The sequence below is a fragment of the Phyllostomus hastatus genome, unplaced genomic scaffold (genome assembly GCF_019186645.2).
Source record: "Phyllostomus hastatus isolate PE091 unplaced genomic scaffold, TTU_PhHast_1.1 phas_scaffold_216, whole genome shotgun sequence".
Classification (NCBI taxonomy): Eukaryota; Metazoa; Chordata; class Mammalia; order Chiroptera; family Phyllostomidae; genus Phyllostomus; species Phyllostomus hastatus.
In genome coordinates, this window is record NW_025334018.1 from 21,270,062 (window position 1) to 21,413,912 (window position 143,851).

Here is a 143,851-nt window from a genome sequence, read left to right on the forward strand (position 1 = left end):
GCTGTTTGGGACTCCCCAGCGACCCAGTTGCATCGGCCGGACCATTACGGAACATGAAACTGACAGGCTGTCCCACGGGACAGACTCGCCAAGTCGGGCAAACGCGGCCGGGCTGGTTGTGGATGGAGCCACGGACCCCCGCCCCCACCCCTACCCCCAGAAGAGCACTCTGCTGAGAGGGGGTTCGGGCTCTGGGGAGCGCAAGGGAGATATTTACGATTCCTTCCGTTTCCTGTAACGTTGTTATCCAAGGACTGGAGGTTGCACCAGCACTGCAGCTCCTTCGATCTAAGGGGCCTCTGTTGTCTGAGGCGGGACATCTGTGAGTGTGAGGACTCACGGGCGTGTCGTGCGTGCACCGCCCGGAGAGAGAAACCCGCAGCCAGAGTCCGGCAGCATCCCGCCTGCCTCCTAAACGGAACGGAACGCCAGAGTGGCCGAAGCAAACGCGCACTGGAAGACACGGGCCCACGCGGCACCGGACGGCCACTGCGGAGCGGAAGCACGAGCTCCGGCCGGCACCCGCAGCGGGCCTGCGCGGCCGCCGGGCTCGCCGCCTGCAGACAGTGCCTCCCGTCCCCGACGCGTCAGTGGCCGCCGCAGCACCAGCAGGCCTGCCGGAGACTTCTCAGGGGCAAGGACTGCGGGTTTTGCCAGAGAGCAGTTTTGTGGATTAAGAGACGTCACGAAGGTGAGTCTGGGAGAACAGCACAGCGCCCGTACAGCCCTGTAAGAAAAAGAACCGTGGACGTGGAGCACAGTGTGGTGATGGTGGTGAGTTGGGGGGAGGGGGCTGGGGCCGGGAGAATATGGGGGGGTAAATGGTATCAGAAAATGCAATAGAATATCTTATTAATGAAAGAAAATAAAATAAAATAAAATGCCATCGGCAGCGGGCCTTACAGTTCCGGCCCCGCTCCCAGCCGCACGTTCTGGTTGAGAAGGAAAGGGCGGGGGCTGCGGTGAGCACGGGAAGGAAAACGACAGGATCCGAGACGGGCTGGGGGAGGCCTCGCGGATGCGCGGCACTGTGACATCAGGAAACACTGCAATGCCCCCCGACCTGGCGGGCGTCCCAGGGGGGGAAGCGGCTTCCCAGGAGCGAGGCGAGCAGCCCGTCCACTCAGATCCACAGCAGGTGGTCCTCCGAGTCTCACCTGGTCGGTCATCCATCTGTCTGCCCGCACCCTGACTCCCACCCTTACCTGCCCAGCGGGGTCTAGGGATGCCTCCTGCTCCCTCTCCATCACGGGGCTGACCCGGCGGTGGGGGGGGTGGAGGGAGTGTACACCACTCTTCCTTTCCACAGAGCGCATGCCTCGGGGACGTGCGGAGGGACCCAAGCTTACTACGGACGAGGCCCGGAGGTCTCCGGCTGGGAGGGTGGCTCAGGGTCACGGTGAGAACCACAGACTGTGGCGTGAGCCACCGGGACGGTTGTGTGAGACTGTGTGGCTCTGTCCCTTCTCCAAGCCTCACTCGTTCCATCTGAAAAAGGGCGATCATTGTTTGGGGTTCACAATATCAAGCAAAGTCTGACCACAAAGTGTTTGACACAGAGATCTGTCAAAAATATCCATGGTTTCTGTAAAACCAAATAGGAGTGTCCAACCCATGTTTTTTTGTTTGTTTGTTTGTTTGTTTTCTCTCCCAGGAAGGGCTCTGTGACCTGGTAGCTCTTTATTTTACTCAAGGTTCACAACGGAAACCAACGAGATTCTTACAGCTTAAACATGTGTTGAGGCAACCACGTTTTCAAGCAGCCAATGTGATGTGTAATGCACACATCATATAGAGCAAGGACGATATTGTGACCCAAGTTCTGTGTCATATTCACCTGGGGCCACAGGCTTCTCAAAGGGCCAGGGGCGTGGAGGGACAGAGACCACAGGGCTTCGAAGCCGGGGTGCTGGGGCTGGCAGCGACCCCAAGTGTGCAGAATGGGCCAGACGGCTCTCTCCACCTCCTCCACCCTCTTCCTTCCCACGAGCTGGACTCGGGCTGGGAGCCAGGCGTCCGGCTGATAACAGCTCCCGGGAGCTCAGGGTAACAGCTGAACTGGGAGGGATGAGGTTGGAAGACAGGAAAGTTTGACTGAAGGGCATCTCTTTGCTCCAGTGCAGGAGCCAGAGAAATGAGTATTGAAACAGTAGAGAAGTACATTATTCTCCTCTTAACTACTTTTCAAGCTCTTTCGGTGAATGACTCGTTGCACTAATACATGGAAATAAGGAAGCTGGAACAAATTTATTCTTCTCCATAATGCCTGTCTGGACACGCTGGGAACCCCATGTCCCCCAGGAGTCAGGGTTCTCCCCGCACAGCACCTCATTGTCACCCTGCAGGTGACACGTGACACGAAGCCCAGTGGGCCCTTCAGCTGGGCCCTGAGTTTTTCGGCCTTCGGGCGGCTGGGTGTCAGACAGCTCAACAAAGGTGTCACCGCCCACTCCCAACAAGACTGTGCTCCAGGCTCCTTATGACCCCCTCTGATGAAAGATATCCGGACGCCAGAGGGAAGACATTAACTCCGCCAAATTCGTGATGAAGTCTCTCTCTCTGTCGGATCGTTAATGACATTTCCACGGTTGTACAATGAACACAATCGGGGAGGAGACCGATTACATTGACTAAAGGGAAGCCATGGCAAATGACAAAGGGACATGTGACCGCTGGGGCCCTACGCTCACACTGGCTCTGGGCGGAGCATCATAACAGCGTCCGAGGGCAGGAAGTAAAATAACCCTCAGCGCGAGTCTTTCTGCACCTAGTGCAAACACAAGCCCAGGAGGCGAAATCACATGACGCTCTGAGCCCAACAGCTCAGACTTGAGTGATCTCACGTGTACGTTTCCCACGAAGTGGTGTTTTCGTGGTAAATGCTTATAGTCAGGGACAATGTCTGTCTTTTTCGTCATTAGCGTCACCCCCGATGAGGGTGGCTGGCATCGATATGCAAAAGACACTGTTGAGTGAAACCACAGAGGTCGGAAGCTGTGCACTGCGGAGACGCACATGGGCTTTCCCTAAGAAGAGCACCAGCTCCACCGCTCCGCGAGGGCTCGGCTTGCCAGGCTGCCTCGGGTGCCTGAGTCTCTGCAAAGTCGCACAGGCCTAATGAATGATGTGCTTGTGAGTGGCCTCCCTTTGCAAGGAGGATGACCGGAAGGATGTGCAGATTCTGAGCATCTTTGACTTCTAAGTGTTCAATTTAAAACAATTTAACACCATGAGAGCAGGCGGGCAGAGGGTGTATCGGCACCGCACAGCGTGTGGCCTCGGTCACTATTCCGCTGTCACCTCTCACCCTGCCACTGCCCTGGCCTCCCAGGCACCTACCTCCCTGCGTCCTCTCTTGCGTCCTACTAACCCACCCCCTGGCAAGTGAGGACGTGTCTCTTGTTCGCCCAGAGCTCCCCAGTGATTCGCCTCTGTCTCCGAATGAACTTGAACGCACTTGCGGTGGCCTGCAAAGTCCCCGCCCCCTGCGATCAGGCCTCTGTGACCCCCCCCCCCCCGCGGCCGCCCGCCCCCCCGACACACTCACCTGCTCCGGCCGCGCCGTTTCCGTGGCTCTCAGAGACCCATGCGCCCCCGGGGTGGGAGAAAGTCCGTTCCCGCAGTTTAACCACCCAGGGTGCGGTCTTTGATGGCAGCCCTCGCAAACCGACACGGTGTTCTTATGGAGACAAATACCGGTTCTGACGCCCAGAAACATTGGTGCACATGCCCGAGGTCGCACACGCAATGAGGGATTGATTCAGGTCCAGAGGTGGAGCTCCGGAGCCTCACCCTCAGCCATTAGCGGGGAGGGCGCCTGCCCGCCCCCCCCCCCCGCCCCGGCTGGCAGAAGGGGGTGGTCACCGCTGCCCGCGGGCCGCCCCAGCGCACCGGTGCTCCATAATTACTACCTGGGACACGCTATTGATCGGTCTCTTTGGAGATCACCAAACAAATTAATGTTGGGGTTACCAGGCATGGGAAGGAAATAATTACTCTGAGGTTAAAGGGGACACAGAACGTGGGCATTTACAGTGTTTCTTGAGTGTTATAAATACGTGAGAACATTCTTGAGACATTTTTTACTGCATGAGGCGAATTTTGAAAACTGCCTGTGATTTAGCAGCCCACGCTGACCCCTAGAAAACCGCTCAGCTTAATAGTGGCTGAGCTGTAATTTACTCGAGACGCAGAGGGAGAGAGAGCACTTTCACTGGGAATGGAAAATGTGCGAAATTATCGAGACCGAGTGGGAAGTGGGGGAATTTATACCAGAAGAGTAAATTAGGCATTACCCCTCCCTAACTTATCTTATTTAATGTAAAGCATGTCACATGTAATATAGAAATCTATAAATACATCGTGTATCACATATATCACATATATCATAAATAACATATTACCAGTCCATATATCTATAATCTATAAACCTATAAATATGTATTTTTCAGATACTGAAGACCCTTAATTTTTAATTAAGCTCTTCCTCCCTAACTCATATAGGTACATCAAGATGATAAGTAAATAGTGTTTTAACTTTTTAAAGTATATTAGTTTTAAAATGTTTTAAATTAAAATTTTAATTTTCCAAAAACTCAAGTCTCTTAATTTTAAAAGCATTTTTCAGGGGTGATTTGTAATGAACTTGTGCTGAGGAGCAGAACCACGGATGTCACAGCACAGAGCAAGGTGAGGCCCCCTCCTCATTCCTGCCACCGGCCACTGCTCCGCTGTGAGTAATGACAGTGACCTTCAGTGCCTGCACTCTGTCTACGGTATACGGGAAGGAGTTATGGCAAAGGAGAAAGGACAGCCACTTAAAACAATCTTTAGCTCTGGTTGGTGTGGCTCAGTGGATTGAGTGCTGGGCTGTGAACCAAAGGGTTGTGGGTTCGATTCCCAGCCAGGCCACATGGTTGTGGTCTGGGTCCCCAGTAGGGGGCAACCACACATTGGCGTTTCTCTCCCTCTCTTTAAAAAACAAAACAATCTTTGGGTTAGGAGGTGAAAGTAAGGCGAGAGGAGACAGCTCTAATTCTGACTGTTTTCAAATAACCACGACCTGGACCCACTACCAAATTTGCGGGGCCTGGCAGAAAACGGAAATGCAAGGCCGCTTGTTGAAAAATGATCCACTTGAAGCCGGTGACAGCAGGTCACTAGACCAAGTGCCGGGCCCGAGAAGCCAGGGTCCTGGGGGACCACCCAGACCCCAGGCCGTGAGGCCTGTTCTCACTGAGACCCCGGATCACGGTTTCTCCATAAACTCAGGGACCCAGTCAGCTGACCTCCAGGGCCCCTCACAGTTTTTAGGGGTCTCTTACGACTAGAACACACTGTATGCTTCTCAGACGAAAAGATTATAGTGTTCACCCGATGGAGCGGAATGTTGTGAACTTTTTTCTCTAGTCGTAATTACCTACCAAAATGTTTTCTGTGATTTGTAGCCTTGACTTGGAGGAGAAAAACCCGACCCCTGAATGGGATTCTTCATGACTCCCGTCCCAGGTGTCCCAAGGAACACTCCGGAAATCTCAGCTGCCAGAGAGAAGGGACAGCGTAGGACCGGTGCACAAAGGAGAAAGAAGACAATGTGTCCGCCCTGTCTTTTCGACCTTGAGGCTGGGAAGTGGACAATTGCGGCCCTTTCATTTTCGTGTTCCACTTTAGGACCTCGGAGCGCACTCAGCCACGTCAGTTATGCCATCGAGCCATCCTGGGTTCTTCGGGGCTTTGTGATGTAATAACTAAACAAAAAAGTGTCTCCTCTAAAAAAGCATTGAGTGCAGCCCATTTTCCCCTTTCTCGACGTGTCAGACTCTGACGCCCTTGCAGTGGGAGGTGTTCCGGCACGACAGAGGCGTGCAGGGGCTCGGGACGCCAGGGTGCAGGACGAGAGAGAGAGACAGGGGGACAGAAAGGGCAACAAGGGAGCTACAGCGATGTCCTTTTAAGAGGAAGCCTCATTTTAGAAGGAAGAACTCCCAAAAGCTAAATGAAGCGACTGCGGTGATGCTTCAGGAGAAAGAAACCATGGTGGCAGGTGTCTGTCCGCCCTTCGGGAGCGGCTCTGGGCGGGACGTGCAGTCTGAGACTAACCCAATGACAGCTCAGGATGCTCAGTTTTCTGGTCTGCGGGTCCCCGCGGTAGACTGCACCGGGGAGCGGGCAGGAATGGGATTCCCATTGTGCCACCCAAGGCTCCGCCTCCCTGTGGATGGGGCTGGTCGTCCGCCCACACCCGGCTTTGCCGTGGCTCCGTCCTGGGACTCCGACCTTACTTGGTGGAAGCTGTGCACACCCGTGGATGTTACGTCCTGCGGTCTCCCTCGAAGCCCCAACAGGGGACTGGCCACCAAGTCCCAAGCACAACCCCGTACCCCAGTTAGCACGGACTCCCTACCCGCCGGGGGAGGCGGGTCCAGTTCCCGCATGTTGGCTCTGAGGCAACACACTTTGTTTGTTTTACTTGTCCCGCAACTCTGGCCTCCTTAGCCTTCGACGTTCTGTTATCCCCCTTACATTTTAGCAGCTCCTTTCAAACCTCTGCTGCCACGGCCGCAGTTAAAATCTCAGCAATCTCTCATCCGTGCTGTAGCAGCGCGTCCTCAGTTAGTCTCCAGCCTCCGACTCAAACGTAACTTCTCAGTTTTTGATACACAGAATCGCCATGTTTTCCCCGATTGCTCTGAACCAGCAAAGAATAAGAGCCTGGAGGGCAGAGTTAAAGAATCGTCATTATTGCCGTGACTGCATTATTCCCAGACGTAGACACGAGGACTCCAGGAACAGTGGGACGTGACAGAACCCATGCGTGTACGGTCAGTTAATTTTGGACGAAGGAGCCAAGACCGCACCGTGGGGAAAGGGCAGTGTCTCCAGCTAACGGTGCTCGGGAGCCTGGCCAGCCAGCCGCAGGCGAAAGGGATGGAGGCGGCCGCTGTCGTGCACCCCACACGAAGGTCCGCTGAGAACGGATTAATGTGGGGCCTGACACAGTAAAACTCCTGGAAGACGAACAGGGGTAAGCTCCCTGCTATAGATCTGGCAATGATTTTTTTGGATTGGAGCAAAAATAAACGAGTGGGATTATATCGAACTAAAAAGCTCCTGCATGGCAAAGGAAACCATCAACAGAATGGACGGGCAACCTACGGAGCAGGAGGAAATATTTGCAAACTGCTTATCTGATAAGGGGTTGCTATCCAAAATATAGGAGCATCTCATACTACCTGCCTAACCTCAGCCCAGTGCTGCTAATTGCTCGCAATTCCTTAAAAAAAAATTCTGACGAAGTCTTACCTTGAGACCCCTTCCCTCTCCTTCACTGCCCTCCAGACGCCGGACTGCCTTTCACTTCTTGCGGGGCGTCAGGCTTTCCCCGCCCCAGGACCTTTGCACATGCTGTTTCACGCAGCCCCCAAAGCGCTCCCTTCGCTTATTTGGCTACTTCTTATGTTCTGGGTGCTCGGTAGTGCTTCCTGCTTACTCAGTTTACCCAGCCCTGGCCAGCGGCAAAGCTGGTCGGAGCACTGTCCTGGGCACCAGAGGGCAGTGGGTGCGATCCGTGGTCAGGGCACATGCCCAGGGTGAGGGTTCGGTCCCTGGTCGGAGCCCGTACGGGAGGCAACCGATGGGTGGTCTTCTCTCCCATCGATGTTTCTCTCTCTCCCTCTGCCCCTCTCTCCAGACATCAATAAACAGACCCTCAGGTGAGGATTTAGAAACATCGATGCTCCACGTGGTTCTCTTAGTTGTCTCTGCATTGTAACGCTCACCGGTTTGCAGTTTTGCATTGTTATGGGGGTGTCCCTCAGAGAGGGCGTGCTGAAGTCCTGACCCCCAGCACCTCAAAATGTGCCCTTCTTTTTGAAATAGGGTCTTTACAGAGGCGGCCCCGTTAAAACAAGGTCCCCGGGGTGGGCCCTCATCCGTTATGACTGGCGTCCTGCGAACAGAGCAAGTCTGGACGCAGAGACGGGCCCGCGGCAGGAAGAGGACCTGAACACGCAGAGGGAGGGGCGGCCCCGTGCCCGGGGCGATGCCTCTGTCCGAGGAACACCAGGGCTGCCAGCCAGCGGCAGAGGCCGGGAGAGGCCAGGAGGGACCCTCCCTTACAGCCCGCACGGAGCAGGGGGTGCTGCCGACACCCTGACCTCGGACGTCCTGCCCCTGGGCCTGCGAGGCGGGACATTTCTGTTGCTCTAAGCCACCGAGTTCCGGGCACTTCCTGATGGCCGCCCTGGAGATGAACGGTGCATCGGTTGGGATGTATTTATTATTTACGGACGATGTTGGTGTTTTCACGGCACTTTCAGCTTACTGAGGGCAGGTCGCCTTTCTCTGATTTTCCGATGCTGTTCTCACTGCCCAGGTGACGGTGTCCGGCACCACCTGTCAGCCATGGGGCATGTGGACTAGCACAGGAATGGATGCGTGAATGGAGATTTTCAAAGCAAAGAGGTTCAAAAGATTTCACAACCTCAGATGGTTCAAACACACCACTTAAAAGCGATAATTTAATCTTAAAATCAGTAATCATAATACTTCAAGTAGAAAGAGAACATCTTTTGTGCATAATTATCAGATGCCTCATTTAAGCAGCTCTGATGAGCTCTTTAAATTGCGCGTTCAGGGATGACTTCCCCCGAATGAGAGAGCATTGTTCTTCTGATCTTACCCAAAAATTACCCTGTTACGATTTAGAACAAAAAATACAAACAGTCTCTTCAATCTCCATGACTTACATTAAGAGAAATATAAACAGGAACTGCGGAAGCTCAGTTTTGACCTTTGGCATGTATGTAATAAGAGTGTTGTCCCGAGAGGCTAAGGTTGCAGGTTCGATCCCCAGTCAGGGCACATACAAGCATCAGCCAATGAATGCGTCAAAAAGTGGAACAACAAATTGATGTGTATTTTTTCTTTCTCCAAAAAAATCAGTAAATAAAAATTAAAAAAAAAACCAGTTACACTCGCTGAGGATGGTGAACGCACACCCACAGCTGTCCTGTTTAAAAGGACCTCATTGCTCAGTAACCCGATGATGGGGATCATCGAGGCATCATCAACCCCCACGGAGCTGTCATAGAAAAGGAGGCAGGACCGAAGAAGCAGTGTGCTTGCCGCTGGCCTCCTGCTCCAGCAATTTCTAATTCACGTGTCTTTCCACGAATCACCACACACACACACGGATATACTACACATGCGCACATGCACCTGTGTGCATAAACAGGAACCCACATGTGTGTCAATGTCTATTTATAGTCACATACATGCATTCCATGTGGAGCCTTTCTTAATACACCTTTGTTAACGATGACCATTAGCTTGCTTTATCTCAGCCTGAACTCATGGATGGGCACTGGGGTGCGGGCAGGGAGGGGAACAGGGGGAGACTGATGCAGAATTTAATGCTTTTTGGTGGGGGGGACTCAGAGTAAATAGGCTAAGTCAGCTGTGTATAATTTATTCTCACACTTCCCAGCAATGTACATCTGGCAGATTAATTCCCCTTTTCCACAGATGGGAAATCGGGGCTCAGAATTTTAAATGCTAAAATGCCTGTATTTGCTTTTTACAGTATGCTCAGAACTTACTTCTACCTCGATGCCTCCAACCGTTTATCCAAAGCCGTTATTACATAAAACGCCCGGAACCGCGATTTCTGAGTTTGTGAGCTGGATGCCAGACTCGTGCTGCCAGAATGGCTCTGGTCCAGGCAACGTCCACTTCTCCCCGAAGGTGGCCTGTCCCTCTGCAGCTGGTTTTTAAACAGTGAGACAGTCTCCTGGATCAGCAGACCGCTCTGCTGGGGGGAAGGAACCAGACAGAACGGAACCTGTGCTTTGGGAAGCAGCTGTTGCAAGAAGGCGGGTGTGGAGTGAAAGGTACGTGTCACCTGAGGGCCGATCTTTCTTCTAGGTCAAAGGCAAGTGGGTTATCTGGCTGTGGTCCCAGCACAACAGATCTCGATGCCAAGGTGCCCAGTTGTCACACTTCATGTTACCCACAAGGCCATCGCAGCACACGTCACGACCGGTCCAGGAGACCCACCCGGGCGCTGCAGGGACCGGTCCCCCGGGCGGCGAGGATGAGAGGCAGTCTCCCCGGCACACGGTGCCGGGGCAGGGGGGTGTCCCCAGGCGACGGGGCGAAAGCGCAACCCTGCTCTCCCATCCCGCACCGTAACTGCCTCGATGTGGGTTCGAGTCCTGGGCCGCAACGTGGAGGCTCTGGGAAGAACGCACGGGGTACATCCGCATGACCTTGGGCTCAGTGATGGACTGCTGGACACGACGCCAGAGGCATGGACAACGAGAGAAACACGAAATATGCTGAACATCGTCAGAAGTAAAAACTTCTAGGTTTCGGCCCTGGCTGGTGTAGCTCAGTGGACTGAGCACGGGCTGGGAACCAAAGTGTCGCAGGTTCGATTCCCAGTCAGGGCACATGCCTGGGTTGCAGGCCACAACCTCCAGCAACCACACATTGATGTTTCCCTCTCTCTCTTTCTCCCTCCCTTCCCTCTCTAAAAATAAATGAATAAAATCTTAAAACAAAACAAAACAAAACAAAACAAAAAACCCTTCTAGGTTTCAAAGCACATTATCCAGAAACTGAAAAGAAATATTTGCAAGTCATAACCTAATCAGGATTCAGATCTAGAATATACAAATAACTTACAATTCAATGATAAAGAGACACAACTTTAACAATGCACAGAAGATCTGACATTCTCTCCAGAGAATACACACAACGGCCAGCAAGCACCCGAAAAGGCACAGCAGGAAGTGCGGTTCAAGCAGCAGCGACCCCAGTCCCTCCACAAGGGCGCCAAGGAATAGAAGAAAAGAGCAGAAGACAGCAGGAGTGACGGGCGGTGGGGCAGTCAGGGCTGCACCCACGGCTGGTGGGCACGGAGAGTGGTGCGGGACACCCTCCTCGGAGACAGTCTCGCAGCTCCGGAAACGGTTCCGTGTCGCTGCGATGCGACCCCGTCATTTCTCTCCCAGGCGTAGGCCCCGGGGGGAATGAGGACACACACTCACACACACACACTTGTACAGCAGCGTTACTCGTGAAAGCCGAAGGTGAAAACGGCCCCAGGTCTGTCATGAGAGGATACACCAACATAACGGACAAAGAAAGGGCGGTCTCTCCATGCAATGGGGTGTTTCTGACCATAAACGAAAATAGCGTATTCACAAATGCTGCAACGTGAGTGAACCTTGAAAACATTATAGGAAGGAAGCCAGAGACAAAGGTCACGTGTTATATGATTCTGTTAATATGAAATACCCAGAATAGGCAGGTCTGGATGGGCAGATAGGCAGAAAAAGCCAAGTAGTGATTTCTTCGGCCTGAGGGAGTGGGGGCAGGGCGGGGAGCGACAGCCGAAAGGCAGGTGATGAAAAGTCCACGCAGAGAGGGGGTCGCACAGTGTGAACTCCCTCCCAGAGCCCCACGAGGGCGCCCTCTGGCTGCCTTAGCGGCTGCCCCGCATGGGCAGGAGGGAGGGGGGAGGCAGGGCTTCCAGCTGTCAGCAAGCACGGACAAGGGAGCCAGCGTCGTCACTGCAAACGGTTTAACAATTCCACAGGCCGGTATTTAAGACAAGGGTTGAGGCTTGCATTTATAGATGTGCTCATGTCTCCTGTTGAAACAAAAGAATCTGAACTAACACAGTTAAGATGCTTCACGTGTCTGGGTGTTTGGGTGTGGCACTCATTGTAGGGCTTATACCCAAACGAAGAAGTCTGTGTGTGCAACGTCACGTGCAGGACCCAACGCCTCCGACTTTGCTCGAGTCCGGAGCAACATCTATTCCCTGAACCTAGCAAATACTCCATTACTATCACGTACTCAGTGGTCAAACACGGCCATAGAAGGAACAGGAAATCGCTGTGCATGGCTGCTAGAACTGGGATGTGAGTCTAGGGAGCGGGGCAGTGGGCTGTGCCGTTTTCACCACCGTGGGTCCCGAGCACAGGGACTGAGCCTCGCGCACAGTAGACGTTTGGTTAATAAAGGGAAGAATAAATCTGATAAACGCCGTGTACTCTAAAAAGAAGAGCTAGATAGGAGCAGTGAAGACGGTGTAAAAAAATATCAAAACAATTTTACTAGAGGGAATACGATTGTATAATGGCATTTAATTTAATAACTCAAATAATAATAATCTAAATCTATTTTGGTACCTTTTTTAAATTGTGGAAAACAAGTGCTTAACGTTTAACAAACCAACTTCGGAACAGTCATCAGTAATGTTTAATAATATTAAACCATTTTTCTGTTTATTTCGAATTCCTTATATCGAAGGGAATCACGTCCAGAGAAAATGATGACGAAACCCAGGTGAACGCGGCGTCGCATTGGAACCCGCTCCAGAGGCCTGAGCTCCGTGCAGGAAAGGAACAGACCACGGCCCGTCCTTTCATATGAAACTTTTTATTAAAATCGAGTCTTTATAATATATTTAAAATGACATGTCCACAGACAAATACGCAAGAGAAAAATTTCTATATTTCATTATTGGCATATAAATTTAAGAACATAATTGAAACTAAGCCAAAGATTTATACATATACATACATGTATATATAGACATATAGATATCTCCCAACTTACATCAGCGATCTGGAATACCTGAGCTCAGCTGGTCGGTCTTCCAGACAGTGTGGAGCGTCTTGCGCCCACTGCGTCAAGGGCACGGCCCATCCGGAGAGAATGACTTTGTCGAAGCGGTGCTCCCTCCCGAAGGTCACGGAAGTCTCCCGCGGGGTCAAGGGTCCTCTTCGCAGGGCTCTTTGGAGCAGAGGTCACTCTGCGATGAGAGGAAGGACTCCCACGTGGCGAGGCACTGGGTGAGGAGAACACACAGCACGAGCAGATGAGCCGCAGTTCACGGTCAGTGTCAAAGGATGGAAGCCCTCCCCTCTGGCCTACAGCAACCTGCCTCCCTCCGCCCTGCCGCCACTTGCCAGGATGCTCGTCATTTTCTACCTGTTTTCATTCTTAATGAGGGAAACTGTTGCTCAGCGAGGGGGAAGCCTCTACAAGGGGAAAAGACTAGCATGGACTCGCTGGCTGAAACAATGCGCTGCTACCCCGCTGTCCCGGGTACGCAGGAGGAGGCGGACCTTCCGGTTGGAGGGGGCAGCTGTGAGGTGTGGGGCAGAGGGGCGGAGACCCGGGTGCACCATAATCGGATCCGAACCCCACGGCGGCACCTGCGAGTGTGCGCCAGCCAGCCATCTCTACCAGAGTGTCTGCAGCCGTAGCTCAGGTTCATGGTCGTGCGTGCTGACCACCGAAGCAATTGCTAGGAAAAGTTAAATTTACGTCATCTGTATAAATCTCTAGGCAGGATGAACGCCTAGCACAAACCAAGTGCTCAAAAAATGAGCAGTTATGTAACGGTGGTCTGTTGGGCACCGAGACTTGGTCGTTAACAGGCCACAGGAAGTGCAAGAGGGTCAGAGAGGCTGGAGATGGTGACGGTGACCACACGGTGACATGGCCCACACGGTGACATGGCCCACACGACCACTGGGCCCAGGGCTCCTCTTCCAGCGGCCTGGCCTCGGCTGTCTGGGCGAAGTTTATCCGCAGAACAATCTGAACAGTCTGTGTGTTGCACACAGAGGGAGAAAGACGAGGACGCCCGTAGTTCTCGTCCAAAATAACGTGGGGGGTAGTACAGCGGCACTTTTAAAGCGGTGGAGGAGAACACATTGTCCACTTAGAATTCCCCTCGAAAACAAAAGTAGAATAAAGATATTTGCAGACTTTCAAAAGCTACAGGATTTATCATCAACAGACCAAAACGTTTTTATTTTTAAGTCTAGAAGGCGGAAAAGAGATGAGTGGATAAAAAGAAGGAGCTGTGCAAAGGCGTGAAAAGCCTTAGATACAGTGACCGCATGGCTGCATACGGAACAGTTTACTACTTAAATATGTTTAAAATATAACTGACCACCTAACTGATAATAGTAATATGATCTTGTGAGAATTATAATCGATGATGAGTGAAATGTAGGACAAAAAGCGCATACAGCCCTGGCTGGCGTAGCTCAGTGGATTGAGCGCAGGCTGCAAACCAAAGCATCTCAGGTTCGATTCCCAGTCAGGGCACATGCCTGGGTTGCAGGCCACGGCCCCCAGCAACCGCACATTGATGTTTCTCTCTCTCTTTCTTCCTCCCTTCCCTCTCTAAATAAATAAACAAACAAATAAATAAATAAATAAAATCTAAAAAAATAGCTTAAAAAAAGCGCCTACAGGCCAGGAGAAAGAAGTGGAAGAATATAAGTGCAGACACTGGAGTGACAGGCGGGCTGCTGTGATATCACCTGAAGACAGAATAGAAATCACATCCAATGAGCCTGAAAGTCACCACTAAAATAATAAAACCAACGGTCAGACCTAATCGACCAACAAAAGATCTAAAATGACATGATGCAAAATTGTCTACTAATCCAAAGGAAGGCATGACGAGGAACATGGGAGCAAGGAACAGAGGAACAAATAAAAGATGAATTGCAAAATAACAGATTATGCAAAAAGTCTCAATACGTTTAAAAACAGTCAAATCATATGAAGTTTATTCTCTGAACGTAATAGAATTAAATTAGAAACCAGTAATAGAAAGAGATCTGAAAAATCCCCAGATAGTTGAAATATAGACAAGACACTTACAAATAATCTCTTGTATCAAAGAAGAAACTAAAAGGGAATTTAGAAGTATTTTGAACTGAATAAAAATGAAAACACAACATACAAAAATTTGGGGATGGACGAAGGCAGGACACAGATAAACTTACAGCACTAAATGCTTACATTGGAAAAGAAGAGAGGTCTTAAATGAATGATTTAAATGTCTACCTTAAAAAACTCAAAAAAGAACAAATTAAACCCAAAGTAAGCAGGAAAACGAACCAACCAACCGACCAGAAAAGATCAGAGTGGGAATCAATGCAACATAAACAAGAATAATACAGACAACCAAAACTCACTCCGGAGAAAACAGACCACCCAGGTGAATGTGAGTGTGGTGTTAAATACCTCACACACACACACACACACACACACACGCACACACAACTCCAGGCCCAACTGGCTTCTATCAAACATTTAAGGAAGAATTTGTATTAATTCTACACAACCCCTTCCAGAAAACTGAAGACACAGAAAAGCTTCCAACTCACCCAAACCAAAGATACGATAAGAAAACTACAAACCATCACCTCTCATAAACATGGATGCAAAAACCTAAGCCAAATTTCCGCAAGTCAAATTTGTGACCAAACGGGCTGATGAGATCCAGCACTTGGATAGAAACGGATTCCCCACCCACCTCGTGGGAACTCTCTGCCCCCACGAGCACCCCTGCCCTTTGCAGATGACGGAGTGTCTCCGAGCAGGCGCACAGTCGGTAGGTACTCAGTAAACGCACATGACTACGGAGAAGAGTATCCTGGCCCCCGAAAACCCTGCATCTTCAACCCAACCATGAATCAGTCAACATGCTGACTCGTGCGGTGCTCGAACTTTGTTCTCCCAGAAAGCTCGTCCCTGCCTCGGGCCGCTGGGTACTGAGTGGGGTCGCCAGGCCGGCGGAGCTGAGGCTGTGACCCCGACGGTGCAGCTGCTGACGCTACCAGATCCGTTGTGGAATTTTGGCAGCACATTTTTTACTAAATAAATGTGAACTACCGCCTGCTGCCCATGTTGAATATTAAGTCATTACACATTTACCCAGTTAATACACATAAATCTATCTAAAATAATAAAAGACAGTATCTAACACTTGTCGATCTTTTTACTTTCGTGCGTTTTCAAGCATGGCAAAACTCAGTAAGAACTTAAGAAACGGATTGTTTATACGACAAAGTGAAACAATGCAGTTCAGTCCAGGACACTGATAATTGGGGGATATAAAGAGTCATCAAAACAACAACAACAAAAATCTGAAAACCTAGGGTGAGATTTGTTCACCGTTGCAAATTACATTTTTAAAAAGCTATTAGGCTTCCCATTGTTTTCTATCAAGGACTTGATTTTTTTCCCCTACTTTTAAATCTTCACAATTAGTGAAGTGAACGGAAATCTATCAAAATTAGCGCGGCACCCAGAGGTACTTGTACGATCATTGCAGAATCAGCCGCGGGAACTCCACTTTCAGTGGAGTCCTCACTATTCTGTTGGCTGCGCCACGGACACACGGCGGGCCAGTGCCTGTCCTGTCCACGCTGCCGGCCACGTTTATCACAAGTTCCCCTTCGCTGGGAATCCGGCACTTCTTCCCCTGGGGGCGGAGCCAAGGGCCCCAAACTGCCGCTTCTTTCTTGCAGGAGGGGCTACGCTGAGCCTGAGCTGGGGAAACAGACCCCACAGGTACACAAAAGCCCTCTGTCCCTACACACCTGCTTCGAGGCCCCTCGAAGACACAGACGGTACACTTAGACAATGTTTTGATTCCAAAGGAAGTTTAATTCTACATTTAAGAGTCAGTATTTCCAAGTCGGTGGGATGGGAGGAGTTTCCACCCCTCTGCGTGACCTCAGGCAAACCCCTGCCCCCTCTGGGCCTGTGCATGCGCTCCCAGAGGAGGGGGCTGGGACCACGGGTGTCCATCACCTTTCCTCCTAGAACCAGAGGGGCGGGTGTCCGGGGGCTGCCTGACATCACCTACGACTCACAAACACACCTTGCTCCGCGGGGCATGGCCGAGAATGCATCAAAAGCAGAATTTTACTTCTCCCCTTGGTCTTTGATATGCGTGGGATAATTATCAGTACAAAGAATTTCCAGAGATGCGCCCACAAATGAGACATATTCTCAGTTACTGCTACAGCTACCAGTAGTCTGCACTCACTGAAACCTCATCACATGCTGGGCACTGAGTTAAGCATTCTATATATATTATCCGTCTATGGAGCAGCTTGCAACTTACTGGGTTGGCCAAAAAGCTGTCCCCCACCACTCCCTGCTGTAAGATGGCTCCAGTAGCGCTTAGTTGTCTTTAAGTTTATCGGAAACAATGTTGTTAGGCTGGACTGTGACGGTTGTCATATCAGTCTTCATTTAAAATTTTTTTATCAAAATTGAATTTCTGTGTAGCCATTTTAATATTGAAGATGGAAGAAGATAAGCAACAACTCGGTAGAGTATGCTTTATTACTTCAGGAAAGGTTCAAACACTACCGAAATGAAGAAGAGATCTGTGCGGTGTGTGGAGAAGGTGCCGTGGCTGGTCAAAGGTGTCAAGGGTGGTCTGTGGGGTTTCCTGCTGGAGATTTCTCACTGGACGGTGCTCCACGGTCGGGTGGGCCAGCTGAAGTTGATAATGATCAAATTGAGACATTCATTGAAAACAATCAACGTTGTACCACGTAGGAGATAGCCAACATACTCAAAATAGCCACATTAATAAAGTTACCCATGAACCTGGCTGGCGTAGCTCAGTGGATTGAGCGCGGGCTGCAAACCAAAGTGTCGCAGGTTCAACTCCCAGTCAGGGCACGTGCCTGGGTTGCAGGCCACGGCCCCCAGCAACCGCACATTGATGTTTCTCTCTCTCTCCCTCCCTCCCTCCCTCCCTCTCTAAAAAAATAAATAAATAAAATCTTTTAAAAAAAGCTTTTTTTTTAAAAAAAATAAAGTTACCCATGAAAATGAAAAATGTGTCATTTATTTTACGGAAAAAACAGAATGGACTTTTTGGCCAACCCAATACTTGCTATGTTGGCAGTTTCACACTCCAGGGAAAGAAGCCCCACCTTAAAGGAGCAGCTGGCTGAGACTCCAGGAGAGTATTTCCGAATATGAAAGCTTCAAAGTCAGTCAGTCCTGTTAGTGGCTTACCAGGAACACTGAAATTTGCTTCTCGGCTTTTTCTTCCATCTTCCTTCACGCTGTTCCGCACACACACACCTCGGTACATCTTCACACCCAGACAGACCCACGGGGCAGTCACCGTGATTCCTAGCACCTCGGAGAAGAGGACACTGGAATACGGAAAAGTCTTCCAGGTCTCTCAGCTCAAGGCCACGGGCCACCTGCCAAAGCCCACATTCTCGGCCACCACGTGGTAACACCAACACATGGTTTAACACCCTCGTGGGTGAGGCTGCAGCCCCGCTCACGGAACAGCTACCAGAAAACCTGGTTTGGTCTGGACTCACAGACACACAGAACAGACTGACAGTCCCCAGAGGGGCGGGGGCGGAGGGGACTGGGCGGAAAGGGGGACGGCGTTAAGGAATACAGATGGGTGGGTGCAGAACAGTCACGGGGATGTAAAGCACAGCTTAGGGGATGTTGTCAATTATACTGTGGTAACTGCGCACGGTGCCAGGCGGGGACTGGAAGTATTGGGGGGGTCACTCTGTAAAGCACGTGACTGTCTCACTACTACGCCGTGCACCTGCAACTCTGACAGAATAACACTCAATGTAAACTGAAATCATGAAATAAAACTTAAGGAAGAAAATTTAGCTTCATCCAAATTATCACAAAACTCAAATTAATAAATACTACCTCTATAGCCCTGTAACAAAGTAAAATAACCATAGATTTGCCTAAAATAACATTATCTATTGTTATAAAACATGATCTAAGCCAAGCCTTACCAAATATTTGTGTTTTTTAAAATTTTTTAATTTACTTATTTTTAGATAGAGGGAAGAGGAGGCAGAAGGCGAGGGAGAGAAACACGAATGTGAGAGAGAAAGCTTGATCGCTTGCCTCTCACACACACCTTGACCGGGGACCAAACCTGCAACCCAGGCCTGTGCCCTGACCCGGAATCAAACCGACGGCCTTATGCTTTGCGGGACGACACCCGACCCAGGGACCGACCGCATGCCCAGGAAAGGCATGGAGCTCGTCGGGACCCACATGTTTCTTTCCAAACCAGGAATCTCCACAGCAGAGCAACAGTTGGGGTGCTCCCCCTTCCTCCCACTACTGTGCGCATCTGGAAGTGCCTTTCAGACAGCACCATGGTAACCGCATCTCTCCCAACAAGCGGGAAGCCAGAGCCGCGCCTGGAAGTCCTTTAAGCACTTTAGTGCTGCCTCCGACGACCTTGGGCACAGGTGACATCGCTCGTATTTGAAGAAACACTGAAGCCCAAATATGCAAATGTCTCCCCAGGAAGCCAACCTCACTGCAAAAGAAACTGCCGTGTAAAAACAATGGGCTGTGCCCCAAATGAGGGCAACGGAACGTTTTGGGAATTGTTTTTCACCACCTACCCCTAAGGTTCAGATCAGTAATGAAACCTTCCGGGAGCCGCATATTTAACATTGTGAAATCAGTCGTGAAAGAAATTAGAGCTGATGTTTTAGAGGGGAGGAACATCTATTGTTCTTGCAACAGTTCAAAATTACTCAAAATTTGTTTTTGGAAAGGTCCAATTGAGCTTCTAAGAATCCCCTGCCTATGAATACGTTTAGAAATAGCCATAACTAAAAATACGGGGTTTGTATTTTTTAAAATATTGCTTTTACATCTCTCCCAAGAACCAAAGTAACAAATGTGCATTTGTAAATACTGCAAATAACGAAACGACTGCCCGGCGTGAACACCAAATCCCGGACTCATTAGCTGCACACGCCACCTTGTGGTCATTTCTGTATTGTTTGTCCTCCATCTCTAACTCAAGCTCCGCTAGGAGAGAAGGAGCCTCGGATTTCGTTTACTCCACTTCCCGTTTTTGCAGATGGGAAAGCGGAGACTCCACGAGTTCTAGGGCGATCAGAATCTTCTGAGCAAGAATTCATCCATGAGTCAAATTTTGGATGCGTCTCTTTTGTGCGCAGACGTTTTCTGTGTCATATCACTGGTTTTGACTAATAACAAGCCAATTACATGAAGTTGGTCCACTTGGGCACCAGATGCTTCAAACATCGAGCGTGCCCGTGCTTGGTTAGCCAGACCACCCCCCCCTCCCCAAAAACCGAAATGAGCACATTTGCATTTGGGTTACTGGACAATGACGGAGTCACAGCCCTGATGGTGGGTTGCTTTGTTTGAAGGCAGCTCATGTGTTTTCCAATTTTGTTTCTCAAAAGAGTCGTGAGGGCCGTGCGTGGAGGGGAGAAGGGGGAGGTAAGGTAACGAAAGGGGTATCGCCCCCTCTGTTTGATGGGTCAGGAGGCTGCGCACAGAGCAGACCTGGGGAAGATTTTGTAATGAGCCAGAGGCAGGCGCCCGACTTGATTTATGTTTGTTTGTTTGTTTGTTTGTTTTTATTGAGAAACCTATCTTCTTTCTTCAAGATCTTATATCTCTTAAAATTCTCCAGATTTTAGTCCCTTTTTATTTATATTTGCCTAAATCTCTTAATGCACACTTTCACTCTCCTTGGTGGGAAAAACACGAGTGAAATAAAATTGCAGTGTGGTAGTTCTGTTTTCTGTTTCCTTGGCACGGTTTCCATCAGGAATTCATGGTGTGTGCTTTATCAGCGCTCCTGAGTCCCTCTTCCTCCGCCTTTCCAGGGCCCGGCCTGGCCTCTCGCGGCCCCGAGTCACAGGTGCAGTCACGGGGGGCGGTCACGTCTGCTTGCTGTCCGCTTCCCTCCTGTGTTTAGAACTGGCCGTTCCTCTCCGTCAACGTCCCTTTGAGAGTCCGTGACTCTGAAAATCACCACGACCTTTCCCGTCATTTTTTTAAAAACTGTTTTATGAAATTCTGGGACTAGGACCGAGAATAGGCAGCATTTACCTCCCACTTGGAAAGGGTACCTCCCTCCAGAACAGCTCCCCTGGGCTGGGCGGCACTAAGCCCAGGAACGCTGATCCCCCCCTTCTCCTTTTAATTCACACAGACTAGCGCCAAGGCCGGCATTGATCTGATTCCCAGTGCTTTTAAGAATGAATGCAGTTTCAGAGAGTAATCTAAACTCCACCCACGGAGTCTCTGTAATCACCATCTGCAGAGATGAGTCCCTTGAAGTCACTGCGTGGGGCCATCTTTACTCGGACCAGGGTGTCTGAAATACTCACAAAATTTACAAAACGGTCCCACGGGGGTAGTGTGCCAGTAAAGTTAAAGCTAGTGATTCCTTCGCTAGAGTTTCTCCATTCCCCAACAAGGAACATATTTCTAAGTGGACACAACTGTTCTTGAAGGGTGTCTGGGACAGTCAGTGCCCATCCGTTACTTGCTCCTAGAATGACTGCTACAATTACTAGCTTTTAAAAAAAATTTCTCTAATTTTTACGTGGTCCATAAGTACTGTATTTTTCAGACTGTAAGACGTACTTTCCCCCCAAATTTGGGAGGAAAAGGGGGGGTGCATCTTATAGTCTGAATTCAGCTTTACACTTACATTGGTGAAATATCATGTTATTTATGTTATTAAATACTTTACCACATTTTTTTGCTTCAAAAATTTTTTCCCTGTTTTTCTCCTCTAAAACCTAGGTGTATCTTATGGGCTGAAAAATATGGTGGCTTGACTTGGAGTTTAGGAAAAGAAGCTGGATTATTCACTTGGTTACATGGGGCACCCCGATCATGACGTCTCTGTTCATTTACTTTCCAGAAAGCAGCGCCCACTCTAATTGTGTCCCCGCTTCCCAGAATGCCCTGCAGATACGTATATTTATATTGTTCCATAGTGATGACACCCTTTCTACTAAGACTGTACATTTTGAATACATTAATTTAAATATTCTTCCATTAAAACTTTAATTCTCTGTAAAGCCGTATTGATCAAGTGAAAAATCTACGTACTCCTTCTTCTTCCCTAATAAACTGCAGCTTCCTAATGACAAGATCTAAGTTTGAATTTGGATGCTCCGCAGTGCTCAGCGCAGGGTTTTGACGCCAATGGAACTTTACGTGAGTGATCTTACACGAGGCACCTGACATCTGAAACGGGACTAAGAGCATCCGAATGGAGTGGCCTCTGACCTGGCGATGCGACCACACCCGCTCGTGTTGGCACAGTGGGAAAGGGCCACGCGGACTTTCAGTAATATTCGGACCATAGTGCATTGCTTTCCTGTACCTTTACTTGAATGTGCCACTCTAGGAGGAAAGGCTATGGGTACACCATACATTTCTTTGTCAGTGTCCTTAGCTCTGTTCCGGCCATTCTTGCCTGTTCTTAGCATGCCCGCGTGGATTTCATAACGAGAAAAATGAGCCTATGAGAAAAGGACCTCCATCCACTGACTAGTCGAAGATAAATGGTGCAAAGGAATAAATGCCATCGCTTTAAGCAGTGTATTCACCTAACAACACACTGCTGTACTTGGCGAAAACTCACACTATGTGTTCTTTTCAGGATTCTGATATTAAAATCAAACTTTCAAAGGGTATATCTTCTCAATCTGTAATATACTTATGCTCTGACATCTCTTCATGGCCATCATCTCCATCATCATCATCATGACCACCATCATCACCATCACCAGCATCATCATCACCATCACCAGCATCAATAAGCAGAGCAGGCACTCTTCTGTTCCTGCCGGGGCACAACTAGAAATGTCCCTGCACCCGACCAGACAGGTCACGTTTTGTGGTTTTAGTGTCCCTTCGTATCCTAGCAGGAAATCACTGTCTTTGGTTATTTGGGCACTAATAGACTTTGAAATGATTCCGTCATGTTCAATTGGATTTGGAGTTTTATTGTTTTGCTCTTCTCATTTTCAGAAAAATACCGAATAAAATTATTCTTAATTACTGGTCATACAAGACAAAATGGGAATAACCTCATTTTATAAAATTTCTATTTTATATTTGGTGTCAACTGTCTCCAATTAAATCCACATGTATAAGCACATTTCCATCTGATAACAACTGCCTTCTGAAACAGACCTCTGTCTCATATTTATAATCTGACTTTCCTCTATCACTTTGATATTTAAATTTAAAGTTGTAAACCAGCTGTGACCATTTAACTTCATAAAAGCAAGTCCAAAGGCAAATGTTTATACTGTATTTCATCTATCACACTAGAAACAACCCCCTTGGGGGTTTATCTTTGCAAATGTTGATGAAAACAAGAAATATATCCATAAGAATGTGATGGCATTTACAAAGGGGATGGAAAGATGGCGGAACACCTCACTTCCTGTGTGACTTCCTGTGTGACCGAGGTGCTCTGAAGTTAGCCCATCACAGCACCTCGAGACTGAACCACGAACACAGCACAGTCTGGGGGCTCATCGGGAAGCCTTGACTGCGGGGCTCCAATCCCCCGATCATGCGTGGACCCATTTGCCAAGCACTTAGAAGTCACTCACTCAGAAAAAAAAACACAACAAAACAAATAACCAGAGCTGTGGTGTCCTCTGAGGTTACAGTAAGGAAAACCAACGATCCCTGCAAATTCACGCATCCAAGAGGAAGTGTGCCTGGCGTGTGCATATATCCAGGAACACTTAGGAATATAATTCACTTGCGGGAAAGCGTAAAAGCATAACACACTGATACCAAATGCTGTGAAGAACAATATTTGCGACGTGGCAACATGGCACGTGAGGCTAATGTGACTGTTTCTGAGAAAATAGTCATTTTGTGGAAGCAGAATTCGGTCTATGAGAATGACAGAAGTGTGTATTTATGTGAGAGGGGTGATCAAAACCAAATACTTCTGTGGGAGTTCTACAGAGTGGCTGTGGGCAGTTTCTCCAAAAATAAAGAAAGTCCTGACTTAGAACAATTGTACAGATCTTACCATTTAAAGGAAAACACAGTAGGTGCATTTTTCATGTGATTTTATACCCTAAAGCACTTCTTGTTTTATCATTGTAATCAACGATAAGATATTCCATGCTCTAATTTTCAAGGCCTTTTCTTAGGAATGCTTTCAGTTGGTTGTCCACTAGCTACTCTGTCAAGAAGTACAATCTTTTAGTCTATAGCACCTTTGAACTGGCAAGCACTATAGACGATAAAGCCTAAAACAGTTTTCCTGATGTGTCGGTTTCCTGTATCCATTAATGCAGCCGGAGATAAGGTGAAAGATGTATGTGCTTCTAGAACATGTCTAGAACATGCTGGATGAAGAAAGCGTTAGGATAAAATTCATTTAGAATAATCACTATTTTGGGGATCTGTTAGTTTTTCAACTAATAATCATTTGAAACGCCAAAGGGTGACTCAGTTCTTTCCATCACTGAAACAAGTAAGTAACTGAACTCAACTCAACTAAAAAAAGAACAGCACGCTCCTTCCCCGACAGTTGGAACAGCCACGGAAGGTCGGGCAGGCAGGAACTCGAGGGGCGGGACATGGACGGACTTCTGCTCCTGTAACTGCTGTTTCTGCCCTCACTTTGCGGACCCTGCACTGTCCAAGGAAGGGAGGGACAAGGGAAGGAAGGTGGGAGAATCATCAGGAAGCCTTACCAAGTCCTTGTGAGGAACACAAATCCTTCCAGAACAAGACACTGAGGGGGAAGCAACCAGCCACGTGGTGGCACAGTCCCTCTCCCGTGGAGCTCGAGGCCCCGGGGGCTTGTGTGGGAGAAGAAAGAAAACGAGTCACCCGTACCCTCGTTTCAGTGGGTGGGCTCAGCATCGCTGGCTGCATTACCCGGCAAGACCTGTGGCACCGAGCCGCCAAGAGGCTCTTGAATGTGACACTTGTTTCCTTAATACTCTTCCAACACAGGACAGATAGAGAGTGCAAGAGGAGATAACTTTGCAGATGCATCAGGGGATATACCCCAACCACTCGTCACCTGTTCGTAATACTGGACGTTCCGCTCGGCCATGTCTGAGAACGCAGACTTGATGTCATTCCGCATATTTTGTCTCCACCTTTCCCAGTCCGCTTTCAGCGCGTTATTGGCGCACTCCACCTTATCTTCGAGTTTTCCGATCTCCTCCGTGAGCTGAATCAGACACAGAGAGGGACAAATTGATCGACAGGTTCTGGCCACTAAGCGAAGTCACTGAATCGAGGCTGAACAATATATCAAAACAGCTTGAGAATGTATATTTTTTGTAGAGTCACCAGAATGTACTGCGCACGAACTGGTCAGAGTCGGAAGAACACTGGGTCCGGCCAGAGACGCTGACTGGTCTGGAGGCGGCCCCCAGTGAGCGCCTGCCCCTGGCTAACTCCCACCAACCTTGGGCTGCAGCTTCCCTTGTTATAAAGCAAAGGAAACTGAACTAAAAGTTCTCTAAAAATTCTTCTGCCCTCACACTCTCATTACCACTACCGTTTGTGGCGATAACGTTTATGTTAAAGGGCATGGTCTCATTTGCTGCACCTTCCCATCCCTGGCCCTCAGTTTTCCATGCTTTTTGCAGAACACTCAACTAACTGGCGTCTCAGGACTTCTGTAAAGACGACCGCACCCAACTGGAAGGCCAAAGGGATCCACCTGTCAAATTTCACTCAAATAGTGGGTAACGGAGGCGGGTTTTTATCTCAAGATGCAGGCAGCTTTCCCGCACCCCTCCAACACGCCCGGTGGGACATGTCTGCCCCCTTACACCTCGCCCTGTGAGATGTGATCCATCGACGTGCTGTTTGATATTTGGCATATTTACATTTATATACATGCTTATACACTTGTACATATTTTACATCACTTATACATATTCACAGAGTCAGCATATATTTATTAAGTGCTTTTCTAGGACAGAATACAGGCGGGTGGCCTCATCAGCACGTATTGGGTTTTAGACACATTGTATATTAGACTAATCCCAGTTCAAGTCCCACTTCTGGCTGTCACAAGGCCTGTGACATCGGGTAAGACTCCTCGCAGGAGCCCTCGTTTCCTCACATGTAAAGTGAACAGGTACAAAGATCACTATCTATCACATAGGAGTTTTTGTAAAATTGCATGCTATAATGAACATTAGTTGATTTGCACAGTGCCTGACAATGTCTACGAAATTGTATCTCTTATCACACCTCCATCTCTGCCACCATCACCACCGTCGTCCCCGCCAGCATCACCACCGCGATCACCGCCTCCTCCTTCACCAGCTCCACCCTCATCACCAGTCGGCGAAACGGAAGCGGATTCCCCATCTCCCCCCAGTACTTCGGTCTCTGGCACGCGCTGCCCCTCCGCCAGGGTCTAGCTCTTAAGTCAATTTCTAGTACTGTGTTTTAACCTCTTCTCACCAAGTGTGGAAACTGATGTATATGTTTTAAGTATATTTGATCAATTCTCGCCCTCTTTGTGGTTATAGCGGAGTATTTTTTCTTGCTTTGATTGCTTCATCATTATCTCAGCTGGCAGAGAAGACATGAAGCATTTTCCCCACATGGATCGGCTCTCCGTGATTTCAATTTAGGAAGCTCTGCTAATAAGCACAAAAAAACCCAACTCTGTCTTCCCTGACAATACAGAAAGGCGTAATATTATTAGGTGTCCGTTCCGTCTGTTGGCCTCAATGTCAGCAAGTTCTCTGGGGCTGGAACTGTGCTTCCCGAGGGCGCCGCCCAGCCCGGCCTTTGAACACACGCCCTCAATAAAAGTTAACCGAGGCGGGAAGGAAGGCGACTTAGGACCTGGCGGGCCAAAGGTGCCTCTGCAACCATCCACACGGCAGGTGCCAGGGACTGCACAGGGAGGAGACGTCACCCCTGGCCTTCACTGGAAAACAGCGCGCAGAAGAGGCTGCCGAAAAGGCTGCAAGCTCCAGCCATGCCTTTCGCAGACTCTGGAGGCTCTTGGGCCCTCTGTTGGTGGAGACAGAAGGAGCAAGCAACCTTTTTTATTCCCCGTGCAATGCAATACCAGAGTAAGTAATAAAAGGTTGTAAGCGAGTGAAAAAACGGTCTATATTTACCAGCAAGGCTAGTGGGTCACTTTTGGCCTCCGTTGTTCTGTATGGCCAGAAATCAGCCACGCTGTTAAGTGAAGACCATTAATACCAGCGCGCGGACAAACAAAACAGCATCCCTCTCTGATGGCGAGTGCCTACAGGGGTACCAGGAAGAGCAGCTGGAGTAATGACTGCTCGGGAAGCCACACATTATTTCATTTCATTTCATCTGCATAACAATGCCGAGAATTTGGTAGCATTATCTTCCTCCAACAAGCTGGGACCCCAGGAGGAAGGACTGAAAGAGATCACACAGCTCCCAGTGGCCGGACACAGACTCAGCCCCAGTCTGCCTGAGCGGAGGCGGACCCCCTCTCCACGCTGACCGCGCAGAGCCGGTGGCCCCCCGGGTTGAGCGGGTTCAGCCCTGACCTCAGGGAGACTGCGGTCTGTGGGAACACGGATAGGCAGAGATAAAGCGAACCCCAAGGCTGCCGTGCAGAGCAGAATGTGATTTGTGTCCTAATGCGGGGGAAAATGGAGCGTCTCCACGCTTCAGGAGGAGGGTTCATTCCGGCTGCGGTGGGGGAGGCCGTGGCTGTGAGTTCAGTAGGCAGGGACTGGGGGCGGGGGTGGCGAGGCGACGCCTGCATGGGGGCCTGGTGTAAAGGGACCTACAGACGCGGAATGCCAAGGCGGGTGTCAGAGCGTGGGGAAGAGGCTAGGGGGCTGGAGGTGGGTGGGGAGGCCCGAGATGCAGCCGGGGGTGGGGGTGGGGATGGGGATGGGGGGGCTGGCGGACCCCCCGGAAGTGGGCATGAGCCTGAGCAGGGCGTGGAGTGTGCAGGCAACGGGAAGACACGACAAGTTGGCCACCAGGGCAGAGCTGTGCCCGTGTTAGCTGTCCCCGGGTCTGAGACAGGCAGGGGTGGTGAGCAGGCAGGAGAGCGGGAAGGACACCGGTCACCCGAAGTGGAACTCTGGAGCCACAGGGAACAGCGGCAGAGAGGGTCTGCTTCACTCCCGCTCACTCACCCGCCCCCCACTCAGCAGCCCCCGCCCTGCGGTCCGTCCGGGAGCCCGCCCGCAAGGACCCACGGTGAAGGGGAGAGATGAAGAAGCAGCCGAAGAAAAGGCGCTTTAGGTCACGTGTGACGCAACTGGCAAGTGGCAGTCCTGGAAGCACGCTTACTTGGGAGTTTCTGAAGAGCTGCAGGTGGCCCGCGACAGCTGCTACCTAGAGTGTGACTAGGGGGCCGCTGTGAGTAGGGGACCGGCAGAAGGTGAGGAAAGAGGGGGACGGCTGGCAGGTCCTAAAGGGTTTCCACCGAGAGTATCTGGACTGAATGGGAGCAAGTGCAGTGGAGACACTGGAGATGCTGGGCTCCTGAGAGGAGGGGGTTGGAGTGCTGGGAGGCAGGATCACTGGGCTTCGGCACGGACCGTGGGTGGGCGCTGGGCGCAAGGCTGCTTGCTGACCAGCTATCCTGGAGGAGGGGTGCGGGGCAGGGAGTGGAGGCCTGAAGGCAGCAGCCGGAGCCCCGCTGGGTGAGGTGCACCCCCAGGGAAGGTGCAAAATGTGCTCATTTACACCCAGAGCACCACACAATTTTTGGAGGTCAGCAGGAGTCAAGATCTCGAGTAAGCTTTGACACCTCCAAAGTGACCTGCTGTGGCGGCGTGGGCGGTGGCATCATCTAACCAGATACACACGAGCACAGCTGAGCATCGGAAATGATGAAGGGTTAGGGCTCTTTGTCGGAGGCAGAGAAGTCGAACCGTAAGGCCACCGCCCAGAGAAGGTTCTCTGCCCCTCAGAGCAGGGGCTGGGTGACTCCAACCAGCGAGAGCGACACAGTGCTTCCTTATCAGGTTCCTAACTCAGTGTTTTCATGCTTCAACTGCCCTGGAATTCCTTCTAGGGCAAAAGGAAATGGATGTGGCTGCTTTGAAAACTTACAAGACTCGCTCCTACAAAATGTCAGTTGCCCATGGTATCAGGAAGTTGTTTGTGGCTCCTTCTCTTTAAGGAATTCATCGTCACACACCCTTCTAGGTCAGTGACCTTAGGGCCTGGCTCTGAAGTCCTTGGTCAACAGGGTGACCTCATGCAAGTCCAGTTCCTGGGAGGGGGACGTTTGCTCACCCTTCCAGGGGTGCAGAGAAAAGAAAAGAATCTATTGCACAGGATCATTTTGAATGATGCGTTTGAAGCACGGGTAGCACAGGTTAGGCCAGAGGGACACTCTATAAAGTAATTACGGAAGGGTAGGGTCTCATCCACATCCTGACGCAGGACAGGCGCAGCGCCCGCTCACTCACCTGTCCTACATCAGGGAGTCCCCACTGAGGACCTGCGTGAAACAGGAGGACCAGGCCCACGGAAACAAAGGGACACGCCATCGTAGCTAAGAAAGCTCCCCAATGCTCCCCACAGGACTCGGAGTTGGTGGCCAGGCTGGACAACGTGGCCAGGCCAGCAAGTCCACGCAAGGCTGCCCCGTCATGTCCATTTCCAAGTCAGGGTCAAAGCCAAACGGCCAAGAAAACACCTCCAGTCTAAGGGAGCGGGTTGCCAAGTCATGTTGCTCAGTGTCCCCACTGGAATCCAAGCAATGTCAGTGTCTTGCTGTTTATGGAATTATAGAACCCTAACACTGCAAAGGTACTTCGGGGTACACTTCCTAGTAACGGAAACACCTGTCCGGTTGGGTTTTTCTTTTTAAGGCCACAATATTCCAAACATTCTCTTAGGCCTTTAGTCTTTCTTACTTACCGGAGATTAGTGATTAGGTTTCAGAAAAGACATTAGTCCATTCAACAGTGATTTGTGGGGCCCGTCCTACGTGCCAGGCGCCGTGGGAGGCACTGTCCCGCTCTGGGAAATATTTTCCTTCTTTTCCCATTTAATTTGTGTAAAATCCTCACTTGAGGATATGCTTACTAATTTGAAAGAGAGAGGAAGGGGGAGAGAGAGACATCATCGATGTGAAGGAGAAACACTGACCTACTGCATCCCATATGTGCCCTGACCAGGAATCGAACCCGCAGACTTTTGGCGTAGGGGATGATGCGCCAACCAGCTGAGCCACCAGGCCAGGGCCCCATTCCATTTTTCACATACTGATTTCGTAGAAGCAAATCTTAACATCAGGGAGTCCTCTCAATTCTGACACTGTTTCCTGATGAGACCGTGCTGTGCGTTTCTCAGCCTGGGATTCCTACATGCCCGTGAACGCCCAGCGATGGTTTAGACCGCCCACGTGATGATGAACTAGAGCGCCTTCTCGTCACAGATACTTTGCAGAAAGCACACAAAATATTTTTAAATTGACACAAACTCAAATACATTCATATGAAACTTGAAACTTTGAGCTCACACCAACCACTAATGGGGCTCCCTCAGACCGCTGGGGTACATGTTCCAACATCCCCACACCCAAGAAAGTACTCACTTTTGGTAAAAATGTTGGAACTACCTGCGCCATGAAAATACGTGTTGGAAGCAAGTCTGCCTACCCACCGAACTGTATGCTCTTGGCACGATAATTCCAGGGGGGCTCATCGCCATGATCACCAACAATTTTGTCCAGGTATCACTTATACAAAGTACAGGTGGAGAACGCAGCTTCCTCACAGTCCACTTCTGCAGCAGCAGCTGCCTGGGTGATAGGAGGACACAGACAACGTTTTCCATCCCGGTCCTCTCTCCCCGCAACACAGCCGTCTAGGGGGTGTCCCTTATCTCTCTGAGAAAGAACCTGTTCTGCAGACTGTTTCATCACCCACCCTTCCCCACTGGTCCCTGAGACGGTCATCTCGCACCCCTTCCCCTTGCGGCCCCCCCAGAATGCATCTCTGCACAAGCTCAGCGGGGCGGGGGGTGGCACGTGGGTGCAAAGACTGTCCCACCCCAAAGGGCTAAACAGTGAGCGGGGGTCTGCGCCTAATGCATTACAGGAGGCATCTTTCTCACCGTCACGCATGCTGGCAATCTCACACAGAGCAGTCCAGCGTGTGGAAACGTACGGCGCTAGCATGGCCTGGATCCTAAAACGGACACTTCTGGTGTGAGCAGCGGAACCTACAGATCATCTTCCCGGCTTCAGTGGGGCGTGACGGACAGACCCGTGTATGCTGGCTGTGCGCCACGTGGTCACGAAGCATTCTCATTCAGAAACATGGATACAAGAGTCCTAGAAAACCGAGCAAGCCAAATCCAGCAAGGGTTCGACCCCAGGGATCCACGGTCGGTGAAAATGAAAAATCTCGTGATGGAGAAATATCATACCATTGTGTCAGCGAAACCCAGCAGCCACTCACGTGTCTGGGCACACAGGAGCAGATAAGACCTGCCTTAACCTGATTAAACGCATGTATATGGAAATATATACATGTACTCTGGCAAATATCCCTACTAATGGAGTAAACCTTGAGAGCATTCCCTTTAGAGTTTGGAATAATACAGGGAAACCCCGTCACAAATAACAGTATAATGCATTTTCTAGCCAGCTCAATGAGAAGTGGGAAGAGAAATGCAAAGTATAGCGGCTGAATAAATGCGACAAACCTATTGCATGCATCTATGATGGAATTTTCTACCTAATAAATCCCACAGAGCCTACAAATTATCAAAATTAAAAATAATGTAGACGATCGCTAGATAGAAGATTAATATGCCAAAGTGAACTGCATTTCTATGTTCTGGCCAAAAATAACAGTGAGAAAATAAAAATTCCTAAGTACATCATTTATGATAAATAAAAATAGGATAGGAATAAGTTTATCTAAAGATGTAGAAGACCTTTTTGGAAAAAAAAACATTTTAAACTTTCATGAAGAGATATCAAAGAAGACAAATAGACGGCAGGGTGTCTGCAGAGATTATTCTGTTTTTCAGTCTTCAGGCTAATTCTCTTCTAATTCCAGCTTCAATACCACTTCCTCCGATAACCCTTCTGAGAGCAGCATTTCTGTGCCACACAGGTTGTTTGTGCTAGTTCCCGTCTCAATCCACGGCTCGTTTCCTCGACAGTCACTGGAACGAGCAATCACTGCCTGTGTTTGCCCGTGTGCTTCCCTGTGGGAAGGCCAGCCCTGCCAGGAGGGCCCGCGGGCCCGCATTTCGACCACGTCCTCCCCAGAGCTCACGCCAAGTGGGGGTTTGACAAATGTTGGTGGAATAGATGAATAATTTTAGAAAAGTAAAATATTAGGAATGAAGCTAGGTTTATTTCCCTGCTGCCTGTACCTAACCCTAAAGGCACATTTCGCCCAAATTTTTGAGCCGAACAATACCATTGGGGGATAATAGCTATTCTTACTTAAAAAAAATATCTTCATTGTGTTCTTTGTTAGATGGCTTCCCCATTATTTCCTTTTATGGAATAAAATCAACCATTCCATCTATTTATTCAAATGCTAAAAATTTCTCCTCATAATCAGAAAAGCTGGGAAATTATCATTTCGAAAAGTTCTTGAAAATAATATACCTAAATAAAAAGATTTCGATTGCCACTCCATCAGAAGACAATAGAAAACTCAAGAATTCAATTCTCATCTGACAGCTACCTCTTCTTAGCAAGCATTAATTAAATTGCAGGGGAGAGATAAGAGCTCTTAACAAGAAAATTATGTTATTTTGTGATTTGCGGGAGAGGTAAGATGTGTCGGAAGAAATGAGATGCTTGATTATACGACGCCTCTCAGGCGTACGTGTGATTACTAAGTAGCACCTTTGTTACAGACTTCACAATACACACTTGTCTTTAGCAGCAGCAGAAGCCCCTCTCCCTGAAACCCGCGGTCGATTTTGTTATCGAGATGGAACCGGGCGCAGTGAGACACAATGCACTTTCTAAAAATGACAAATTGAGTCATAAAATACCACAAACGTCGGTGACACATCACCTGTCACAGCGGCGCCTCCGACGCCATTAACATCCCTCACGGAGAAGAATAATCACAATTTCCTGCAACCCTGGAGGCAACAGGGGGTCAATCATTTAAATGGTCCCCTTTCAGGACATGCTCTCCTTCGAGTCCTCTGCAGAGACACAGGAAACACACATGCGACTGAAGAGGGTTCATTTCTTTCTGGGTGCTTCCACGAGCCCTGTTCACAGAAACCCTTCCAGAAAGAATAATGCGTCTCCTTAAAAATAAAACAAATCCAGGGTCTTTTAACCAATTAGATATGACAATGTTCTGTGTTGGTGTCTGAGGAACGTTATCCAAGCGCAGGAAAAACGCTGTGTTAACATTGGGTGGTACTGAGGTTAAAAATTAGTGCAAAGCTCAAATGTGAACTTATTGATGTCACAGAACTTCACAGGCCACATGATTTTCTGTCATAAAATATTTTAATTGCATTCAGTACTTAAGCAAACAGCATCTTACATGTTATCCTCATCAAGTGCTCATCACACAGCCACCGGTGACTATCGTTTCCCCTATTTTACTGACAAAGAAAAGTAAGGCTTCTTGAAGAGTCAGTGACTTTTTTTATAACTTCTTATGACCCAGGTCCTCTCTGTGACTCGATTCCCCAGAAAAATCTTACTCTCCAAAGCCTAGAACTGGATGAAATCAAACTGCACTTAATTCTGAGATATGGCACCATGCAAAAGGGAAAACGATGGCTCTGTTCTTCGTGGAACTATAATTTTCTTGTTGTTTTTAGAAGAACCAGTCAGATGATTCAGAGTCTCTGACATATTATTCTTTGGTACATTTTTTCCTCTTAACAAAATTTTTACTGACACAGGCTCTAATTTATACGCATGAATTCATCTTCAAAATGTTTTTCTTCAAAGTAAGCATTATTTCTTGCCTGTTCATGGCTAAAGAATAATTAATGTCTGATTAAGGCCACAAGTTAAGTAACGGGGAATCAAACCCTTCCCAGGCCCCAGACTCCCCGTGTGCTATTGCTGGGAGCATAATCAAATATTTATTGAGGCAGGGCCTGGGGAGAGAGAGAGAGATGAGGCAGGCCCTCAGGGCACATTTCTTATGAACAAAAAGCCTCAATTAAAAGGAAAATGAATTTATGTCGAGTTTCTACCTGGGACTGCTGTCAAAACTATTGCATTGATGGGAGGCAGAACCCCACGTGCCCGCCCCCCCCGCCCTCCCCCAGCCACCCACAGGGGCACCACGCGCATGTGCTCTTCAATCCCGGGACGAGGTGACTGCGGTTTTCACTCGCCCTTTACTCTTTCTGCAGCAGGTGGGGCCGCGGGTGGGGGGGGCGGGGGGGGTGTTGCTGGAGAGGGACACAGGGCTTGCACGCACTCTGTCTGCGGGAACCGGGCACGGCCGCGCTCCACCGCTGTGTCACACTGTCCCCGCACACCTGCCCGCCCGCCTGCCCCGGGGCCCACGGGCCCTAGTCACCCGGACTGTTGGGTGCTGGGTTACTCCTTCCAAACCAGTGACCCTTCAAAACTCGATCACCTTCCCTAAGCAAAGTGCGTGGGGAAAGATTCTGGAAGGGGCACCATTTTCTCACCTCGCCCTCACTTTCTGCACGGTGACAGGCGACGCGCATCAGTTCAGGTTTGTGTTCACCACAGGCACGCGGGCGTCTGCGGCTTCCAAAGGCACAGGCCTGAAAACGCACTTGGGGGTCACGAACATGCAGGGAAGCCGGCGTGTGTCTTCGAGATACTTTGCAGTCCTTTACCCCCAGTTCTTATGTATTCATCTGCTTCTCCTTTGTTTCCTGCCAGAGTTAAGGCGGCTTCCACAAGGACACTGCAAATGCAACCAGTTCAGGGAGACTCGGGAGATTAAAGGCCCCAGAGCAAAGGGGACATTAGAACAGGGCACACACCAGGTAGAGCCGGGCGTGAGCAGCACGCACCGGACACGGCTGGCCGAGAGAGGCGGTCGGGACGGCTGGGGGCCCGGGTGGTCTAGGGCAGGGGTGTCCACCTCGTCTTCACCCGGGGCCACATCGGCCTTCCGAGGGCAGGGTGTGATTTCAGCTCCTTCCCAGCTGAGGAGCAGTGACACGTACTCAGCCCCCAAGTCATTCCGGCCCTTGGAAGGCAACCGCGGCGAGGCTGACGTGGCCCCCGGGGAAGATGAGGTTGACAGCCCCGTTCTGGTGACCGATGTGAAGAGTCGGGGGGGTGGGAGACCGCTCCGGGTGCAACCCCCCCGACGTGGCGGGCTGGAGAAAGCCAACGGCTCCGGAGACACGAAATCCTGTTGCCGAGACGTGAGTGAAACTTCGCTCCGGAGGCCTCGTGAAGGAGAAGCCCAATGGAGTCCGTGCTGTCGACACTCAGGACAAGGTGGCCCACGGTTCTCCTTACAAGGTCCCTCCGTACAGATCCGCGGTGCAGACCCAGGGCCGGTTCAGGTAACAGTGTCCTACGGAGCCCACACACCCTCCGGTGCTCTGCATACACTCCGATACATTCTGGCGCAGCCAGGGCAGGCGGCCACCGTTAATCTCAAGCGAATTGCAGATTTTTACACAGCGTGAAGGTCTAGCAAGCGGGATGACAGACACCACTTTCCGAACTTCGACCTGGAAGAGCGAAATGGCCGATACGCGCTTCAAAGAACGTTCCTCTAGTGCCATTTGTAAAAGCACTGATAATCTAAGCCTGGTTAGGCTGGGCTGCGGGTTTCACGTGCTGATCCCACAACCCTCCGGGGAGGACAGCGCCCGCCTTGCAGCCTTGCAGCCTTGCAGAGCTGAGCTGACTCAGCAGGGCGGAGGGGCACCGCTGCGTCCCCCCCAGGAAGGCAGGCACTCGGTGCTGCGGCCGAAACCACGTGCGGCTCCGCGTCGGGGTTCAAGGCCTCGCGGTGAATGCGTTTCAGGGGCCGCTGTGCGCGGGAGAGCCAGGGGCCGGCAGACGGGGGCGGAGGGGAGGAGTGACGAGGCCGGATTCCACACGGGCGTCCCAGGCCCGACAGACGCGTATTCACAGGGTCGGGCTGCCTTTGCTGCTCTTCGATCGAACATCGACTGCCATCCCGTAGGAGCTTGCGTGAGCAGGAGCACGTGGGCCCCCTTCCCAGCACTCCAGCTCTGCCGTCCTGAGGGAGGGGCCGCCGGGAAGGTGCAGAGGGAGAGGGGTTCCAGCGCTGCCCGGTCCTGGCCTGCGTCCTGGGAGGAGGCAGCCGAGGCCAAGGGTCTACCTGGGCACGGCGTCACTCCTCACCCGGCCTGGGTTCCCGCCCGGGGGGTGTCGGCCACTCCGACACGCAGCCGCGCTAAACATGCGTGGCGCATATTTATAGGTTGCTGACCCGAGACCCACCCCCGACTGGAGCCCCAGCTTTTTGCCGGGTATTTGCAACAGGCTGCGTCGCGGCTGGTCCGAGCCAACTCTGACGGCCACGTGCCCGCTCCAGGGAGCGGTCTGTCCGTGGATTTCTCACGGCTCCGGCCAGGGAGGTGTGAGGTGGGCTGGTGCCTCCTAGGCATCACACTCGTTTATATCTGATAAAAAGGAACCGCTGAAAAGAAATCTACAGGGACCAACCCCCTTCTCCTCCTCCCACTGGGGCGTGTCCTTCACCCACTGCTGTGTGAGTGTGGGTGTGTGGGCACGTGGGCATCTGTGTGTGTGTGTGTGTGTGTGTGTTTCTCTCACACACAAAAGGAGCAGAGAGAGGAAAATGGATACTAGGAAACGAGACACATAGAAAGAAATAATTTGTAAAAACGCCGGGAGGCAAAGGTAAGACAAAAATACCCAGGGAGAGGCGGTGGCAATCTCATACCCTGCCCCCCGGACACAGACGCACTCTCAGAAGCCACATCAACACTATCATTCTGTTAAAGCTCAGAAGGCAGGCGGTGTTGCTCTGGGAAGCGCGCGGGGCGCTATCAAGAGCACGCGAAGATTAATAACCATTATCTGAAGATAAGAGTAAAATACTGGTTCAAAAATAGCTAGTCACACAGAGCAAGGACCGGCTTGAATACATTTGGTGTCTGTTTGTATCGACTGAATGTGGCTCTATGCAAATCCGGACTATAATGATCTTATGAAAATGCAAATTTATTTTTTGCTCGCAGAAATACCCTGCTAAACAGAGATGGCATTATTTCCAGATCCAACGCTCAGATTCTGTGCACATATTGCTAAATGTCAAATGTATTCATATTCATTTATATCTGAATGCTGCTTTGAGTGGAAAAACTATAACCCATTCAAACACGAAAAATAAAAATAAAGTGGGTACGCAGCATTATTTGGCACCGCAGATGAACCTTATTTATCTTACAGTTAAGCGGTGAAGTGAATAAGCATTTTCAAACAGAAGCTCCGACTCCGAACACTCACAACGAAACTGCAAAAACCTCAAGTTCCCCCGGATATCTGAGCTCTCTCATTATTCCCGTTCTCATTGCACCTCCAGCTCCGCGGCCAGAAATTCTCCGACTTGGACTGAGCAGTTGGAATATCTTTCTCTTTGGGGCCCATGATATAACTGTCAATGTCTCCTGATACATTTTATTCTCAACGCTTATCTTAGTCGTTTTGCCTCAAGCTGATTTTATTAATGCCTGATAAATGGAGAAGTGCTTAGGGAAGCTGAATGACCCCAAATACGTTTAGTTCATCCTATTGGTCCAGTGACCTCCCAACAGCTGGAGCTCTGCCCCTCCCCTTTCCTGGCCCCACCCCCAGACGCCCCGTCTCTGATTCTGCACGTGGAGGTGGGCCAAGGGTCGGTCACAGGAGCTCTTTATTCACATCCTTTAGTGACCTCCACAAATCTCATGGCTCGAAATACTGTCTGTCTGCTCAGGACTCCCAAATATATATACCTCCAGGGGTATTCCTTCCCGGCCTCTGAATTTTTATACGGATTTTTGTATGTGACTCCCTATTCGGCTTGTCCTCGCAGGAATCTGATAGACACCTCAGCGTCTGTGTCCAAATCTGATGCCTCCTGAACCTGTCCTTTGCAAAGGCTTCCCCGTCTCAATGCACGAGACTCTCTCCTCCCAGTTGCTCAGTCCCAAACCTCGTTACCGTCCCTGACCCTTTCCCGGCTCCCAATCCGCAGTCTGCAAAATAGCAAACAGCTCCGCCTTCCTAATATGCTGCCACCCTGAGCACTGCCCAGCACTCCGCCCCGGCCCAGCTCCGCCGTCTCCAGCGCCGGCGTCCCCCACGCCACGCACACACGGCACACACGCCATCCTCGTCTTCCCCAGGATCAGTGGCTGCTTTACAGCTTCGTGCCACTCCTCTGCCCACCTGCTCTCTCCCTGCCTCACTGAGACCGCACCCTGTGGCTGGATCTGACCCCTGGTCACCTGTCTGACCCCACTGCCCGCAGCTCTTTCCCTTGCTCCTTCCATCCTAGCGACGACCTTCCCTGCCCCCCTTGGAAATGGCACTGCTCCCCAGCACTCCCGCGCCTCCGCACGCATCCCGCATGGCCGTGCACGATCAGTTTGCACTGGCCCTTTATCTCTGGTCGCCTCCACCCCTGGGTGCCGGCCTCCTGTCTCCCAGGGCTTGCCATGGGTCTCTCACGAGGTGGGTGGTGACATGGGCTGAACGGTGTTTGTTGGACACCCCTCCCTTAAATGTCATCATGGCAGGAAACGGCGCATCTCTGATTTTCTTCTTTTAGGCTCCAGCTCAGTTTATCGTGCTACTGTCTGCCCTCCTTACAGGCCAGAAGAGCTAAGAGTCACTAACAGCTTGAAATGTTGGCGCCCCTCATGCTACGGAGTCAGCCTTCCACCTACATCCCTCTCAAGTTCGTGGTCCTTCGCAAGTCCACAACCACTGACCTCTTCGGTCCGGGCTCCCTCTGGGTCCCCGCTGCCTCCTTCCTGACAAATGACGAGGCCCCCTTCCCACTGGACTGACGCTGCCTTCACAGCACCCCCCCACCTCGCCTGCATCCTGCCCTCCACTCCCCCACCTCCCCTGCACCCTGCTCTCTGTACCGCAACCTGGTTTCCTTGGGTCAGGATGCTGCTGGAGGTTTTCCTACATCCATCCACGTGAAGTGTCTTCTGTGTCCCTCAAGGAACAACAGCTGAGTCACTAAACAGGACCCATCTTGGACATTAAAACAACGGCAGCTTCCCCGACTGGTGTGGCTCAGTGGGTTGCCCATTGGCCCACAAAGCAAAAGGCCGCTGGTTTGATTCCCGGTCAAAGCGCATGCCTGGGTTATGGGTTTGGTCTCCGGTTGGGGCATGTATGAGAGGCAACCAATTGATGTTTCTCTGCTTCTCTTTCTCCCTCCCTTCTCCTTGCTCCAAAAATAAAATTAATAAAAAAAAATAGCAGCTAATGGCTTCTGAGTGCTTACTCTCATCCAAATCATTTTCTTGCACTGTCTTATTTAATCTTTAAATAAGCCTGCTAGGCAGGTACCAATAATTTCCCCAAATTATACATGATAAAACAAGGCTAAAAGAAGCTAAGAAGCAAAAAAGAAGCAGCAGCAGCAGCAGCTAAGAAACGTGTCCTAGGTCACAGATTTAATAAGCACACGAGCTAGGACTCGACTCACTGTCGACATAACTCCGAAGCCGGGATGACCAGACTCTCTCAACGAGCAGCCGAGCCCACCCGCACGTGAGCGCGCTGGAAGTGTCTGCAGGGTGGGGGTCGTTTGGAAGCCGCCGATTTCCTTATGGTGAGACAGGAGCTACAAACCCCAGACCCTAAGAAGCAGCTATGCTACAACTGCCCCGGTGATAAATCAAGAAACCCACTCTAACACATTATTTTAGTGGGCAGGAAAACACATCATTTTGGTGGGCGTGTCTGAGGGATGAGAAAAACGAACAACAATGCCGCCATCGCCGGCGTGCAGCCGGTGCAGAGTCAGAGCCCAGGTACGGACCGGGCCTCGCACTTGCACACCAGGAAGCCCACGGACAGATCACCTGCGCGTCCAGTGGGACCTCCGGAAGGTTACATCACTGCTGTATTTCTACCTGACTGTTCTAACGTCCCCGGTCCTCGCCCTTCGTTTCAATGACCTTTGCGTTCCGAGCTGCTTTGCTGGGTCTGCGCATAGCATCGCACCCAGAGGTGACTCGGATGGAGCCTGTGAGGGCCGCCCCAGCGGGTCTCCATAGAAATGGCCCCGGGGTGGTCTCCAAAGTGGCCTTGCTTGAGTTGCCATGGCAAACAACCAGGCTAGATTGCTATATTCAGTTCTCTGCCAGGGTCGCCATGGTGACTGCAAAGGATGGCTCCTTAGAAGGACCTCACAAGGGTGCGTTTCCATGGTGACCCTAGCCTGCATATTTCTCAGCCACTTCCCTTCGATGGGTCTGGGACCAATCACGGCAGGTTCACGAGGAAGGTTTCTCCCGAAGATGCCATCATCACACACGGGGATTTCGAAGCGAGGTCTGTAAACAAATGAACGGCTTGGAGGTGTGAGAGGTGCCGTTTACCAGTCAGTTGATTAGTCCGTGTACATTTTAGGAGGGATCCGTTTTGACGGGTAACAGAAAAGTATGCGCGATGTCTCTGTTTCAAATGTTCGTTAATTACAAGTATCTCACAAAATATGATGCAGACAACTGAGGTTTCAAATGTCTCCATTTCACAGCACAGCCCCGACCTGGTGAGCAGGGTTCTCGCCAGCGTACCTGGCGCACACGGAGACGGAGCCGGAAATACAGATGGAGCATTAGGTTATAATGAGATATCAAGGAAGCTTTTACAGAGCAAAAGACAAAATATTTGCAAGTCAAATGAAAAAAAAAACCGTGCTTTTTTAGCTGAGTTGGGAAAGCCGGGCTGTATTTGGGCCCGAGCTATTTCTTCCTGTGTTTTTGCAGTTGGAATAAACCCAGCTGTTCCTCTTTCCCACTTCAAATATGAATCGAAGCCATTCTGAACAGATGCTTGGTTTTTTAAGCCATTTGACGATTCTCCTGAAACTTGAAAATAATTTACTTTTCAAGTATTTGGTCAAGGGCACACTTTTTATCTAACCACTGATGTCAATGTCTTTAAAAATTATATCACACATAAAAATATCTACGGTTCCAAAGATATGATTATAATTTCTGCACAAGCGCCCCTCCCCATTTTCGTTCCTTCTTATGGACTCTCCATAAAAATAAAAAGTAACGCACACACCCCCTTATTGAACGGAGGAGGCTAATCTTGGTCAGTCCCGCTGCTTTGGTATTTTCCGGTATTCTGTCTCGGAGAGTCCCCTCTTCCTCTCTGCCCACAGCAGCCCCCCCCCCCCGACGCCGCACTCACACCCCATTCGGGAGCATGAACTTGAGTCTGAAAATGGACATCATCCAAAAAGATGAGGATAATTCGCCGGCACATTTTAGTGAAGTCTCAGTGTGCTGCACAGAGTCCGAGTTTGTAGAGACTTCCTGCTTCAAGCCATCAGTGTTGTAATGGGTCATAAAGACTGTTATCGGCCAGTGCAATTTCCGTTCATTCACTCCCGACCTGTTTTCAGACGGGCTGCCTTGGCCTGAGCCCTGTGCCGGGGGCTGAGCGCCTCGGGAAACAGATAAAAGTCTAGGGCCTGTAAGGTGCTTAGGTTATAGACAAGGAGAAAAAGAAAAAGGAAAAAAAAGAAAAAGAAAAAGAAAAAGAAGGGAAGGAAGGGAGGAAGGAAGAAAGGAAGGGAGGGAGGGAGGGAAGGGACGGGAAATGAAAGGAAAGAAAAAGAAAAAAGAAAACAAAAGAGGGAGGGAACATAAAGAAAACCAGTGAGGGCATCATCTCTTGGGTTAGAAAATGGCTGGAGTGAGGGGGCCATGAAAGCAGTTTCAACGGGGGACTCTGACGCTACGGCTTGGTGGGGGTTTCAAGGATGCCCCTACTCACCCGCCATCAGTGTGCGCAATGCTCACCTACATTCTTGAATTTAAAAAAGAAAAGATTAAGAAAGTCTCTTTCACAGAACTCGAGAGAAGTTCATCAGAGCGCACTAATCTTTTCCCCAGTAAACCTGTCTCCGAGGGGCGGCGCGGCCTGAGGCGGGCAAGCGGTCCCGCCACGCCCCACCCCATCCCACTCGGAGCTCAGCCGCACCATTGCTCCTTCCGAGCCTCGGGCTCAGTTTCAGCATGAGAGTACGCATTCCAGCCCGACAGCATTACTCTGAGACGAAGCGCAGATACTCAATATTGTGGGTGGTCATATCAGGCCTGGGATTAAAATGTCTAGAACAAAAGTGCCCTTTGAAAACACTCCAGGAAAAAAGAGGGGAGAAAACGAGAAAAAAGATAGATGAAACAATTTGAGTGACTATTGGGAAATAACGAAGCCCAGCGACAGGTGTCTGAGTTCGTTATATTATTGGTCTTCTTCTTATCTCTGAGAATTTTCATAAAAAGCTCTTTTAAGAAAAGGACTAAATTTGAAAACAAAGATACTTCACCTTTGTAAACGTTTTTACGATATCTAGACAAAAGTGTATAAGAACACCAATGTATTCTGTAAAAATATCTTATAAACCTAGATAAGTGGATTTATATCCTGAGCACTGACTAACTTTCTAGAACAATGCTAGGTACTTTTCATACCGTCTTCCAGCACTCCAGTTTAAGAACATTAACTTCGTACTTGACTCATCGTGAAAGACAGCGTAAGGCAGAAGGCAGAGGAGCACCACTGTGAAGCTCACAGGCTCCCTGGGGACTCAGTGGATGGCGGATTTGGGGAGAGCTTTTGAGAGAAATGCTGGTACCATTTGCCGAATGCTCCAAAGCGAGGCTGCAAATGGAGTTCTGCATTCCTAATAAAAGTTTCCCTCGCCAACTCGGTATAGAATCGTATCGAGGAACCAGCACTTACCAGGTCCGCGTCTGCCTTCTTGCAGGTCAGCGCTTCTACTTTGGAGCTCAGTTCTGCTTGGATTTGGTCTCTTCTCTTCATAACACCCTTGGGAGGAGAACACACAGACTCGGTCATCTTCGCATAGCAAAAACACATGTTTCAGAACATAAATCGCCATCAGGACTTGAAAAAATCACTTTAATCTCTAGAAGCCAACCTGAAAGCAAGTATTCGGAAAGGTTTTTCGTCGCCCCTTTAGTTCTCCCAGTGCACGTCTTACTGGTGCGGGTCTGCTATGCGCAGTTCTTCAGAAAGGGCGAAGAACAGGACGAGCGGTCAGCAGGAGCCCTGCAGGCTCGGCTCCGGGGTAAGCTCACTGCTGCTGGGCTCCCAGGCCGCCCTTTCATCTGGCTCCCCCCCCCGCCCCTCCCCCCGTGTGGCCCGTCAGTCCGTGACAGCAGGGAGCCAGAACACGGAAGGGTGCATCCGCATCTGAAGATTTTACTGCAGCTTAAAATATATATTTGTGTGTGTGTGTGTGAATCAATGAGCCGCGCTTTGGATGAGAAACCGTGGCCTCTTCTCTCACGGACAGAGGTTCCGTCCAGTTTTCTTAAATGACCAAGACTTCTTGGGTCGGGGCCGCGGCACGGAGCAGCCTCTGCGCAGGAATCTGCACGCAGGGTGCGCCGGGAACCCCGGACGCGCTTGCTAGTCTTTTGCCGCGTCTCCCCCTTGGGGGCGCACTGTCCTGCCGAGATGGCCTGCTCGGGCTTCGTGGACACGAGGACTCCCGTGATTGGCACGCATCTTCCCGGGGCGTCTAGTGTCGGCCAGATGATGACACTGTCATCGTGAGCACACGTGGCCTCTACAGGTTAAGGGAAAGAAAGGGGTTCCACCAGGGAGAGTTAAAGGAAAGACACACAAGACAAGGGGTTGCACGAGACAAGGGGTTGCACGAGACACAGGTTTCTCGGGCGTGTTCAGAAGCAGGGAAACACCTAGGCCAAACTAGTTCGGCAGAGACCAGAGGGGAAGGCCCCGCAGCACCCGTGGGAGAACCGAGAGGCTGTGGGGGAAACAGCATCCTCTGGGCTGCGCAGTCCGGTTCTGCGCCTGCGGGACAGCCCCGAACATGTTCAGAGGAGACGAAGACGGCTCCCATTTTAAAGCGATCCTTAACATAATTCAACTAATGACCGCACATTCTTTTATACTGAGGTCCCTGGCTCATTGCCACGGATATCAGAGGCCCCTCCCCTTCCCAATGACACAGATGGCAATTTCGTCCCCTTTATTGAAGGTCTGTTTCCATAAATAGAAAGCACCGTGCTTCCCGTAGGTAGGGATGTCAGGTAAGAGGTTGGTGGCTCAGAAGGAAATGGGTAAAAATTACCCCCGTGTCACCATCTCGTCGAGGCACGTGCTTTTCGCTCCTTCAGCTCACACGGAAGAACCCCCCCCACCGCGGAACACAGAAGCAGACGGCGACATAAGTGCCCCTGATTGTACCCAGGAGTCTAACAAATAATACAATCGAATGAGGGCCTAAAAAAAAAAAAAAAACAATGCTTCCTCGCTGCTATGATAACGTCCCCACACCTTCAACCATACACGATTTAAATTGCATAATTTCCGTCTTGACATGCTAAAGAGCGAACCCGTCTAATAAGGGGAAAGAATACAGAATCCACGACTTTAAATAATACAGATCATTTCTTTGAACAGTCACACAAAGCAGGGATCAATGATGAAGTTAAGCAACGGGAGTGTCGCCAAGGAAACGGACGGAGGGAGGGGGAGGAGGGACGCGCGCCAGCCCTTGGGGAAGTCAGATGGGTGTGTCCGCAGCACGGCCCCAGGAAGGCCAGGAGCAGCCGGAACCCGACAGAGCCACCAGATGCTCAACGACTCTGTGAGAGGAAGGCCCAGAGACCATAAACCTGCTGAGAGGCGGAGACAGCGTCTCTTACCAAGTTAGAAGCAAAATTAAAAAAAAATACTCCCCCAACCCCCCACCCCCAAAATCAAGAGTGCATGCGAACAGAAAGCAGACGTGGCTCGGGCGAGAGGCGGCGGCGGAGGCGGGCTCGGCCCGCGCGCCGGCCGCCTGGGCCCCGCCGCAGCGCTGAAACGCCAGGCCTGGGCGCGGCTCTGCAGGCCGAGCGCCGTGCGGGTGGAGCGCCTTAGCTGTGCAGCCTGCACCGCTAAATCCCAGCTATCTGGGAACCTTCGCTCGAACGGAGGAGGTTAAATGCAAAACTCGGCTCCAAGAGGGAGAAAAGCCTTTTCAAACAGTGGCACAGAAACATTTCCACGTGAAGGATTTCTTTTCAGAGGCACCCAGGAGGCAGAGCAAACATGGAGATCCAGCTCAAGTGCTTTGCGCATAATGACACGGACCGTGTTGCCGGAGCCAATGCGCCGCCGCCCAGCAGCGGGGGAGCGACTCGCTCACCGAAAGAAATGTCTCACGTGCTGCCAGTTTTTGAAAAATTGAAAAGGTTGGAGAAGCGACTCCTATTCCCTGTCTAAACCTTGCTGGCGGATGCTTCAAATCTCTGCATAACCTTCCAGACTGCTGTCGGCACTGCTGAACGGTCCTGTCTTTCACAGGTGTGTTCTTCCGCCCGTCCATTCCCTGGTGCGGCGACCGCACACGGACGCTCTATCTGCACGCAAAGCCTCCCGCCGGGACGGGAAGACGCGGGTGCAAATGCACGAGTGGGAGCTGCCTCTGGGAAGCCTGGAGCCAGGCCCGGGACTGGGGCGCAAGTGTAACTGCGCGCTCTTACCGTTAACGTCTCGCTGTAAAGCACGTACTCGTGGACCACCGGGAGCAGGGCCTCGGGCAGTCCCGACAGGCGCCTCTCGGTGGCGGTGCAGCACCGGGCCAGGCAGCTGGCGACCCCGCTCAGGGTGTCCGCCAGGTCTTCTTCGGACTCCGCCCACAGGGTATGAATCGGGCCATATTCTTTCATTTCGTCCAAGTATTCTAAAAAGAAAACAAAGCAAAAAAAAAAGTTCTTCCGTTTATGGACGTTTTTAACATCCCTGCTGATAGAGACAGCAAAGCAAGGGGCTTATTTTTGTCGTCCTTTTACACACGTTCTCATACACGAACACGGGAAGTGGGACATCGTCCTTCACTAATTCGACCTGTCACGCTGGTCTGCTCGGGTCAACTGGCCAGCGACGACCCAACAAGGACTGCCCAGGGATACGCAGTAACGGTGTCCTCTTTCATTCTCGAAGTGCCCATGTGTGGTCACCATTTCTTCACCGGCTTCTGCCCGACAAGCACGCACTGCCCCTGCGCGTCTCACAGCAACCTGACCTACAGGAAAACCTCGTCTTCTTTCTCCCTCCTGCTGATTCACCTCCCACGGCTGATGGTACGTGCTCCCAGGGAGCTGAGTGGAAAGTCCCGGCTGCATCCTGGGCTCCTGGCTGCACCCTGGGCTCCCGGCTGCACAGCCGGTCAGCCACCAGGTCCCCTGGATCTTCCTCGTTGCTGTGCGTCCATCCGTCCCTCTGCCCGCCTCCCCTCACCTCCATTCTCATCAGCGTCTCCGACCTGCACTCCTGCAAAGGGCTTTGACCTCGTCTCTCTCCTCCTTACCCTTCGTGTCACAGAATATAAACATCGGACTTCTTTAGGAATTAGAAAGTTCTAATTTAGGATCCGTCCTCACCTTGCCTCTCCGGATCCAACCCTTGAGATTCTCTCCCAGAGAGGTTTTAATCGAAGCCCCGATCCTCGCTCCCGTATGAATCTCTCCCGACTTCTGCTCGCGCAGACGCCGCCTGCATCCCTCAGCCATCGCCCCCGTCCAACAAACTGCGCTCAGCCCTTTCAATCACAGCCTAAGCAAAGCTCTTCGGGTCCCGTTCCAACGGATGCGGAGATGCTTTGTCCTCAGGGAGCCTAGCATAATGTTCCAGTCCTCCTCCAGCCTGTTACAATTCTGTGCTCCTACTGCCCCGCTCTACCAGGATGGCTTGCATCACTGACATACTCCTCGGCCATATGCGCCTTACAACAAGGGCTGAGTCTTACTATATCTTTTAAGTCTCAAAGCCTGATCCATAACGTGTTCAATAAATATTTTCACATCAATGAAAGAATAAATGAATAACAAAAGGACTGTTCAATGCTTGATAAGCCATTTATTCAGAAATTTGAATTTCATTTTAAAATCTGAATATTTTTACATTTTTGCTTTCACACTATCAACTTTTAGCAACAGTTTTTTTTATGGTAGAAAATGTATAAGTGAGCTTTTTTTTTTTTGCCTGATAACCATATAAATAAAATTAAATTCTCTACATTTAATCATCTTCTACTCATTAGAGTTAGTTGTGATGTCATATTGCTCTAAGTTAAAATATTATAATTTCAAGAGTTTATACGATAAAGTAAACTGAAAAAATATTTCAAAAATTTCAAACGATGGAAATGTCAGTGGTCACCTAATGAAATTAATTAGGTGTCATGACCTTAGACCACGTCCCAAATCACTCTCCTTACCTAGGCCCATCCTGTATTTTAAAGGAGGGCCGGAGTAAAATAATGTTCCTAGAAGCCCTGGCTGGCGTAGCTCAGTGGACTGAGCGCGGGCTGCGAACCAAAGTGTCACAGGTTCGATTCCCAGCCAGGGCACATGCCTGGGTTGCAGGCCACGGCCCCCAGCAACCGCACATTGATGTTTCTCTCTCTCTCTCTATCTCCCTCCCTTCCCTCTCTAAAAAATAAATAAATAAAATCTTAAAGAAAAATAATGTTCCTAGAATAGAAAATATCCTCCTTTATTTCTGTTCTCAATTTGTGCATATCTCAACATGTGTCACTTAATCTGTTCAATATTTATTTTTTAAAATCATTTTTAAGTTTTTATCCCACTACAGTTGTCCCAGTTTTTCCCCTTTGCCCTCCTCCACCCATCCCAACAACCCCCCCACCCCCCGCTCCCTGATTCACAGTCCATCCCCACCCTGTCGTCCACGCCCACCGGTCACTCACACCTGTCCTGTGTCTAGTCCCTTCCCCTTCTTCCCACCAGTATGCCCCTCCCCCTCCCCCCTCCCCTCTGGTCGCTGTCAGTCTGCTCCCTGTTTCCGTCCCTGTGGTCCTATTTTGTTCTTTAGTTTATCTTGTTCATTAGCTTCCTCTTACAGGTGAGAGATCACATGGTATCTGTCTTTCGCCGACTGGCTTATTGCACTTAGCATAATGCTCTCCAGTTCCATCCACGCTGTCGCAAAAGGTAGGAGTCCCTTCTTTCTTTTTCAATAATAAAATAAATATAGAGCTTCTGTACAATCAGAAAGTGTGCTTACAGAGCGCTCAGACACATTCACTTGCAAACATTTAACACGTTGCCCTGCGGTTGGTCTGTTAATGTGTTTGTTTGCCCCACTGGACGGCGAGCTCAGCACAGGCACCTCGTCCCTCCTCTGATCTCCACGCGGATGAGCAGCACAACATGGGGTCGGTACAAACCTGCCAGATAAGCTGGGGGGCCCAGAACAAACGCAGTCGAAGAAACAATGAATTAAAAAGTAAAAAGAGAGACTACTGGTTGTGATCACCGAATTTGCTGATCTGACTGTGAACACAATGCCCTCTGCCACCTCGGCTCCCCGAGCCACCGAAGACAGCACTGCTTCATGCCGAATGGAGTCCTCACAAGTGCGCTTCACACCCCTGAGACCAGAAATCCCTCAGTGCCCCGGCTGGTGTGGCTCAGTGGGCTGAGCACGGGCCTGCGAACCAAAGGGTGGCCAGTTCGATTCCCAGTCAGGGCACAGGCCTGGGTTGTGGGCCAGGTCCCCAGTAGGGGGCGCTCGAGAGGCAACCACACACTGATGTTTCTCTCCCCTTCTTTCACCTTCCCTTCCTTTCTTTCTAAAAATAAATTAATAAAATCTTAAAAAGAGAAAGGAAATCCATTCATCGCTTGAAAGGAGAGCTCGGATTTGTCAAGCCTGTCGTACAAAGCCCAGGTCGCCTTCTGAGCACTTCCCATAGAGGAGCGTCTGCCTGAGATCTCTCACCTCTCGCCTTGCAACAGCCCACCCAAAGCCTGTGGATATTTGATAAACCTCTTAAGTGTCAAGGGTTTCCAGGGGCCTCTCTGAACTGCCATCCCACTTAGCAAGGCTTCAAGAACCTACTTAACAGAACTGGAATCACAGGACCTCGTTAAAACAATGAGCTTCTTGGGATTCAAAACAAAGTGACAAATGGTGACGACAAGGGCAGACCAAGAAGGCTTAAACAAACTGTTAAACCGTATTCCGTCACGATGATGAGCTCGGTAAGTGTCCACGCACGGACGAGGCAAGAGAAGCAGCCGACTGCTCCCTGATGAAGCCACTGATGTCCATTCATTTAGCTCCTCGGTCACTGAACAGATTTTAGTCGAGTACCTTCTACATGTGAGACACTCTCTGGATACTAGAAACACAACAAACCTTTCCCCTTCTTGTCCTGATTGAACTTACAGTTTAATGGGGGGGGGCACAAACAATAAAAAAACACTCCCAACCATCAATATAGGGACTGTGAATAGTTCATTTCTAAAACCAATGCATATTAGGAAATATAGTTTATGACTTAACCATCTATTTTAAATATAGGTAAATGCAATTGGAAAATTAGCAAAAGTCATCATGGAATTAGGAAAAAAACATCATGGAATAAACTTTAACTTATAAATTAAAAAAAAACACAGAAAAGAAACTAGAAAGAGGAAATGGTGATAGAAAAATAAGAAAAAAGACCCCTTTTCCAGCATATAAATCTCCCTGTCACACTCAGACAGGCCCAACACAGAGAGGACGTGTCCCTTCCCAAGTCACTCGGACAGGCGGAAACACTGCTAAGTTATGGCCCGTGTTGAACATGCAGACCGACTCGATACCACTGCATCCCAAATCTTAAGCTCGGGGCTTACGTCACCAGTGCTGTTTGTAGGTGGGAGCGAGCACAGCGCCTGAGCGGACTGGCCGTGACTGCCTTCCGAAGCAGGCAGGAGTCGAGACCGTGCACACTACGTCTGGGCACAAGAGACACTTGAAGGGGAAATTCTAACTTAATGTCATGTGACTCCTTATAGAAGGACGTTGGAAGTTGCCACCAGGTCCTAACGACCCGTAAAATGCTGACCAGGCTGAAAAATCAACCTCTTCTCTCGGCCCCGCGCGGGAGGGGAGGACTCAGGACTGACCGCTGTCCCGGGGAATGGAGTGACAGACGGGCGTCGGGCCTGCCGGGCCCACAGCCTTGGGCGTGGAGACCGGGTCTGGGAAGGCCGGGGCAGGGAGACGGGGCCGGGACTGAGAACCTGCCGGGGCGGGGCTGGGTGGGCAACTCTAAGGGGTGAGAACTCCAGGGGCCCCAGTCCCCACGAGTCTGTGCGGTTTCCCCGGGAGCTCAGCTCGGTTCGGTTCCCACGGTACGTGTCCAGTAGGAGCCACTCCTGCTTTCCATGGGGGCTGGGGACAAGCACCCTGAAACAGCCAGGGCACTCGGCTCTTTGTGACAAGGCCCGAGCTCAGGGGACACAGCTTGCAGGGGCTCACCTGCTGGGTGTCACCCAGGCCACACCCACCTGCAGGGAGAGAGATTCCCCAGCCCCGCCCACTGGGGCGAGCCCATCCCAACGAAGGGGAGGAGAAACTGAGGACCTCGTGAAGGTCAGTCCAGAGGCTGAGACCTCACCACAGGGCCCGGGGACACTTCCCCTCCCACACTTCACCGCCATGTGACAACTATTCAAACGGTTGCTCGTACTGGGTACATCGAGTCCAGCTAGCAAGGAAAGATTTCCAGGCTTATAAAAGGCAAGAAACACCATCTAACCAGACGGGGCAAACTTCAGACATGAAGCCTGGAACCGTCGGAGCGGGAGTTCGAGACGACGGTGCAGACACGCGGAGGGCAGCCGTGGGTACGTGGGCAGCAGGCGAGCACAGACTGGCGCCGGGGGCAGAGAGACGGAAGCGCTGGAAAAGGCCGGCAAAGGGGCGCTAGCCTCCCAATGTCTGACCACACTCTCGGGCGTGAAGACCCCCCAGAAAGTAAGCAACGTTAAAGTCGCGAACCGGAGACCTACGTACCCCTTTCCTCCTTGTAAATTCTCTGAGATATTTTGTCTATCAAGTTGATTTTCTGGCTGAAGGTTTCAATGAAGTCATTCATGTCCATGAACTCCTCGGGGCGGCTTTTCACTCCTCGCACGGACCAGGCCACCGCACGGACTGTCTGCCCCACCTTGCTGAGGAGCCCAGGCCCTTGTTTCTTGTGAGAAGACAGTTCCTAGAAATTTAATAAAAAAAAATTGTGGTCAAGCAAGCAACAGCATTCCAAGACCCAACAGAAAAAAAAAAAAAACCCTAATTAGAAGAAGAATATAATGAAAGTGTTTCATACACATCTTATTTTTTCACATTAGTTTGAAGGAGATGAGTTTTGTGGGGGTGAGTTCTTCCTCAGCATCCTTATCTCCTCGATAACACCCCTTTGCAAAGTAAATCACGTGCCCGTGTTTTCTCAGAACTCGGGTCTTTGGAAGAACAAGGTTTATAGAGAGAATGGTGCTTTGGAAGGTCCTGAGGAGACGGGATGAGAGGGAACGCAACCCGCATTTGGTTGAGGGACTTCATGGGGAAGATGATGGAGAGAAGACTGCTCAGAGTCTAAACCACTCCCTGACAAAAGACACTGGAAAACTTCATGAACTCTTTCGTAGCAAACATAATAAGCAAACATGTATTGCAAGTTTTATACGTTCCAGGCCAATCCTCGCACTTTTATATACATAACTCACGGTGCCGTGAGGAAGGTTCTGTTATTGCCCTTGTTTTCCCGGATGAAATAGAGACACGGGAAGTGGAGGAGCTTGTTCTTGGTCCAAGAGCAGCGAGCACAGACAGGGCTCGGGGGCAGGCGGCATCTGACGCCGGAGGCTTCTCTGGGAAGCACTGACCTGCTGTCTTCGTTAAGTCCCCAGGACAGTCTGTAAATGAATACAAACTCTCCCTGACTGTAGCTCCTGAAACTACTGGAGTGGGCCAACTGGTATACCGCTTCCCTCTACTGGCTGGCTGGCTGCAGAGGAAGATTCTCTATAAGACACGTCACTAGCTGTTTCACAGTTAACCCAGGAGGGACAGAGACAGGCTGGCAACACAGAAAAAAGTTCCAGGCAGTATCACTCTGCGTGCAGATGAGAACAGGCGCCCTGTCTGACCGGACCACATGTCTACCCAGGAGAGCTCCAGCATCACTCGGCGGCGTGAACACCATCAGAGACAGCACGGGCCATGCTGGCAAGCCGTGACAGCCACTGCTGGCTGTAGACAAGGGTCCCTACAGCTTCACTGGTGCCCAAGTCAGACTGCAGACTCAACTCACGTGAAGACGGAGATGAACCACTTTCTAGCTTCCACCACTGTGGCAACAACTGAGAGGTTGATTAAATCAACTCAACATCAGTCAATAACTGTTTAATACTGACTGCTTGTCCTATCCAGGATCTTACTTGATGAATTCCATCTTCACAGTTAAAAATAAAAAAGAAGAGGAACATATATTGTATGTAGAGTAGAAATTAGAGTCCCCTCCCCCAAAAACTAGTAATTGAAGGGAAACGAAGAAATTGCATTATCTATCTAGGTATCTATCATTCCATCCATCTATCCACTGCATCCATCCATTTAATAATGACTTTTATCCTAATTTGAAAAGCCCTAACTAAAATATCCATTACTACTCAAAATAGTGTTAATAAAAGAAATAAGTATATTTGTATATGTTCAGTACTGGCTATGCATGAATTAAAATGTCAGCTACCAAGAGAAATGTGAGTATGTAGGATGTGAGGAAGGTATAAGGTTTCTGTAACGTTTACATGTAGATTTGACACAGGGCTAAATCTGAAGCTATCCCTCCGACGTTTCAGAATTCTTCTGAATTCCAGGGCCCTGCTGTCTGGTTCACACGGGTAAAGAGGGGAAGCACACCGCCTTCCAGCCACACAGGCACTGAAGCACTGGTATGAGTCAAAATTCCTTACCCACGCTTGTGCAGTAAGAAAAACTTTGAAGTCTTCATTGAACGTTAAAGTCGGATGATCGGCAATTCGGTTCAGAAATGTGTGCAGTGCCTTCCGGCGCGTCTCGATGAAGTCATCGTTGAAGCGTTCCACCATCCCCTTCACTATGAACTTCTCTGGCAACGGCTGAGGTGAAAAAAAAAAGTGAAAGCCATACCTGAGTGTCAGGTGGCACAGCATTGTAAGAAATTCTGCATGTTTCCATGGGAGAAGACTATTTGCACCTGTGATCACTTCTCAGCAAAATAATTCTAAAAATTCACAATGCTAACACCAAAAATGACAACACTGTAACACTACAACGGTTGGAAATAAATAAATCTATACTTCGACGGAGAAGTACTTAGACTGAAGAGTTCAAAAACAACTGTTCCCAAGATGAATGAATTACACTGAATGGCAAGGTTTGACATTGGGTCTTCAGCACCTCCTCGGTTCGCAAGACAAGATGGTGGCTATTCAATGACAAGCAATGTCAACTTACTGGGATAATCAGGGTGGGGTGTGCCTCTTCCAGTTTTCCTTTTAACCACAGGAAGTCTTGGTAGCGCCTCCTGACTTCGAACTCGCTGGAGTCAAATTCCCCACGGGACGTCTGCGGGAAGCAGGAGGAGGTAACAGCACATGCGAGAGAGACGGCAGGCATTTGCCTGCTGATATTTTAGACTTTCTAAAATAAGTGGGTCTCTAAGAAACATGAACAAATTCTAATTATTCAGTGTTTGTCAGCCTGGGCTTTTTCATTTTTTTTTAATTTTTTTGCAGTCATCAATTCATGTAGCAGATGAAACAAAGCGAACTTTCCAGTATTTCCAGAAAGAAAGCAAACATCACACTCGAGTTTAAAATCCAAACTGAAAAAAATCTGTCTCAGAGTTACCATCTGCCTTCCACGAGACTTAACAACGATCATCTTTGGCATGCCTTTCTAGCTAACGAGAAAGTGTGTTCTGAATTTAGCTTTCAAAGAGATGTCTTTTCTCAAGATGATCAGAATTCAGAATTTGAGGAAAGTTCTATTATTGCAACTTGGAAAAGAACTTGAACATAACTGCGAAAAAAATGTTTTCCTGGAATTTGTGCAAATGGATTGCTTTGCTAAAACCTGCTTTCCGTATATGAAAATTCTAACATTTTGTAGAGTGATTTTGCCCACTGTTTTAAAAAATGTTATTAATGGAGGCTTGATGTGGAAAAAAAAATGTTCCTGTCATTCGCAAGGAATTTTATTTTGAGTTATACGCTTAACTCCTAAAAATTAAGCAAATACATTAATATATCTGTTCCCGACAAACCAGGGACCTACGCCAGCACATGTGACAAGAATGCGGGTCCAGCACTGTCCACCACCCTCTGACTGCCCGAACCTTCAGCCAAACACAAAGTAGACCCACACGTGCACAATCACCTCTCAGAGGGAGACAGTCACGCCTGCCAACATCTTATTTAACTGAATTTTTGCACATTAAAGATCATACGCGGTAACGTTAAGGTTGAAATGTTGCTGCAGGAGGAAAGAAGACGTAGCATGTGGCACCCACGTTTCACACTCACCAGAAACCTCGGTCTCACACACAGACACACGCGATCGTAAAGTGAAGAGGTTCAGGTCACCGGCAACCTTAACCGTGGGGAAAGAAGGCTCACAGAAGCCGTACTTTCCAAGATTTATTCTTCGGAAATGAACGTTTGGAACACCATGCTATGTATCTCAGTAAAACACTCCCTTTTCAGTGGAAAAAGTGGAGGTAGGTGAGATGGGGAAGTCTACAGAACTAAATGCTCACGGAACACAGCAAAGTCCTGACTGTTATGCAAAGCGGTGCGTGTTATAGAAATGGTAAAAATAGGAAGACCAAATCTAGCAGAAACACAGTTTAACAATATAGACGAGCTGGGGTGCGCACACATATAGATATGCGAATATACACACAGATGCACACAAATCGTGCTTTCGAGGCGCTCATTAAAAAGTATTTATTGAACACCTCTTGTACCAGGCACAGATGTCCAGGTTCGCTACTGATTTCCAAGGGGGAAAAAATGGCATAGCTAAAAATAAAAACACTCACAAACTGAGCAGTAAAGATGGAGCTTTTTTGCCCTCAAGAATGTCTAGCACTTTAAGGAGACGGAAGACAAGAGGAAGATGTAAGATGCAGCCACGTGACAGCCGGTTCTGTCCTCGTCAGTCTCGGCCGAGGACCAAGAGCAGCCCTCTCCCGTCCCTGCAGCAGCGAGTGAGCGCGAGCCTCGGGGCAGGGGGCCTTCCGTCCCACCGCCGGGCCGGCCCCAGCCCCGGAAAGGCTGTAAGGTGCGCGTGTGGGGCTCTGACGAGGAAAACGAGTGCCGTCGGGGGGTGGGGGGTTCAGATCACCGCTAGTCCCCCCAGCGCAAGGGCAGCGGCCTTGTCCCGTCCACAGGGGCCAACGGGGCTCATCTGAAGACAGATGAGAGCTGCGTGATGGGAACTGGTGACCGGTCTCCAACTCCGAAAGCACGTGCGATCTAAAAAGTGAACTGGGACCACAAACCATGTTTCCAGTCGACAGTACAGTTTTCCACGGGTGTTATATTGTGAGTGGTGTTTAATTTCTCATGTCTGGCCACGGAGTTTAGAACTAATGGGCTCATGTGGTCGATACCCCAAAAGGACTTCACTCAACAAACTCTGACCTGCGGTCAAGGACAGTCACGCTTCGCGCTGAGGATACGGAAACCTGTTTATGAGGGAACACGAATCTGGGGTCAGGAACGTACTCCAGGCCCTACCTGCCCTTGGGCAGGCATTCATGTTTTGTCTTCTCAATGAGCATGTGTGAGGAGAGACCCTCATTCAGTGTGGGGTCTCACGTCTGTGTGCAGTAAGCGGTGGGGTGGGGTGAGGGGGGCACAGCCTTCGGTCTCCAAAAGAGAGAGTACTTCCTTAGGGCGCCGGTCCCCTCCCAGAGTCCCACCTGGGGACTGGAAGGTCATTTCCCACAGGGCCGCAGGTGCCGGGAACCAGGGCTTCCTGGTATGATTATTCACGGTCAGGTCATTTCTAAGGGTTCCTAAGTACGAGTGTGCGTGCCCAATCCTTACGATCTCAGTGCCCATCAATATCGATTTTTATGAAATAAAGTCTCAGGAAACCACCTCTGAGCCTTGAAATTAAGTGGGGCACCCCATGCTCAAAAAATGCCATATTTCTAGCCCTGGCTGGCGTAGCTCAGTGGATTGAGTGTGGGCTGCGAACCAAAGCATCACAGGTTCGATTCCCAGTCAGGGCACATGCCTGGGTTGTAGGCCACAGCCCCCAGCAACCGCACATGGATGTTTTTCTCTCTCTCTTTCTCCCTCCCTTCCCTCTCTAAAAATAAATAAATAAAATCTTATAAAAAATGAGAACATATATTTTTTTTAAAATGCCATATTTCAGCCCAGGCTGGCATAGCTCAGTGGATTGAGCACGGGCTGTGAACCAAAGTGTCCCAGGTTCAATTCCCAGCCAGGGTACATGCCTGGGTTGCAGGCCATAATCCCCAGCAACCGCACATTGATGTTTCTCTCTCTCTCTCTCTCCCTCCCTTCCCTCTCTAAAAATAAATAAATAAAATCTTTTAAAAAATGCCATATTTCTCTGTCATCACATTAATTACTTAATTACTATAGTCAAGTAATTAAGCACATAATTGAAGATCCAGAGGGGTGCAGGATACGTCTGGTTTGGTCGCCGATGTCATCTTAACCTACAAGCACCTGAGACAAACCTGACACTCAATAAAGCTTCGCGGAGTATATGAGGAAATGAAGCCTTGAATCACAGTGGGAATACTATGTTCGATGACAGAGTTTACATCCACAAAGTGTTTATGTGGTCGTCCTTGTACCTGCAACGCACAGTCTGCGCGATCTCGCATTGAAGCTCAGTCTACATACGAGGATGGAGTAAAGAAGAAGAACTAAAAAGAGAACAAAGGAACTTGTGCTCGTAAGAGTTCCGCTGGAAGCAGAGATGCACAGACGTGTAACAGGAAACACGTGGAGCGCGAGAGGCAACTGTCCGGAGTGAAATCCCAGCTCAGCTGGCCGCCACGCTGCTGCGTCAGCGCTGGCAAGCCCACGCAGAGCAGGGTCCTCGCGCACAAAACGGGGGTTAGATCGCCAGGGCTACAGCGCGGGAGGCCGCGGCCTTAAACTGGCCCTTAGTTACTCGGCGAGAGCGCCGCCTGGTGGCGAGGACGCGCGGGAACGCACAAGAATGGAAAGCTAGAATCAGCAGGACGTCCGTTTAGGGCTTATCAAGAACGTCTTTCTGAGAGAGACAAACGATGAGACAATAATTCAGTTCCACAGATTCGTTGCTGGAAAAGGTGCTGACAAGGGATGATTATAATTATAACAGTAGTGGCAGGAGAAACCCGGCGCTGTTCTTAGTAGTGTGTCTGCATGAACACTTGAAGTGTTCACAAAGACCCTCCCACGGGTGGCCGTCATCCAAGTGACAAGCGAGGAAACAGCCTGGAGAGGTGAATTCAAGTGCCCCGGACACATAGCAGGAAAGGGGAGGAGCCGGGATTCAACCCCACGCAGCCCTGCGATGGCTAGGAGACGAAACATGTCTTCCCTCACCGGCTCACTCACCCTGGCTTAAGTGATTCACCCTGAAAAGGTAAACTCCTGACTTAGCGTAGCCTAAGGATCGTGTCTGGAATCGTGGAAAATGAAGCTACAGCCACCCTCCTTGGGAGGCTCACACACTCACGGGGAATAAACACAAAAATAAGTATCCCTGGCCAGCGTGGCCCCGTTGGTTGGAGCGTCATCCCCTAACCAAAAGGCTGCAGGCTGGATACTCGGTCGGGGCACAGAGCCAGGCTGCGGGGTCACTCCCTGGCTGAGGTGCGCGCAGGGCACAGGGGGCGGCGGGGTGCAACGGACTGACGTTTCCCTCTCGCATCGATGTTTCTCTCTCTCTCTCTCAAATCAGTGCACGTATCCTCAGGTGAGGGTAAAGAAACAGGGGAGGGAACAGAAGAGGACTGCCGGCCTGCAGGAGCGGGTGCGCGGGCGTGGGCACCCCCTGGGTGGTGTCTTGAGAAGGAAACAGCAGCTGTTCCGCCGGAGAGCTGGCAGGGCGGACCGGACAGAAGGGACGCGCATGCGGAGTCGGGACAGTGAGGACCCCCAGGAACACTCGGTAACAGAAGCGGGCCTCCAGGTGCGGAGACACAGTGAGGGGGACAGACACAGTGAGGGGGCAGAGGTGAGTCCTGCCCGGGGCTGGGCACGGGGTGGGAGTGCCCCCGGTGTGAGACCAAAGCGTTTGGGTGCTCTGCTGGACACGGGGGCCCAGGGCAGGGCCGGGAGGGTCGGAGGGGAGAGGTCAGGGTCGTCACTCAGATGCGATGACACACGGTGAAAGGGCGGTGGGAGCGGCCCTGGACGGGGCGACCACAGGAAGATGGTCCCAAACCTTGTCAGCTCCAAGAGGGATGCAGGGTGACGCTTCAAACATAGATTAGCATAACTTAAAAATACAGTTCTCACAGGCTGCTAGTGTGCACAGGACTCCTTCTAAAACGGTTACACTACGGGGCGGTTTTGTTTTGTCAGAGGTAGAGGCTGTTTGTGCAGCCTGCCCAAGGTGGGGGCCCTGGGCTCGAGCTCTGCCCTGGAATCACCGAGAACCGGTGGCAGCATCTGTCTCCTGCGTAAGATGCGGGCACCGCCAGCCCTTCTCTGGAAAACAGGGGACATTAGTGGTCGTCACCTTCCGGAGAGCTGGGACTACGAAAGACCGAACCGTGTTCTCAACCTGCTGTTCTCTTTATTACCCAGTGGGGGCTCTTCTTTCCCAAAGATATTTCTTTCCCATTTTTTTGAACCCAAAACTTAAAAGCCTCCTATCTTAAGAAGCACAAGGGCTAAGGAGCGCGCGGCTGTTCCCGGAGCCTGGCCGATCTGACGCAGAGCGAGTGAAATGTAGCGAGGACGCGACGTCCAAGATGCTTGGGACACACAGAGGTCGACCGAGCAAAGACTGTCCTGGGCCGAGAGGCAGCGGGAACTAGAGGCACTTCCGACGGCTGAGAGGCGGCAGCCAAACCCCAGGAAGCGCCGGCTGCGCACTCACCTTCGTGATGACCCTGTAGGTGACGAAGGTTTCCAGCGTGGTGACGTGGCTCTCGGGTTCGTCGACCGTGATGAAGAGATCTTTCAAGTCCGGCTCATCTTCAAACTTGACCTGGTTGATCATCGATAAAGGGGACGTTGGCATCAGGGGGCTGAGGGAGTTCATGTCCATCAGGGAGGCATCCTGAGGAAGAAAGCGGTGCAACATTAACAGCTGCAGAGAAAAGAGTTAAGATCCTTTTTTCTCAGACGCCACAACAGTTCACGAAGTGTGTCAGGAACAGAAAGGGCCGTTGGACGCCTGGTTCAGGAGTGCATGCTGAACACGTGATTTTTTGTCTTAGCTTTCTCGCCAGCCCCACCGATGACAGTGAAGAGACAAATAAACGAATAGAATCCAAACCAAACCAAAAGGCATACACCCTCAAGGTAAAAAGAAGGCACGTAGCCAAGTTTTCTTTGTGGAAACTGGGAGTCTGGCAACTGAAATGTTGGTGAACGGAAGGCTGGAGAGTGAACCCAGGAGGGAACGGTCAGTGAGGAGGAAGGCGGGTTCATGACCCAGAACGCCAAAGAGACTCAGAATTAGAGCCACCAGGAGCCGTGGGCGTGGAGTAAGGATAGAGCTGAAACCAGAGGATGGGTTGAAAAGCTAATAAAACAAACAAAGAAAGAGTTAGTATCTCAGATTCCCTTACCTACCCCAGGGATCAGGGTGTCTTTCTCCTCGATTCTGCAGAAAACTGCAAGTTTCCTTTCAGAAACGTCTCTGAACTCAAGGGCACCAGGCAAGATGGGGTGATGGTGGCTCTAGGGAAACACGAACTTCAAGGCCAAGTCCTACATCCTAGAGGGAACGGTACCCAGGCCCATGCCTCACAGGCCCCAGAATGTTGGGGGGAGGGCCCTCGTTTGCCCCTCAAATCAGTCTGAGTGCTTTGAAGCACCAGTAGTACCCAGAATGCTGGTCTTGGGGGCCCCCTCCACCCCACACCCAGTTAGTGATGTGAGCTTACAATGCAGCATGTGGGTAGGCTTTTGGTGCAATGATGGGAGTGATGTTAGGGTAGCGTGCTAGTTAGAGAGACAAGAATAATGTTGTTTTATTAAGAAGGTTCAGATTATTGTCATTACAAAAGGGTTTGTGAAAGAAAAGGGAAAAAATCATTTAGGCATGGCATGGACCCAAACAAGCGAAGACCAGCTACCGATGGGTTAATCAGACAAGCAAAGGCTTGGAGACAGGAAAGGTCTGGCAGCAAAAGTTGAATGAAATAAATTATGGCATGTCCCCATGATAGGGTGTAATAAAGTGATTAAAAGTAATGTTTTAGGAGAATATATAGTAACTTGGAAAAAGGTTCACAGTGTGTAATTGAGAGAAAATAGCAGGTCATAAAATGTGTGTTCTAGTGGATTCTAATGTGCACATGTGTGTGTGATGAAGCGTAGCCAGAGGAAGGAGAGTAGGAGCGTGTGTGTGTGTGTGTGTGTGAGAGAGAGAGAGAGAGAGAGAGAGAGAGAGAGTGAGGGGGAAGGAGGGGGGATGGAGGGAGGAAGGACGCACTTGGGATGGATGAACTTAAAAGTTATACAAAGAAAGTTAATAGTTATTGCAGGTGTTGGGATTGCTGTTGAATTTCCTATTTTTTCTACATGAGTCTTTCCAAATATTCCAAAAAAAAATAAACGTGTATTTTGAAGAAACATTAAACCTGTCAGAGTGGACATCGTATGCTGGGCACAGGGGCGGTAAGAACTACTGTCGTAAATGAAAAGGGTCGCCTCGGGTCGCTTTGGCAGGAGACCGGAGGTTACATTAGGTTTTTCCCTTAACTCGCCGAAGTGGCGGAGTTCCACGGGAAATTTAAAAATGCGTTGGAGGCACATGAAAATGGGATTGTCAAAACAGATTGCAGGACGCTAAGACAATGGGATACTGAGCAGCCATCAGAAACAGAGCTTCCAGGCTCCAAACACATGTGCAGTCGGGACGCACAAAAATCTCCCTCAATGACCATTTCATACAAGTGGCAGGGTTTTTAGGCTGACAAATGTCAATGCGATGGGCAAGCGTCCTGTGGAAGTCCCCCGCTCGGCCTACGACCGCGGCTTTCGCGTTCTCTGAAGTCATCCGTCTTACTCGCTGCAGCCCGCGCCTTGCGCCTACTACATAATTTAGCAATTCTATGTCTCCTGCTTAAAATGCATCCTTCTGCAGAGCGGGGACGATCTGCATGCATTTACACAGGCTCCCGACCCCACCGAGCGCAGCGCACTGTCACGAAAATATGCCTCCGCATCGAGCAGAGGGAGAAAATTACAGGCTGAAATTTAGCAACATCCAGGATTTCAGCAGAAGGATTTAAATTACTATGAATCACTCAGAAAGCATTCTCAAAACCTCAATAAAACCGACTCTCCGAAGTGTTTTACATTCACTTAAAAAAAATGGGAAGGGGGGCAGGGAGGAAATATGCTGATAACACTCGGATTTACATTTGGACATGAATAAATGACGAAGTGCGTGAGAGGACCCAAGAAGCACTTAACCAAAAAGGACTCCACTTAACCTTTGGCGGTTGATGCTTTTCGGGAGAAAAGGATCATTGAACTTTGTTGTTCCCAAGCAAAGGCCTCGCCTCCCCGGCGATGCACGTGAGGCCTCCCTCCCCCGCCCCCTCTGCTCTCGGTGTCCCTCCCCCCGCCCCCACACACACACCGCAACTTCATTTACGCATCCTTTCAGTCTTAGCCATTGGGTATGTGCCCGTTGTGTTATGGACACAAATCTTTTCATTGTTTTCTTCGAGCGATTTAACCAAAAGGGTCGCTACCTGTGTGGTGAATCTCTAGTTCTTAACCACCACCGAGCACCACCTCTCCCGTGGCTAGCAGAGTGGAAAGACCCACGGAGACACGCACAGACGCCCACGCGCCCGCGGCGGGGAAGCCGCGCCTGGTTTCCAGCCGGGAGCTGACCACGCGGAGTCGAGAAGGCCCTGGGCTGCGGGAGTCATTGTCTTCTGTCCCCACTCCAGCCCGGTGCAGCCACTGGGAGGAGAAAAAACACCCGGGGGACCTGAGTGAGGGGGAAACAAGGACATCACGGGAGCTGGAACTGTAGGAGCGTGAGGCTGGGGCTGACGGGCAAGGCCGCGTCCAAGTGCAGGCGTTCCTCGCTGCTACTCCGGTTCACTGTGAGCCTTCGTTCGGTTGAATCGTGTCCTTCCAAACTCCGGACGTGGGAGTCGCCTGGCGCTTCAGAATGCGCCTCTTTTGAGGGAGGGGGCCTTCACAGAGGCAATCAAGTTAAGACGTGGTCACGGAGGTGGGTCCTGGTGCGATGGGACCGGTGCCCTCACAAAAAGGGGACACGGGACACAGAGACTTCCGCAGACGGAGGACGACGCGGAGAGGCACAGGGAGGAGGTGACCACCCGCAAGCGGAGGACAGAGGCCCGGACGCACCAGCGCTCGCCGCCCTCGGAGAGAACCAGCCCCGGAAAACCAGACTGCAGCCACTGCAGCCGGCGAGCCTCCGCCACTGCGGGCAGAGAGACCTGCGCTGTCTGGGGGGCCTAGTCCGCGGAGCCTGGTCACGGCGCCCCACGCACTCGCAGCACGCCTGCGCAGAGCGCCGCGCGCGGTGAAAATCTAAGGCAGCAAAGGGAGAGAGGGAGGACGGGATCACGATGCAAACGGTGCAGCCTTGCTCACTCACCAATGTTTTACAGGCTGTCCACCCGCTCCCGCGAGTTCTCAGAGGTGTGCGCGCTGCCTCCTCTCGGGCTACCGGGTGTTTCCAACTTGCCGTCGGAACACGCAGAACGCGCGGCCGGGATGCCGCGCACACCGGGGTGTGCCGAGCCGACGCGTGCGTCCTCCGGAGGGCCACGCCAGAAGAAACGGGTCGGCAGGGGAGAGGGGTTCTCTCTGCGGGGTCCTTCCCGCAGGGACGTCTGTGGCGTGCGCTCAGAACCGCTCACGGACGCGCGTGGGTGGCTCGGGGAGCCCCACACCGCGTCCGCCGTCTGTGCCGGCGGCTCTTTCCCTTCCACGCGTGGAGGGGGTAGCCACCCACAGGAGAAGTGTGATAACCCAGAAAGGGCCACGCGAAGAGCGCAGCTGATGCCCGCGGGTGGCGCACGCCCGCGACAGCTGGCGCGACAGCGCCTCGCACCGGAAGGAGCCGGAGGAGCACGCCGTCCTCGGGGACACTGGTGTGACGGGGCTAAATTTAGGCTCGGCAGCTGTGTTTGGGTCTCCGACTCCCTCCAGTCTGCCTGCGTGTGATCACAATACAGAGTCGTCGGAAAGGCCTGCCGTGGAAGGCGGGAGAACCTGCGATGGGGGCGGAGCCGCGGCTGCGCTCTGCGAAGGCGCGCACGGCACCCGCGCGCCCAGCTGACACACGTCCAGTCCGGGTGGGGGGTGGGGGTGCAGCATCTGCGCCCCGGCGCGCACTGACCCCCGTTCACTCAGCCCTGTTGTGCTGCTAGTGCTTCCTTTTCCCAGCGGCGGTGCCTTGCACGCACTTGAACTTCCTCGGGTTTTATGTGCTACAAAGCTACACTGACCGTAGACACTTTTCACATAACTTTATTTGACATGAATTTCCCCTCTGGCAAAACAAACAAACAAACAAAAAAAAAGATAGAGAATGAGAGAAAGAAAAAGAGGAATACTTAAAAAAAAACTCTCTGGAGCCAGGCAGAGCTAAACCTAGTTCAAGTTCAGACAGACACCGCCTGTGTGAGCCTGGGCCAGTGACACTCCTTCTGAGGTTCAGTTTCCTCACTGGTGACCTCGTGGAGAGGCCACATCCTGGATCAGAGAGGGTGACGGAGAGGTTACAGAGAGGCGAGTAAACCTGGTGAGTACATTCTCTGCTCGAAGGGTTTACACGAATTAGCGTACACACACTTCACCGCGACCCGGGCCAGCACGCTCTGTTCCACCGCGATGGGAACAACCACACCTTCACGCAAGAACAGAGGTAACCCTCGTGAGTTAAATTTGGGTGGGGGGGGGGGACAAAGGAGAAGCATTCATACAGGGTGACACCACTTTTAAGAGTCCTGAACCATACAAGATCCAAAATCGTATAAATCCTTAAAATACATTGCTTCAAGATGCATACATAAACTTTTATGGAAACCAAACAACTAATGCACAGAAGTCAGGTTATTATTTTCCTTTAGGCAGATGACAGGTAATCTTGGGGAGGACCACACAGGGATATCGGGATGTGGGGTTATGTTTTATTTCCTACGCGGAACAGTGGGGAACATGGGATGCAGGTTTTATTATTCTATTACTAGGAGTCTGCAATTTTTTTTTCCCAAAAAGGGCCAGATAGTGAATTTGGGCCTTAGGGGCCATCTGGTCTCTGTCACCTTGGCCACTGTAGTGAGTAGACATTCACAGGATATACAACGATGATCCGGTGTGGCTGGGTGCCAATAAAACTTTATTTACAAAGCAGACCAGATCCGGCCCGCAGGCTGTCGTTTGCTGCCACTGTACACTATAGGTGTTACATAGGAGCATAGAGAGACAGCCATAATATACATACACTTTCATATATATTCTTCTGTATGCATGAAAATATTCTACAATAAAAAAATCATTTAAAAAGCTTTAAAAAGCATTAAAATGGTTTGATCAAATAGGATAAGGATATATTCTTGATGATTAAAAATAGGGCATTAATTTTCTTCTCAAAAGTTTCCGCATGAAACTTAGAAACGCAAAGAAAGTCCTCTTGACCTTTGCTAGGTCGGCGGAAGGTAAGTCCCTGCTGGAGTTTTGGCGTCTGCGTTTCTGTTAGGGGCTTTTTCAAACCCTCAGACCCCCACGTGCACACACTCACGAACCCGAGGTGTGAATCCCCTCAGTAAAGACGACTGAAGCAAAGAACAAGTGAAACGCTGGGGCCGAGAACCGGGCAGAGCCCCCCACTAACACGTACAGCAAATGCATGTCAAACATTCAAGGTCAAGGCCGCCAAGTGCACGGATGACCAGGGGCTCCCGAAGCTGCCTTAAACTATGCCTGGGGGTGACATCCAGCGGCAAAAAACAATCTAGGCGCGCTTCAGAAGGGACTCACTGCATGCCTGTGGCGTCAGGAGAAGTAGCAGCTGCACCTGCGTGCCAAGAGCCCTCTCCTCCCTGGCACTGCTCGGCAGCCTGGCAGACACCCAGGGAATGACTCCTGCAGCGCGCAGCTCTGCGCAAACGCAGCCTTTAAGGAATGAGACCGGAGTTCGGGGGATGTTCTCAACAGGACCTGAAAGCACACGCCTTCGTCATTTCCAGTTAAACGTGTCCCACCTCAACGGCATCTCCACGGCCCGCTTTGACTCCATAGGGTTTCCCCCACGATTTTCCCACAGTTAGTCTAAGTCACCGTGTGCATATGTACATGTCCCCGCCTACACCACCGATGCACAACCACAACAGCCTCCCTTCAATAAGCAGAAGCTCCTTAAACATAGGAACAAATGTATTTCTGGGGTTCTCTGAAGATCTCACTACAAATGCAAGATGAATGCTTCTACTGGTTAAAAACATTCACCTTAAATACAATAACAGCAAATACCGACGGCTTCCCGAGGGCCCTGGCACCACGTGCTGGCCTCGACACGCGGAATCCTCCCTACAGCCCGACGGGCCCCGGTGCCCCGGTCAGCGCCGGCACTTCCCAGAGGGCATTTTCCGGTGCGGGAACGACGCTGCTTCTCCCCAAAGCACTCAGATCTGAGTGGTGGAGCCAAGACCCCACCACCCCCATGCACACAGAGAGAGCGCCCAGCAAGTGTCACAGCTTCTCCCCGTTTAACAAGCAGTCATTGAACACCCCCCCACATGTCGGCCCCGGGCTGGGGGTACAACAGTAGCCAAGTCTGACCTGGCCCCTATTCTCAGGAGCTCACACTTTGGTGGGGGGGAGGGTAACAGCTGACAAATGAATACGCACAGGAGAACAACTCCAGATACGACCAGGCATTGGGGAGCAAGGGGGTGAACCCCAGAGAAAGAGAAGCGGGCTGCGAGGGTAGAGGGCTGGGGCACGGGGCCGCACAGATGCTCTGGACAGAGCTGGGTTTGGGGGGGGTGTCCTCAAGGAGGAGGAGGAGGAGCCACCCATGGGGGACAAGAGGGGACGGGGTCCCATCAGGGACGTACAGGTCTAAGGCAGGAAAGGACTGAGAGCCTTGGAGGACGGCCCCGCCTCGGGTTGAGATTTACTGGGTCAGCACCGTAAGTACTCACGTTTCTACGGCCAGGCCTCTAAAGTGGGGGGGGGGAGCGCCCCCTGGTGAGCGATGGCCGCACCCCCAGGTCCGGGAGTGAGCCCTCTGTGGCACAGCCCGAGGCCTTTGAGGAGCCGTGTGGTCTGACTCAGACGGCTCGTGAGACGCATTAGCCGGTGGGAGGCTGTGAATTATGACTAATGCCTGTCCGTGCATCTCGATCATGCTTGGGCAATTTCTTGCCTGGTGGAAAATTTTCTTTCTCGTGGTTGACACAATAGGAAAAAATTGGTTTTCCTTATTCTGAAAGGTCCCACGTGCCACTGGCCTATCACTCGGCCACCGGAGCACTGAGGGAGGTGGGTTGATTGATGCTTCCCGATGACCCCTCATCTTCCCTCCAGGTCCATTTCCAGGTGGCCTTCAGCGTCTCCCACGGGAGAAGAGTGCGCCACCCCCGTGGCTTTGACCAGGGACCTGCTCTGGATAGCGGCGTGTGAGTCTGAGCAGATCTGGGAGCTGTGCCTGCCTCCGGGATGACGCGGCCCAGTCGGGGGGCACTCCTTCAGCCTGGACCCCAAAAGGGGGAAGACGTGAAGCAGACCCAAACCCCGGAACAGACTCCCGGCCCAGCCACAGCCTGGGGGTGCACGAGGCAGAAACAAGGATTGGCTGTATGTGGGCCGCTGAGGTCTTGAGGCTGTTTGGACTGCAACTGCAGCGTAACCTAGTGTGAGCTCATGACAACACCCTTCAGTGTGCGATGAGATCAAACACATGCATGTGTATACATGTGGACACATGTAGGCAACACATGTAGATACACACAAACACACACACACACACACACACTGATCCTGCTCAAAGTTAGTACAAATGCACAAATTAGGGAATTTTTCCCCCAGTTTTGAAGATTCACATACCAAGGGTTTGCCATATGTTTTTGGTCACACATAATAATAAGGCTTTTATTTTACTTTTAGACAGAGTTCCTACTAATGTGTCGCCTTAAATAATTAAGCTATGTTTTTCATTTTAAAGCTTTATTTCATGTATCAAAAATTAAATCTATGACTAAAAAAATGATAAAATCACCACAAAAGTGAGTCTGAGCTATTATGCGAAGGGAGAGGAACCAGGCACAAGAGACCACATGGTGTGTGGTTCCGTTTGTTCGAAACTTCCTGAAAAGCAAATACATGAAGACAAGAAATAGCAGGCTAATGCCGTCTGTGGTTGGGAGTGAGAACAGGTTGTCTATAAAGGGCCTGATGGGTTTGGAATTGGGGGAGGGGACATAAACATGTTCTAAAACTGGTTTATGGTGATTATATCATTCAGTAAGTTTACTAAGAAACAACTCACCCCAAATGGGTGAATTTTATTATTGTTATATAAATTATACCTCAATAGAGTTATTTTAAAAAACAATAACAAGTATGTCATACCAAAGCTTTGCTCAATATAAAAAAATTATTTCAGTAGCAATTTTAAAAACTGCTGGTTTAATCTTCTGTTCTGCCATAAGTGTGTTCTCCTGATTTTTATGTCACTACTTGCTAACACCTTGGGTTGCCCGAATGCACCCTTTTTTATTAACCCCACGGACCACACTGGGTTCCCCAGCGCGGCGAGTCTGTGCGGCGTCAGGGCCGGTCAATCATTCTGTTTAACGCAGACGGGATCTTTGAACCATGCACCTTTTCACTCATTTGTTGAGAAAACTTTCAAGCGTATTCTTAAAGTGGGTCACTGCGAATGGAAGTTGTCACTTTGGCCTTATACCCTCTTTGGAAAGGGCCGGAGACCGGCGGGTCACCGCTGAACCTGCGCGGACCGCACAGCCGCCTCCGCGCCCACCGGCCGGCCGCTGCGGGGACGCGAGCCTGCACCCGTCCGACTGCGCCGGGGCCTCTGCCAGAACCGCGCGCGCGCGCAGACCCCAGACTGCACCCGCGCACGGCTCTGTCCAAGTCCAGCCCGTTCTTCCGAGTACGGAAGGTGCAAGTCTGGAACCTCGTGACATCATTGTTCCAAAATATCTGCAACAACTCCCCCCGTGACTACTGAGCAATAAAGAAACGGAGTGCGGTCGTCCGCACAAGCGAACTGCAGTCCCCTTCCTACACGTCCCGGTGGCTGCTTCTCCTCCTTTGGGTGCCACGACATCCACCCCCGTCTGCAAACGTGACCTCGGCTTCTAGTTTCTGCTGGTGCTTCTCCTTCTGCACCTGTGTTCCTTTGCAGCCATGCCCCCCCACCCCCCAGTCTACTGGGGAAGCCGCCCACTGGTCCCGCCAGCGTGGGCTCCGCTGCTCGCAAAACCGCCTGCTAATCAAAACTAGCGGCCAGGATCAACATAGGCGCCGTTAGCTTAAAGGGGTTTATTTTTCAAAGGACAGAAAGGTTCCTAAATAATTCCACTGGGTTTTTTTGTTTGTTTGTTTACGCTTTGTGTTTATTTCTTCTAACACAATCCGAAGAGAAGACTCTGTCCAGGCGGACACTGCGCACGGCTCTGTCACCAGGCCACCACCGCCGTTCACCATTTATTAGACCAGTTCGTTTTAATCACATCTGCCTCCGCATCCTGCTCGGAAAGACCAATACGATGCAAACTGAATTTGCTGAAAACAGATCAATGAGAAATTACAGTCATAATTGGGTCTGTACACGGGAGAAAGGTCACGGGCCATGCCCTCTGCTAATGTCTTTATTCCATAAACATTTCAATTTCCTACTCTTGTCCCTTCCAGAAGATTAATCTGGTAGAGAGAGAGACAAGCCACCGAGGTTGTAGAGGAGAGAAATACCAATTTCTAAGGAATTTATTTCACTCAGAATTAATTGAGTTAATGTACTCGGAAGTTATGAGGTCTGGAACCCTGTCACGAGGAGCGGAGTGGAGAATTCACTCTCGCTGGAGATGAAGAGACTCGCGGGGGAAAGTCGGCTTCACATGGGGCCGTGGACCACAGGAAGGATATTGTCTTGTTGACCCAGCAATCACTGAACCAGAGGCCGGAACATACGACGCTCACGTCATGGCCCGTGGACCGACCTAGTTCAGTGCTTTGCAACTTGCAAGGGGCCAACGAACCACCGAGCCCCGTTCCACCGCAGACCCCGACCCACTGGGTGTGCGGTGGGTTCCGACAAGCTCCCAGGGGATGGAGTGGGCACACGGGGCGCAGGGCAGAGTGGGGAGGCAGGGCAGGCAGGCTCAGTGCCTCCAACGAGACGACAGGATCAGTGCTCCGTGCTCCAGAGACTCGCTGGCTGCAGGCACGCGGGACACAGTCAAGGCCGCATGGCTGAGGCTGAGACTGGAGACTAGGGAAGGAAGGGCTCTCGAGGTAACCATGCTGACTGTAGCCATGGAAACCGGAGGAGGGCACTCATTCCAAAGGTAGCAAGAACGTTCAGCGGATGGGGATGCGGAGAGTGAGTGAAAGGCGCAAGGAGAAGGCGCCGCTCGGTATTTCATCCTGGGTATCTAAGGGACTGCCACCTCATTAGCAGAGCACTAAGTGGGGGAGAGAACAGGCACGAGGAGAGAGACATGTAAGAATGAGGAAATGGCAGAACACAGTGCGGTCTGGGACTTAGGCTGAACGGTGAGCGGGACCATCTAATTAAGACTTCCCGTTGCTCCTGGAGTTCAGTTCAGTAGGTTCGAACTGCGTTTGTGACAGCCTCTTAACGTTGGGAGGGACAGTCCAACCGTCACGCCGCCCTCTTTGCTGGGACAGTTACTCGTCCAACTTGTACTAGAACATTCCTAGTGACAGAATTCATGAGTGATCCCTTTCATGTTGGAACCTTCCACGAGAAAACTCGTCCTGAAATTGACCTACAACTTGTTCCTGTGTATTTTTGACCTCGTGGTCCTAGTTTTGCCTGCAAACCTCCATTTAATGCACCTGGATCACCCTAACTCTTCATGAAAGACCCACGTCCTTCCTCAGCCTTTCTTCTCAGGCCATGGCTGCCGGACACACAAGGAAACCCCTTGGTGTGTGTCCTGTGCTGGCAGCCCCTCACCTCTGCGCTGAGGTCCCAGCCCTCCGCCTGCGGAGCCCGCTCCAGACCTGCGTCTCCATCTCTGCGTCTCCGTCTCTGCGTCTCCGTCTCTGCCTGCACAGCACGCCCAGGCACCCATCACCACCAGGACCCCAACTCCTGCAGACGAGGTGACAGCCCTCTGCCATCTTCTGCCATAAACTGCCGATTCCCCTTTAAGATTTGAGGGTGCAGGGACCGCAGCAGTGACAGGGGCAGTTCCGATTACAGTCCACCAAACACTCCAAGCGACCTTGGAAAGGCGACGTCTGTTTAGACTCAAAATCACGTCTTTGTGTAAGCCGATCTTTCCGTCCCTGAAAACCACGAGGAATGTTTGTACAGAGAACGGCCCTGCCCAAGGTCCCCCCGCTCATTCTGAGATGTCCTCGTGTGTGTCCCTTCCACGGAGAACCTGAGGATTTTCTTTTTTCCTCGCTCCTCGCCCCTTCCTATCCCAATCGCCCCCCGCCCCAGAGACACAGGAAACAGAACTGACCGCAGCCAAAGCCAGTGCCGGCAGAGTGAAGGAGCTGCAGGAGGTTAGGGGTGGGGGGCGGGGGGGGGACACAGTAAATAGTCCCGATCAGCCCTTTGCCTCGTGGGTTCCTCTTTTTTAACCGCCACGCTCGAGGGCCCTCTGAGGCAGCACCAGCCTGCGGGCGAGGGGGGCGGGGCGCAGGCCTGCCTGCTGGAGTCCTGCCTGCCGGCTCTTCGGTGAGCTGGGCAATGGAGGCTGCACACACACATAACACACGTGTACTCACGCATTCATGTATGCATGCACTGTGCATGCGTGCTGTGCATGTGTGTGCACGCGTGGGTGTACTGTGTGTGTGTGTGTGTGTTTGACACAGCTCAGCAGAGCATCAAGGCAGGAGCCACCCCTGCATTCGAGGATATTCCCTGTTTGTTCCCGAACGCTGCCCTGCATTCCACAGCTAGTCCCCGCGCTACCTGTCTTCACTGGAATCACTGGAGAGAATCCCCGTTCTCATCGGGGCCAGAACCAGGGCTGGAGCACAGCAGACACTAAGGAGAGAGGGCTCAGAGAACAAATGGGAAAAATCGGTACCCAAACTTCCAGTATTTTCTCCTAAGCATTCGACAGAATCGCTGGATTGCGCAGTCACGCCCCTGCACCAGCACGCTGACCTCCTGGACTGGCCGAGGCCCAGCACAGATCGGAACCGGGTGTCTCGGCAACTGTACCCCATTATCCTTTCAAAAATACGGATTTCCATAAACATAGGGCTCTTTCGAAACCGGGTTCAAATAAACATGTTTGTTGTTATGTTTCTGATTACTCATGAAAACAATCTTAATTTTCCATTATTCTTCTAAAACATGATCACCTCTTTGTCTTTTAACGTGTTTATACACAAAAGACTAAATCGTTCTGTAGCTGTGATAGTTTTGCTGGAGACTGGAGTTAAGCGTAACTGTCTGGGACGTCCTTTTTGCTGATTATCTTTGAGAAGACAGCCAGCCTAGCTTGCAGGCACCACGCCTGAATTCTACAGCCTCTCCAAGGTGATTAGCAGCAACGAGGATAATCACCTCTGTAAAGTCCCTGAATACCCTACAGGACAGAGACCTCATCTTATTTTACGCTCCTGAACACCCCAGAAAGGCCCGTAACCAGAGCTGTCCTTTCCCGAGGGCCCGATCAGCGTCTCACTGGGTGTTCACCGGGGCCCGCTCGCCAAAGCTCTGTCTCAATGACCGTTTCTTCAACCCATCGTGGCAGTGGGTAAAAAGATAAAGTCCATTTATTTCATCGTAATATATTACTTTCCACCCAAAGGAGAACTTTGCCCTTTAAATGTATAGCAACTGACCCCTTTGGTCTAATTAAAATGTTTGCAAGCCCCCTCTCATTTGCCCAGGCCCAATGCTGGTCTTATGCTGTCATAATTTTTTTTAATTTTTTTAAAAGATTTTATTTATTTATTTTTAGAGAGGGAAGGGAGGGAGAAAGAGAGAGAGAGAGAGAGAAACATCAATGTGCGGTTGCTGGGGGCCATGGCCTGCAACCCAGGCATGTGCCCTGACTGGGAATCGAACCTGCGATGCTTTGGTTTGCAGCTCGTGCTCAATCCACTGAGCTACGCCAGCCAGGGCTGTGCTGTCATAATTTCTAACCTTCTTTGTTTTTTGAGTCATCGGTTACGTGCTCCTACTGTCCAACATCAAGACTTGATCTTTCAGGTCACTTCCCTGCGCCCGCCCTCAGGCCCCTGGAGGCAGGGCACCACCCCTCCTCACCGGAGGATTCCTGGACTCAGAGCAAAGCTGGTCTGTTGCACTTTCCATCTCCCTGGATGTGTTCGCCTGCTCCAGTGGCCGCCCCACCTCCCCCCGGGGCCCTAAGAACGGGATCCCGAAGTTCTCCTTTTCCCAAGAGCCCTTTGCGCAGCACCTTACGTCCAAACACCTAACGTGTGTTTGCCAAGTCCTTCTACTGTACTGTGGGGGGGCGGGGATAAAAAGAAGTAATCGTAAGTCAAAGGGCCTGCTCTGTCTGGACAGGGGCACGGTCTAAACTCACAAGTGATCTAAGAGAATAAGGGGCCATGGTGATAAATGCAAACCGGATGTGACAGTCATTGGGGTGAACACACTACAGGGCAACGTCAGAGGCTCCGGGAGCCACCCCGAGGCCGCGCTGGGCAGGCCGGCGGCGGCAGCTTCTGCAGGAACAGAGCGAGGCCAACAAAGAGGGCTTTCTTAGACGTGCCCGTTTCACTCCCTGTGGTTAATGGCTGAGAAATTGAACATACTGAAATCCCAGCGGGCAGCTCCTTTAAAAATTTCCAGGCATTCTTTTCTGATCTGCACCGGCATCTGTGCTCACCTTAATCTGTGTGGCCGGCTTCTAGGGAGGCGGTCCTTAAGTTTTCTCAGTGCCTGACCCGGGTCTTTATAAAACACTGGCAAGCTGGGTGGAGCCAGGTGTGTGGGGCGAGGTCACATTCTTTTGAAAAGAATGCAAAACTACAATGCAAACTTAGGTAGGAAAACTAGTTTACACTTAGAATGAAGAAAGATCTCAACCAATGACGGGAGCCTTGGAGATCTACAAGCCTTTCTTCTGAGACAGCTGGAGGCACTGAGCAGAAATGCTTATTTACAACTGCTTCTGGGTGTCCCCCCCCACCCCCGCCACCACCCTGCTTAATCCCTTCACCTTTTTCACCCAGCTCCCCCCCCAACCCTCCTCCCCTCTGGCAGCTGTCAGTCTGTTCTCTGTGTCTATGAGTCTGCTTCTATTTTGTTTTTTAGTTTATTTTGTTCGTATGGTACTTGTGTTTCTCTGACTGGCTTATTTCACTTAGCATAGTACTCTCCAGGCCCATCCATGCTGTCGCAAAAGGTGAGGTTCCACTTGACACCCATGTGCTTTTCTTAACCAATGTCACCCCAATAAAGTCAGTAAGAACAGAACAGAGACGTGCTTCTGGCTGCAACCTGTCATGCCCTCCCCCCTCCCCAAAACACTGACAGCTCCCAGGGACTCCCAATATTTCCAGAGGCCTAAGCAAATGAACACTCAAAGCTTAGACTTCACGAGCTTCCCTGAGGTCTGTCCCCGGCAACAGGCACTCATTAAGACAGGGCTGGGGCACTCGGAATCTGGGGCAAGCAGTCATATGACAAGTTCGAGAGGACTCTGATACACAGTTGCCACTCCCATCACCCGACCCCCTCCCGGGCGGGCGGGAAGTCTCACCACGCAGAGCCACGCCCCGACACTTGCGGACCAACAGCACCTCAGAAGGCGAGCAGGGAAGCGGTCAATCGCCCTTCCCTGAAAACGAAGAATGTGCCGGAATAGAAAAGGCAGTGTTAACTTGGTACAAGTGAACCTAAATAAGTTCATTGTCTTGCAACCGAAACACCCTGAAAGGTCAAGTGACTTGAGCGAGAGCGCAAAACTGCCACCGGCTGAACATCTGGACTCCAACCCTTGCTGCCATTTCATGCACTTTTAAGGGGGGCGGGGGTAAAGTTTTACAGCCTCTTCTTTGGGGTCAGAGTATTCACTTTCTAACTTGGGTCGCTCTCCCAGGATAAAGCAGTGGTTACATCTGTTGCTTTACCTGACACCTCAAGGCAACACCTGCCCACTGCACGGCCCTCTCAGTAGCGAATATGATGTTGTCATCTCAAGTCTCCCACCAGCCTCAAGGAAAGAAGCCGGGTGACATTCTACGGCCCCGCAAGAAAGAATTCCTTCTGCAAAAAGAAGTTGCAGCCGCAGTCTACGCACACACTAGTCTGCCACGGACCCGAGTCCGTTTCTCTGCAACTACACTACGCGCTAGGGGGTCGGGGTCCTAGGTGTCCCTGGGGCCCGGGGGATGGAAGCGTTGGCTGGCTGTGGGTCTGGTGGCCGCGGCTGGATGTCTGAGATCCCCGGCTCCTCAGCGGAGCTTCCTACTGGACCCACGAACCGGCTTCTCCCGAACAGGGGACTCCGTGGCACCGATTCCCGCTAGACTTCACCCGCACCTCGGGTGCCTCCCGGTCGCAAATCCACAACCAGCGACACTAAAGCAGGCTGGCTGCGCCCGAAAAGAAGCCGCCAGGGGCGGGGCACTTCGGGCCACCGCCTCCGGGTCGGGGCACTGTCCCCAGAAGTCCGCATCGGAGAAGGAGAGAGGAGATCCCAGGGGCAAATCACAACTTTGCAAACTCCACGAAGCTACAGCCCTGCCCCCCCGCGGGGGGTCAAAGTGCAGGCAGAGGAGGGAGCGGCGGCGGCGGCGGCGGCGGCGGCGGCGGGACCCACCCACCTCCAGCCCCCCCCCCCCCCCCCGGGCGCACGGGAACTTTCGGGGACGCCGCCGCGCTCACCTTACTGAACACCTCCAGGTCGTCCTCGTCCCCGTCCAGGTCCAGCACCTCGGCCGGCAGCAGGGCCGAGGGGCTGTCCCCGCCGCCGTCCCCCGCCGGGAGGCCCGCGGAGCGCTCGGGAGCCGCGGGGAGCTGGCCCTCCATCCCGACAGCGCGCGCCCGCCGCCCGTCACCGCCGCCCGCCGCCGCCGCCCTCCAGGCCCCCGAGCGCGCCCATTGGCTCCCGCGCAGCCCGGCCTCCCGGCCCGCTCCAGCCCCTCGGCCGCCGCGCAGACGCGGAACTGTCGCCGGGCTCGTCCCGCCCGGCCCGGGGCCCGCCGAGGCGCAGACTCCGCGCGAGCGCGGGGAGGGACGCCGCCCTCCGAAGGCAGCGGCGGGTGGGCGCCCCGGCACCGTCCCGGCACCGACGCGGCTCCCGCGGCCCTGCGAGGGGTGCCGCGCGCGCGCGCGCACGTGGGGTGTCCCGGGGCGGCGAGCGGTCCGCTCGGGCGATCCGCGGCGGGGCTGGAAGGCGGCCGACCTGTCTGTCCCGCCCAGGGAAAAAGCCGAAACTGTGTTTCCTGTGTTTTAATGCTGGCCTCGCTTCTTGGCACGGGTTCCGACTCTTTCACCGAGGCCAGTGCAGGAAAACTAGAAACCCTGAAAAGCTCTTCTGTTTCGGAATTGATTTTTGACCCAGTGACCGGATTGCGTGGTCATTTCACTGTCAAGACAGGGAAGTTGGATTGAAAAGCTATTTTCAGCCACTTTCAAATGCACTTTCTAGAATCAGGGAGCAGGACCGGGCCCTGCCACCAAGAAATTACCTTCGGCCTCTGCCACTGCAAACCTGCAATTAGTTATTGTTCGCTGCTTTTTATTGTTCAAAAACCCCAAGTCCAAAAATAGTGGCAAAATTAAATGCAAATGGACGTATTTCGGAGCTGTCTCCAGGCTTGGCTCCCCTGGGCCCAGCGCTTTTCCCCCAGTGGCCCCGGGGAGGGTGTCTGAGAAGTTTGCGCACAGCCAAAGGAGGCCGACGCAGACTTGAATTCTCCAGCCGCTCCTGGCAAAAGACGGAGCCCACTGTTTGGAATTGTTTCACTTTAAACAAAAAGTACAAGATACAGGCAAGATAACTGGGGAAACACGGAATTGCCCTATTTCTGATGGGAGGGTGGACCTGAGTAACTAATTCGCTCTCAGCGGCTCACATGTCCCTCTCACTGGATTCCGTTGCTGTCCACACTCCTCCGGCCAGAGTGGCCTCAGGGCCGTGAACGTCCAGCGTCCTCCCTACGCTTTCCGCTCCCTGTTCCCAAAGTGCCATCCCCTCCCATCCTCCGGGAATTAACGACAGTCCCGTCTCTTTCTGGAAGACTTGACCTGCGACCCGGTCCGCTATCGAGCCAGCACTGGACTTCCCTCCATCGTCTACATTGTGTGCATTTCATGTGAACGCCTTTCTTCGGCAAAGTGTAACATTTTAAGGTTCGGGGTCACACCATTTGCTAATAAGCCGCAGCGTCTGACATAGTCCCATAGAAAGCCTCCCTGCGGAGGCCTGTACGGAATACAAGATATTAAAAGACTGTTTTTCCTTCCCTCTAAGCTCTTTCTGGCTTCCGAGGAAGTTCAAGGTTTTCTCGCCGCGACCTGAACCGGGAAATCCTTCGGGATACCGGGACTCCGCGTGGCCAGAGAGCACAGAGCCGGCTCGGAAAACCGGCAGAACCAACCCGCTGCACGGCGGGGTCGCGGCGGACTCCACCGTAGACCTGATGGGGCGCCCGCGGTGCCACCGTTGCCGCGCACTGGCCGCCGCACGGCCTCCACGTACACACACATACGGGGTCGGGTGGGATCAGCCAGAGCAGCGCTTAGGAAGGAATCTACGCCACTGACATTCATACTGGAGTTGAATGAAGACCCTAATCAGTTACTTCCGCGGCAACCTCAACAAACTACAACAGGAAAAGAGGAGCAAGTAAAACCCCAATGAATTAGAAGAAATAAATAAAGGCCACAGGGAAAATCAGTGAAATGTAAACCAGAAATGCTTATTATTTGAGATCAACAAGACTGACAAACCTCTAGGCAGCTCAGTCTAGTTAAGAATTAGAGCAGGCACAACTTATCCATATCGGGAATAAGAGATAATGTTATCATTTCTCCAGACACCAAAAGGATGAGGAAAGTTTAAGAAAGCCTATAGGTTACTTAAATCAACAAATTATAGGAACCTGACTGGTAATCCTATGAAAAAAAAGGAAAAAGGGGAAGTAATGCTCTAAAGAAACAATGAAAAAGCAATGTGCTCTCCAGTAGCTTAAACTTATTCAGTGTTTTCTCAGGACGAGACGGGAGTTCGGCAAAGAGTGCCACGAAGATAAACTGCTTCCATATCTCATGTGCTCTTGTATAATCAAATCTTCCCCCGTCTCTCCTGCAGGGAATCGCAGACCTGCCTCCTCTCTTTAGAGTTTTGTTTCTCACGGAAACTCATCTCTCGAGAAAATCTTCCAGCATGTAGACTACTCAGCTGGCCTCTTTCGCTCAGCAAGATGCGCGAAGCTCTGTCCATGTTGTTATGTTCGCCAGGTCGTTGCTGTTGATTGCTGAGCAGTGGTCCGTGGCGTGGGGGTCATTCGGTTTGTTTAGCGCGCGCCTGCTCACCGAAGGACAGCTGGATGGTTTCCATTTCCTGGTGATGATGAGTAAAGCTCTAAACATGCTCACACGCACTTCCGTGTGAACAAAAGATATCAGCTCATTTGGATGAAAACGTAGCAACAGGATTGCTGGGTTTGCCTTCTAAGTGTCTGTTTAACTTTAGAAGGAACTCTCAAATCATTTTTAATTTTGGTTAAGCCAAACCAAAATTCATATGTAAAAGACACATATTTTTAAAATAAGTATTTATTTATTAAAAAAATAAAACTTTTTTTTCCAAAATGCTATTTATTTACTTTTTTTTAGAGAGAGAGGGGGAGGGAGGGAGAAAGAGGGAGAGAAACATCAGTGTGTGGTTACCTCTCAAGCGCCCCCTACTGGGAACCTGGCCTGCAACCCAGGCATATGCCCTGATGGGAATCGAACCAGCGACCCTTTGATTCACAGGCCGGGGCTCAGTCCACTGAGCCACACCAGCCAGGGCCCAACACATTATTTTTTTATGGAGAGTGTTCTTAGTATCATATCTAAAAACTCTGCAAAGCCCAAGATCATACTATCCTTTAAAGAAATTTTACAGTTTTTTAAAGATTTTTTTAAAGATTTTATTTATTTTTAGAGAGGGAAGGAAGGAAGAAAGAGAGAGAGAGAGAAACATCAATGTGCGGTTGTTGGGGGTTGTGGCCTGCAACCCAGGCATGTGCCCTGACTGGGAATCAAACCTGCGATGCTTTGGTTTGCAGCCCGCACTCAATCCACTGAGCTACGCCAGCCAGGAAAGAAATTTTACAGTTTTACATTGTACAGTAACACCTGCCATCCCAGGTGAGTCCACTTTGGGGTCAGGGGCAGGCAGCGGCTGGCCCTTAGGCTAGGTGTGATGTCCTGCATTCGGTCACCTTAACGCTGTTGCAAAGACTGGGCCTTTCCATTAAACTGGCTTTGCATCCGTGTCAAAAATCAGTTGATTATACTGTGTGGGTTTATTCTGGCCCTTTGTTCTGTCCCACTGATCAGTGTGGACCCCAATCAGTGGGACTACTTTCTTCTCAAATAGCATATGTTCTTTCTTTTCTGCATTACTGTACCTTTTATATAGTCTTCAACTTTGGTAGTGTGAGTCTTCCATTTTAATTTTTTTCAGATGTGTTTTGACTATTCTATTCCTTTATATTTCTGTTTATAGTTTAGAAGCAACTTGTAAATTTAAAAAAAAAGCCTTGGGATTTTGATTAGAATTGCATCAATTCCATTGAATACATTGAGGGGGATTTGTGTCTTAATAATACTGTATCATAAGTTCATAAATACAGTATATTGTTCCATTTTTAAGATCTTGTTTAACTACTTTCATCAATAGTTTTTAGTGTTAAGCATGTAGATACTGCATGAATTTTGTCAACTTTATTCAAATGATTTTATACTTTAGAGTGCTATTATGAACGGTATTTTTAAATTTTCAAAGTTCAGGATCTCAGTGCTGGTAATAAAGAATGCGAGTGACTCTTGTATATTGATCAGGACGCTGAGACAAGCCTAAAAATGCTAATGAGTTCTAGAATCGGTTATGGAGACTTTTTTGGTTTTCCTACATACATATTCATAAACATGGATATTAGAACTATTTGAGACAATGCTGTGTCTCCCAAATAATTTACATGTGGGAGTGAGAAGATTACCCCCTGCAAAAAAAATAAAACAAGTAAAATGCATGAGATTATTTATTGCATTACGTTTGCAAAAAATAAGCTTAAGATGTGTTCATGTGGAAGGAAATAGGACAGGTTCTCAAAATTCTGATCATAATAGAACTCTCGCCTAACTGATGTTTTGAAACCTGTCTAAAGAAAACGTTACTAGCTATGGAATTTAGAAAAGATAAGGCAAAGGTGCGTGGTGTTGGCATTTATGGATTAGCCAGAAAACCAGCAGCACATTCCAGGGAAGACAGACATCGCATCCGAAGGAAATGAGCGTGGTTTCTCCTGTGGACGGGAGGGACGCATTGTATCCAATGTGGCCTGGATGCAGCTGTCCCCAGCGGTGTGACTTCTGCAGCCCCGTCTGTGCATTTGCCTCGGCGATTCTGGGCCTCTTGTTGACGCCGCTTTTTGAAGAGTTCCACACAGCAGATGGACAAGCCGGGCATCCATCACGCCCGGAAGTCTGCCTTCAGTGGGATGGGAGGTGGCGAAGCCCCGGGCCCCCACAATCCATAACTAACTGCTGTTTTGCTGTCTTCGAAATGCAGCTCTCTCTATCAACGGAACGGCCCAGGGCCCTGTTTACTGGAAGGCAATCCAAGCAAGAGTGATTTAGGGAGAGAAGCTCAAGGGAAGATAAGCAAAGTCAAGGAGAAAAACAAAGGTGACTTATAAAACGGACCCAGATCAGAAATCAAGTGGATGTTAGGATTCGAGCTAATATTTACCAGTTGGTTGGAAAAGAGATTTTCCTGCAAGAAAAAAAAAATGTTTGAAAGGCTGTAAATTAGCGAGATATCTATAGGCATTTAGACAGGGATATGGAAAAAGAAAAAAAAAAGAATGGCAAGCCCTAAATCGCAGGATTTTTTTTGAGTAGAAATCACAGACTTTTTGCATCTGGTTGAAACAGCCACACCTACCCAGGACTTCCCTCTGCACCCCTTAGCCTGTCTAATTGTTTCATAGAATAAAAGACATCAGAGTTGCTTCCAGTGTTTTTAAACTTACATGCAAAAGGTATCCTTGGTGTTGGTAATAGCTCCTTTCACGTTTCATGAATAAATAAACTGGGCGGGGGTCCGATCAGACCCCACGCCTGGGGACTCCCCGTGCACAATAATTCCCTCCGTGACTCCACTTTCTGAGCACGGTGCGCACCTGCGTTCTGTTTCGTGTTTGTTTCCTGCGTCACGCACCGGGTGGCGGGCTGGGGAGTGCGGGTGGATCCCTTCTACTGTAGCGTGAGGGACAGATCTGTGGATACATGGCGAGCGGAGGGGAGAAAAATGAACGCCTTTCGCTGACTGCACCTGTGTGATTTTCATCGATGATTTTCTGGTTCCAGAGTCAGGATATTTTGACTGAGCCTCAGAAGAATAGGACTTTCCATTTTTTAGCTTACCACACAGTGAACCCCATCCGGGGACCCAAAGGAGAACTTGCTGTCTGTGCGTGGCTCAGCAGCCTGCTGTGGATTACAAGCAGACACACCACGTGCTGGTGGGCAATGGTGAACCATCATCACGGACTTCGAGCTGAATTGTCAAATGCACCACAGAGACGCTAGAGAAACCTCTAGCAATTTCTGTCACCTCAGAAAATGGCAAGACTCTGAAACCTCTCCAAAGCCCTAAACCCCCCCCAAAACATAAATTCAGTGCCAATCAGTGTTAAATATTCATTCGATTTGCACTGTTAGTGAAACTAAGTTTGTTTACTTTCTCCCTTGGTCTTCAGCATATAAAGAAAAATGCATTAGCAAACAATAGGCATATCCTCTCTGACCTGGGCAATTCTGCCACAGGTGTGATTATCAGCTTGTTTCTATGATTACCATTTTTATGATATTTTGATCCCATGAATCCTTTGTCTATCAATACCTAAAGGGTTCTTTCTTTCTTTCTTTCTTTCTTTCTTTCTTTCTTTCTTTCTTTCTTTCTTTCTTTCTTTCTTTCTTTCTTTCTTTCCTTCCTTCTCTCCCTCTCTCCCTCCCTCCCTCTTTCTCTTTCTCTTTCTCTCTCTCTCTCTCTCTCTCTCTCTCTCTCCCTTTCTCCCTTTCTTCCTTCCTTCCTTTCTTTCTTTTTTTGCAGCAAGTTTGAAAGTCTGCTGACAAATGTTAGGCCTAAAATATTTACCAGGTGAAATGCTACCAAGTCCTTAATTTTTTTTTGTCAAGATCTAAAAACATTGGCTATGACACCCTAGAGCTGGAAGTATTGATTTTTTTAATGGGTACACTTTTCTCAAATGGAGTCCATCACTTAAATCCAACATCCGCTTCTTTGTTGAAGGAGCAGTTTCTTGTTTCCAAGTAATTACTGTTCTCCTTTTTGCCACTGATAATGCTGTAATATTTAAGAATCTATATATTCTCCCAAGGAAAGTTAAAGTTGGTCTTCTATGCCGGGAAGCAGAGAGGAGATTGGATGTTAATAATTGATAAGTTGTTATGTTATTACGCAGAACTTTAAAACATAGAATTTTAAAGCAGAATGGTGAGCTTTATTCTGCATAATAAACATACTTTATAGCTGGGTACCTCCCCAGGTGGGGTGGGTAGGTCTACTATTTTTTTTTTCACTTTGTGTAGGTCTTTTCAAGAAGTTGGGGACGGCAGAGGCTGCCAGAGGTCATGATGCTCTATTCCACATGTCTGAAAAAGAACAAACGCATCCTGAGCGTGAGGAAGCAGAACCCTTTCGGCCCGAGTCCCAGCCACTCAGATGGCTGGTCCCCGAAGCACTAGGTAGGGGTCCCCAGTAAGTCACGCTGTGTGGAGCGGAAGGTGACAGAGAGGGTCTTCTCTTCTGGACTTGTCAGCACTCTCCAGTCTTGGGCCAGGCAGGGTCGAGATGAGTCTGTTCTCTCTCAGTTCTTTCTAGCTCCCTGGACGAGGTGCCCTCAGTCCATTTTGACCCCTCCTCCCTACCATGGCCGTGCTCACAGAGCTGGGCTACTAGCCAACATTCGCTCATTTGAACAAAGGCAGCTGGTACCTGATGACTTTGAGGACGTCTCGGTCTGTCTCTGCACAATGCGGGGGGGCGGGGGTGTGGCTGGCCAGAGGAAGCAGAGACTGGGCCCCTGGTGGACGAGACAAGAGCTCAGCGCGGCTGAGATGTGGCTGCAGGAGGCTCCGGAGGAGGCCGGGGAGGCGGGCCAGCAGGAGGCAGGCCGGCCAAGGAGGAAGGAAGGGGGGCCGCCAGGTGCCTCGCCTGCTCCCGTATTGAGTTTGGGCCCGATTCTCAAGCTGGAGGCCCACGGGGTGCCACCAAGCAGGAGAGGAACGCAGGAACCATTGTTCAGTCTCGTTTTGTGGGTGTTCACTAGGAGGTCTGTGGAGAGAAGATTCAAGCAGGAGAGACTGGCGGCCACCTGAGCGGGCAGGAAGCCCCCGGCCACCCTCCTCAGACACCCGAATGCACGGTCACAGGGGCAACCGTGGGCCGGTGTGAGGGCAGACTGGGACGATGGGGAGAGAGAAGGAGAGGGACCATTTATTCCCGATCAGACGCGGGCACACAGGAAAAAGTTGATGTGTAACGTGGCTGCAGAATCTGATTTGAGTAATGGAGTGGAATTTTAAATCTATTATTTATCTTATATAGCAGCAGACAATTTTTCGAAAAAGTGTAAAGTGACTACAAAGAGTTATACTTAAGATGATATTACAATAAGAGTTATAAAAATTCAAGGGATTCTTCTAAGTAGAATTTCAGTGTTATACATTAAAAATTATTGATTAGGTTTTCAACTTCGAGCTCCAGCACATTTTAATAACCCAGGTCTTCATCCCTGAGCTTCGGCATCAGGTGAAACTCAAGCAATATGTTATTTTCTTCTCATGGAGACCACTCGTGCTTGATTTCATTTCACCTTCCCCATCAGAATTTATCCTAAGTTCTTAAACAGATTCAAAGGCACTTATCCACTGGATTTCTATCAGCTTCCAATCTGCATCTCTTCAATGGTAAGGATTTTTAAAAATCATAAACGTCAGTTCAAATGATTAATGCTTTCAAAGCAGAACTTAACTGTTGCAAAACAAACAACAAACCAACAAATCCTTAAATTGTATGTTTGACAAACAGGACGGACACGGGGGCCCAGTTCAGTGTGTCCGCTCTCCCAGTCTGCACCCAAAGTCCTGCATCGCGAGACGGAGGGGGAAACGGGTGTTTAAATTCCTGCTGTCCATCTCCCGGAGTTTACGGATGAAGAAACAGATGCTTAGAGACACTATGGGGCTTCCCCAAGGTCGCAGCATGATGGCACCGTGTTAAGGGCTTGTTACCCTTGAAATTTTCCCAAAATCCCAAGATTGATTCAAGGCCATCCTGTTACTCCTCTTTCTGCACGAGAAAAGAGCAGAGTCACTGAGGACATCGGGTGACTCCTTTTTTCTAAAATTTTTTAATGTTTTAAAAATGATTGAATTTGCTTTGCGTGAGACCAGTCGACTCCCAAAATGTTCAAAGCAGCAATCGGTCATAGCGACGACAAACAGTGGCTGCACACTCACCATCCAGCCCTTTGGTCCTGGAGACAGTGAGCTTTACTCTGATCTCAACGCTTTACTCAAAAGCAAGAACAAAACCGAGCTGCTGAGTCCTACTAAGGGAAGTTTGGGGGAAGGCCTTGCTGTCCACCAGCCAACCGACTGACTGACCGACCGACAGCTTCCTGGCCTGTCCACCAATGTGTTTTCTGCCCATTCCTGCATTTTACCTTCCCAGTATCTTCAGTTGTCAACACAGGTAATCGGGGGCAAAGCAGAATGCAGACACAAACGCGGGCCCAGTCATCCCGCTGGAGATCGGGAACAGGCGGTGGGAGCGGCAGCAGACACCCCAGAACACCCAGGGACCAAAGTCATCAGCGGACACTAGAAGCACGTAAGAGAGCAGGCGGGAGACAGAGAGGAGCTCGTCAGCGACAGTCGGGCGGACCTCTGAAAGGTTCAGGGATTGGGGTGCAGGGGACGGGAGACCAAGGGGACACCCCTGACCAGGCGAGGTTCCCAGGCAGGGCTGCCTGTGGGAGTGGGAGGGGCTTTCGGATTTTGTCCAGAAAAAGTGCGGGTGCGGCTACTGTCCATACCCAATAGAAGGTTCACATACACTCGCTGCCAATAAAAAAAAAAAATGAAAGAAATAGGAGTCGGTCAGTCAATCAGTCAGCCCTGGGCCTCGGACAGCCCAGGGCCTCCCGGTGAGAGCACGCGAAAGAATCAAGGTGGATGGAGAAGAGAAGCGAACCCACTAGAAGCCAGTAGTCCCTGCTTTATGTCAGATGGGGTAGCTGGCTCTCCTCCTACTTAAGATGTAGTGTTCCATCATTTTTATTGATTTGTTTTTAGAGAGAGAGGAAGAGGGAGAGAGAGAAACATCGGTTTGTGATTCCACGTCCTTATGCACTCATTAGTTGCTTCTTGTACGTGCCCTGGCCGGAGAGCGAACCCCCACCCTTGGCCTGTGGGGACGATGCTCTAACCAGCGGACTACCCGGCCGGGGCCTGCACGGCTCTGTTATTATCAGCGGGTATTTGTGCGGCCGCCTCGGCAAACCCTTCCGCCCGAGCACAGCGTTCCCAGACACGGTGTCTGCGGTCAAGCGTCAGGGCCCCGGGAGTGTTTATATCCGTGGGCAGACGGATAGAACGTGGGTGCTGCAGCCCTCAAAGAGCTGTCCTCACCCTTCGATACTCAAGACGTTCGGCAAAACGGGTTAGGGTTTGCGGGAGTGTCACGACAACCTCCTGTTAAGTCTTACGACATGAAGGGCCGTTGGCTTGATGGCTGCCATTTGCTGTCTTAATTTCCTCACCTCTGAAAAGATGTCTTTTTTAACACATGAAAAATCATCTTCACTATTTTCCCTGAAACACTTTCAACGGCGAGCAGAAAAAAAGTAGCATCATGTGTATTTTTCCACGAGCTTCCCTCAGGTCTTGTGGCATGGTAAAGGTGGGGGTCTGATTGATTCTGCCCCTTGGGATTGCATCCTTTTATCCACCTGGGTTAGCATTAGCCTTGGAGTAATGAATGTGACCCTAGGGAGAGGAGACCGACAGACGAGAGGAGAGAGCGGCACTCAGACCTGTGTGCTCTGAGGTACAGGTGGACTCTCAGCGCTCCTGTGTGTGTGTGCACACGCCCGTGAATAAAAGAATAAATTTTGGGGAAAGGGAAGGGACAGGGCCATGCACACAAAACAGACATGAGGATGGTGGGAGGCGACTTTTGCAGATAAGAGGGGAACATGGGCCCCGTGTTGGCTCGGTGGCTGCTGGCGTCAGCCCAGCCCTTCTAAGCCAGGGAGCCCTCCCAGGGTTGGAGAGCCCCCCACGTGAAGGGGATGCAGAGGCTCCTGCACGAACAGGAGTCTCCACTGGTGAACAACCCCCCCTCGCTCACAGGGGATTGCTGCAGTGTCAGAGCGTCCCGCTTCCCCAGGGGAGAGACCGCTCATAACTCTCATGGGCACGGCCTTGGAACCGGCCGGGGTTCACACCTGAGCTCCGTCACCGCACAGCCGTGTGACTTACCTCCAGCACAAGGCTCCGCCCTTCAGAGCTCAAAGGGGAGACTGCGTCTCAAGTGCAAGAACCGTGGTATGTACGTAGTAGGCACTCAGTCAATGTGTGCTTAAAATAAGCAGTTGACACAAAAATATTTTTGAAAACAGGATTGCTATATGCTAGAGGTAGAACTTCCCCTTACACATTCTGGCTTGTTTTATTTTCGGTCAGGCTGTTCTGGGCTCTTTTCTAAATTGATGTAAATGCCGTCCAACTTCCGCTGACCACATAGGCAATTAACCTGTGCCGCTCTTTGCAGGTCTTGTAATCAGGTCTCCTAAGTCTCTGGTTATCTGCTGGAGTAAAAGGATCTTCGTGTCAAAGAAAATCTGCTCCTACTGCTGATTCGACTGGTTTGATCATAGAGATGTATTTACTGTGACAGATTTCACAAATAAGAATTACCTATCCATATTAACCTGTTTTGTTCAGTCAGCACAGCAACCAGCCTCAATAAAGGCTGTGTGATGGGTTCTCATTTTGGGCTCTCCCTAGCTTCCTGCTTCCTTCCCTTAGCCCTCATTCTTTATTCGAGAGGCTAAGTAGTCCGTGATGAAGTAATGGGCCACAGGGTCCCTGCCTCAGGCCAGGGCAACACCCAGATGCAAACGTCCAGTAAGCAACCTGCTAGACAAGCACAGAGTGTAGGAGGGAGGTCTAAAAAGAGAGACTTCGCCGTTGTCGGCACGTTGATAAAATGGGGGGCTGCAGACTGACTCGGAAGCCCAAGAGAATGATCGTTGCTGGAGAAGGCGTTCGGGGCCTGGAGGTGGGGAGCCCCGTTATCCAAAGGTTCCAAGATGAAGAACAGCAGCAAAGGAAGCCGAGAGGGAAGAGGCGGTGAGGTGAGAGGAAATGAGGAGGGCGGGCGGCTTCTCGGAGCCCCGAGAGCACCGTCCTCCCGGAGAGCAGGAAGGGCGTGCCGGCTGGTGCTGAGGGCGGGCCTCGGGCGGAGACGGGGTTTTGACCGTCTCGTGTGTCCACGTGGCGGCCGCTGTGTTCTCCGGGAGAGATGTTTGCTGGGTTCTGGGGCCCAATTCAGACGGATGAGTTCAAGACAGGACGAGAGGGTTGGAGGTAGTTTCAAGGAGTATAGATAGCTCTTCCAGTGCATTTTTCTCTTTGCGTTTATTCCACTGAGGACCATAAGCAGTTTAAGTGCATTACATGCCATCTACCTATTGGAAATGCTCAAACACGTGCATCCAGTCCAGACCTCTCACCTTATCTATGAAATCATGCATCCAAATACTTTCTCGACATCTCAACTTGGATTTCCAACAGATCATATACATTTAAAGAGTCTAAAACAGACTCCTGATCCCTCCAGCCTCTCCCCAAAAACCTTATTCTCCTTTTGTCTTCCCATAGCTCAGTCAGTAGGCATTTCATTCGTTCCGGTTGTGTGTCCCCAGATCTTGGAGTCTCTCTGTCTCCATCTAAACCATTACGTCTGTTAGTGAAGTCGCCTTTCGGTCCGAGTCGGTTCGAACCGGCTGCTTCTCTGAGTCTGGGACCCTTCTGGGTTCGGGGGCTTTCGCACCAGCTGTAACCCCTGCCCGGAATACTCTTCCCCCAGGTACCCCAAAGAATCGTTTCCTGACTTCGATCAGGTCTTTGCCCAAATGGGGCCTTCTCGTTGAGGTCACTGTAACACAACCCTGGCTCTGTCTGTTCCTCTTATCTTGGTTTGTTTTTGTTCCCATGGTACTTACCACTTTCTAACACTTGTAGTTCACTTACTATGTTGACTGTCTTCTTCAAGGAGAACGCAAGTTCTTTTGACAGAGATTTTTATTCTTTGTTGTGTTTTCAATATCTAGAATACTGCCTGACATAGAGTAAGTACTCAAAATATATTTGTTAAATGAGTAAAAATTATTACCGCTACATCCACATATATATGTATGTATATGTATATGCACTTGTCAGGCAGAAAATGTTGGTAAGATTTTTTAAACAAGCTTGGTATCATCCACATTGGAATCGAACTCCCTTGATCCGCCAGCTTGCTCTCAAACTAATGTAATCTTTGCATCGAGGATGTACGATTTTTGATGTCAGTGTTCAAAGGTGCTTGCAAGTTCTCTCCGGCGTGCTAGAATGCTCTCGCTCAGGCGGAGGGCCAAAGATAAGGCCGCACCGAGAAGAGGATGAAAAGAAAGGTGTAACGCAGGGATATTTTGGAATATTCGCTCGCAGAACACAGAAGTGGGGTGTGTGGACGTGAACTTCTCATTCAGAGCAAGGTGAGCAACGCAACCCTTTCCCAAAGCTTCTTACTCTTTCCTTAGATGGATGTTGTGAACCTTCTGTTTGATTGAAGCTTATGGTGATAAGACTATGGGGCTCAGATTAATCTAACCTCTCTTTTCTTTTTCCTGAAATCCAATGAAAGCATGTTATCACTTAGGAGAAAGACATTTTGCATTCAGATGAGAAACAGGGCGCAGACAAGTAAGTGAGCTTCTCACCGTGGGCATTCTAAACTGGGTTTCGACTTATCACGGCTAAAGAACACTTTCTTCCCTTTTCTAAACAAAATATGTTGTTTCCAGAGACATCTTTTATTACTCCTTAGAGATGTTCTGGAACTCGGCAGAGAAACGCAGTTTGTTAGCGCGGGCCTTAAAAGCAAAACAACAGAAAAGTCTCCGATACAATCAAGTCAGAAGGACGCCTCACAGAGCCTGCCACCCGGGGTTTCAGGTCTGGTGACAGAGTGACAAACGAGGACTTTCCAAGCTGAGAAATCATTCTTTAAAAAAAAATTGTTGTTTTCAGACATGGGGGATGTTTTTAAAGTGTTGTGCGGAAAACAATATAACGCTGCAGGTGGATGATGGGCAAGGACAGCCCGGAACCTGCGATCAGTGACCTTTGCAGTGGCACGGGGGTAAACAGCCCTCCGCCGGCCCCTGCGGCCCCGCGGAGAGGCAGACGTCGCGGCCGACGCAGGCTGGGCCCCCCTTCCGTGGAGCCCCCACGGACGGCGTCACACCGCTTCCCGGGACAGGCTGGTCTGCATTTCCTAGTATTTCTCCTTCTTCCCCGGCTTCCCCCAGAGTGTGCTGTTGGGAGGCCCTTTTCCTTACATTTTACTTTGTTCTCAGAAATGTGAGCTCATTTTCTAGTTGCAGGAATGGAACTCTGCCCAGATGACAGTGGGAACTGCAGCTTTCCACCACGGATCGGAGTGACTGAGTTCCTGCCATAACCAAACTTGCTGAATGGCCACATTCTTCAACAGTTTAGTCCTCGTTACTGTTTTACTGTGGTTTCCTTCTGATTCCTTTTTCTTAGTTCTTTCTTCAGTTGTTTCTCTGTAACTTCACCAAATATTTTTATTTGTCTTTTGGGGAATATGGATTTGACATTTAATAAGCCTAACTACCTGTAACATTTATAAAATTGCAATCTATCATGGGGGAACGAATGGCTTAATTTAAAATGTCATTACTTTATATTTATATAAGGACCTTATCATTCAAAATGATGACCTTATTATACGGGACTTGTATAAATAATTCTGTGTCGAATACAGTGAGAATATTTTATATGTTCATTTAAGGGGAAGAATGGTTTCTAGGCCTGGGCTATAGCATATGGAAGTTATTTCTATATTATGTAAATATTTGCCCCAGCAATTTCTACAATGCATCCAGTCCCAGGCAAAATGAAGTACAATTTACTCTGCCACTCCACCCGAATGCCGACGCCAGCCCTGAACAGAGGCACAGGTGAACAGCCACCTGAGGACTGAGAATAAACGGAGACAAATACCCTTGGGGAAGAGCCCGGAATCTGAGGTACCACCAGACCAGAGCTCAGTGGCCCGGCCGGTCACCACCTGCCGGAGGCCACCCGGACACCTGTCAGCGCCACCCAGCAGGGACCGGGAGGCCGGAGAGAAGACTGCGGCGTCCGGAGAGAACAGGGGTCAGCCCTCTGCTTGCTTCTCTTCTTTCCTCTCCTGTCGCAGCCCCCGGGCAACAGCTCAGTGGCGCAGAGGCCGGGCGCACACGTCAAACGTGGACGGCGAGGACCTCCTTCTGGGAGCAAACCAGCCCTGGGGCCTGACTCTTGAGGGGCCTGGCTAAACGAACCCCGCCCCCCATTGCTCCCCAGGGTCCCCATCACGTGCATCTCCTCCTCACCCACGCGAGACCTGCGAGGCTTCCCCCTCTCCCCACACTGGCTCCAGCTGGAAGTCGAGGCCCTTGTGCTTAAATTAGGTCAAGTCCTAACATCATCGTGGGCGACGATAAGGCCTGGGAGGAAGGCGGCTGGATTGTCAATGCTGAGCCCCGAACCAGCGGGAAGCCCCCGCCTCCGCCCCCGGGACAGACCAGGGTGCGGTCCAGTGGGGAGGCTGGTGCGGGGGATCCCGAGCAGCGGGGACCCCTGTAACCGCAGGGAGGCTCCGGGGGCCTGGCTGCCATTCCAGGGCCGAGAAAGGGCAAGGGCGCGTGGCTGAGGGTTGCCCCGTCTCTGCCCGGGGACCACCCTTTCCTCCCCGGGAAAAAAGCCTTCCCTTCCAAGATGAATTCTAACCTCCCCGGGTCCTGGCCGGACCCTCCTTCACTGCCCTACGGAGCCTGAGTCTTCTGGTCCGCTTAAGGTGCGCGCTCGGGTGTCATTCGGTAGAGAAACGAAAGCTTCCCACGGGGTGCACGGCGCCTTCAAGTCCGCGCCTTCGCTCCCCCACCGAAGGGGCAGAGCCGCCCTCGCCCAGAGGCGCCCCGCGCCCACTCCTGCGTCGTGTCCTTCCTCCCGGGGGGGGGGGCTGAACCGCTTTGCCGGGGGCGCTGCTTCCCGGTCGGGTCGTGTTTCCTCCCGCCTGAAACGCCGCAGGCTCTCCAGGGCGGCCTGGAGCGCTTTGAAGGTAAATCGGGCTCCGCACCTGAAAGGCCCGGGGCCCACCCGCCAGAGGTTCCTCCTCCCGCACCGACCTGTGGGTGAAACGGACTATTTCACGATGGCCTGTCTGTAACGCGTGGGCGCGGCTGCGGCCACGCTGGGGAACTCACCGCTGCCCTTCGCAGGCCCGGATGCGGGGACGCCCCCCTCCCCCCGTTTGCCGCCAGGCCTCCCGGGGGACTGAACAAAGACACATCCTGCCCAGAGCCTGTTCTGGGTCTCGGACGAGGTGTCACCTGCGCAGGCCCAGCTCTCAGGACTTAGGTGCCCGCGGGAACCCAGCACGAAATGGCAACATCGATGTCCTCTCCAAGCGAGAGCAGACACCGAGTCTGGAGTAAAGGAGTGAGCGAGGGGAAGGCAGTGAAAGCACATGCCCACCGTGATGAATGCACGTGGGTAGGCTTTATTCATATCAACAGGGAGTCTGCATTTGGTTGCAATGAGCATCAACACACCAAAAAAAAAAAAAAAAGAGAGAGAGAATACGGCAGCCTCCTATATTTGTAATTTAACACGTATTTCAGCGTCTCCTCCTTTAATTAAACAAGTGTGCATGACTTAGGAACCCAACGGAAGCTCATTCCCGGCTCAGGCACCAGGGATGAGTGAAGAAAACTAGGATATTAATGTCCTGAAGGTTGTCGGTTTTGTTCTGAATGTGAAAGAAGCCGAATTCATGCAAAGGGTCATCACATGGACTTCTGAATTTCCTATTACGATCTGTCATACTGCTGTTCTGTACCTTTAGTTAATAATGTATGACAGTTTTTCCAGTTAAAGACACTTTCAAGCTCACTGGCATAAGAATCAATCATACAGGTTATTACTATTCCTTCCTCCTTCTTCTTATATTTTAAAAAAACCGAATGGCCTAACCTCTGATAGTGTTCCTGCATGAAAATCCCCATTCCGGGTTGCAGGTGTGCCTTCTAGGTCTTTTTATAAAATACAGATTTGTACAGAAGTCTCCCCTTCCCGGCCTCGAATAGTTCTGAGTGTGTCTCCTCCGGAACCCATAGCCACGTGCTCATAGTCATCCTTCACCATCTCTGCCGAGGGCTGTGTCTCCTTCCTCGGCGCCGGATGGGGTGTGAGGGGAATCCCGGCGGAGCAGAAACGATTTTCGCCTCTTCCTGTGGGACAGTCACACGTGGAATCAGTGGAATCGGGAGCTTGATGAGAATTTATTCCAATCAAAGAAGCATGCTTTTGAATAGGGACTCGCAGCTAAATAAAAATAATGGTGGTAGGCATACACAGACTTGGTATAATCTCCAGAGTGTGTTTTTTATTATTTATTAATTTTTTTAAAGAACTATCCTTTTAAGATTTTATTTATTTATTTTTAGAGAGGGAAGGGAGGGAGAGAGAGAGAGAGAGAGAGAAACATCCATGTGCGCTTGCTGGGGGCCGTGGCCTGCAACCCAGGCATGTGCCCTGACTGGGAATCGAACCTGCGATGCTTTGGTTCGCAGCCTGCACTCAATCCACGGAGCCACGCCAGCCAGGGCTCAGAGCGTGTTTTTATAACGGTAGCAGAATAGTACGTCTACAGTTAGGGAAGTCTGTCCTGCCTGCCGTCATGACACTCTTGTATCAGGCACCATTGCCGACCCAGCAAAACCCCGGGCATCTGGACATCATCGCAGCCGTGGTGTGGGGAGCTGATACTGTGCTCCTGGTGGGAACTTCTGGGACTGGTCTGGCTGCTGGGTCTAGAAAGCTGCCACGTGCAATTAGCAGTCTGCTCCTGAGCGTCCCTCAGACCCTGAAAGCCACAGCCAAGCAGTTCTAAAGGCCACCAAGGCCGGGGGCCTGTGCCCTTTATTCCCTCAGGGCTGGGAGAACCGAGGGTGAGAAGGGGTCCAGGACTCAGGGATGCAGACCTCTGCTTCAACTATGGGCTGTGGTTTCACTCCAGGCCGGTCTGTCTGCAGGGAGGGTGGAGGCGGAGGTGCAGGGTGGCGAGATAGGACTGCTACTCCAGGAATGCAGGGGCAGGCAGGAATCCACCCTCCACCCCTCAGCCAGAGAAGATAAGGAGTCAGTTTTTCGGAGGAAGCCCACTGCGGCCCTGCGGGAACATCTTCTAAGTGTCTAATCTTCTTTGATCACCTTGGGAGCCCGCGTGGGCGGGGTGGGGGAGGGAGTCAGAGGTGCTCCCACCGTGCCACGGGACCCTGATACCACCCAGGGCAGGGAGGCGGGGGGACTGGCTATTTCACGCTAAAAGGGCTGAACGGGGAGAAGGGGTGGCCACACGTGATTACTGATTCCCTCCTGTGTGTGTGGGGAGTTGGGAGGAGGAGCAAAAGGGACCAGAAGTGAGGATAACTCAATGCGGGGGTTGGGGGGTGCATGGGAAGCTCTAGTCCTGAGTGCCCACTGGAGAATGTGGGAAGTGGCTGGCTGGGCATCGACCACAGAGGCGTCTGGCGTTTCGCTTTCACAAGGCGCTTTGTTTCCCGAGTCACGGAAGGACCCTGAAGTCTGAGTCTCCCCGGAGTGCTTGCCAGAGGGGACCTGTCGATGGGATTTGCGCTCTTGAGAGACACTAGGGTGGTCAGTCCATGCAGGGGCTGAACTGGGCGCAGCCACACCACAGAGGACCCGAGGAGGGGAACTAGGGTCCAGCCACGCCAGCCAGGGGGCACCGCCGGGCTTCTGGGCTGAGACAGCCCTTTTCCTGTGGGCCTCCGGGCCACAGTGACAGACGCCAGCGTGCAGGTGGGCCCCGGCCCCTCCATCTGCAAACATCCCCGCTGAGAACCAGTTCACCTGTCTCGTCAGGTGGCAAACACTCCGACCCCGTCCTGAAGAATAACTCTTGGGTTGGGGATAGGATGTTTCAGAGGTAAGAAATGCCGAGAAATACACAATCAAAGGAATATTTCCCACCACAAGAGTGGGCTAAGTGTAAGGTGCTTCATCTGTTTGCATTGTAGACTTACTTAAATTTGTCACCCAGTCACACACATGTGTTCATATATATAAATATCTGTTGTTATGTGTTCTACGACTTCTCTCTGGAAAGAGTATAAGAAAAATGCCCTGGCTGGTGTGGCTCAGTGGATTGAGTGCTGACCTGCGAACCAAAGGGTTGCTGGTTCGATTCCCAGTCAGGGCACATGCCTGGGTTGCAGGCCGGGTCCCTAGTTGGGGGTGCTCAAGAGGCGACCACTCATTGATGTATCTCTCCCTCCCTTCCTCTCTTTCTAAAAGTAAATAAGTAAAATCTTAAAAAAAAAGATTGTAAGAAGATATTTGCCAAACCCTGGCTGGGTGGTTTAGTTGGTCGAGCATTATCCCTCACACCAGAAAGGTTGTGGGTTCGATCCTCGGTTGGGTGTGTGGGGGAGACAGTGGATCGGTGTTTCTTTCACTCTCTAATCTCTCTCTCTCTCCATTCCTCTCTAAAGTCAATAAACCTATCCTTAGGTAAGGATTAAAGAAAAGAAAATATTTGGCAAGTTTGTAGGTAAAACACTATCATAAAGCTTGGAGGACTTTGAGAAAGTCTACTATTAAATAATTACTCCAGCACAGTAGGCATAAAGCAGGACGACTCCATGCCATCTGAGACACCCCCTATGAAAAACGCTGAATTCTGTTCAAGACGAATTTTTTTCTTTAGCTAGGGTACAGAGAGGACAGGGAGAAAACCTTTGCTTTAAGGTATATATCAATTTATAAAATTCATATTTTCTTGGGCCTATCTTAGCTGAGAGTGCTTACACAAATAAGAATTGTTCTGTTTAAGAAATAAACAGAAATTCAGTGGGTATACGTTGGCTAAACACTGGAGACAAGAAGAACCCTGAGACAGAAGGAGAAACTTGAGAGAAGAGCATAATGTACCACCTAAGAACGGGGTTGCGTGGGGAGGGCATGTGGTAGGTAAGAAATGTCCAGTGGATAGATCGTTATCGCTGATACAGATTTTATTTTTTTAATTTCATTTATTGATGTGTGCATGTGTGTGTGTGTGCCCGTGAGAGAGAGAGAGAGAGGCACTGATTTGTTCTTCTACTTATTTATGCATCCATCGATTGATTCTTGCAGGTGCCCTGACTGGGGATGGAACCTGCAGCCTTGGCTCTGTCTACCAAACTGAGCTGCCCTCCTACGCTCCCGTCTCTGCCCACATCCAGAATGCCCAAATCTTTGTAAAACCTGGAATGTCCTTCTGGTTACAGTTCAGGGAATGGGAGTGAGGGAGTGAGGGCGTGAGACTGTTTGAACTGAGGCAGAAAGCCACAGGCACGTGAAAACAATGCATGAAGCCCGAGAAATAGGTCCTGGTGGAAACTGGAGACTCACTAGCAGCAAGGCATTGGAGAAAGATGAGGCCGTGAGTCTGGAGCTATCCACGGTGCGGTGAGTGGGCACGGCTTTCCGCCAGTAAGACCAGACTTCCATCGGGCCCACCGAAATCCCCAAGAAAACGTTGTTCTCTTGAGCCTGGAAACTCAGGAATAACTAGGCTGTAGAAATGGAGGTTAAAGTCATTTTCACTGTGTTACACAGTTCAGCAGCACATTTCAGTGATCAGTCAGCAACATTTATTAATGAGCCATTCTGAACAGGTTGTTGTAGTCAGCGCAATGAATGTCTTTGAACGCACAAACTCAGTTAATTCCATAGGAAAAAATAAAATAAGAAAAAAACATTCGCATTAGCATTCTTCTGTGGTTGTTGAAACACCTTTTCCTTCTCACGCGTTAGCTATAAATAAATAATACCAATTCTCCACACTCAAATTGTTTTTATTATTATTAAAGTAACCATAGCTTACAGATGGCGGCGTAGAGATAGGCCCACTGGTTATTTAAAGTTTAAGAAATGCCGTCAGCTCCCTGGAGGAAATGCACTGAATATGTATACAAGAGTAATAAAATGATATTATGCCCAGGGATAAGCGGTGTTCCCGTGTTTTCAAGCTGCGAGCATCCCGGGCATTTTCCAGCACAGGTTGTTTATTAATGAGGCCCCCAGCTGAGAGTGCGCCGCTCAGGCAGAAAGCGGGGGGGCGGCGGGGGGGGCGTGAATGGAGGATAAGCATCCTGATTCTAACAGGAGCTGTTTCCATACTGATCCAGGGCGAGCTGCATCCTTTCCAGCAGGAACCTGCACAGCCAGGAGCTCCTAGGAAGTACCATGCGGTGAATTTCCTCCTTCCAGGTACTAAGCGATACCTGGATGCCTTGGAAACCTTAATGGGTGAGGGGTTTACTCCGAGAGCGTTTTATTCACTCTGAGTCCACGGAGGATGCTGCCCAATTAAGTCTTGGAGGGCAGAATTCACCTTAGAAAGGGCAGTTTAAAGGTTTAGAGTTATCGAAGCAATATAAAAACCAGTCCCCGAGGTGGAGGAAGGAGAGGACTTCTCACCGCGGGTAAGAGTTTCATTATCAGCAGAGTTATAACATTTTCCTCGGTGGCCAAATGAAAGGAGGAAAGGGTGGGAGCTACTCTTAACACATGAAATGCATTAACCTTTTCTTATGTGGATTTATTTATAGTCAACCCACTCTCTCTCGGTCTCTTCTGGAGCACGCCACGTCATCCGGCCAGTATCCCAGCGTCTTGGGCACTTCGGAAGGCTGCCGCACCAAGCGAATAAGTATTACGGTTTCCCCTAGAAATACATTTTCTATGTTTAATGCATGATATGTATTCACTGAGACAACGTGGCACTCAAATGGGCTGGAGGCAATATTGGATTCCGAACTAATTTTTTTTTAATAGAGAAGGCTAAAATGGCATTTTGTTCAGCTTTATCTAATTATTTCCCCAGCTCTGTTCTACAGTCGGTGCAATTAAATTAACAAAATTGAATAATGAATTTTTGAGGAGGGTTTTCTTTCAAGAATCTGATATTACTGTGGTTATTTAAACAAAATGGATATACGTTTTCTTTTGATGCAGGAAGAATGCTTCACGTGTCTTTGAACCCAGGGGAAGTAAAAAGGACCCAGCGCGTCGTCCAGCAGTGGGTCTGTCAGGCGGGCCCCCGAGGAGGTCTTCATGTCATCGCGTGTGCAAAGCGCTGCCATCGTCTGAGACACGGCCGATCTCTCGGTCCAGTATCTTCATCGTTTGTCAACAGGCACCCGCGGCGTAGGGAGGGGAGAGACGTGCTCCGTTTGTCGGGAGCTGGGGTTCCAGGCAGGAGGCCCCGAAGAGCCGTGTCCCCTCCTCACAGGCAGCCCCGCTCCACACCCGTCCGAGTGCCCGTCAGAAGGGGAAGCCCAGCCCCGACACTGTGGCTGTGCGAGTGGACGGCGGTGACTACGAGGGCGCACCTGTGTTCCTGCTGACACGATGACTGAGACACGCACATCCACCGCCTGTCACCGCCCCTTGTCGGCTGGGCGGCCACCCCCGTGACCTTCAGAGTTCTCACCTGCCCTGTAGGAAAATAGTCACGGCGACTGCCTGCAGGTGTCCCGATGACTACGAGAGGCCAATGAATTTAAAGCACTGAGCACATTGCCTAGCAACGGCATTCCCCAGTAAGTGTTAGATGTCATTGTCACGTTATTGTTGTCCTCGTAAGCATTGTTTTGGTTTGGGGACTAGCACTGGCAATGAGGTGCAGGGTATAGATGACATAGATCACATAGGATTTTGCTGTTTGAGAAAGTGATGTGTAACATGGGAGAACACATGAATAAAATAAGCAGGAAAGGATGGTATATTGTTATATGTACAATAATGTGGTATAGATAATAAATACCATCGGCAATACCTTGGAGAGTTTTATCACAGTCAGAATCCTGTTCTCATTTTTGCACTGAGCACAAATATCAGAATATATTTGTTCATTCAATAGCATGTCCTTAAGTACCTACAGTGGGCCACATGCTTTTGTTTAGTAGTAGACCAAGCTGATATGTCTTCTCTTCCTGGAGCTTACCCTCTAGCTCAAGTTGGAAACGATCCCATACCGATGGGACTCTTTTTACTTGTTCAATTCTGTTTCCAAATGTATTATTAAAAAATGGCTTCAAGCCCTGGCTGGCGTAGCTCAGTGGATTGAGTGCGGGCTGTGAACCAGAGCACTGCAGGTTCGATTCCCAGCCAGGGCACATGCCTGGGTTGCAGGCCATGGCCCCCAGCAACTGCACATTGATGTTTCTCTCTCTCTCCCTCCCTCCTTTCCCTCTCTAAAAATAAATAAATAAATCTTTAAAAAATGGCTACAAAAGCAACTAGAAACTGGACCCACATCTCAAGGCATTCTTATAATCACTCCTTCCTCAGTTTTCTCCTGGACCCTCTGCAATGCTGGCTCTTAAGTTCCAGGAAACTTGTGGACTCATTTGAGAAGATGGCATCTCAAATTCTCCATCATCCTACTGCAGCAAAACCGAATGGTACAGCTGGTAAATGACCCACTCCTTCCTTGTTCTCTGCCTGACCGTGTGATACACGCCCAGGTCCTCTGGCCAGTTCGGAGGATGGCCATTCCCAGCGCACAGCACACCTGGGAGGAGCACGGCCTCCTGGCCCCCGACCCTACCCTTTGCTCCCCCGTCCACACGGGAGAGTGGTGTGCATGGCCGGTCTGTAATGGGAATACGTGAACAAAGCTTCCTAGCAACCACGACTCAAAAATACGTGGTTCTGGAGAAAAATGTTGTGTGCCTATTCCCAGCAACTGAAATGCCATTACTTTTTGAATACCTCCAAGTGCATTACACGTGAGATGTAAAAAAAAAATTATATTCACCAACATTTCTTCCAGGAGCACTGTATTTGCTCCGAAGAAAATGTTTTCCTAAGCCTACTTGGGGCTGGGATGTCTCCAAAGTTCAGTCCTAAAGACATTCCTTAAGGTGCTGAGTGTTACTCACCCAGAGTCAGGGGCCAGAACTTCCGTAGCTGGAGGGAAGAGAGAAGAACCGGGAGGCGGGAGGGAGGGGTTGCTAGGGCAGATGAAACCAGCCAGTGCGTGGCACGGGGTCGCGGAGCACCACTGCCTACTGTGAGCTGTTTTTGCACCTCTGATCATAAGTGCAGGTTTAAAAAGTGATGAATCATATATAAATATATATTTTTCTTTTTCTTTTCTTTTTTTTTGTGGGAGAACACGCTGTGAAGAGGTAGGCTCCAACATCCAGAGAGTCTTGGTTCAAGTAGACACAGCTGTGATGTAATAGGTACACAATACACAGATTGTGTGTCCAGTCTTGAAAATGGGCTCTTTGGGAACATTGGGAAACGGATAACATTCTAAAACGTATTCTGCACTGTCAGGTAGGGGCTGCAGCCTTGCAGCAGACAGGCCTGGGTTTGAGTCTAGACTCCACTTCTTACCAGTTATGGGCTTTTTTGAATTCCTGTTTGTGGGATTTGAAAGAGATAGCGTAGGCAGAGTTCATTCCCCGATACACATTCCATACACAATACTCACGATGATGAAGAAGAGGAGGAAGAAAGAGGAGGAGGAGGAGAGAAGAGGAGGAAGAAGCCACGGAGCCCGGCAGCTGACAGGTTAGTTTGCAATTACAACAGCGGACTAGTGCAATAATTGTTGGTATGAGCATAGCGCAGTATTATTTAAATATTAAGCAAAGGATTTTATGTTGACAAACATTCGCACAAAGAAAAAGATAAAAGTGAATAGGAATGAACAAAGATGTGTGTTTCCATATTTCTTCTTAGCAAACTTAATGGTAATAGAAATAAAAGTCCTATTAGCAGCACTGCGATTCCCAGAAAGACATCCTGGAGTCATTAGGCAACGGAGAACGGAGAACGAGCCGTAAATGACTTCTCTTAAAGCAGCTTTGTTTCTAATGAACACTGACATGGGTTTTCTGGTAAACACCGGCTTGGATTATTACCAAAAATCAGGCCATCCTAATTTGATGACTCAAGGGCGTATTGGGTAGACCTTGCATGAAGGACTCTTGACCCTCCAGAGAAATATAAAGATGGATTGTTCTCTGGATGGACACAAATATAAAACCCTAGGCTTTTTGTGGGGGGGGGGGGTGCTGTGTCTTTGTAAAATATCAAAAGAGAGGAAAATGTTGCTCTTTTAAAGAATACTTCCCATCAGACTCCATGCTCCAAGGGATCTACGGGTAATAATAAAGGTAACCAAAGCAACAGTGTGCCCGTAAGATCACTTGTGACAGAGAGCTCACACCTGTGCAAGAATCTTCATTAGTTACCGAGACCGTCCAAAGAAGTAAATGTCTTCTAGGTTTCACTACCAAGGTGAGTGTTCCGTGCTGTCATTTCTCACGACACTGACCCAGGGCTGGGACGTGGCTGGTTAGTGTCACCAAACATTGACCTGTTGCAGAGACCCAAGAATAAGATATTCTTCCCCCTTCTTCATTGTCCTGCTAGTGGAGACCATCTCCTAGCTATTTATTAAGGCGCCATTGATTCAAAGGCGCTATGTGTGTTGTACTTCCTCTGTAATTGCTGATGTAATACACATTGCTTTTATTTCCATTCTTCGATGCACTCTTCAGAAAGACACACTCGCCATATTTTAGCTGTGAGTAATTAGGTGTAACTGAGAAAGTAAAGTTGCAAATTCTTTCCTTATTTTCTTGACAAATGCAGTCTCTAGTATATTCAGATTTCTACTGTATTTTTTTTTGTTTTTGCTATATTCCAGCTTTCTCCTCTATTTTTGTTGGAAAATTCTAACACAGAATTTCGTGCCAAAAATATTTTTTTTCTCTCCTGAAAGCTGAAAGAAATCATTTCAAGTTTCAAGACTGTGAAAATTGACTACGCCTGGCTCTCTCCAAAGTGACTTGTAATACTTTTTGCCAGGCAGATCCTAGGACCAGTGAGTTTATGTTCAAAACTTCCAGATGGTAGTTACAGAGGACTAGCCAGTAGGGCGTTTTTCAAGAATGTCAAGATCAAAAACTATAATTAAAGGTTATTTTGGGAAAAGTCAACATCCCCGTCAAACTCCATAGGGGAAAAAAGAAGAAGAAGAAGAGGAAGAAACGATTTTGTGACAAAGTAATTGCTGGCAAAAATATTGCAACCCCACATGCCGTTTGAAAACAATTGAATTTCTGGTCTTTTCATCGTGGAACCTTAGCTTTCAAAGTGATGGCTAGGGTTATAATGTATAATGCTGACTTTTCCTCAAGATCATAGGTTATTTCTCAGCTGTCACCATTCCGCAGCCATCTTCCCTGTCACCGGTGACTGTAGCCCGTCCTTGTTACTTGATAGCTTCACGCTGAACCCTGGTAACATCCCATCAGCGCAAGGTCGAGGTCGCGTGATGGCAAGTCCGCGATGAAATTTTTACCTCTTGACGACAGCACCACTGAGCATGCTAGGCGCGGAGGCAGAAGCAGAGAGATAATGAGTGTGCAGAGTGCCGTTTCCTTGTGCCACTGCTTTGCAGCCGGCGGTGACCACCAGGGTGGAGCAACACAGGAGTTAAAGGGGCGGGCTGGCGGTTGAGAGAAGAGAATTAATATTCGTGATTAAAATTGCATGGGCCCGTGCCAAGGGCTGCGACAAAGTGTCAGTTGCATGACTATGTCTGTTGCAGTGCCAGGTAAGAAACCTTGAAAATTTCATCATAATTGCTCTGTTTCTTGTAAAAACAGAGTCCTCACCCTGAAGTCTTGCTGACAATAAATACATTCTATGGATACCTGTCTTGAGAAACAATCAATTTAAATTATACATATATTTGTATGTACTGATAAGCAGTTTTTCAATCTCTTTTTATGTCAACCCACCTAATGTTGCATATCTACAGGTTCATCTCCCCCCGCCCCCCGCCAATTCTGTACAGTTGAGGTGACAATTCTACGACCACAGAGCATTCAATTAGTCCTTGAGTTAATATTTGTAGTTCAAGTTTATATTCCTTGATAATGAGGACACATTTATAATATTTTGTTGCTAGGAAAAATGGCAAAGCCTATTTTCCATATCATTTGTTTATAGGTTGAAGATTTTTGTGGCTAATGACCATGTATAACCTTAAACTGCGACGTGCAAATTGACCACCCAGCAAAGAACTTATTGGGGTAGATAAAGAATGTGCTTCATTTGCACCAAGAACGCGCTGCCCTGTGTGCAAACTACCGCAGAGGACACGCTGAAAAAGCATCCCTCAATAGTTCCATTCCCTGTGCTTCCTTAGTCCTGCTTTTCGTTAGGCATCTGGAAGAAAAACAGTGGGCTTTCAAACAAAGACTAGCTTGCCACCCTGGAAGAATATTTTAAAAAACTATGTCATGGGTAGTGTTACTTGTCTGAGAATTCTTGTGTTTTTTTAATGTGAAAAAGAGACTATGAATTCAACACAAAGCAAAACTCAAATATGAAGCCTTTTAAATATTGTGCTTTGTTGGTGAGGGAAGACCTGAAACAGAGGAATTTTCTCGGCAACAGACAAAGAAAACACACACACAGCTTGTGCCCGGATCCGAGGTCGGAGCTGGGCATTTGCCGTAACATTCGGTGCTCTGTTCGTCTGTTGTGCTCGGAACTGCGGGCCTGAGTCACCGGTCAGCACCCGGCCAGTAATAAGTCACGATGACATGTCCCGCATCCAATCTGAACGCGGAGGGGGGAGTGGAAGTGGTCCCCAAGGCCAGCGTTCTGGGCGTGAATTCCATCTGCGGAAGAGCTGCACTTCCAGATTTTTACGTTCGAGAAATAATTCAAATGACTCTCTTCTATTTTTAACGTCCCGATGGGCCGAGGAGGTTTTCACGCTGGCGATGACGGCTTCCACCACGCTGAAGAGCGAGCGCTGCGCCAGGAGCCACCCCAGCCCCGACCCGATGAGGCACACGCAGGGGTTGCCATGGCGACCCCCTTCGCTGGGGCTTCTCTCTGTTGCCTCCACTCCGACATCACAGCCTAAAAAGAATCGAATGCGAAGGTGCGGTGGCTGCGAAGACAAACGCAAGGCCAAGAAGATGGAACTTTCTCATCTTTCTTTCTCCAAAAGCGAGGACGTGTCGTCCTACACGGGCAAAGCCACCGAGGTGGAGAGAGAGGGCCGGCTGAGGAGGCGGCGTCCTGAGATTTCACGGAAACCCCGGGGCGGGGCGGGTTTCCCTTGGGTGCAGGTGGGACACCGGCCATTCCAGGGCCGGCGGCGCAATCACACCGTGGAGAAGGATGCTCGGGGTGGTCTGAAAGATGGGGGGACCTTCGCCCCGGAGAGAACCAAGGCCTCCTTTGTGGCGGTGGGGTTGCTTAGCTTCATTTTAGCAGAGGTTTGATGTGTTAAAATTTCCCTTAAGTCCAGGCATCCACAGTGAATGAATCCCGGCTCCGAATTTCTCTGAATGAGAAGGGAGGTGTGTTCACTCGTCGGGTGCCGTTTCTTTCCAGACGGGCCTTCCTTTCGGAGATTATAAGCGGCACAACGGCTTGTCACAGCCACCTCCGTCCGAGTCTCACTGCCGGCATCCTGTCGAGCATTCTTTCCTGACTAGTGTCACTGGGCTCTCCTCAAGCACCCCGGTGAGGCAGACACTATTATCCGCTCCATTTGGCGCTGGAGACAGGGAGCCTCAGAACACGTGCGTGGGTGACCAGGGTTCATCCCCCAGCAAAGGGCAACCCGGAACCCGAGCCCAGAGCCCCTCTCCCCCTGTGTGCGGGATTGAACAGAACTCTGCCAAAACTGGGGGAGGGGATGGGGTTCCTAAGAATTTACTACCCAGCAGGAAAGTATGCAGTTCTCACACTCCTGTGCAAACACCCTTTTCCAAATTACAACATAAAACCAACCAGGTAAGACGAGGGAGGTGACGTATCGTGGAATCTCGTGCCTTGACAAGAATCCTCTTTGCAGGTTTAACTCAACAAGATCCTTCGTGGAGCTCTGAGCGTTTTCTGTGGGCCCAGACCGACGCCTCCAACACCTGCCGGCGCCCCAGACACGCCTCCCAGGTCCTGGGAGAGGAGAGTCCTGGAGGCGGGGAAGGACCCGCTGACGCAGTGGTGAGCGCACCTGGATCTGAGACCGAGGCTTCGAAGGAGTGGCCGGAGGGCGGGAGTGGCCCTCACACGTGTTTCATTTGTCCAAACCCGCAGTGATTTTGGACAGTTTTATTCCATGACCACAGTTCAAAATGGAGGCGTCTCACATAAAATCTGAATCTTCTGGTTAAAAAAAAAAATCTATCCGTGGACACGAAGTCATAGTGCCATCTGATAATAGTCGGCTGGAGCTAACGGAAAGTGTCCACATGAGCGGTGGGTTTCCAGAAACCCCCTCCCCACGGCCCCTCCCACACTGAAGTTCATTGGCAACTGTCACCCACATAACGGTTGTGCTGTTGTTTCTGTTCTATTCAGGGTGCGGCAGGAGTAGATTTACAGTTGCTCGTATGGAAAGCGGTAAATAATAACACAAGAATAAACTCTGTGCACCGCATACTCGCAACTGGAAACCTACTTTTGCCCCACCCTGCATGTCCCCCCGCCCCCGGCCCCTATAGGGCTTCTGAGATTGTCGCTTTTGTTGTAAAGACTCTAAAAAGCACCTGAGTCATGAATTAGTCAGAGGTAAGGACAAAAACGCCATCCCTGCAGGCGCAGCAGAGCGCTCCTGTGTCCCCTCTGCTGGTGTGAGCATCTGTGGGTGTCCTCCAACAGCTACCCTGGAGATCTGGAACAGGAATCGAAGTCACCACCCCTACTGAGTTTCTCAGAGACAGGGCGTACTGCAAAACAATTTCGGTTTCCCGCAACCTGGGGAGGGCGTGGGTGGCTGAGAGGCCCGGGGTGGGCGAGTTGCGTAAACACTGGCAGGTAAGCAGGGACAAGGTACGTGCACCGAAGATTTCAGCTGCGGGGTAGAGTAAGTAGAGGGGATAAAATGGGGCAGGGGGCTGGAAGGAGGGAGGGAGGGAGGGAGGCTGAGCTTTCGGAGGGTGAGTCACAGCTCCTCACACCCCTCAGCATCGCTGGGAGGCTCCCTGGGTCCCAACCGCTCACCCCCACCCCCTCCCCCAGCCACGGATCACGTGATCGGCAAGCTCTGCCTGGAGCGACTTGTTTCTCTGCCAACCTTCAATTCACCTGATTTTCTCTTACTTGCACTGCCCTGGTCCAAGAGGCTCATTTTCCACTAAACTTTTCTGTTGCCGTTTAGAGGAAGGAGCTATGTCCTCTGGGCTGCAGATCCCCGGGGGGGACTTGGCGGGGCGGACTAACGGCACCCCGCGCCGATGATGGATTCACTCCGCTGCTGCCCTGGCCGACCGCCGGCCCTTCCTCGCCTCCGCCTCCGGCGTGGCGGGCCCCGTGTTCGCTGAAGAGCTGCGTTAATTCGTTCTCCGAAGGGAGCCAGATTAAAGTATTGCATGAAAAATTTCTTCACCTGTCGACTGAGTGAGGAGCCGACACATCACCCCAATAGCGAGCGAGTTTACGTGTATAATTATTCCTTCCGTTGGTAATCATTGTGATCCTGTTCTGAAGTTACACGTGTACACATCGGCCCATACCCCTACCTGGTTATCTGCAGCTATAATTAGTGGCGCGCGGTCTTCCGCTGGGGGTACTAAATGAGTCACTCCGGAGAGCATCGGAGTGAAGATTTAATTACATAATTAAATCAGCATTTAATTTCATTAACAATTTTACCAACTGTCCTCCCTGTCCAGCCGCCCACTAGAGTTACCCTGTTCTTCCGCGTTAAAATATTAACCAAGACAAGGCAACAACCGTGAGCCTTCTGCGGAGCACCCGGGGCAGGTACTTCCCTTTACCAAAATGCGGTGAAGAGAAGTGCGTGCAAGTGTGCAGCTCAGCCGAACACATCTGAGTGACGGCCCCCAGGTCAGAAACGCAGCGCAACCGCCAGCCCCCCGAAGCCCCTGCTCCCCTCCCGCCCTGCTCACCGCCCTCTTGCCAGGCTAACCCGGTCCCAGACTCCTGAAGGCACAGATTCGTTTTTGCCTGCTGGCAGAAACTGGAATGTTTCCTCCACTTGAAGTTCTTACTGCTTCCATGACGCATGCACTATGACCGCGCTAACCAACATACATGGTAACTCCGCAGAGTTAGAGGCATGGTCTTGACACCCCAGGGGTTGACCTGGTACGGGGAGGGGGGCACGTAACCAAGCACCTGTGGACGCCCAGGTGCACGTCGCACGTGGTGAACGGGGTTCTGAGGTTCTGAGTGACAGCGGAGACTTGCGAGGGGCGCCTGTCCCCCGTCTTCCTGCAACGTGCAGAATCACTGCCCGCGGAAAGGTCTGATTTTAAAGCCAGTTCCCCTCCAGCGTGGCAGAAACCAAGCTCCTTGGATCTCCCTGATTGTTGTGAATTGGCCTCACGGACAGACCTTTAAATCTCCTCGCTGATAAGAGCCCGAGGGAGGGCCACGCGCCAGCTCACCCCCTGGGGGGCGCCTCGGAGGAAGATCTATCAATCCACGGCAGGGGTCCTCCGCGGCCCGAAAGGTGTGTCGGGAGGCTGTGTGTTAAAGCTACCCTGCCCGGCGGATAAGAAGCCACACTAACGATAAGCGGGAGTCTGGCTAGGGAACACTTTTCTGCGGGCTGCGGATCACCCAGGGGTGCGCTTCCAGGCGAAAAGGCTTCTAGGCGGCAGAGACAGGCGGGGCGGATCCGTTTTGTCTCTGGGAGGCTAGGCAGCCGCTGGCGAGTGGGAGGGTGAGCTGGTGAGCGTGTGCGGTCTTTCAGAAACGCCTTCTTTATGCTCCAGAGAAGAAACGACGGCCTCGGTCAAATGCTCTTCCTTGGGGGCAGCGTGGTCCTCGCTCTGGGAACGCGCTGCGGCCGGAGAACCTGCTGGATCCTGTCGCCACTGGGGCCCATCACCGGGCGCCTCGCGTTCCAGGCTGGGTCTCATCCCCGCTTCCCATCCCAGGCTCCTTTCTAGAGCAGGCCCTTCCTGACCTTGCTCTGATGCCAGCCCAGCAAACCGCTGGCTCGGGGTCCTCCCCGAGACCCAAACAACGCCCCAACAAAAATTCTCTTCTCCAGAAACTCCAACCAGTTTTGGAGAAAAAGCGTAACGTCCCACGCGCAGAGGCCACGCCCTGGCTGCCTTACGTTCTGAGAACAGCAGTGTCGGGCTGCACCTGGGTTCTGAGCTCCGAGTCCGAAGAGCACCAGCGGGAACCACCAGCGGGAACCACCAGCGGGAACCACCGAAAGGCTCGCGTGCTGGTGTCCCCGTGGAGGAGAGGCCGGGTGCTGGTGCGCGCTGGGTGCTGCGGGCCAGCCTCCCTGGGGTGCAGGGCGGGAAGCTCCAGCGCTCCCGTCACGGGATACGAGACAGTAACACGGCGGCACAGCGAGGTCTCACCCTCCTCCCCTGACCCGGCTTCCTCTCTGCCTTTCTGGGTGATGCGCCCCAGATTTGCCGAGGGGGGGCTTGCTCTCTCCCCGCCCAACCCCCGTCCACACGGGTTCTCAGGTTCGTGGGAAGGACGATCCATGGGAAGGGAGCATTGGGACAAGACCAACGTCACAGTGTGGTCTCGATTACGGAAAAAACAAAACAAAGGCTACACATTTATGCAGTACCAGAGAAGGGAACACACACACACACACACACACACACACACTATAAAGAGGAATAGAACATATCCAGCGATGTCTCTTTCTGGACTGTGAGAGGACATCGACGTGAATGTTGTCCCCGAGCTCATCCGTAATCAGAAAGTGTTCCCGGCACCGAACCGATTGTCCCAGGAGCCCGTGACTCAACGTGAGTCGGAACGACTGACCGCTGCGCCATCCCTTCCATTCCTGGGAGTCCGGCGGCCAGAGCCCCGTGAGGGTGTCAGGAGCGTTATTTGCCTCTTTAGAGAGCAAAGCAACAGATCGTGCAACTTGCCTTTGAGTAGTGGTTACCGCGGGGACAGCTCCGGAGAGTAACTTTCCGGAGAAGCCGACATGTTCGTTGCAGTCCCCTAAACCCCATTCCCCTGCAGGGAGAGGTGGGCTTCCGGAGCGTGGGACCTGACTGGGTCCTGAAGCTCCCAAGGGAAACAGAAGGGGAGAGGACAGTGACGTCACACGCACCGTCAACTTTGTCTTCGTCGGGCATCTGCCCTCTGAGGACCTTCATGGTGGGGACTCTGTTCTCTGGGATGGATCCCAAGCGCCCTTCTCCCCTGGGGAGGGGGCGCTCCCAGCTCCAGGGCTGTCCCCACGATGAATGGGCACGGACCCCTCTGGGGCCTGTCTATCAGCAGACTGAGCTCTCACTTAAATCCTGCATTGCCATTTCATTTCTCCCTTACGCATGCTCTATCTCTTCACCGGAAACTGTGAGGCTCGGGAAGGTCACAGAACCCGTGTCCCGGGTCCCATCCCAGCGCCGCCGTGCCTTTCAGACAGAGTCCCCAGAGGTACTTGATAAATATTGATAGATCGGATAAGATTCAGCTGAAAACACCCAACCTGGGCTTTGCCTCTCGGCTGCCAGTCCGATTCCATGACTTGCAAATTTAATTTTGAGTGAGTGCAAAGTCCTCACTTATTCTGCAAAATGAAAAACTGTGCATATTAGAAAGAATCGATCTTCTTCCAGGGACATCAACATTCCAGATTCCCTTCCTCCCTGAAAGGCCCGGATGATCATCTGCACACTTCCATGTTAATTTACAAGCACCGTAACTTAATAACTCAGCATTTCAAAGAAGCATACCTTGCAAAATCTTTTCTAAATATGGTGCTTCTATTCGTGACAGGTTTTACAACCGCAGAGAATGAGTGAGTTTTACCTGTGAATTATAAACCACTCCATGTAAACCTTATATCTCGAAACAGCAAAGCCTCCTGATTTTAAATTAATATTCGATAAAAGTTACAGGCAGAAGGCAGATGGAATTTTTACTTAATTTGTCTGTATCACACAGGAGAAAGGTAAAGGCAAAATCACACAGTATTAGGGCAGAGCGGAATATCCTCTACTCAGTGGAAAAGATAAATAAATGGTCGAATGTGTCAAACCTTTACGTGACTTCAATTTGGCAAATTACTTTAACAAGGAACTATTTTCCGGATGACAGGGAGGGGTTATTCGCACAAGAACTCCAATCTAACGTGTGGGGACCGCCTGGTGTCAGAGTTTCACCGGGCTGAGACGCAGCGCAAAGGACACGTTGTATCCAATCAAAGGGCGAGAAATGTAGCAGCGTCTGTTTTCTCTTGATCACCTTAACATTTTCAAACCAAATGATACAAAACTATTGAAGACACCAAAGAGGCAAAAAAAAAAAATCATTTAGAAGCACTGGAATATGAAACTAGAAGTTGTGACTTGAAAGAATAGAAACCATACTCCTCAATAGCCTTCATATGCCTTTTTTTCCCCCTTTCTCTGAAATTAAAAAAGCTTTAACACAACATCCAGCCTTTGAGGAGTTCTAAAACACCAGGGTAAGGCTCTGGCCACGTAACTAACAAACAAATTCCCACAGCAGCTGCTGTACTGTGGCTTTGAAATTACTGTCCACTTTATTTTGGTGTCTAACTTACGTATCTGTTTAAGCAAATGCAGTGTTTCCACACTGGCCAATAACAAATTCAGGGAATCGGCCAAATCGTAGCACACATTGCCATGCCTGTTACGCATCTCCCAGGACTTGACAATTTGGAGCAAAAAAAAAAAATTAAAGCTGAATGGCTTGGATAAAACAGAAATGTAATACTCAGAATGAATGTCACGTGTGGTTCTCAGAAAATGGTGGACATTTGCAAAATTCTGGTTTCAAAGAGATGTATTTTCTCTATACACGGACAAAGAAGGTGCCCGGGAAATGGCAAAACTTTGGAACTAAGACGACAGAAGCCCCATCTGCGGCCTTGGGTTCGTCGTCATTGGCGACGCAGCCGCGCGCACTGAGCTGTGCAGACCAGACCCCGCCTGCTCAGCCCTCCCTCCGCCGCCACGCCCTCTCCCCGCTCGCTCTCCGCGTGGCACCGTCTCCCTCTTCCCTAGTGGTGCTATTTCCTTTTGTTCCTCTTCGCTCTCTTAAAGCATGATTATCTTAAAACGAGTTTTCCTTCTGCAGGCTTAAGAAGTTCTCTCACTTGCTGTAGTATTCTGGGGAGGCGGGGGGCGCGTGGGGGGTGGGGCGCGGGAACGGCTGGAGACGGCGGCGGCCTGGATTTGCAACAGTTATTTGCGCGGCCTCGGGCTCAGGACCTTGAAGAAGACAGCGCGCGTTTTCATCTACCACCAGCGTGTCCGGGACAGGCTCCTTCAGACGCCTCGACTCCGGCTCGCCCGTCCGGCGTCCACTAGATGACACTGTTGCATAAGCACAATAGTGGGAGGCCGTGGCGTGACAATAACCAATTTATCATATATATATATATATATATATATATATATATATATATGCTGTCAGTGTCTCTCTTTCAAGATGAAACTGGCTTAGCATTTTTAATTGGACACGGCTGGTAACTACAACTTCACATAATTAAAGTGAAGTTACCCTCAAAGGTTAAAATGTGTGTGTGTGTGGGGGGGGAGAAACATATCTATTTCACAGCATTCATATTTTCACAATAGGAAGATCTCTCAGAATCTGGATCTTTCCCCAGTTAAAGCAGACTTCATTATACATTTTAAATTGGGCCATTTCCCATCGAGGGGCGGTAATTGTACTGATAATGTTGGTTTTCGAGGAGCGCCTGTCAGTGATCTTTTCTTCTCTCCCTCTCTCTCCCTCTTCCCCGTGTCGTCGTCCTTTGGGCCTGTCTTTTCAACGCTTTTCTTCCTCTGGACCGAGCGCAGGGCCTAAATCAGGGGAGGATGATGATCCCAGCGGCCTCTGGGCCGCATGCTGGCCTGGCCAGCGGCCGCTAGCCGCGGGAAGGGCAGAGCCCAGCAGCCGCGCCGACCGCGTAGACGGGGCGGTGGGAGGGAGTTCCGCGGCGGTATGCGTATAAATCTCCGGACCTAGACTCCGTCCTGTAAAACCCGCGTCCGAGGCACCCTGGGGAGGACCGAGGTCGCCCCTGATAGGAGGAGTCCGTCTAACCACCCTCACGCTGGGACACTCAGACTCACCGCTCCGTTGAGCTTATTTAAGGCTGTGACTCGCACTGAACAGGAACGGCGCTGGGCACACGGTCCTGCGCCTGACGTGCGTCACCAAACCGACCTCGAGCTGCTCACCCGAGTCTCGGGGGCGGGGCCACGCCTGAGCTGGAACGACTCCCAGGGCGGGTGGCAGACAAGGAGTGCTTTATGGCACATGGCACGTCTCAGAGGGAAGCGACAGGCGTGTCACATTGTTTTTCTCCCTTTCTGAAGCCAGGCGTGCTGGAGCTGGGGGTGCAGAGGGCCCGACACCCTGGGCTTCGGAGGCCGCGACCTGCGCCCCCAGTGGGACGGGCTGCTCAGCCCCAGGCCGAGGTGTCGCTGGGCCATTTCAGCAAAACGGTCAGATGACGCCATTACGTCTCCAACAAGGCCTGCAAAGAGAGCCTTGTGCTGAAACTTGTTTTCAAAGGCGTGGTCATCATGCTTAAATGTCAGAGCATCCTCAGAACAGGTGGATGCTGGGCATCTGGGTCGGGAACCTCACGTGGAATTTACTTTCTCTTTTTTTCACTGCTTTGTGCTCTTTTCTCTTTTCTTTTTTCTTTTCTCTTCTCTTTTCTCTTTTCTTTTCCCTTCACCTGTGTTTTGTCTTCTTCTTTTCCTCTCTGCTTACCCCGAGAGGAAAACTATTGTCTGTAACTTTAACTGGAAGTCTATTACAGACAGCAGCACATTTTTAGGTGTGGTCCCCCACTCTGGGCATATTATATAATCTCACAGAGCCTTAGATTGCCCTGCATGTAATTCCACATAGATCATTATGAAGGTTAAACAAGATCATAATGTTTCTGAAGCAGAGGGCAGGATTTTGATATACGGCGGGTGTTCAGAAAATGCTGACCTATAGAAGAGCTCCTCTAAACAGTTGTGTCCTCCCGTGGCCCGGTAGCTCAGTCGGTTAGAATGTCATCCTGACACGCCAAAGTTGTGGGTTTGATCCCAGGTCAGGGCGCATGTAGGAATCAACCCATGGATGCATACGTGGAACAAGAAATTGATGTTTCTCCCTCCCTAAAATTAATAAATTAAAAAATGTTTTAAAATGCCCTCAGGAGGTGGCATAAGGAAAGAATCCAATTTAATGGTGGACCCTCAGGTGAGGTTGCTTCAGGTCTGGGCAGAAAGCAAGGGAGGCAGTAGAGGAGCAGAAGAAACTAGAAAGTTTCCTCAAGCTGGAGAGAAGAGAACCTGGCAATGGTGTTACAAGCAAAACTGAGAAGGAATAATATCGTGACAGGGGGAAGGACCGTTTCTGGAGAGACCGACGGCGGGGGGCTGGGCGCTCTCTCCACATCCTCTCCTGTAATTCCCACAATGCCCCACGCAGAGTTTGTATCGGCATCTCCTTTTGCTAGTGGAGGAAGCTGAGGTTCACAGACTTCAAGGATCAAGTCCAAGGTATCCTTGGCTCCCATGCGGTGAAATCTGTCGTATTTCCAAACAACTTGCCCCTGCCGTTGGGACACCCCTTTCTCCCAACACGTTGCAGACGGAGCAAATGGACTCGGGCTCCTGCCTTCTTGCAGCCCCGCGCTGGTGAACGCGGTGTTGGAACTCTCATCTGAGCACTCATCATGGATTTTCCTGCAGGAGTAAGGTTTGTAATGCTGGGTACTTTTTAAGGCTTTTTTTTTAAATCAAAAGATTATTTAATTCAAAATGTAGCCAATGGATAGCGGGGCACCCGTAGTGGAGGGTACTACAAGATACCACTGCAGGAACACTATTCCTTCTTAACTCCAAACGAGCGAGTGAGAGCCTCACTCGTCTTTACCGCTTTGTACCACTTAAGCCACATCGAGAAGCCACTTCTGCGATCCTCACCGCGGATGGACTCAGGACGCGTGAAGGTGAAGAGGCCGGATGGATTTCCCAGGGTCTTTAGGGAGTGTCGCGGCACCCACCGCCCTACTCTGCTAATTGCGAGCTACCTGCCAGGTGAGTGCCACAGGTGATGCTAAATGGATATGCGGCCTGGCAAACGCCTCTCTCCACAAGACTCAGCAGGTTAATGAGATGCACGGGCACCAGGGCGATGGCCCCTCTGAGATCCGAGATATCCCCGGCCTGGCGTTTTCGCCTTCCCTGGCACGCACAAGCAACGCAGAAATAGGGAACCTGGGTCTCTTACCAGGAAATTACTGTAACATCGAGTGAAAGGCAGCGCGACTTCAGCAGTTGTTTGTGACACTGGACACACTCCTCTCCCGCACACACATCCATCTCGGTGCCACGGCCTGGGATGTTAACGTGTCCACCCACTTAGCTGTGGGCCTGGAGGCGTGATGAGTTTTTTCACCACGACTCCCTCCGTGCCCGAGGCTCTGAGAGGGACGCCCTACTGTATTCTTTCTGAGAGGCCTGACAGAATCACCCATGATGACCACACCCCGGCCGGAAGGACCTACCACTGTCCTCAGTGCACTGTCCGTTGACATTACAAGAAATGAAAGTGCTAATTGGTATTGGCTACATTTTTTTCTATCTCCAGCTAAATATCTCTGGCAACCCCCCTCCCGACCTCCAGACCCCCAACATTCCCCATGTATCCTGCAGCACCCTTTCCTTCTGACGTCACCTATGATTCACAACCGTTTGTTTTTCTGATTCGAATGTTTACTTATCCCCCTGTCTAGAGGGTCCCCAGAGTAGTTAGGAAACCCTAAAACAGGGGTGTCTAACCTTTCGGTGTCTCTGGGCCACCCTGGAAGAAGAATTGTCTTGGGCCACACATTCAATACGTTGTGACACACAATCACTCACACACACACACACACAATCCTACAGTGTTTTAAGTGAGTATACAGTTTTGCGCTGGGCCGCACTCATGGCCATCCTGGGTCCCAGGCAGCCCTCGGGTGCACGCTGGGCATCATTTCGGGCCTGAAAGATGCGGCTCTGTTCCCAGGCCTAAGGTTTTCCGATTTAGTTCCCTTAAGGCTTAAAAGTTGTGATTTGGTGCCGGTGACAGGGTTTCCGGGCTGCTGAACCAGGCACGGGCTGTCCCCCACCGCACAGGAGGGGCCCGGCCGTAGCTGCTCCACGGTCAATTCCCGCGTCGGCGGTCTCCTGTGCTAAAGAAGGCGTTTCGTAGGCCTGGATTCCGTGTTTACAGGGGACCTTCGTCGTGCCCGGTCACACCCTGGACATCAGATGGGTGTGGGCTCTCTCTTTCAGATCAGATCGACATTATCCCATGACCTTTGCAGTCAGGGAATTCATATTATATGCAAAAAAAGATTCTCTCTTTTCAGCAAAACGCTGAAGATTCAGAAGCAGTACCAGTGTCCACGTAAGCTAGCTACTTAAACACACAGATGAGCTTCTAGAGGCCTTTGTCCCCAAAACGTAAGGGTTGCCTGCATTTTTAAACATTAAAACATTTTAGAGACTCAAGCTTTTCCTTTCTTTTTCCTACCCATTGGCTAATTTCTTGGTAATGGCATGGTTTCATTTGAACAGGAAAGCACGATTAGGAAGCTTTTTATTAATTTATCAGAAGATGTATAGGAGTATGAATGGCTCTTATTAAAGTAGCATCGCAGGAAGGCAAGGTCAAATGTTGATCATAATGGATAAAGCATCAGAAAAATAAGTACAGCTACCTGTCCCTCACCCAGCCTGCACGGGCTGATTTTGCAGAGCAAACACACACACACACACACACACACACACACCCCTGTCACGTCTCCTTGGTATATAATTCAGCCACCTGCCAAACGATTCACTCGACAGCTGAGGCTTGGCCCCCTCATTTGGAGAACGGAGATGCTGTTATTTCGAAGTCACTCTGAGCACTAGGAGGCAACGGAAAGCATGTGGACATGATTTGTGAAGGGGGGAGCTGTAACAAGTAGAGGGCATCGTCGTGATTGTCAGAGCTTCCCACATATCCAGGACGAACTGCGTCTAAAAGGCAAAGTCAGAAACTAACCTCTGAGAGCCCCTTAGAAATGGGGAGCAGTGAAACGCAGGAGTTTGTTTTTCTAATCCAAAGGGCTGCCGTGGTGTCGACGTTTCCTTGTTTGGTGTAGACAAGTAAGATTTGGTTAATGATCTTCTAGCAACTCAAGGAATCCACCCAAGCAGGCAGCTGCCTTCTGAGGCAAAGTGTTCCCGCCGTCGGAAGGTTCTGATGACACCCTGGAAGGACAGGGGCAGTGCCACCCTGTTTAAGGCAGGGTGGCGGGGTTTCCCATCCGAAAGAAGCATTCTTCTGCACGTTGCATTTCAGTTTTGCCAGCACTGTTCATTGAGGGGGGTTCTCTTCTCCATTGCACGTGCCTGGCTCCTGTGGCAACGACTACGTGCCCATATGCATGTGGGTTTACTTCTGGGCTCTCAGTTCTGCCCCGTTGGTCTGCGTATCTGTTTTGGTGTCAACACCATGCTGTTTTGGTTATCGTCACTCTGTAGTGTAATTTGAAGTCTGGGAGGGTGATTACCTCTGGCCTTGTCCTTTTCTCGATGGCTTTGGCTATTCGAAGTCTTTTGTGGTTCCATACAAATTGGTTACAGAATTTGCGGTACGTCTATACAATGGAATCCTACTCGGTCATAAGAATAAAATAAAACATTGTGATCTGCTACCACATGGATGAATCTGGAGAAGATCGTGCTATGTGGAAAAAGTCAAGAAGCATGACTTCACTCATATGTTTGGACATACAATTGAAAGCAACAAATGAACAAACAAGAGTAACAAACAAACAAAAACTCACAGATGCAGACAGCAGTGCGGTGGTGACCGGAGGGAAAGGCCGGTGCGGAGTGAGTACAGGGCACGGGGGGTCAAACATGCGGTGATGGGAGGAGATTCGACTTTGGGTGGTGGGCACCCAGGCGACATACACACGATTTATCATAGAACTGCACAATCAAAACCTATGTAATTTTATGATCAATGTCACCCCAGTAAGTTCTATTAAAAGAAAAAAGAAAAAGGAACAGTCCTTTGGCATTCCCTAGTCCTTCCCTCCTTCCCTTAATAACTATCTTGATGGAGCCACTGTATGTAATGTTCCTTACTCACCTGACTTACTGTCTCTCATCAACACGCAGTGTCCGTAAAGGCCGAGAGTTTAACTTAGGTGTGATTCATCAGCATACTGCCCCTTCTTACAAAGTGATGGGCACACAGTAGGTACACCATGAATATTTGTAACGTATGAAAGACTGGATGAGTCTTTTAAAAGTGAATTCTTATGCAGAAATTCATTACATAAATGAGGCGCAACTCAGGGTTTCCTGACAGCTTAAACCTTCGTTGGTTAGCAGAAAATATTCAGTTACCTAATATTTCCCCACACCCTAAAGCACCGCTGTGAACCCCTGAGACGTAAGCCCCTGAGTTTCCCTGAGCAGCAAGCAGTCTGAAAATCGCCGGTCTCAAGAGCAGCGTGTTACAAGAAAGGACGCAACGCCCAGACTTCAGATGTGGGTTTAAATGGAGTTTCCCCTGGGACCGCATGGAAAGCAGGAACACTTCTTGAGAGCCGCGGAAAGGCTTGGATTGATCCCCCAGAGAACTGGGGCGCAGCGTGACTCTGGGCCAATAGCTGAGCCTCCTCCTGTTTCAGGGTTCTTTCTGTAAAATGGGGTTGTTGATAGTCGCTGCCTCCCCTCCCCCGCAGAGAGGCTGGCACCATTAATGAGCGGTTGTTGCTAAGGCTTTAAAGGGGCCTTTGGAAAAAGGCTGTAGGTAAGGAAAGAAAACAACATAATTTATTCGATCCCGCTCAGTAAATGCTCGCGGAGAGACAAGAAACAAACACCAAAGGCTCTAAGTGGAGAGTGTCAGCTCCCATTTCCGTCTCTGCCCGACTGCGGGGTGCTCTGGGAGCCCGTGCGGGGTGCGGACCAGCTCCCCGGAGCCTGCGGGTCTGGAGCACAGGGCGGTCCTTGCACGCAACTGAGCCCAGGTCCAGTGGGCGGGGCGCAGCCGCGAAGCGGGGCGGGGGTGGGGGGCAGGGGGAACCGCCTGGCTGGGCCCTGCGGAGAGCGCGGTTACTCCTTGTGCGTGGGAACCAGGAGCTGGCTACCAGCCAGGAGCAGCTGTCCCGGTGGCGGCGGGGCCTCCAGGTGTGCGGAGGGGGAGGGCGGTGGCACCTAGCCAGCAGGTCTGCGCAGCCCCGGGCAGCACCTTCCCGACTCCGTCTGTCTTAGGGACGCTGACCTTTCTCACTGTGGCAGAGGGGAGTATTTGGAGAGGTGAGGGAGGGCGGGACAGCCCCCCCCCCGCCCTGTCCCCCGCTCCCCCGCCCGGGCAAACCCCTGGAATGGATCTCCTTCTTTCCACCCCCATCCACCGCCCCCAGGTCGGCCGTCTTCGCATCCAGCCCGAACAGTCCAGCGCGTGCCGTTCCCGGCCCAGCGACTCGGCCTCCCGCGTCTTTCTCCAGCTCCGCACTAGTGGGAGCAACGTGGCCGCGCGCCCGCCCACTCCGACCTCGGCTGCTCCAGCCAGCGCCGACGCTGATCCCGACGAGTTAGCTTTTGGGTCGTGTTCCAAGGCCTCCGATCTCCGCTCCAGCGCACACGGCCAGGCCTCCGGCTCGAGACCTCGCCCTCCCTCGCAGCGCGTCCTCCTCCTCCTCCGGGCTCTCGGAGCTCAGGCCCGGCCTTCCGTCCCAACGCCTCCCCACTCACCCATGGAAACGCCGAGGCCCTGCCCGCCCTTGGACCCGGCGCAGCTGGCCGCGCACGGACCCTGGATGACTTCCCGCCCCTCCCCCCTCCCCGTCTGTCACTGGACTTATTTCATCCAGGGCCCCTGCAGCGGGCTTGGGGTCCAAAGTCCTGGCTCACAATGCGTCCTCGCCTGTCCGTGGTGGTCGGGTAGACGGACACCGTGCCTTCTTGCTCTTCGGTCCCGGGATGGGCGGACCTCGGACAAGTGGCCCATCCCACGGTGGCAGGCCCCGCCGGCCGGCGATGCCCACAGCCGCGTGCATGAGGGCCCGCACTCTCCCCTGGACCCACTCGTGAAGCCGGTGGGTCAGGCCTGCTCACCTGCACAGCCGGTGCCCCGCGTTTTGCCTGCTCCGTCGCTGCCCCTCTGCCCATCCCCTTCCACCAGGCAAAGCGCGAGGCTGGCCTTTGGGGTCCCGGGCAGCCGGGCTGTCCGTTTCTCGGGGACCCGGGAGGTGGAGGTGAGGGTGGGCATGAGAGGCGCGGGGGCCAGAGGCCGTTCCCAAAGCAGCGGGGGCTGTTCGGGTGGCCTCGCTCGGGGGGCGGGGCTGTTGGACTCCCCTGCGCCGCCGCCAGTTGGAAATGCGTCTGGAGTTCATCCGAGTCGCGATGTCCATCCCCCCGTTCTGGGCGGCGGCGATGACCACTCCAGGCCCAGACGGCGGCTGGCCCGAGGGGCTGTGTGCGTGCTGCGTGCGCACCACGGGCGCCGTCCCTGCCAGGGCTCCGCCGGGGTCAACGGGAAATCGGACCGTGCGCTGATTCTTTCGCCCCGGGACGAAGTCATCGCGAGGAGGGTGAACTCCAGCACCGGGGCGCGAGGCAGACCCTCGGCAGACATTTGCAGAGCGGGCTGCTGACTCCCGGAGTAGTTTCTCCGCCCTCCGAGGGGGCACCAGTCCTCTTCCAAGGCGCGGGTTTAAAGAAGAAATGTGGGCAGCCCTGCAGGGGGCTCCTCTGACAGCCCAGTCCGGCACCCGAGGAGAAGGGGCGACAAGAGTCTCCTGGCTCATGTCCCACCCGGTGCAACGTGGTCAAGTCGAGGATGAGCAGACGTATGGAACTAAAATAGTAAGTTGCATGAACAGGAAAATTGAAGGTTTTCAATGTTCACACAGTGAGTTGCCTCTCCCTAAAAGCCCGCACCGGGCAGGGGGTGGCGGAGTGTCCCTGAGGGTCATTTCTCTTCCCTCCTAGAGGCACAGCCCTGGCTCGCGGTGCCCCACGCGACTGCGGTCGTGTGATCTGAGCCCCCGGAAGCACGCAGCTACACGACGGGGATTACGGGGCCGCGAACTGGAAACCAAAATTAAATTTTACTACTTGTGGGTGGAATACCTCGAGGGAATGATGGCATAGATCTTTCACACCTGAACCCCGTTTCTCAGCTGTAGAAACAGCTACGATGATGAAAACAACATCCCCCCCCCCCGACCCCCCGCCCTTTCCTTTGCATCTCGGCACTGGAGTCTATTTTAGGAGCGAGGAGGACCCAGCCTCACAGAGCAGAAAGCCAGACACCCGGGGTGGCAGGGAAACAATGGCCCGTGATTCAAGCCCGACTTCTTATGTAAACGTCCAGCGTAGGATAATGTAGTTGTACTGCATATTCAATGTGGATGCGTAACCTTTGAAATAAATTGGAATACCCTTCCCGGCTACTCCGGGCGCGCGCCGAGTGACCACGAACAATAATCTCATAAAGGTCACCTGCTCCGTGAGCGCCGCTTTCGGCGAGCGCTCGGTGCCGCTCGGAAGTGTTTCTCCGTCTCCCCAAGAGTCTTAATTTATTCTCTCTTGCTTCTTTGAAAAGCTCCAAAGGAACACAGATTTCCTTACACCAGACAGATGCCGGGTTTCTGACCTGTTTATTGTTTTTCTCGCCTTCTTACACTTTACTCTTTTTAAAAAACTTAAACTGCCTGATGGAGAGCGGGCAGAGAAGGCTGGGAGGGACAGGGGAGGGAGTGAAGGTGTTCAGCCAAAAATAAATGGGCTGTTTCAAAGAAAATGGTTATTTGATTTCAATTTCCTCTCTCCTCAAATTATGTGAAGAGACACAGCTCAACTAAGGACGTGTGTGTGTAAAAATAAATATACTGTTTTCTCGTACAGAACTTGTTCGTTTACGCAGTGCATTTCAGGAACCCCAGATACGCCTAATACTGCTTCGCCACAGTCACTCCGGCGCGTCTTGCAAAACCGAAAACTGCATTTTGTTAAATCCGAGCTCCAGTCATGTCAGCAGAGCGTCTACTCTCACTTACCAGCAGCATGGCCCCCATCAGTGCGATGTCACTGGCAGATAATGACTTCTCCGAGGGCACGCCAAAGCCGTCTGCTGCCAGAAACATAGGGGACTGTCTCTCTTACAAGAGAGTGACATAGGAAAGGACTTCCTTGCCACAAACCTACCTAAAGACGCCCCCCTGGGCCACGGCCGTGGTGACCGGTCACCCAGAGAGTGAGCTGGGAGCTGCGGGAAAGCTGGGGGGTCACACGAAACCTTCTGTCCGGAGGGTCTGCCCACACCCCCAACGTAAAGACCATCCATTTCAAAGTCGCCTTACAAATTTTAATCTCATGAGGAGGATAGGACACTTTAAGGTGGAGAGTGGTGAAATAAAACCTTTATTTTTATTCCCCTTGTTCTAAACAGACCCGAAGCAACCGAAGAGGAGGCTTTGTTGTGACTTCGACGCACTACACGCCAAGCTCTCCTTTCTAACCCTCGCCTCCCCAGTCTGCGTCCTGGACGCCCCTGCATCCCTTAGCAGTGATGCTGAGTGCTAATGATGGCCCGGTTCTCTCGCCATCTCCCCCTCCCTCACTCTTTTGGAATATGAATGAAATACTGTAGGTTCTAGAGTAAGGATGAATTGATTTGATCTCCAGCTAGGGCTGTGGTGAGAAAAATTACAGAATCGGTGACATTTGAATGGGGCCTTGAAGCGGGGGCGGGCGCCAGGGACACCGGAGTGCCACTCAGACAGGGGACCGTGGCAAGGGCAGCCCTCCAGGGGAAGCTTCCTTTTATGGGTTCTCAGCCCTGGCATCTCTACCGTGTCTGGAAGTTGCGATGACTGGCGCTGTTAGAGTGGACTTCTGGGAAACTCCAGCATCTTGGGACGTGGTCCTTGGGGACCTCGAGTTCTCCTCTAACAATGAAACGTGGAAGGAAGCATGGTAGAGGGAACAGGGACCTTCACGAGAGCACACAGTTCTCACGTTCTTAAAAAAACCAGGGGTGGATTCAGAGAAACCTAACAGATGTTAACCTACAGATTCCGCTGCCCACTGACTCATCTCCTCAGCGACCAGCTGCTGGAAGAACACACGACTGACAGAAGCCCAGTTGGCACTGACTTTGGGAAGGCGGGAGCCCTGTGTGGCCTCTGGTAAAGGGGCGGCTGCCGTGGCCGTGGCCGTGGCCACTCCCCACAGCGCTTCCTCTTCGGTTAGTGACCGAAGGTCAGAGGGCCTCATGTGTGGTCAGAACCCGTGGTTTATTTCTGCGGACTAAAGGGGACAGTGATTTCCCTTTCTGGGTAATTCCAACTTCACACTTAGGCACGAAATACCCACTCAAAGCAGAATAATCCAAACGAGTTCGCTTGGGTGTTCGATATTTAAATACAGGAATTCACATATCTGAGACAAATTACGGTGCATATATACAGCAGGGCAGATGCACCAAATAACAACTCCGAACCGGGCACATTTCGGGGACCGTGAAGACGTTTGGTGGCGTGTCTCCTATTTGTTCATTCTCCCCCATGGTTCCTTTCTTTGTCTGATACGCCGCTTCAGGTGTCTCGCACCTATGGGGACGCATCTCGAAAATGTGACTTGACTTTATGAGTCCTGCAAGAATTTGCATTCGTCTTTGTCAAGAGGATAGGGGAAGGCGGTGAGGGTTCTGTGAAATATTCTAATTAATCCGGCTCACCATGTTTTTGTATTCTGAAAATCCCATCCACTCAAATTCAGTTCTCCTCTGAAGAGGAAGAAAAAGAGCAGGGGTGTCCCTGAGGAGGAGAAAGAGAAGCATTAAAATTTAAAAAGTGACGAGAACTCCAGGAAGGAACCAAAATAGGACCCTTTTGCATGAACATCACCCATCTCTCCGCTTCCCTGCCAGCCACCCCTGACCTCTGCCTTCCCGTTGTCATGGGAGACGCTTCACTCTCCCAGAAAACCCAGAAACTTGCGCCGGGCTGGCTGCACCTGGGCCAGCTTGTTAGCCGGCGTCTGCATGCTGGCAGCCTCGTCTGGGGGCGGAGCTGTCCCTAGTGGCCGGCGGATGGGGTCCCTTCACAGGCCGGGGACGCCTCCCCCGCCTGAGTCAAGCAGAGGCCGGTTTGCTGAGACTGCGCACCTGAGCCTCGCTGGGAGACTCTGCCCAGGTGCGGGCGCGAAGATGCAAATCTCAGAAGGTCCTTCTCCTGATTAGCATGCGGCCAGGACGCCCCTGCGGCTGCCGGAGAAACCCCATGCGCTGTGCGTGCGTCGTATTTGTAAACAAAGCTCCCAGTGCCGGGCGAGGCCTTCCTGTCCGTCGGAGGGGGGCAGCTGGGTGTTCGGAGATGACCCCGGTCCCGTTTTGTGGCTTCTCATGGCCACTTTCCAAAAGCTGCCTTCGGCCCCGACGGAGTGGCTCCGTGGGTTGGGTGTCATCCCTCAAAGGCAAAGGTTGTGGGTTGGTTCCAGGTCCCGGGACAGGCCTGCGTTGCAGGTTCAGTCCCTGGTCAGGGCACTCACAGGGGGCAACTGACAGATGTTCCTCTCTCGCGTCGTTGTTTCTCTTCCTCTCTTGCTCCCTCCCTTCCCCTCTCTCTAAAAATAAGTAAATAAAATCCTCAAGAGCAATAAACAACAGGTGCCTTTGTCAGCACGTTTGAGGTACGACCCTTCCCCCCGGGGTGACGCAGCGCTTGGGTGTTGGCTCGGGCTGGAAGGTAACTCTCCAGATCCGGGAGCGAGTGCCCCGCTTGGCAAAGGGATTAGACAGAGACCATACGTGACGTTTGTGAATGTGGGGAGGACAGGCGGGCCATGGCCCTGACGTCCACTTTTCTTTGCCCGTGTAAAAATATCTCAACTACGTATTGTTTGAAAATCAAGTGTCAGCCTGTGACTGCGAGGATGAAGCAAACCGCCACTGACAGTGAAGTAAAACACACGCGATCCTTTAAACGACAGCAAAGGACTAGTCCCAATAGGACAAAGGACCGTTAGGCTTGTTAAGCTGTCATTCGGGTGATTTCATTTCTGAGCATCACTGACACACCTGGGAGTGCAGGGACCACGGCAGGGGTCTGCTTAAGGACAACGGCGACAACCGGAAAACGAGGTCCTACGCGAGGTGTTCGGTGCAGGAGCCTGGGGGTCCCGCTGAAATCGCCTTCCAGAACGTCCAGACCTCTGCTACCGCAGTTTGGAAGCCAGGAGAGCGGGGCCGGCGGCCTGATCCAGACTGAAGGGGGACAGGTGGCACTGTTGGCGGCTCCCGGGGCGCCGCTCGCCTAGCAGGCCCGTGACGCGGCTGCCGTTTCACCCTCCTGAGCCTGTCCCCAGGGCTGGCAATGACTGCAAGGTGGGAACAGCATGGACTCGCTGCTCCCTGCAGCCACAGGAGGAAGGTGACCCTGGGAAGAAAAAAATGCAGCTTCCGTTGCGACGACCCAGCAGCCCAGGGCCACGCCTCGGCACACCCGCCCTTTTGGAACACAATGATAATCCAAGGAAAGTTCAAAGGCCCCCCCCCACCGCCCCTTGCCAGTGCAACTCTCTGCAGTAGGCCCCTCTCCTTCCTTGGAGGCTGAATAAAAACTTGGCTCGACACTGTCTTCTCTTCGTGAATTCTTTCACAGACCGAGGGGCTGACCCCCTAAAGTCAACGATGGGATCTGAATAGTGTCGTTCAGTATTTGTGACGGATGCGCTTCTAGGAACTGAGCTTTTGAACCTTTCCGAGTTCCTCAGGCACTGCTTTTCATAGGCTATTCAGTGGATAAATGATATTCCTCTAAATTCCTTAGAATTAGAGAACATCAGAATTAAACTCGATCAGTGGAGTAGTAACTCTCCATGAGCCCGGTCCCAGTCATTCATGACTAATAGAGTGAATCCCTCAGCCCAGAGTGAGAGGAGAATCACTCAAATAAGACATTTGGACTGTTACATAGAACAAAAATATAGATTGGCCCTAGATTTTTTTTTTTTGCTTCATCTGTCTAAATCAATTAGACATTTGAATTGTGGTATTGTATTTCCAGGAAGCTTCATTGCTTTCTATTATCCTCATGACAAAAATAAACAATTCCTTTTGAAATCGTAAAGAAAAATGCCTCCCACTGAGTTGCTGTTCCGCGCTGTCATAGGCAAGAACATGTGTCATAAAAAATGAGAAATTATGGATCAAATAATGATGTTGGAGCCACTTACATCAACAATAGAGAGCATTCTGGATGGGTTCCAAATATCATCACCATTGTTTAATTTCAGCCCCAGCCACGCATCTGCCCGGGCTCACGTCAAAGATACTGATCGCACCAGATAGATATCAAACGCACAACTAAAACCCCACCGCTCCCTGCCTGTTTACACGCAGCCCTAAACCACACTTTTCCAGCTGACCGTCCCCAAAGTGCACGTTGTCCACCGAGCTCCCTTTCGGATTCGGTGGGCTGGTGATGCCCTTTTCCTTGTACGTGTCAGGTCATGTTGTACCGATGCAGGAGTACAGTAACGAGGAGGCAGCAGGAATAGGTGCGCTTTCTAGTGCATCTGTGCATTACCTCTTGCACAATCGCCTTTCCCACACAATGAGGGCTTTTGTAAAGCCAGGGAGGGCTGATGAGGAAGCCGCAAAATACCAGTCACCAGAGACGGGCAGAGGCTGAACGCCGAATCCCTGACCCTGGGAAGGACAGGAGCATTGGGCGGGGGTGGGGGGCGAGGCATCCCAGCCCTAGTCTACTCAGCGACACACGGCCCGTGCCCAGTGGGAAAGTGTGGACGGGCGGTTCCTCAGCCCAGGACTCTGTCTTCCATGCAAAACCATTCATCAGAGGAAGTCTCCACAGGCTAGACTAGTCAAAAAAAAAAAAAAAGGAAATGGTAGCCAGAAACGTTCATTGCCTAATTTATGCCTAAAGTGGAAAGGTCATTGCGAACACTCTGATTTGTCGGTGGGAAGAGACATCAGACTCTTTGTTAAGCCGCAGACTGAGGGCCACAACCCTGGTCACCCGCTCCCCTGCTCAGAGAGCCCCGCCCTCGGAGGAGGACGGGCCAGGGGCAGCCTCTCCATCACTGACAGTTAATAATTAAATCAAACATTATATTCGGCAATAGAACATATGCATCAGCTCCTTTCAAATTGCATTTCCTTCCTGTTCGGTCCATTAGTGTAAACCAGACTGCCTTTTGAAAGCCTCTCCCGGCCGCCGTGTCCCAGCGCGGTTCCCGGGATGGATAATGCAGTGCGCATTACGGGCAATTACGCAGAACTCCCCAGCGACAGGGTTTGAGAGCCACAGAATGAAACAGCTGCAACGACAGAGCCACCAGCCAGTCATAAAAAAAGGAAAAAGTTAAAAAAATAAATAAATAACCCGGACAAAGAAAAAAAAAGCAAAGGAAAGCCCAAGAGGTTCTGCAGAACCATTGTTCTCCGTGAGATGCTGTCTGGATCTGGAAGAATCTCCAGGGTTCACGGTGCAAAACTCTCTGAATCTCAACGCATTATTTCTTTAAATGCATTTTGCTGGGTCTTTCAGACCACGGTCTAGGAAGCAGGTCGCAGGTGGCTCGCAGACGCGAGGTGCTGGCACCGCCGACCCCGTTCTCCCCGGCTGCCTCGGTGCCCTCGCTTCTCCGTGGCGGTGACGTCGCGAGAAAGCGAGTCTTCCCGTTCAGTTTGGGTCCCACGAGCACCTCTGTGGTACTGCAGGACGAGTTTTCCGTTGCCTACATGAGCCACGTTCGAAACATGTGCGTCTTGTTCTCCCAGGCTCGGACTCGGTGTGTTGGCTTCCGCAGCACAGATTGGAAATGACAGAATCTCTCCCCACTTGGCTCGGGATGGCGACTGGAATGTTCCGCTTGGAAAACCAGACGCAAACACTAGACGCATACCTAAGGGGAAAGTTTCACATTCAAAGGCGAAACGATGTATTCTGATTTCTTCCGCAGTTTTCGGAAAGAGAGTAATAATGGGTTTTGATGGCAAAAATGTTGCTCCATTTGGTTTTAAGTAAAAGGCAGTTTCCGCTCGTGCCGGTGGAGTCTCGTGTTTTGAAATTTTTCAGGAAAACGACTTTATAACTCGAGAAACAATGGAGCAGCCTGCACAGTAACTGCCGCGAAATGACAGAAAAAGGAGTGCCATTTCCAACTTTACATAGAGCCAGCAAACTATTTTCAAATTTGTCACTAAGGCGCAGTCTACAAAAATGGGAACCACATTACGGGGGAAATATCTGTGCCGCTCTTGCAGGGCGATTCTCTTTCCCTGGGAGGAGATGGATGACAGAGCCTCAGCCACATTTATGTGGCTGTTTATGTACTTTCAGAGGCCTTCAGTAGCCGGTGTTTATTTCAGCAAAGATGGAATGCTCCGGGAGGAAGGCGGACGTAAAACCTGCTGCTCGGTGTGATGAGTCCTTGCCACTGTTATTAGTGCCCCCCCCCGCCCCCCTTTCCAGTAAAAGCTTTATTAGGACAGAGTGGAAGGAGGGGACACAGAGATGTTAACAAGACAAAATACTGCAGTAAAAGAAAGACTATGTCTCCTCCTGATAAAAAACAATGCTCATTTAAACAGAAGAACCCTTGTCTGTTTTTATTCCTGAAGTTCTGTCGGTGACCGCGCGATGCAGTAAGTGAGCATGCTCTGAATCCCCCAATCCATTTGTTATGTAACAGAGCTCAGGAGGCCTAATTGGAGGTTATGACTTGGTGCTGTGCCTGGTTTTTATAAAGAGGGACATTACACAGAGGGCAGGCAGACCTCATAGAAGAGGTGTCCGTGCCGGGCAGAGGGGCAGAGAAACTAGTAACTGGTACGTGGAGAAATTCCTCACTTCCTTTCATTTCCATAGAAATGTACCCACAGGAAAAAAAAAAGTGTTGTCTTGAATTTCTGATACAGGACATTTCCAGAAAAAAATATCCTTATTCTTCATATTGAAGCACTTTCTTTCCTTTTTCTTTTTTTTTTTTGGTCTCCTTAGGCTTTGCATTTCTGTTTAGACACAAGAATAGCCTTGGGCGTACTCCTGCCAGTGGCTGAAGACGCGCTGGATCCATCTTTCCGATGTGACTCTCCGACTGCACCCTGGTGTGGCTGCTGTGGGTCCCTGCATTTTGCAGATGAAGAAAGCAAACTAGAACACGTATCAACGGGCTGGCCCCATGACTTTGTGAACTGGGGGAGCTGAGATTTGAACCCAGGCAGCTGGACTCCAGAATCTGAGCTCTGAAGTGTTACCAGGTCTGCTGCCTTTGAAGACAGACTTATTGCAGACCTTCCTGGTCTGTAAACGGTCAGGTGCCGGGACGTTCTTCTGCGCTGGTTCAGGGGTGACTCGCCGGCTACGAGCCACAGTCCCTGTGCAGAGCGCACGGCCACGATGCTGTGCCATTGCTTCAGTTACTACGAAAAGCCTGTCAAGTTCTCACATTTACCTTAGACCTCATTCAAAAAAAGAAAGAAAGAAGCAGGTGAAGCCCATCCTGCTGATAATGTGCTACATTAGTTCTCAGATCTGTCTGTTCATTTAAAATATTTTGCCTCAGCTCCGGCTTGTGTAGCTCAGTGGATTGAGCCTTGCGACCAAAGTGTCCCAGGTTCGATTCCCAGTCAGGGTATGTGCCTGGGTTGCGGGCCATGATGCCCAGCAACTGCACAATGTTTCTCTCTCTCTCTCCTTCCCTTCCCTCTCTAAAAATAAATAAATAAAATCTTTTTTAAAAATTAAAATAAAATATTTTGCCTCATTCTCACCATTTCCCTTCAGAAAGCTGCAGACTCCTGGCTGGCAGGCCTTGAAGGCATGTGGAACCCCCACCCCCCCCCGCCATAACTGGTGAAGAGGAGGCATAAAAATACTGCCTCGTTATGAAGCAGCCTAGAATCCACAGTAAATTAGCTCCACTTTAAGATCTCTTAAACTTTATGATGTTTTCATTCTTCTTTAAAATGTTAATTGCACGTAGAAGCAGTGTTTTTTTTTTAATAAAAATATCAAAAGAAAACAGGGCAAAACATTTGTATGATTTTGAGGCAGGCGAGCTCCTTCCAACGCAGATGGTCTTCCAGGGGGCGGGGCCAGAGCCTGTGAGACCAGCTCCCTGGGACCCTGGGCTCCGCCTCGCGCTTGGAGTGGCATTGCTCTCGGCCACTCCCGTTCGCGGAACAGAAAAAAATAATCTAACTGGCTTCAGACACAATCTTAAAGGCAAATGCTACGTTTTTGTTCATGGAAATTGTTTGAAATGGGTTAAAGGAATATATATTTCCTTAACTTTGGATTAGAAAAAAGGATTTCACATCCATGTGGCCTAAGAGTGAGGTGGGAATTTTTCCCTTCCTACCTGCTCTAAATCTAATACTGAAAGAAAAAAAATCTAAAGAAGAGGACACCACCCAGCAGAAAACTGGGCAAATGATAGTCAAAGATGACTGACATTACAGGAAGTGAAATGGACAAGAGATTTAAGGAAGTATTCCTGACCTCACTCTTAGTCATAAAGCACGAATGAAAGGAGTGAGAAGACACGTATTTTTACTTACCGTATTGGCAAAAAGAAAAAAGTAGAAATAAAATTTTGCTTCCATGCAGGATGTACTAGGTTGTGGCGGGCCAGTACACCTGTGACTTAAAAAACAAAGCCACGTGAATTACATATAATAAAGAGGAAACAGACCCAGCAAAGGTGAGCTGTCCGACATCACACAACTGGTAAACGGTCGAGCCGGGCTTTGAACCCAGGTAGTCTGCACCTAGGTTTTACTATTATTATTTATTCTCAAAAAATGCCCATTATTTTAAGGTTCAAGCAATTTAATGTGTTACCATAGTGAGTGCTGCCTCATCCGATTTTGACGAGGAAGAGTTGATGGGATGTTTCAGGTCTAGCATTTCAGTGGAGACACTAAATTCCCAGCTCAGCCCTGCAGGCCCCTGTCCAATTTATATGCTATTTGATAGCGAAGCACATGGATACCAATGAGGTCATTGTAAATACGGAAAAAAGCTGTAAACATGAAGTTTATAAAATCCCATGCTAAACAACATTAGTTCCATTCAGAGAGAAGAGTTAGGTGCAAAAGATGAACACGCACTAACATTCAGTGCAGATGGGCTGTGATTTCAGGACAGAAAGGCCCAAAAGTACGAGAGGAAAACCCAGAAGAACTGAGATGCGGTGAGAGAGAGAGAAAGAGAGGAAAACCTCTGTCTCAGCAGTATTTTGCTATTCAGTGTTTTCAGTGTGTTCATTTATAAATTGTTCTTATTATTCTGAAAATAAACTGTTTATGTCCGTGGCCAGTTTTCTCGACTAATTTGTGCATAATTCTCTTATTAATTCGTAGGACTTAATTATATTAACCCGTCAAGTGTGTTGTCAAATACTATTTCTTTATTCATGTTTGGTCTTTCTATTCTGTCCTTAAAGTTTTGGCATTATTTTAACATATCTCCTGGTAAAAATATATAAATAGACCCTCTACCAAAGAAGAAATACAAATGTACAAAGAAAATAAGGAAAAAGGCTCAACATGACTGCTAATGAAAGGAATTTCTTAAAAATTAAGTGTGCCTTTCTCTCAAAGGGTCAGAAACAATTTAGACTTCATGGTAATGCTGGTGCTGAAGCAAACAGCTACAGGTTAGCCTCTGTAGACTTCAAGTTGAAATGTAAATTCTCTAGACGATAATTAAAGAATTTATAGCCTGGCTAGTATAGCTCAGTGGATTGAGCATGGGCTGCGAACCAAAGGGTCACTGGTTCAGTTCCCAGTCAGGGCACATGCCTGGGTTGCAGGCCAGGTCCCCAGTAGGGGGTGCACGAGAGGCAACCACACAGTGATGTTTCTCTGCATCTTTTTCTCCTTCCCTTCTCCTCTCTCTAAAAAAATAAATAAGTAAAATCTAAAAAAAAATTTATAGCAAGAACATTAAAACATTCAGTCCCATCAACCTCCTCCTTCGAGGTGTCCGGGACCCTGTGTCAGCTGCCGGCTTCCCAGATGAATGCGGCTCCGTGTCTGCCTCTCTGGAGTCTGGGCATCGCCGGTAGGACAGAGTCAAGTGCTCAGGCAGGCGTGGCCTTGGCCACTGGCAGAATACGTTACTCAGATAATCCCCCCTCTGAAAACCACCTAACAATTCTGGGTGACATATAATAAAGATATCTTCCATATATATAGTAGTGTTTTACATTGCTATAGAATGACACATAGTATTTCTGTTGTAAATCTGTTCTTTGTAAATACATGTGTTTGCTATTGAGAAAGACTTTGGGAGAATCTAGATCTGAGAAAGGTTGAACCCAGCTTGCTAAACAAGCTTCCCGAGCCCTGCCTTTCCTGAATGCGTTTGCCATCTGGACTCAGATGCTGCAAAAAGTGAGCTGGTGGTTTGTGTCTTCCCATGAATCGGTCCGTGTTCTAGAGTATCCGTGTTCCTACGGAGTTTAGCGGGGAGCAAAGCAGAGGACGGTCACGTGACCCCAGGCGCTGAAGGCTGCCGGGAATCCGAGGAGACTCCCCATGCAGAGGAGGCTGCAGAGTGTGGGGCAGTGGGACAGGGGAGGCCGGCCACTGCCCGGCTTCAGATGGTCAGCTGCTTCGCCTCCTGGCTGTGGCAGGGCGGCCGGGGAGAGGTGTCAGTGCGGGCCGCGTGGAGGACACAAAGGCGACACAACATCAGGTGAGTGTATGGCGACACCCGCACATTAACAGACGATTGCATACACTTCCCGATTGTCACACGAGCAAGGAGGCATCCGGGATGTCTCTCGGGTGGGCATTAGGTCCCCTTCCCTGGACTTGGCCTGCTTGAGGATCGTTTGCAAAGTTTCCTGAGACAAAAGCTTATGGTCAGCCACAGCAAATCACCGAGGGAAAGGAGACAGGGTCCCTTCTGAATAAGCTGTCCCAAGATGCCCACTGTCCATCCTCAAATGAGAAGTCAAGTCTTGAGAGCTGGATTTGGGGGTCACTGGGGTGAAACAGCCCAGGGAAGTGTGCCCAGTGAAAAGAGAAAGCCAAGGAGGTCCCCTTGGGAAACGGCACAGTTAAAAGAAGAGGAGAGACCACCTGGTGGGAGGCCACCCCGTGTAAACAGAGTCGCTGGAAGCAGGGGGTGCAGTGCTGGAGAAAACGGGGACTGTCAGGCAGAAGGTCCCGGGCCAGCGGGCCAGCGGGCAGCGCGGGGCCGGCCTCGGTCCACGGGCCCTGTCAGCCTGCGGCTCCCCGCGGTGTGAATGGAGGCCAGGGGGTGGACACAGTGCGGGCAGACCCTTCTATCAAGAACCTTGGCTGAGGAGGGGGAGGGGAGACAGAGAAGGAGTCCGCAGGCAAACCGCCGGAAAGAAGCACCAGCGGAAAACTCAGGAGAAGGAATTGCTGAAGAAGCAAGATGCTGGCGGAGACAAAAGCGCCCCGAGAGTGACTGCCCTCGAACAGGACCACAGGGCCGTCTCGGCGCCGGAGAAAGACACGTCAGAGCTGGTACCTAAAAATCAGTGTTGCCTTTTCCAAAACCGTCCCTTTGAAATGTTATCAAATTATCACAATGTTGGCTCAGTTGCTTACAATGTTTTAGGGATGTGGCTTGATTAGGTTCACCCTCTGAGGCGGGAGAAGGTAATGCACACGCGCACACATGCGTGTACACAAGAGCAATAAAAACATGTCCGCTAGAAGATTTGTACCAGAACATTCTTAAGAGTTCTCCTCACAGGAAAACATCGTAACTGTGTAGTGATGGATGAGAACTAACCTGTTGGGATAAGGATTTTGCCATATAGACATGTATCCAATCAGTTTGTTGTACTGCTGAAACTAATAAAATACCAGGCATCCATGACATCTAATAAAAACAAATGAAAATGTTTTAACCATCTTATTTATAAGACACCAAGCCAGGAAACAATTTGAGCGTCCCCCAGTAGGAGATGTGTTCCTGGGTGGAATACGACGCACCAATGAAAAAGGACGAGATACCCATAATGCTCAGTAACGCTCAAGAGTCTCATAAAGCCGAAGCGCAGAGGGCACCTGGGAGGAGAGAGAACATGCAGCGTGAGGACTCCAGCACAGGAAGGGCAGGCAGGCGGAGCGCAGATGCAGGGACGGGAAGCAGGACGGCATCTGCCTGTGGTCCGGTGGGGGTGGAGGGACAGATGCTCCAAGGGACACTTTCTGGGATGATGGCATCGGCCGACACCTCGAAATGTGTGCGGCTACGTGGGTATAACCATTTGTCAAAACTCATCAAATGGGTCACTTAAGATCGGTGCGTTTTGCTCTATGGAAATGGTAGCTCAGTTTTTTAAAAAAGTGATCTTGCTGCAAATCTCTTTGTAAAGAAAACCACCTGTTCGCAAGCCACTTCCAGCTCCTCTTTGCACGCTGCCGACTACTTGAGAAGTCGAATGCTTGCTCAGAGGAACGGGGACCAACCGGAGGAGTCGGGCTCAGTCCTGATGGGCCTGGATCTTCAGCTTCTCCCTCTGGGCTTTGGGGCCAGGTGTCAGGACAGAGGTTCTGCGTCTGTTCACAGACTCGCTCACACCTTCGTTCTGACGGATGGGACACAGCCTCTCCCGCCCTGGACGCTGCCGTTTCCCAGCCGGTTGATAACGGCGGGTGTTCAAGACCGGCTAGGCCATAGGTTAGGGTTTCTAACAACCGCTTCAAGATATGAAAGCGCTATTTGCCAACTCTTCCCAGGCATGACGAGTGTGGCACGACCCTGGGCGTCTGCGCTGGAGAGCTGCTGCGTACGTGGGCTGTGTGTGACCGACACGGTGCCCCGTGGACAGCCTCATCCTCCCGGGCGGACGAGCATCCCCAGGTGTCCCCTGCCCCCCACCCCATGTCCCCGTCCCCCGAGTACTGGCAGGTAGGACTGGACTGTGCAGCAAGCTGCGCTCGCTTCCAGAACATTCCATCTGTGGCCTCGGCGCACAGCCCCCGAGCGAGGCGTTGGCTCGCGCCAACTCTGCGGCTGTTTCACGGCCCTGCTCCTCTCGGGTGATCTACGGCCTCCCCACCACGCGAGCGGCGGCGTCCTGGCGCCTTCCCAGCTGCTCTATTGATCCGAAAGTTGGCCAGCGAGCACAATCTCTTGTTTGTTTGGGGGATTATTTTTATTATCTGGCTCCAGACAGGGCGCAGAGGGGGGTGGGGGCCGAGGAGGAGAGAGGGCGGCCGCTCTGGGAGGGAGGCGGGGGGCTCGCCCTCCGCTCCGGAAAGAACAGTGTTCGGGGCTGCGCGGAGCTTCTGCGCCGGCGGCACCGGCTGCTTGGCGGGCCCGCATCTGGCAGAGCAGAAGGTGCTCCACGGTTCAGGGAGTCAGGGCTCGGGGGCACCTCTTTCCAGAGTGATCTACTGCAGAGCGGCAGACGCGAGTTCGGAGAAGCCTGGCTTTGCACGTAGACGGGGGACTAGCTGTCTGTGGGCTGTCGCTGGAGGGCTGGCCACCACGCCGCCAGGCCTTGATGTACCGAAGCTCCACGGAGCTTTAAACGCCTCTAAACCCGCGATTCCAAACCCAGGTGCCCGGGCACCCTAGTCAGTCCGAGTGACAAGAGCCGTTCTTCAAAAAAGGATTGTTTTTTTGGCACTCAGTTATCTTGGGAGAAAAGCAGCATATAATATTCATTTCTTGGAGATGCATAATTTGTTAAGACTTTTAAAAACTGTGAAAAATCCTCTGGTGGCAGTAGTAGGGGGGACCTGTGCTCTCTCTTTAGGCCAGCCCTTCCCAAATTTCTTGCCCCATTTAAGAGGTTTTGCAAAATATATGTAAGATGGAATGTGAGCATGTTCACAGGAAACCTTTCAGAAGAGGTTCTGAATGAAATACACACTAGAGTGTGAATGATTCATATCAGGCCTCCCTTAGAGGCAGGTTTTGATGGGACAGAATGTATGTGTGTGCGTTTGTGTGTGTTTCTGTGCGTGTGCGTGTACTGAGGCGTAGCCGTCCACATAATCCACACCCTCTCCTACAGTTACAGAGTCATAGCTCGGAGGCAGCGGCCCGGAGACAGACTGCGTTTTCCAGGCCCCCTGTGGCTGGATATGGCCATGAGAACACCACGCACCAATAGAATATGAGCAAAACTGACGCATGCCACTTCAGGCGGAGGTGTCAACTGTAGAATAAAGGTAACACCAAGACCCCCTTAGGGCCATTATATAAAAATCTGGTCCGTAAATCCCTGTCTAGGGGACAGCTGTTTGATAAGCGGGAAGAAAACCTGTACTAGTATGTAGATAAAATATAAAGCTTCTACCATATTAAGCAGTATTTTAGGACCTATTGGCTACAGTACTTTAGCCTAACCTCACTAACAGTGCATTAGAAAGGGGATGGTGAGTGCTAACATTTGGGAAGATATTTGTAGAAGAAGGAAGAGAGTCGCTTAACAGAATCAAGTACGTGAAGGGGGGAAGCAATAAGTCCCGCCAGAGAGAAGAGACAGGGTCTGATGGTCCTACAGTAATTTTGTTTTTCTCACTCTTAAATTTTTTTTAATTCATTCACCTTACAGAGACAGAGGATGAAAGGAATAAAGAGAGAGAGAGAGAGAGATTGATTTTGTTGTTCCACCCATCGATGCACTCAGTGCATTGGTTGCTTCTTGCATGTGCCCTGACCAGGGATCGAACCCGCCACCTTGGTGTTTCAGGACGATGCTCTAACCAACAGAGCTTTTTTTCACTCTTTAGTTCAGTGACCAGCCTTGGAGGTCAACTCAATATAATGTTTGACTCGGCCACTTACCAGGATGTGTCTTTTCCCTTGGCCAAGTCTCAGTTTCTTCATGAGAAGAAGTGGATAATGATTTTCAACTTATACAGTTATTTTGAGAATTAAACGAGAAGACCTATGCAATGTTAAACATAGTGTCTATCCAGCCCTGGCTGGTGTGGCTCAGTGGACTGCGTGCTGGCCTGTGAACCAAAAGGTCACTGGTTTGATTCCCAATCAGGACACACGCCTGGGTTGCCAGCCAGGTCCCCAGTAGGGGGCGTGCAAGAGGCAACCACAGATGTTTCTCTCCCTCCCTTCCCCTCTAAGATAAATAAATAAAATCTTTAAAAATATATAGTGTTTATCCAAAAGCTCACATATACAGCGATAGTCATTAAGGCCAATCACTTATATGTTATGGGTCCCCCTTTGGGGCACACACTATAATGTCACTCTCCTACCTCCTTTGAAAGTAGGAGCTGTGATGTCACCTGCTGGGCCACAATTTTAGGAGCTGGCGCACCACTTTCACGTCCCCGCTTTCCTGACTCAGCCACCGTGAGACCAGGACGGGTCCCCCCTTGGCCTGCTACTTGAAAGAGGACAAAGGGAGCCGAGTCCCCAGCTGACCTGCGCTGGACGCCCAGCATTCGATGGAAAAGGAACCGCTGTAGTTTCAAGCCGCTGCAGCCAGTCGTGGCCTTTACTGAGTGATTCAGAAACTGGTCCCCAGTGTTAAGAGTCCCAGCCCAAGGCGAGCCTGAATTGCACTCAGATGCACAGTATTTGCTGGCTGTTTGGTGGACGGAAAGAACTGTTACTGCAGACTGCAGAGCGGGTGACTTATGTCAGGAAGTCTCAAGATATTCATTACACCGGTTGCCTGAAATAACTCGGAAGGCGAACCCATAGCTACTGAACCTGGAGTTCTCAGAGGAGAGACTGGAACACAGAACGCCAGCCCGTGTTCAAGTTCACCTCGGGTGCATCTGACGGGGCGGCAGGAGAGTGAGGAAGGCTCGGGAGACTCGGGAGGCGCTGGCTGGCCGGCTGGTGGCCAGCAGGAACGATGGGAGGAGTCCGGAGCTTGGCATTGGCAGAGGGCTAGAACAAGAGTGCTCTTCAACCCCAGTGGTGACAGATAAACCCGAGGAAGCTTTTGAGTGACAAACACCTATGAAAACGGAAAAGCTTCTGTGCAGCAAAAGAAACCACCAACAAAATAAGAAGGGAACCCACTGAACGGGGAACATATTTGCCAATGATATACCTAATAAGGGGTGAATATCCAAAATTTATGAAGAACTGATACAACTCAGCACCAAAAAAAAAAAGAAAGAAAAAGAAAAGAAAGACAGAAAAACAAGCAACCCAATTAAAAAATGGGCAAAGGACCTGAATATATGCATACACTTCTCCAAAGAGGACACACAGAGGGCCAATAGACACATGAGAAGATGCTCAAATCACCAGCCATCAGAGAGCTGCAAATTAAAACCACAATGAGATACCGGCTCACACCTGCCAGAATGGCCGTCATCAGTAAACCCACAAACAATAAGCAGTGGCGGGGAAGTGGAGAAGAGGGGACCCTCGTGCGCTGTGGGTGGGAGTGCAGACCGGGGCAGCCCCGGTGGAAAGCAGTATGGAGTTTCCTCGAAAAACTAAAAATGGAACTGCCTTTTGGTCCAGGGATATCACTTCTGGGAATATATCCGAAGAAACCCGAAACACTAATTCGAATGAATCTGTGCACCCCCGTGTCCATTGCAGCGTTATTGACAACAGCGAAGATCTGAGAGCCACCCAAGGGCCCGTCAGCAGATGAGTGGACGAGACAACCGTGGAGCAGCCACGCCATGGAGCACTGCCCAGGTGTAAAACAGAAGGAGCTCCTCCTACCTTTTGCAACAGCATGGTGGGACCTGGAAAACATTATGCAAGTGGAATCAGCCAGTCAGAAAAAGACAGGTACCATAGGGTCTCACTCACACGTGGAATCTAATGAACTGAACACACTGAGGAACAAAGTAAGAACAGAGGCCTGGACACGTGGAACAGGCTGACAGCTGCTGGGGGGGGAGGCAGGAGGCCCGGGTGGAAGATGGTGGAGGGATCAGCCAGAGAACGCACATGCGTGACCCACAGTCAGAAAAAGCGAAGAACCACATGATTTCATTCATATGTGGGATGTGAAATGCAAACTCATAGAACAAGTATTACACATAAAAACAGTACAGCATATAGCTGTGTATGTTATAAAATATACTGTGCATTTTATGTTTTACTATACATTATGTTTTATTGTCATGTCAACATGTGAACGAGACATGAACGGCACGTTCGCATCCTGGAATTAAGCAGAGGGCTACTCGGTTCAGGCGGAACCGGTGTGAACTCCCTTCCTCTCTGGATCTCCTTTAGGTGGAATTCGACAGCCTGGCCAGGGTAGCACGTTCTGTCCAAAGGGAGTGGAACAATTTCAGTCAGAAGTCGCTCTTATATGATTCCCGACTGTCACGTCCATTGTGTCTTGGGGAAAACGGATCGATCTCAGAGGGGAGGCGTTTAAGGAAACTATGGGTCGCAGAGAAATTAAAATACGTTTGTCTAACATCTGCAAAATCGCTCCGCTAGCTTCCTCCCCAAACCAGTCATTTCTTCATCATTTGTTGTGAGCTCAGCCCGGGCCCACATAGTTACAGAATCCTCATCTCATCTGGTCCTTAGGACAACCTGGAGAGGTGTCCTCTTCCTACTTTGCAGACAGGGAAACGGAGGCTCCGAGAAGTTGCGGTTTAGCCCAAGTCACACGCTGCTACGTAGAAAATCGAGGACCGTCGGCAGGTGTGATGCCACGCGGGGACTCCTCGGCACCGAGGACCATTGTGCTCCATTATCACATTTTCCAAAGGGCATCGTGTTATTCGTACCGCAAGAGAGAGTACACTTTTTATCTGAAAGAGGCACAATGCAACATCCTTGCAGATGGTGACCTAGAATTGGTAAATCTGTTCAGCCACGCTAAAGCCGTAATGAGTGTAGGGAGGGCGCCATCAGGGTGTGGGAACATTTTCAGGACATCTGGGGCCCATCAGCATCAAATCATTTAACAGAGTGCAAACAATTTAACACTGAGAGCCTCTCAATTATCTGCTTGCAAGTAAATAGACGGTAAAGTATAAATCTTTACCCTGTGAGCAGGGGCGTGCACTCCTGAGGTGCCTCCACCAATTTGGCCTCATTAGTCGGTGAACGCTCAGAAAATGTACACAGAATTTACCATTCGTCTGGGCAAGATACAAATGAGATAAATAGGTCACAGCACGGGTTCCCTAAAAAGACTGCACTGCCACAGTCAGGCGGACGTGTTTTGTAGGGGTCCACCCGACTGGACCACTCGGAGCATGTGTCCGACTCGTGCCCGGGGCCCTGGTACTGCGTTCGCCTTGCTACGGACTCACCCGGATCGTGAGAAAGACCAGACAGATCGCATCTGATTTTCTATTTGACAGTTTCTAGACACATTTTTAGAAAAAGCAGGGGAGAGGAGCAACACTACCTACCACTGTCACAAGGAACGGTATAAGAATGAAAGGAAGGGGTGCCTGTGGGGTTCCCACAGGTGCCTGTGAGTGTTGCAGCGGCTGCCCCTGCTGCGATTATAATCATTGCTGTTCCCTTCCTGTGAGTCACGCATCGGTCCTTTGACCGGAAGATGATGGTGCGGGGAAATCTGAGGCCCAGGGACCTCGCTTCTCTGAGAGTTCTAAGAAAAGCGGCTGATTTCCAGCTCGTGCGCCTTTGCTGCTGCTGTGAGGTCGAGAGCGATGTCCTCCAAATTCTCTCCCTGTCAGAGTGGAAACCAGATGTCCCTGATGGATTTTTAAAAGGGATCGTGAAAGGGTTTCTGTCTTGAGTGGAATCGGAGGGTGTGAAATGGAGGATCTCATGCCTGGGCCCCCAGAACAAAACTTAAAAACCGGAGACTCACTTCCTGGAAATGCCTTATTTACGGCAGATCAAGGCTTAGCTCTTGACCAAGGAACATCGCCCAGAATCTCTCCACACCGTTAAACCAATGAACCTACAGCTTGGGTTGGCTGGCATCCCCCTCTTTGCCCTCCTTGCCCATAAATACTGCCCACCCCGAATCCCCAGCGGACTCCCTCCCTTGCTACAGCATGCATTCCCAGAACCGCCATTCCTCTGCTATTCCTGAGCAAACTCCATTTCTCATAATTCGACCTCAGTTTACCTCCTTAATTAGGTTGACCAGGATACTTGACCTCAGAGGCATGTATGTTTTCATGGTGATAAATTTGCTATACCCATTACAAAAATATTGGAAAACAAAGCAGATGAAAGATAAACATAATGCAACAAAATGCAGATTCTTGCAGACTCCTACTGCTAAGGTTTTTAGGAACTTCAGCATTGATGCACACACGTTTTCTTTGCATTTTGCCATTCTGATGCATATTTAGTTGTTGCCTTAATTTGCATTCCTCAGAAGATTCCTAAGTCTGACCATGTCTTCATATGCCTCAGTCATGGGGACTTCCCCTCTGGGTTTGCATTTTCCTTCTGAGCCTATTTAATTTCATAATTATTTCACTTACTGTCAAAAAACCATGGAGAATTATTCATGAACATCATTCTAGTGGATGGGAATATGCATTTTGGGTGTCCTATTAGTGCCCACTTACAGTGTGTTGTGTTTGTGTGTGTATGTGTATGTGAGTGTGCGAGTGTGCACGGGGGGGGGGGCCTCATTGCATGTCGAGTGGCCAGAGCCTACTTCTCATGCTTCTCAGTGTTTTGCATGGTTCAGCACCTGCCCATGCAAGTCCTCCTTTATTTTTCCGCATACGCCATGATCTGCCCTATCCCTCATACCAACGGTATATGAGTATTATATATAATGCTCCTAGTATAATGGGTTTGTGATATACAGCCTGAGACGTGCAGGTGTTATTTTAAAACACGAAATATTTTATGTTTATAGAGCTTCTGGCTTTCTAATGAATGGTATAAAGCATTAGAATTCCCAGCATTGTTAACCCACAGGCTTTTTCTCTCCTGAGGGTTAGGCTTTCTGCTAAACGTAGGTATAATCTGTCTCTTCTAGCTGGGTCCCCAACCCTAACCCTCAGCACTGCCCAGGACCCGCCCGCCCGCACAAACAGTGCGGGAGCGGAGTCCTCAGCCCCGCCCACCTCCAACTTGGCCAGCAGCGTCCCTGAAATATGGACCCCAGATCCAGGTCTCTTGGAGAAGGAGCACTTGTGTTCCTCCAGAAATGTTGCTCAGTGCTGACATGTTCCTTCCCTCCAGGGCTGAAGTAGTTCACAATCGCCTGAGCTGTCCGTGAGACTTCCTTTCGCCCCCTTCCTTGTCAGCACTTGGTGTTATCGGAGACACTAATTTTTGCCATTCTGATGCATACTTATTTGTTGCCTTAATTTGCATTCCTCAGAAGATTCCTAAGTCTGACCATGTCTTCATATGCCTCAGTCATGGGGACTTCCCCTCTGGGTCCTGCCTGTTCATTTTCTTTCATTCTTTGTTTTTTTTAATCCTCATCCAAGGACATTTCTTCATTGCTTTTAGAGAGGGGGGAAGAGAGAGAAACATCGTGTGAGAGAGAAACATCGATCGGTTGCCTCCCATATGCGCCCTGGCCGGGGACTGAAGGACAGACCTAGGGCTGTTCCCTGACCCGGAATCAAAGCCACGACCTTCTGGTTCTGGGACCACGTTCCAACCCACTGACCCATGTTCCTTTTATTTCTCTTTACTTTGGATAGTTTTAAAAATATCTCCACAAATTATTATATATTCCTGCCACCAAGAGTGTTGCTTAATCCCCCTCTCGAGTGTGGGCTGAACTTTGAAAGAGCAGAACACAGCAGAAGCCACGGTGCGTCAGTTGGGGCGGCTGACTCGCTACTACCTACACCGAATCGTTCTGTTTACTCGGATGACACCGCGTCCTTCTGTTCTGCCATCGTATCTAAGAGGACGAGTGTCCAGGCCTTTCAGAAAGTTAATCTGAGCGTTTGTCGATGCTTACTCTTCTACATTGATTGTAGAATGAGTTTGTTATCTCTTCCACCAATACTTGCTCAAGTTAGATTCGCAAAAATGGAAATACCATGTTTTTCTCCTCACGAAGAAATAGAAATTTGTGCAAAAGGCTCACACCCTCTTCGTTCCCTAGCGAATGTGCTATTGGAACCGTTTTTGGCTGTCCCTCCCAGCACCTGCGGTTCTCTGCCCGCAGGTGGGCCCTCCCGCTCTCCAAGGACTCCAGCCCTGCACTGGCGCGAGACAGGCAGCAGCACGAGTGACGGTCACCCTCGGCCACGCATGGCCATACAACTGCTCCAGCAAACAGGGGAAGATTCCGGAGGTGGCTGGTTGGTTTGTTTTCATGCTGCTGTTGTTGTTGTTTTCCTGCAAACTTTCCTGGAACAACTGGACGGCAATATCTGTTCACACAAATTCTTGGTGGCAATATCCTTAAGCCTTTGTCCGTTAGTCTATTCTCTTTGAATTGCACAACTATGAAAGTAGTTTTGGGTAAGAATCCTTCCATACTGGACAGGATCTGGACGAGGCCCCTGCTCCTTCCGCTCCGGGAATTTGTGTATCTGTACAGGCGAGGACCCAGCCAAGAGCAGGGATGGTAATGCCACTGTCTTCTCTTGCAGTTAGAGAAAATAGGTATCATACTACACCGGAGGATTAGAGGGATTATCGGTCCCATTTGGTGATTTTTAAATATAGTTTATTGATTATGCTATTACAGTTCTCCCATTCTCCCCCTTCACACCCCTCCACCCTGCACACCCCCTCCCCCTCACATCCCCCCTTTAGTTCATGTCCATGGGTCATACTTACAAGTTCTTTAGCTTCTCCATTTCCCATACTATTCTTGCCCTCCCCCTGTCTATTTTCTACCTACCATCAATGCTACTTATTCTCTGTACCTTTTCCCCTCTCTCCTCCTCCCACTCCCCTGTTGCTAACCCTCCATGTGATCTCCATTTCTGTGGTTCTGTTCCTGTTCTAGTTGTTTGCTTAGTTTGTTTTTATTTTTGTTTTAGGTGTGGTTGTTAATAATGGTGAGTTTGCTGTCATTTTACTGTACATGTTTTTTATCTTCTTTTTCTTAGATAAGTCCCTTTAACATTTCATATAATAAGGGCTTGGTGATGATGAACTCCTCTAACTTGACCTTATCTGGGAAGCACTTTATCTGCCCTTTGTCCATTCTAAGTGAAAGCTTTGCTGGATAGAGCAATCTGGGATGTAGGCCCTTGCCTTTCATGACTCGGAATACTTCTTTCCAGCCCCTTCTTGCCATTTGGTGATTTTTTTTTAGAAACAGTCCATATAGGTGTTTATTATGGATCATTTGGAAAATTAAAATTATGTGAAGCTCTTTCTGTCAGCTTGTTTTCATGCATAACAAAGAGTCCACTTTCAGTAATTAAGTCGCTGGGTCAAACCTCACTGAAATGAGTTATTCTGGTACCTGTCACTTATGAGATCAAATTCCTTGTTTCGTCCAAGCTGGTTTGGGATGGATTTCACGTTCCTCACAACTTTAGGAGTCTTAATGAATGCATGATACAAAGCTCGAGTTAGATTAAGATTTTAAAGGTAGGCCTTCCAAAATTGTCTAGATTGGTTGTAAAACAAAGAGAAGCTAAACTTCACTTGAAGTATTTTGTGCTTCTAAATATATGTCAAGTTCCTAACTAGTCCCAAGTACGCACGAGAAAGGGACCCCTAACCCGCAGCTGCCAAGTGTGAGAAGGGACCCCTGGGGACAGGGTCACCGGGAGACTGGCGCACACAGGTGTGCAGGGAAGCCAGGTGAGGGGTTATTTCTCTGGAATTTGTGAAGGTAATAGAGATATTTTGCTCCACTACCCATGGAGAGGAATAGAGAACTCTGTGTAAACATTTTCCTGCAATTCTTTGTATGATTATTATTTAAAATGCAGTGCAAGAAGGCTCCCAGTAGCTGATAATGGTTGGAGATAAAAATGTTCTTTGTAAAGCAATTTCCACTATTATCCATCTACACCAATTTAATGTATTCGGTTGTTTAAAACAGCTATTTTTACATTCAGTTAAATGTAATATTACAGTTCATATCATTTTCTTTTCACAGAAAAGTGATTCTATGAATCTAAATCTTAAAAAATGTAAATCAGGGGAAAACAAATGTATTTTCACATGAAAAAAATTATGGAATGCTAAATCGGTTAAATGATTTAACTGGGCCAACTAATTGTTTATGTAAATCAACCAATTACTTGATGACTTGGTCGGTCAGCTTAGTTACAACGCTACCCCAGGGTGTTTTGACCGACTGCTACTAATTCATCGAGACTCAGCCAGCGGAAGGGCGGTACCATTCAGGAGACCTTGGACTTGCCATTTGACTCCCAGGTCTCCCCAGGGTCCCACTAGCATCCTGTACTCACCTCTGTCACAACTCTCATGACCAGTGTCACTCACCGAGTCCCCGCTGAGAGACAGGCACCGCTCTTATGGGGTGTTACCTTGTTCAACCATCAACAAATCTGAGACAGTTTCGTTGGTGCTGCTGCTTTGTTTGTGTCGCGAATACAGACACTGAGGCTCAGTGAGTTCGTTAATTTACCCACAGCAAGTTAGTTAATCCATAACCAAGCCAGAGGAGGTACGGCGGAGAGGCAGGGAGAGAGCCATGAATAGTGCTTGGTTTCACAATGCAAAAGAAAAGATGATTCCAAGAAGCAGAGGACCCACAAGGACATCAGAGCAAGAAAAACGAGAGCTACAATGGAACGATAATTATCCTTGCGTGGACTCAGTCTGGTATTGGTGGCAGAATCTAAATTGTATTCTGAAATGTCAGCGTACACAGAGTAGTCAAGATTCAGCCTGAATCTGTTTGACTTGAAAAGCTCGCGTTTCTCCCCCCCTCCCCCCACTCGCAGCAGCCCTGGAGCATCAGCATGCACGGGACGCCGCTGAAGAAATCCTCGTGCATGCAGGCTCCTTCTCACACAGCCAGTCTCTGCAGTGAGGCGCGCCTTCTGAGCAGCAGCACCCCAGGTGATTCGGAGGAAGCTGCCCAGGGACCCCACTTTCAGAAGTGTCAGTCCTCCCGCAGCACCTCTGGCAGGGGGGCTTCTGGAAGGCCCGACCTCCCAGGGTTCTCAGCGGGGGGCAGGGCGCACGACTCC

At 50.5% G+C, this 143,851-nt stretch overlaps 1 protein-coding gene across 1 annotated transcript; it reads right to left on the bottom strand.

Moving 5' to 3' along the window:
* Positions 1-12,503: 12,503 nt before the first annotated feature.
* SNX7 (sorting nexin 7) lies at positions 12,504-75,447 on the bottom strand. Its single transcript, XM_045816798.1, has 9 exons — positions 74,972-75,447; positions 58,790-58,972; positions 53,156-53,266; positions 52,633-52,797; positions 50,675-50,873; positions 45,346-45,545; positions 42,566-42,652; positions 24,713-24,865; positions 12,504-12,862 (listed from the first exon to the last, which is right to left on the bottom strand). The coding sequence occupies exons 1-9, from the start codon at positions 75,113-75,115 to the stop codon at positions 12,785-12,787; spliced, it is 1,320 nt and encodes a 439-aa protein (XP_045672754.1). The 5' UTR covers positions 75,116-75,447; the 3' UTR covers positions 12,504-12,784.
* Positions 75,448-143,851: the final 68,404 nt, after the last annotated feature.

What these genes read in the sequence shown, in the direction of transcription:
- SNX7 (XM_045816798.1), bottom strand. Translation starts at nt 75,115, where the DNA reads ATGGAGGGCCAGCTCCCCGCGGCTCCCGAGCGCTCCGCGGGCCTCCCG. An exon ending in TTCTTACTGCACAAGCGTGG is followed by an intron (nt 50,874 to 52,632) that starts GTAAGGAATTTT and finishes TTAAATTTCTAG; the next exon opens with GAACTGTCTTCTCACAAGAA. An exon ending in TTTACAGCGAGACGTTAACG is followed by an intron (nt 42,653 to 45,345) that starts GTAAGAGCGCGC and finishes TCTCCTCCCAAG; the next exon opens with GGTGTTATGAAGAGAAGAGA.